General features: G+C 37.4%; 5 protein-coding genes across 10 annotated transcripts in view; 4 read left to right on the top strand and 1 right to left on the bottom strand.

Annotated features, from left to right (window-relative positions):
* Nucleotides 1-20204: 20204 nt before the first annotated feature.
* On the top strand, nucleotides 20205-20726 carry LOC311168074 (translocon-associated protein subunit delta-like; the record flags this gene model as incomplete). The annotated part of the gene is made up of 1 exon (XM_084229365.1): nucleotides 20205-20726. One exon carries the CDS (start codon nucleotides 20205-20207, stop codon nucleotides 20724-20726), a length of 522 nt encoding a protein of 173 aa, XP_084085491.1.
* A 29402-nt stretch (nucleotides 20727-50128) lies between these two features.
* Nucleotides 50129-83390, top strand: LRRCC1 (leucine rich repeat and coiled-coil centrosomal protein 1; the record flags this gene model as incomplete). 3 transcript variants are annotated; one of them, XM_084230136.1, is made up of 19 exons in its annotated part: nucleotides 50129-50217; nucleotides 52903-53108; nucleotides 53304-53369; nucleotides 53843-54010; nucleotides 55830-56002; nucleotides 56094-56156; nucleotides 63505-63704; nucleotides 63971-64118; nucleotides 64615-64763; nucleotides 68424-68628; nucleotides 69001-69140; nucleotides 71045-71246; nucleotides 73372-73557; nucleotides 74278-74452; nucleotides 75663-75826; nucleotides 79094-79302; nucleotides 79395-79532; nucleotides 81601-81736; nucleotides 83268-83390. In XM_084230136.1, 19 exons carry the CDS (start codon nucleotides 50129-50131, stop codon nucleotides 83388-83390), a joined length of 2940 nt encoding a protein of 979 aa, XP_084086262.1. The 3 variants fall into 3 exon arrangements, with proteins under 3 accessions (XP_084086262.1, XP_084086261.1, XP_084086263.1); XM_084230135.1 differs by having other exon boundaries at nucleotides 56094-56303; XM_084230137.1 differs by lacking the exons at nucleotides 50129-50217; nucleotides 52903-53108; nucleotides 53304-53369; nucleotides 55830-56002; nucleotides 56094-56156 and having other exon boundaries at nucleotides 53978-54010.
* An 11371-nt stretch (nucleotides 83391-94761) lies between these two features.
* On the top strand, nucleotides 94762-114211 carry E2F5 (E2F transcription factor 5; the record flags this gene model as incomplete). Of its 2 annotated transcripts, none has more annotated exons than XM_084230895.1 (8): nucleotides 94762-94980; nucleotides 106062-106171; nucleotides 107277-107438; nucleotides 108529-108575; nucleotides 109812-109876; nucleotides 111163-111430; nucleotides 112884-112928; nucleotides 114102-114211. In XM_084230895.1, the coding sequence occupies 8 exons, from the start codon at nucleotides 94762-94764 to the stop codon at nucleotides 114209-114211; spliced, it is 1026 nt and encodes a 341-aa protein (XP_084087021.1). The 2 variants fall into 2 exon arrangements, with proteins under 2 accessions (XP_084087021.1, XP_084087020.1); XM_084230894.1 differs by having other exon boundaries at nucleotides 112881-112928.
* Nucleotides 114212-114904: 693 nt separating this feature from the next.
* Nucleotides 114905-117708, bottom strand: RBIS (ribosomal biogenesis factor; the record flags this gene model as incomplete). 3 transcript variants are annotated; one of them, XM_084230238.1, is made up of 3 exons in its annotated part: nucleotides 114905-114976; nucleotides 115235-115351; nucleotides 117595-117708. In XM_084230238.1, the coding sequence occupies 3 exons, from the start codon at nucleotides 117706-117708 to the stop codon at nucleotides 114905-114907; spliced, it is 303 nt and encodes a 100-aa protein (XP_084086364.1). The 3 variants fall into 3 exon arrangements, with proteins under 3 accessions (XP_084086364.1, XP_084086365.1, XP_084086366.1); XM_084230239.1 differs by having other exon boundaries at nucleotides 114905-114967; XM_084230240.1 differs by lacking the exon at nucleotides 115235-115351.
* Nucleotides 117709-134469: 16761 nt separating this feature from the next.
* LOC311169151 (carbonic anhydrase 13) overlaps nucleotides 134470-144179 on the top strand; it is a gene marked incomplete at both ends in the record, with an annotated part of 26394 nt that continues 16684 nt past the window's right edge. The window contains 2 exons of the mRNA XM_084230893.1: nucleotides 134470-134506; nucleotides 138170-138367. Of these exons, the coding sequence (XP_084087019.1) occupies nucleotides 134470-134506; nucleotides 138170-138367 (235 nt within the window). The remainder of the gene's footprint in view (nucleotides 134507-138169; nucleotides 138368-144179) is intronic.

Raw genomic sequence — 144179 nt, 5'->3', positions numbered from 1 at the left:
CTGGGGGAAAAAAATTCTGAGTGCCTCTGGTCACCTTTATCAGTATTCTTCCTTGTTGAAAACATCCTGTTCTATCTAATTTTTTTTTTAATTTTTAGCTCCTAAAATCATTCATTCTCTCAACCTTTGTGTCTATTCAATGGGTAAAGTTAACTCTTTTATGTTGTCACAAACTTAAGTTGATACTCAAATTTCTCTCAGATTATAGTTCAATGTTTCTTAATGGTGGTAAAGCTGATGTGTTGGGCAAAAGCATTTTTTGTTGTATGAGGTCACTATAAGCATTGTAGGATATTTAATATCATCCTGGCCTCTACTCACTAGACATCAAAAGCAATTCAATCTCCCCACTCCTTCAGAAGGTGTGACAACCAAGACTGTCTCCAGATATTGCTAAATGTCTTTTGGGTTAAAATTGTTCCCTCCCATTGAGAACCCCTGGATTAATGTGGGTTTTTTCCTTTACATTTATAATGGAGATACAAAAGAAATAATGCTATATAAGTACTCAGATCAACAAAACCTAATCTCCTTAACCTGAGATAAAATTACTCAAAGGTTTTTACTAGAACATGAATAAGTCTCAGCCTATAATGTTTTTGAGAATAGGGATGTTAATTTTATATGTCAACTTTACTAAGCCACAGGATGCCCAAATAGTTGGTGAAATATTCTGGGTGTGTCTGTGACAGTGTTTCTGCATGAAATTAACATTTGAATCAGTAGAGGGAGCAATGCAAATGAGCCGCCTTAATTTGGGGCTTCATTCAGTCAGTTGAAGGTCTAATCAGACCACCTGAGCAAGAGAATTCTTTCCAAATGACTGCTTTTGAACTGAACATCAACGTTTTCTTGCCTTCAGACTTGGACAGAAATAATCTGCTCTGAGTCTCAAGCCTGACAGCCTTTGAACTAATACTGCACCACTGGTTTTTTTTGGTTCTCAGGTCTTCAGAGTCAGGTTGGAACTAAAAACTCAGCTTTCCTGCGTCTCCAATTTGCTGACTCACCCTGCAAATAGCAGAGCTTGTCACCCTCCACAACAGCATGAGCCAATTCTTTATATGATACAAACTTATTATACACATACATCCTATTTTTTCTGAGAAGAGCTCTGACTAATACAAGAAGGGGAGATGGATGGGGATCAGAGGATAGGAGATGCAAAGACCTAGTTAAACACTTTTATTCAAATATAAAACCCAGTATGCAAATGTATGTTGAATTACACTGAACTAGTCACTGGCTCAACATTTGAAAGTCATATTAGGTTTTACATCCAGTTTCCAAAAGGGAAAGTTAGTCTTTATAACCTAGTCACAGACAATGCTTGCTTGCTTTTTCATAAGCTTACTGTGAATATAGATCACTTTATCAATTTTCTTTCTCTGTGAAATAAAGCAACCCAATCCCTTTAGCACAACTCCCTAGATCTCTTTCTTATAATTCCATTAATTCAATAATAAAATTTCACTTCTGTTTCATTTTCATTTGTGAATCAGTAGAACTTTACCCTTTTCTTGTGGCGCATAGTTAAAAATGAGAATTATGTTTCTGGGATTCCCCTCCTCTATGTTTCTTGGTTAAAAATGGCCAAAAGAGGAACTTCGGAACTGAGTATATTGTACAATCACCAACAGCCTTACACTCTGTTTACCATTATATATGCATCTCACTTGAGTTTTTTCTGTATCATGAAGCTGTGTTTTGTGTTCCTGCCTCAATCCTTCAATGGACATGAACCCTCCTACCTCTACTGCTCATGTCCTACCCTATATAGCTGTTCCAGACCTTCCAACTTCACCATATCACTGTGGGTAACTTTTTCATATTAATTTTAATGCTAATAATATTTTATCTCCTTGAGATTGTTAGGGAAAAAAATATGATGGATATGGAACTGTATACATTTAAAAGCTGAGTATCAAATTAGTTAAAATTGAAGTGAATTTATACTTGAATGTGATCTGGAATCATATCTATAGTTCTAATTATAATTCACTTAAAAACCTGGGATATGCTCTTCTATTATTAATGAAATGAGATGTTATATCAAAGGGAAAAGGGAATTATATCAAACCCTTAATAAAATCTGATTAATGGTAGGTGTAAACCTTTCTTTACTTAAGTAAAGAATCTATGTTTTACTCACTTCACTGAAATCAAGTTATCAAGGACATAAAATATTCCAAGTACAAATTAATGCCTTACAAGAGAGGCAGTTTAAAAAGGTAATCTGCATATGCAATCGAGAACATTCCAAGGCAGCATTTTTATGGTCTCAAAAGTATTCAAAGTAAATTTTACCTTCATCCAGCATTTCTGAAGGCCTGAGATAAAGCTTACATTACAAGGTATATTATAGAAAATAACCTAAAAGTAATTTTCTTAAATAAATTGAAATACTATCTTCTCAATTCTCAATTCATTTGGAAACGAATATAAAGAATTTGTAGAATGCTTAAAAGAAAAGGTTAGTGATATTCTACTTGATTTTGTTAACTATAAAATAATTCCAAAATTGTGCTCCCTATTATCGAGTCTCACAAACTGAAATGAAATATGTTTGTAGTAGACTTGGTACACTGAGTGTGTGGGGGAGAGGGAAGGAGAAATTGAATCTCTTTTGCATTAAGTACTTACAATCAGGTTATACATGAAACTGATAATTTTAGTATACTTATTAGCATTATTAATTATTTTTAAAAATACAGATTGCAACTAATAAAGTCCAGTCATTATTATGTTCATGAGAATAGTCTCAGCATCTCTATTGAAAGCAAAACAGCATTTCAGACTATAGTCTCTCATATAAAGTGATTATTACCTGTCTTTGGGTTCTCAATAACTGCTTCCTTTTATTTCAATTTTTTTAAGATTTATTCATTTATGCATACAAGAACTGGGGTACAGGCCAGAGGTGCAGTGGGTGAGAGTATTCACCAGAGACAGAGTGGGGACAGAACAGGTGGAGCAACTGAAATACACTACTGAGGGGAGCACTGGGCGAGACAGGAGAGGTCTGCTGTGCCATGTGGGTAACTCCCTGGCTGGGGATGGAACTCATGCTGCACGTGGCTGCAGATAGCTTCGTAGGTTGCATCATTACCCCTTGCACCACCAGGGAGGCCCCATATTTCAATTTTTTAAATAAACTGGGCTTTATGGATGTCACACGGTTATCCTAAAAGATTACCCAGAAAATTTAAATGATAAAAATGTTCATTATTTGAACCTCTCAATGTCATTTATATCAGCAGCTAGGATTAGATTTATCTTGATATTTGACTTCCCTTTCCAAAGGAAAAGGAATCAATTTCATATCTTTGGTCTTATGAACAATATTTGTTACCATTCCCAAATTTCCATTCTCTAATACCAAGACTGTGCAACCAAAATAAGCCATGTGTTTCTACAGATGATGAACAACCTCCAAAGCACAACATATACTGTAGATTTTAACATAAGAGTATGAAAAGCTCCTTGATATGATTTGAGATTCCACATTTGCAGGTAACCTTTAAGAAACTCCCACTTGTTGAATTTTGATGTAATATTAAAAAATATCTACAGTGATCTGAAAACTTTAAGAAAATAAAGTCAGTTCTATTTCAGTTTGTTATGAAAATCTCATTTTATTCCAGTTAAGAACCACTAGATGACTACAGAAAACTGTTCCTAGCTGTTAGCCCTTATCTTATACAAAATGCATCTTGTAATTCCATCAAAAATGACACTCTGATAATCAATAGAAATCAGAAAAATAATTTATACAGAGCACTTTGGTCAAGTTGTGTTCCATTTTCTTTTTTGGAACAATTCAGTATTGTAGGAAGTTAAACAATTCCACTCCATTAGCTAATATAAATAATATTATTTTAAAAGATGCTTTAATTTTGTTAGTTTTGTAAATAAGTATTGGTTATTATTTAAATTGCACTTAAATATGTTTAATGCAAAAAAAGTTTTCCTAAGAAAATGAATCTTGATAGTTGAAAAGCAGTAGAGGCATCAGAGTACAGTGGCTACTTTCCAACTTTGCTGTTCATAGCAGGCCCTGCGGGTAGAATGGGCAACACATCTTCAGACCTCTCTTGTATCTCCAGATCAATCAACTTATCTTTCCCATCTCTGAAGGCAGTGCTTGTGTTACAGCACTATCATCTGAACTATCATCTCAGAAATAAAGCATTCACTTCTTATGTGGAAATATAGTACTTCTGAGGAATTTTTCACTTTCCATCTATATTCTTCTAATGCTAACTTATATTCTCAGGCAAAGCATGTATAGCTCACATGTCATAAATATTGATCTGTTAGATTTAAAAGAAAATGATTATGTTCTTTGTAGCCTACTGCCAGCTTTACTCCTTATTTTACTATATTTTATTCTATATTAAATTGTATTCATTTCACTTTACAGTGAAGAAATTGCAATAATTATTAATGTCTGCTGATTTTTTTCCTACTGTTATATCATGAAGCAACATTAACTTCCTTTTTTAATATATTTTGAAAATTGAGTTGGTAAGCTATCTTGTAGGTAGTCAAGGAAACCTTGAAATAGTATGATATAATAGCAGTCACTTTTATTTGTTTTTATATATTAGTCTTTAGACAATATAGTTTTTAAAAATTCAATCACTTTTTTCATAACATTTACCAAAAAAATCAATTAAGGACACACAAACAAATAACCTACTAGCTAATAGTGAGCATAGATAAATTCAGTGATACAGGGTTTTATTTTTATTGTTTATAAAAGGCTATTGCTTGATAATTTTAGATTTGTTGTCAATGCCCTACTCCCACTAATCTCCCACTTTGGGGGGGGGCAGAATTATCTTCTTCCTTATGCTAAAGATGGTAATATAATCTTTCTACCATTGTATCACTTTTTTATTGAAAAATTAGGTAAGTTATTGACATTTATCTTATTGTTATTGTTTCTAAAAGAAAAATGTAAAGCTGGTTTCTTTTCTCCTGGCATCAGAAATCGAAAAAATTATAAAAATAAGTGATGCTGGGCCTCCCCGGTGGCTCAGCGGTTGAGCGCTGCATTGCGAAGCTGCCCGCAGCCTCTGCAGCACCAGTTCGATCCCTGGCTGCCAGGGGCGAGGGGTCCCACATGGCGCGCAGACCTCTCCTGCCCCCCGCTGCTCCCCTCAGCAGTGTACCTCGGTCCTTCTGCCTGTTCTGCTCCCCGCCCTGGCTCTGGTGAATTGTCTCACCCTCCCGCGCTTCTGACTGTACCCAGTGCTTGTATAAATAAATAAATCAATAAATCTTTAAAAAAAAAAAAAATAAGTGATGCTAGGAATGACTAGAAAATATCCAGAATAGATTCAAAGTAGTAGTAATTGTTCTACAGTTCTTAAAATTAAATAATTCTAGAACATAAACTAAACATACACAATCCTTGTCACTCTTCGATTTACTTTTTTCTCTTACTTTGTTTCTTTGTTTTTTTGTTTGTTTGTTGATTTACAACACTGTATATGTTTTAGGGGTATAAGTTCATACCTCTACAAGCATGTATCACACCAGGCCCACCATGGATCCTGGTATAAATGCAGCTCCTTTGGTGCAGAATACAGCTGTCCATTTGGTTGAAAATTAAGTTTAAAAAATTTAAATAGTAAACAAGGTATACCCTATAGGTCAAGCAGGAAGGTCTTAACTATAGTGGAACAAACTAGGAGCAGATGCTAAACAACAGCTATTTATCATTTTGAGGACCTCAAATGACATGTGGTGTATACATAGTTACTACTGCATTCAGAAAAACATGAACATTGATGTGCAAGATTCCAGGATAATGAGTTTTTGAAAGAGATAGCATAGCAATATGCTATTATTACCTGGCTAACTTCAAATGTTTTATAAAAGTTCATCCTTTCTAGTATCTTCTGATATTAGCCAATAATCCTGCTTGGTTTTTCTTATTTTCTCTTTTATTTGGGGACTTAATATGAGAAAATTCATCATATTAAATCTGAAAGTTTAAAGTGCTCAGATTTAGATCTGTAAATCTAAATCCCTGCCAGCTTCACCACTTCTTTGGAAATTAATACTAAATTTAAGCATGGAAGATCCTTTCAATATTTCCCAAGTTCTAAAAATTGATAATAATCATTATTGCAATTCCTCTAGCTTAATAGAAAATCTGAATCACTACAGATTTCTTTTTTAGGATCCAAGCAAAATCCTTTCTGAGTCAAGGGCAACAATCATAGCAGATGGAAAATGAAAACTTGATACCAACTTTGAGTTTTTAAGTTTTTCTTTCAAATAAGAAATAGGAATAATGCATGAAAAGGCAAAAAAAATTAAAGACTCAGATGTCAATTTCAACTTTAAGGATACATTTCTAAATAAGAGTAACTACTTCCCCCACCCAATATTTGAGGAATTTGGGGCAACAAAGAGACTCACCTGCCTGACATCTAAATAATTAAATTCATAAATTTGCTAAACTTGCTTTATTCAGTTCACAGTAATATGAATAACCACTTACTATAATCCATTTACATGACATTTTCATAATCCCAAGCTCAGCTGCCTGCATGGCAGTTGTCATTATTTATTATCATTTCCATTTTAACAATAAAGAAACTAAAAATAGAAACAACAACAACAATAATAATAGTAATAGAACTGAAACTCAGCAAAAACTTGAGAAACATGCTCCACAAAGTCCCAAAAGTAAGAAGCATAATACAAAGTTAAAAATGTGTTTTCTAACCATACATCCACATTTTGAAGAATGTCAGTTCTTCAAAATCTCAGGCATTTGTAAATAGAGAATAGAGTCTTATTAAGCCTGGTCAATGAATGTACATTTATTGTTTGGAAAATAGCAGAGAATTATGACCCTTATCTAATTCAATTGCTTTGAAGCATTCACAGAAATTTAGTCTGTTAATTATTGAGCTTGAGAAGGCTGGCAAAATGTACTATTTCACTGTCACAGGTGAGACAAAGAGCCGACTGAGAAGCTCATTAATCAGCACTTTCCTCTTATAGATTACAGAAAAACAAGACACTCAGTGCCACTAAAATGGGCCTACAGGATTCTTTCGTAACAACACATAATCCCTGAATTTCCTGAAAGAACATCTTTGAGAAGAGACTTAATGTATGATTATTTCAAAGGGTTTTCCTTTAAGAAATTTTATTAGTAGGGCCTCCCCTGGTGGCGCAGCGGTTGAACGCTGGGCTGCAAAGCTACCCACAGGCTCTGCAGTGTTGGTTTGATCCCCGGCCACCGGAGAGGGTCCCACATGGCACAATAGACCTCTCCTGCCGCCCACTGCTCCCCTCAGCAGTGTATTTCATCAGTGTGCCTGTTCTGTTCCCCACTCTGGCTCTGGTGAATTCTCTTACCCTCCCATGCTTCTGACAAAAAAAAGAAATTTTATTAGTAAATGCATGGTAAATAATATTTTAATATTTATCATTTTGGCAAAGACAAAAACAAGCAAATAAAAAAATGAATCATACATAACAAAATAGGGAAGAATAATATATTGAAAATATCTTATTAATGCCAAGTGGCAAAAATTCTTATAGTGGAGGCTTAATAATAGTATAATAAAGTTGCATGATTCTTTTTTAAAATATCAGAACTTGTATTTACAAACCAGTAGTAGCCTTTCTCAAGCTTTTTGGAAATAAGGTGCAACATAAATGAACAAAAGAGAAATAAGTGGTCAACTCACCATCCATAATCCTGTAACACTTCCATTGTCCAAATTGTTTCTATTGCCCTTTATTTTTGTTTTTAAAAATTGATTTATTTATGCATACAAGAGCTGGCTGGGGTACAGGCCAGAAATGCGGGAGGTGAGAGGATCCACCAGTGACAGAGTGGGGAACAGAACAGGCAGATTGACCGAAGTACACTGCTGAGGGGAGCAGCGGGTGAGACAGGAGAGGTCTGCCTTGCCATGTGGGTTTCTCCCTGGCCAGCCAGGGAGCGAACTCGTGCTGCAGATGCTGTGGATTGCTTCATAGTGCAGGGCTTAACCGCTTGCGCCAGCAGGGAGGCCCTCTAGTGCCCTTTAGACTTAGTTTCAAATGAATGTAGTGGTGGCAAGTGTTCATCCCCCTGGAGTCTCTTATTTTTACAACAGTGTTAGCCCAGACCCTACAGAAATGGGTTTTTACCCTCAAGGATTTTGTTTGTTTGTTGCTTTGTTGCAGTGAGAGTGAAGCAATATTGAGTAAAGGAATGGTACATTCTTTCTATAGTCCTCTATCCAAACAGCAAAAACTATTCAAATATATATATATACTATATATATATATATATTCTTTGTCTTGATTTCTTTTGTCAGCTTGTAGGTTAAAGCAAAAATATCATTACCATCTACACTAATAAAATCTGAAAGAGAGGCACCAAATGATTTTTCTGAGATGAGTCTAGAAATTTTTCAATTAACATTTCCTAAATTCATGCTTCAGTGGTAGGTGTGGCTTGCTAACATACTTCTTTTTTTATTTATATTTAAAAGGCAGGTTTATTAGGGAAGGGATAGAACAGTTAAAGACACTTGCATAGAAACATGGCTTGCTAACATACTTCTAAAGGGGCATAAACTTATACCCCTAAATTATATACCATGTCATAAACCAGCAACAACTTCATAAAAAAATGCAATTTTAGAAATAGTAATAAATACATGCAACTAAAAACAACACCACAATTATATGGTGATTCTTACCTAATACAAGACCTATAATACTTTTAGATATTTACAAATACTGTGATAGCAAATATTGAGGGGGGTGGAAAAAAATTTTATAATTCCTTATTTTTTATTCATTTTTAATTGAAGTAATAGTTGAATTTCATTTGAAATTAAGTTACCCATTTATTGCAATTAGTAGTAATTGGTTTATAATGTATGTTAGATTTTTAATACAATCAATAAACAGAAGTTGTCCAAGTAAACTATCTTAACGAATATAGACTTTCCATTTTCTCTTAAAAAAAAATGACATTATCTTGGCTTTTCTTTCTATATGGAAAGTTTCTAGGTACCAATATAAGATTCATTGTTAATGCAAAGAATCTTCATTTTTTAAATAAATTATTATACTACTGACTCTCAACCCAGAATAAAACTCAGCCTCTCTGTCATTAACTCATAGTACAGAATTTTAGTTCACCCAGGAGTTCTCATGGAACAAAAAAACAGGTGCATAAATTATGAAATTGTTCTTATTCCATGTCAGCAAAATGACTGCTTGTTACTATAGATTCTGTAGAGAAAATAATCAGACAACTTGAATATCTACATTGTTTCAACCAATGTAGTTTTGTGGTAGCATTTGCACCACTCAGCCACCACAACCACCAGAAATCATAGCCACATGCATGCACTATGTGCCAGGTTCTGATCAGACTGCTTTCAATATATAAGCATTTTAATAGACCCAACACCCTCTGCAAGAAGAAACCACTGTTATCTTACAGATAAAGGCATTGAGAACCTGAGTAGTTAAGTAACAACAGACAGAAATTATATTTATAAAAAAAACTGAGCATTTTCATAAGGATAATTTGTCAGATATGAACAAAACTGAATTATATATGTATGAATATAGATACTCAAGATAAACATTCCCTCCAGATGAATTGGACCACAGGCCCTATGCTCATTTGAAATCTTGCCATAGACTAAAAATGATACGTCATTTACATGCAAACAAGTTTCAACTTAAACCAGAATAAAATCACACATTACACTTGAATAATAAATTGAATATACAAAACACATTAAGTATATTGTGTAGAGGTTAAAAGGATTAATTATTTAAATGGAATTTTAATTAGTATACTGGGAAAAGAATAATTTTAACTGTCAGAAATTGGATAAATAAATGTATTTGTTGAAAACAATAAAAAGAGCACTCTCTGCCTTTTAATTAACTTACAACTCAAAAACAAATTCTTTTTTTTTAAAGATTTATTTATTATTTTATACAAAAACTGGAGTACAGACCAGAGGCACGGGAGGATGAGAGGATTCACCAGAGACAGAACAGGGAGCAGAACAGGCAGACGATCAAAATACACTGCTGAATTTGCAGCAACATGGATGTCGCTGGAAGGGATCATGCTCAGCAAAATAAGCCAGAAAGAAAAAGAAAAATACCGGATGGTCTCACTCATAGCAGGAATCTAGAAAACTTAAATAAGGGACCAGGAAAATGAATAATTATACGACAGTGAAAATCAAAATCAACAAAAAACTATGAACCAGAGACACTTTTTGGGGGGTGAGGGGCTGGAGGGGAGGGATTGGGGTCAAAATAAGGGTTGCAATTGTATGGGGAATATAAAAATAAAATTTATTATTTAGAAAAAAAATATGCTGCTGAGGGGAGCAGCGGGAGCGGCAGGAGAGGTCTGCTGCACCAGGTGGGGTTCTCCCTGGCTGGCATGGTATCAAACCAGCGCTGCAGAGGCTGCGGACAGCTTCACAGCGCAGCACTCAACTGCTGTGCCACCGGGGAGGCCCCTCAAAAACAAATTCTTGTGGGTCTTGATTAGTCTCCTTCATTGGAAGAATTATTAAATGGTTCTAATTGATTGTAACTCATTACTCTACAGTATTATTTAACAATTACTATATTCCTGATATTAAGAATTATCTACTCATTGTGGTAAAATTTGTATTAAGAGATTAAAACTTCATTGATGAAGTCTTAAAACTACCAGTTATTGGCAATATTAAATGACAGGTTACATTATAAAACTACTTTGTTGAGTTTTATATGTGTAATGCCAAATTTTATAGTTATAATGAGTGTTTACATTTTTTCGGAAATGGTAATACTGAGGCTATGAATAAATAATAAATTTATAATAAATATAAAATTTGTAAACATTAGATTATTCATAATATGTAAAGGGTAGATTATTAGCTGCCTATTTGGACTAAACTTTAACTTTCAATAAGAATCCAAGAAAGAGAATGATCACTCAAGGCTGATAAACTTAGGGTAGGTTTCCTAGGGGACAGGAGAAGTGAGTTGAACATACTGGGTAGTCATTAAATAGCACTGGTGAGAAGTTCAGGTGACAAAATGATCACTGAAAACCACCAGAGTAGTTTCTGTGTGTAGACACAGCCTAAAAATATCTATATTCTTTATGACTAAGCATTATCTTTAATTTATAATTAGTCAAAAATTTTATTTTCTGATAAGGAAGAACAAATCTTTGTTACATTGAGTTTTTCACATTATACTTAGTATAAATAAAGACCATGCTGATTACCCCTATTATGTGTTTTGCACTTGACACTCAGTTCTTTGTGAAATTAGGTAATTGGGGAGCTTTACGCTTTATACATAAAAATTCAAAAGTTGCATTGGTTTTTGATGAGAAGCAATGGAAAAATTTTAAATACTCTTGTCATTTCTATATTTTTATGAAACTAAATATATAATCTTTAACAATTGGTGTTTTAAAAAAAAACTTGAATTTTTAAGGCAAATATTTTAAATACAATAGATAGTTTTGCAATAGTAGAGATGAGTGGGCAGAGAATAATCTGCAAAGTAAAATGTATATTTTTTACCATTTAGAGAAAGTAATTTCAAGTGAAACAGTTTTTTTCCCATTTAAAGTCATTAATCATCAGAAAAGAAGCACAGGAGCAGAACAAGGAAAGGCGTTGTGGATTAATTTCTGTATCATGAACAGCTATAGTACCGTAAGTATGAAATCACAGCGCTTTAAACAAAAGGTCTTTTATGTTGGCCTTAACTTCAAAAATTTCTGAAATTTCACTGGCATTTGTTAATTGGAGTTCAGAATTAAAGGAACTGTGTTTTTAAGATGTACTTTTTTATATAATGTAAGCCAAATTCCATTCATTAAATCTTTACAAACACATAGAACAAATAATTGAAAATCTGTTTCTCTTTTTTGTATAGTCTCACCATTGGACTTCACCTCCAGACCAATGTCTGACTTTCTCCATGTGTCACACACAAGCTTAAAGCTGAGAGGCAGGTAGAGGGTTGGTGCAGTCAGCCTGACTCCAGCTACTTCATGAATTAGAAGTGGCTTGTCCCACCAGACACAGTGCCTGTGGGTGAAGTAGGGAGTGCCCTACCAAGCATGTTGAGGTAACACAAGATAAAATCAGGGCTGGAAAAAGAGAAGCAAGCTACCTAAGAGTTTCCCAAGTTTGTTAATTTGTTGGATATCTTTAATCATGTAGCAAGTCAACAAGAGCAAAACAATTGTCTTCATTTTGATACATGTTCAAGAAGATACTGTGTATGTGTATCTTCTTTATATCAATATCTATATAATTGTGTACAGGTACATATACAAGTATTTTGTGTATATGTATATATACATATATAGTTACTTCTTTTGTTCTTAATATAGAATATGGATTTATTAAAAAAATCCATATTCTATAAAAAGAAACCAAAGAAACCATACAACTGGTTTCTCCTTGAATAAGTTTTTGAGATACCTGAAATTATTTTTGAGTGCACCACCTTTTACAAGGACAGAAAGAAAATACCAAAAGAATTTTTAGAGATAACTTTAGTACAGAATTATCTCCTATAGAGATATAGAATAAGGTAATGTTAAGAGAATTTACCACGTGATTTAAAACTCATCGAGAATCCTAAACATTGTATGCAACATGGGAGCATGGCAAATCATCTAATCATTGTATTTTTAATGTGATTTATTTGCTAATAAATTCTGTGGTTAAAAATGCAAAACCTGTATTTTTAAATTTTCAAATTGAGTGGTATATGCAAATATTTTGCAATGCCTATGTAAAATTTATTTTCCCTTTCATTAAAATGTTTTCAGTTTTCTCAAATTTTTCAGAAACCAGCTGTTATAGATGAACATTACATTTACATTTCAAATATTTCAGAAAACAAAAAAAGCAAATGGTAAAATGTTGATAATTAATGAAACTAGGTGATGAGTATATTAAGGTTTGTTATATGATTCTCTGTATGTATGTGTTTGAAAATCTTCAAAATAAAGTTCCATCTAATGTTCATTGAAGCACTATTTATAATCAAGTTATGAAAATAACCAGTGCCCAAAGACATGAGATGAGTAGATTAAGAAGATGTGAATGTATATACACAATGGACTGTCACTCAGCTACATTAAAAAAAAAAATCTTATCTGTGAATATGTGACAACATGGATAGAACTGGAGGGAATTATGCTAAACAAAATAAGTCAGAAAGAGAAAGATACACACCAGAAGATTCAACTCATATTTGAAATATAAAGAGACTGAACAAAGGAACAGAACTTCAAAGCCAATGAAACCTAGAAGTCTGGCTGTAGAATTGAAGCTACCAGAGTGGGGACGGTGGAGGCGAATTTTTGGTGTTTTAGTGGTAGGCATGGTTGTAACATACTGCTGAAGAGGTGTGAACTTACACTCCCAGTCACATACAATAGTGTAAGCCATTGTTACCTCAATAAAATAATATAAAAAAACCTAGAAAAATAAAAGATAACATTAAAAGAGCTCCCTAGTGGTGCAGGGGGTTGAGCGCAGCACTGTGAAGCTGTCCGTGGCCTTTGTGGTGTAAGTTTGATCCCTGGCCAGCTGGGAGCAACCCACATGGTGCTGCAGACCTCTCCTGTCTCACCCACTGCTCCCCTCAGCAGTGTATTTCAGTACATCTGCCTGTTCTGCTCCCTGCTTTTTCTGGTGAATCTTCTCACCCCCTGCGACTCTGGCCTCTACCCCACTTCTAAAAAAAAAAAAAAAAAAAAAAAGCTTTAAAAAATATAAAAGATAAATGTTACCTGTGTACACTGTAGTGAACTTTCTTAAAGTCACTCCTCACTCTTGAACATTTTCCTCCTTGCTTGTCAGGCTCTAGAAAGGCTATGTGGAATATATTTACAACAATCACTATTTCAAGAAGCATGGAAGGCAGAGGGGCCTCCCTGGTGGTACAAGGGGTTAAGATGCAACTTATGAAGCTATCCAAAGCCACTGCAGTACGAGTTCAATCCCCGACAAGGGAGCTACCCACATGGCACAGCAGACCTCTCATGACTGGCCCCGCTGCTCCCTCAGCAGTGTATTTCAGTGAATCTGCCTGTTCTGTTCCCCACTCTGTCTCTGGTGAATCCTCTCACCCCCTACACCTCTGGCCTGTACCCCAGTTCTAGTATACATAAATAAATAAATCTTAAAAAAATAAAGAAGCATGGAAGCTAGAACAAAATTCCTTGAAATACCAGCTATAAGTGCAGCAAAAAATGAGGCATCTGTAATCAATTGACTAATATTATGTCCCAGGGCATCAGTGTGTCTCCCCTAGTGTTTGTACATCTCCAGTTTTCCACAGAGAGATATAAATGATGATACCACATTCACCAACATTTTCCCAATACTCGGGTAGTTGTACAAAGAATCTCTCCAACAGCCTCCTTCTCAAATTTAACAGTTTACTTTTCGCTTTCACTAATCTTTTTCCAATCCCAAATCCCTAATACATATTTTTAACACTGAGAGTTTCTAAGTAGTCCTGTGAGTATGTGCATAAAATTATTATATTCAATCTTTATATTATTTACATAAAATATGATGTATAGATGAAGAAAATGGTAATACTATTTTATTCTTCAGTTTGCTAATAATTCTTTTAACACTGTTTTTAGTTTGGAGCCATACACTTAAAGATTAATTTTTTAACTAAGGAGATATTGTGAAAATCCATCAGAATGACAAAAGTCCATGTTCCATAAGGAGCAGCTGTGAAAAATAGGGAGTTGGGGCTAATAAAAGAGATTTGGGCTGGCATTTAGAAAAGAGAGCAATAGAGTAGAAATTGCACATATAGATTTGAACTCTATTGAAAGAAAAAGAGCTGATAAATTAAACGTGATGCCCCAGGTAGCAGAGAATTTACCATAACTGGAGATGTTTAAGGAAAAATGAGGGAGAAACTTACAAGTTTCTCCTTGGAAAACTTAGAACTATTTGCCCAGGTGACTCCTAAGGTCTTTTTCACTTACAAAAATCTCTGAGTCTTTCATCTGTTCAGAAATTTGTAAACAAACATGATGGGCTATGGCCTTCTTTTACAACAATAAGGAAAGCCTGTTTTTTCCCAAACTTTAATGTTTCCAATAATTAAAAAAGTTACTGTAACTCTTAAAATGACAATTTGGTTTAATAATTCTCTGTTAAAATATTGAAAGAAAACCTGAATTCATAGAAACAGAACAGATTGGTGGTTGCCAGAGGTGGGGGTGGGCATTGGAGAGAAATGGATGAAGGGGTCAAACTTAGTCCTGGGGATGTAGTGTACAGCATGTTGACTTTAATTAATTAATACAGTTGTTAAGAAAGTAGATCTTAAAAGTTCTCATCACAAGAAAATAACCACACAAGGTCATGAATTTTAACTAAATTTACTGTGGTAATCAAATAATTATATTGCATACCCTAAAGTAATACAATGTTATGTGTCAATTATATCTCATTAAAACTAAAAAAAAATAATGTCATGGTTAATTTTCAGACATTAAAATGAAAGTACTAAGAAGGAGGAAGAGGGGAGGAAAAGTCAGAGTAAAAGAGCAAAAGAAAAGTCTATTCCACATAATAAATAAAAAAGAAAATGCAGATGATAATCCAAGGTTAATGAGTTCTGACTTCATATTTTATGTAATACTTTGTTCACTCCTCTGGTAGCATGATTTTTTTTTTTTTTACGGAAATAGCTAAAGTTCTCTAAGCCTTTGATTGGAAAAACTCTAAATTGACTCATTAAGTTTTATGCCAATAGTATTATTTTTCAATCAGTAATTGTATTTTCCCCTTCAATGAGTCATGGACCAACATATAAGAAATAGTTACAAAAGACGAATTACTCAAGGCAAAAACACAGTTTGTAAAAGCTCAAACAAAATGTCCTAAAATTAATTGGGAATATTAAAAATGCTTTCAGATTGTAGGGAAGAAATGGCAGGAGGAGAGCAAGAGTGAGAATAACATCATTACTTTCAATAGAAATGAAGCATTACAAAGAAAATTAAAAATTATTCTTACAAGTATCAGGAAGGTACATTTGGAGTCAATAGGTCTGTGAAGAAATAGAGGGGGGTGTCCATAGCCCTGGATACCTTCAACAGAGCACAGAAGACCTTGAGCATGAAATAGCCTTGGTTATATTCCAGCTCCACTACTTTCTAGCTACATGAACCAGACAAGTCCTCAACATCTAGATTCTTTCTATCAAATTCCTTTAGTAAAGTCAAGAAAAACAAAACTTTCAAGCAGGCCATAGATGTGAAGCAAACAGCAGGGGAGGAGGAGAGAATAGGGTCAAAACGGGGGCTGGGGGGGAAGGCACAAGGGACTATGGTGATAGATCACGGGTGTTATAGTGTTGAGAAGTACAGGGACTGTAGCTGAAGGGAAAAATCAAATACTGGTCAAAAATGAACAACGATGTAAGAAGAGACAAAAGAAAAAGCATGCTTTTCTATAAAATGAGGATAATAATAGTACCTGCTTCATATGATTGTTATAATACATGATAAATGCTTAGTCAAGTACCTGCCATAGCATTTATAAGCTAATAATATTAAAAATAAGATCTCACAAGCAGGATAGATGACAACTCTACTTGCCTATTCAAGGGTAATCCAGAAACAATTCTTGCTTCAAAAGAGCTTGACTCTGAAGATTCCAAAGGAGACCCCTTTGTCTGACAGTCCATAAAGCAAAGTGGAAGGAAAGGAAACCTCTGGAGAAAAATTGCCTCTAGGACAAAAATGTTGAGTTCCAGTTCTGCATTTTATTAACCCATAGGGAGATATTTAAAGTAATCTGGTAACATAGTTCTTAAAATGGGATTTTTCTCACTTGTTTAACAGTACCTTTCAACACTCAAGCAAACATATCCATTTGGAGCTTAGTCTACCACAAAGAGCAATTCAAGAGGGAAAAGAGTTTTTCCATGTTGTCAATCCAAGTCATCACATGAGACTCTGTCAGTAATTCTAAAGAAGTGCCATGAATATGAAAATTATCATTTTAGAGACAGTTATTTGAATATTTTCATGCCATTTGTCAGAATCAGAAGTTAAGTGATTCTTCCAGAAAGCTGGAGAATAAAATAAATGATTTCCCTTCACAGTTGATGACACAGAAAAGGAGAAGAGAAGTGCAGGTTTGTTCATTAGGCACATTGAAATGTAAGAATATTGCAGAATATCTTATAAATAAACATCTCAGAAGCATGAAATGATTTTTATTTAAGTCATTTTTTTAGACCAAATACTTGATCATTCAGTTTTACCTTTTGAGTTTTTCAAAATTTTAGCCTTATAAGTCCTAACCACTCATAAATAATTTCATTAATTGACAATTGTATAGTCCAAATATTACAGTTTTTAATTTAGTCATGGTAAAATGACACAGAAAACTAAGTGACTCACTCAGAATTGTGCAGGCTTAGCAGTGTAGTGTGCTGGAAAGACTTAGCCATGCTGGGTTTGAATACTGATGACACCTGTCGTTACTTCTAGCTTCTGATATCTTAAGCTCTCTGACTTTCTTTTTCAAACAGGCATTACAATAACTACTCACAAAGTTGCAGTGAAAATATGCAAAATCCATGTGAAGAAACTGATACTTAATAGGCTCTCATGATTATCAATATACAAAGAAATCTCTTATCTCCGACAAGAATTTGCTGCTAATGACAAGCTTCAGATTTTATTGATTTGTGGATTAGTTTACCACAGGATCTTCCCAATAACCAGGTTAAAGGAATTTCCTGTTTCCAAACAGATTCAAGTAAGCACAGTGATGTTTTAATATCATGGGTTGTCCCTGTTAGGAACCTAGACTCCCCGTGCAGGGTTCCAGATGTGTTAATATCCTGCAGATGGCCACCGGGCAAATGGCCACCGGGCACATGGGTGCAGCCGATGAGAGTGGACACCAAAAGCAACAGCCAGCTTCTCAGAAAGGGCTCACGTCTACTAGTTCAGAATTAACATTAGAAAAAAATAGGCAAGGGCTTATTACAGGGACAATGGGAGGAAGAGAATTTTTTCCGTCTTTTTCTGAAGCAGTCCTTGAAACTTTATTTATATATATATAAATATATATATATACACACACACACGTCTTTACATCATTCTTCATTTTTATACACTGTATGCTTTATCATCTCAGATATAGTCCCTGTGGATTTCCTACCACCAATTCACTTGTGTATCATCACCATAGCCCCTTATGCTCTTTCAATCCCTATTTTGATCCAGCTCCCTGAAAGTTTTTATTCTGAAGATCCTAGGCAGATTTCCATGGTTCCACGCTGTGTCAGAAGTGTTTTCCTTTAGTGAATAAACTAAATGCCACCATATCTTTTTGTCTCTTCATTGGGTGGAAGAATTTTTTTTGCATTCCTATTGGAATTCTAAATGTTTAGTTGCCTAGATGTCTGAAAAGAACATTTTGATCTTTTCCTTCAATAATTTATAGTTTTTGTTAAACTCTGCCAGCTCAGGGTAAACTCTCCAGTCACCCCTCAATCTATAGTATATGTTATTCTTTTTTGCTTTCTAAAAAGTTATTCCTCCTTGCCAGCATCTAATAGCTGCTTTCCTTTCTCTGCAGCTGGTTATAATTAATAAATTATAAATCAGACACATCTCAGCTGCTTCCCCTTAGCAACATCTTAGCAGTGACTCTGTAGGAGTTTGGCAAAAAGATTTTTTCAGAAACAGTTCCAAGTAAAAAATAAATAGCTATCAAATAACAGAAACCAAATCCTCAAACTCGTTTTTTGGGGGTAAAAAAATGAGACTATGAAGTATGTATCTAGGGACTCATCTCAATTTGAAGAACCAAGACCCACAACTAGCCCCTAGGTCTTTTGAGATCTGATTAATTTTTGCATTATGCTACATAGTTCCACTCTTTAAAGTGTAGTATGATTTAATAAAATGCAGAATGTTTTTAATAGAATTATATAGAAAAAAAGTTGAGTGTGTTGATTCCATCAGAGAGGCTCAGATGAGACAAATGAAGTCAGCTAGAAATAGAATTCATAAAGGTCAATGAGAAATTAGAAAAGATAGATGCTTTGAGTGAAGTCATTAAATCATGAAGTTGCAACTTTGATATACTCCCCCAAGAGAACAGTTGTGAGTCACCTAACATCTTCAACCATCAGATCACAAATCTCTATGCAAACAGGGGAAACTATTATCCCACTCCTACCTGCAAACACTAATTGCACAATAATGACATTTACATAATGAGTCAATGAGACAGTGGAACAAAAAATGTCAGTTATGAATGTGATTAATCAGGGGCACAGTCCTCACTATGATAGATTTACTCTTTTCATGGCAAATTTGTTCACATACTATCAAAAGATAATCCACAGAGGCTTAGTGTCCTGAGTTTCTATACAATTGGAGTTATGGGAGACAGAAGATAAGCATTATGAGACATAAAGCTGGCATTTTTACTGGGGCTGAGCATACATAGAATAATTTGAGAAGTGAATAATACCCTCTAAACTCTAATATGTGGTTCATATAGCAAAGACCTAAATCATATCACAATGGAAATTAAAATATTCTATGTTAATACCTCTGTTTTTGTTGTCACTATTTAGTTATTGTATTAGGTGGGTTCTCCAGAGAAAAAGAATGACAAATATAACAATAAGTGCAATGATATGTAGCAATATGTAAAAATATATGCATACACATTGATATAAATATATATTTTTAATTTTTTTATTTTTTACATCATTGTTCATTTTTAAATGATATTTGCTTCCCCCCACCCCCTCAGGTGTAGCCCCCATAGAATTTCCTTCCCCAATGCACGCCTGCACCATCACCTCAGTCCCCTGTGCTCCTCCCTCCCTCCCTCTGATCCCTCTCCCGCCTCCTCCCCTGCAGTATGTCTCTGATTTATAATTGTCTGTTTTTGCTTTGCTGTGTTTTGTACTGTTATTTTTTACAGATATAAATATATTTTAAGGAAATACAAATTATAGTAAATTCTTACCTAACTTTATGTAGGTTTGGGAAACTGACTTTAAGTAAAACAACTAGGGACCCCGCTTCCTCGTCTGCCCCTCGTGTTTAGGGGCGCTCCCTCTCTTTTCCCTCGGCGGACGAGCGAGCGGCGATGGCGGCCCTGGCATCTCTCGGCGCCCTGGCGCTCCTCTTGCTGTCCGGCCTCTCCTGCTGCTCAGCAGAGGCCTGCCTGGAGCCCCAGATCACCCCTTCCTACTACACCACCGCTGACGCCGTCATCTCCACGGAGACTGTCTTCATTGTGGAGATATCCCTGACGTGCAAGAACAGGGTTCAGAACATGGCTCTTTATGCTGACGTCAGTGGAAAGCAATTCCCTGTCACCCGGGGCCAGGATGTGGGGCGTTATCAGGTGTCTTGGAGCCTGGACCATAAGAACGCGCACGCGGGCACCTATGAGGTCAGGTTCTTCGATGAGGAGTCCTACAGCCTGCTGAGGAAGGCTCAGAGGAATAAGGAGGATATCTCCATCATCCCACCCCTGTTCACAGTCAGCGTGGACCATCGGGGCACTTGGAACGGGCCCTGGGTCTCCACCGAGGTGCTGGCCGCAGCCATCGGCCTAGTAATCTACTACCTGGCGTTCAGTGCCAAGAGCCACATCCAGGCCTGAGGGCAGCACCCCCGACCTTGCTTCTTTCAATAAACAGTTACTGGCTTTCATGAGCACGTTCTGGGGAAAAAAAAAAAAAAAACAACTAGGGAAACCAATTACCATCGGCTAACTGGTATAAAACAAGAGTTAAGTTGCTATTATCTTACTATTCATCTTACCTCGGGTCACAAAAATATCTCCAAACTTCTAATATTAAACAGCCACTTGTATTCACTTATTCATTCATTTTCCAACCCCATTATTTCAGTTCAGGGTTGTATATGGCTGGGGCTTATCTCAGAGCACAAGGCATGAACCAACCCCGGATAGGACACTTTTCTATTTGGATGTACTCACAGCCACATTGGTTCAGACTGGGACAACTGAGATATAACAGTTAACATAAACTGCATATCTTTGGGATGTGGGAGGATACAGAGGTACCAAGAGAAAACCCATGCAGTTATGGGGAGAACATGCAAACTCTACAAAGACAGTGGCTCCAGCTGAGAATCATTTTTTCCATCAATGTTATATAGGTTGAACAAAATCATGTTACTTCCTACTTCGAGAAATTAGGAATTGGTTTATGCAATTGAGGAGGCAGGCATCTGAAATTCATAGAGTAAACCAGTAGAAAATTCAGATAAGAGTTGATATTGCAGTCCTGAGTTAAAACTTAGTCAAGTGTATTTTCTTTCTTTTTAGGTCTATTTATTTATACACACAAAAGCTGGGGTACAGGCCAGAGATGCAGGGGTCAAGGGATGAGAGGATCCACCAGAGACAGAAAGGGGAACAGAATAGGTAGACTGACCAAAACACACTGCTGAGGGGAGCAGCAGGCAAGCCAGGAGAGGCCTGCTTCACCATGTGGGTAGCTCCCTGGCCAGCTGGGGATCAAACTCATGCTGCAGAGGCTACGGATTGCTTCCTAGTGTGGTACTCAACCCCTTGCATCACCAGGGAGGCCCCAGTCAAGTATATTTTCTATGATGCAGTCTCTTTTTTTAGTCTTTTTATTGAGGTAAGATAACACAGTTTAAGTTTCTGGTGTACAATTTCTCACCTCAGCAACTCTATATATCACACCTCTTTCACTACCAAATATCTAGTCATCATTCATTTCTACCCAGTTGGTGCCCTTTGCCTCCCCACTCCTTGTAGTCTAGAAACCACCATTTTGTTATCAGAGTCTAATGGCTTATTTTTGTTTTAGTTTTGTTTGATCATTTGCTTTTTCTTTTCTTTGAGTGAGATCATAATGGTATTTGTCTTTTTTCTTTAACTGATTCCTCTTAAAAAAAAAAAAAAACCCTCAAGATCCATCTATGATGCAGTCTTGAGAATTTCTTCTTCAGGAAATCTCTATCTTTGCTCTGAAGACCTCAACCAAAAGAATGAGGCCCATCCACATTAGGAAAGATGCCAGCTTTACTCTAAGTCTACAAAATCACATCTACAAAATATATTTCACAGCAACAAATAGATTGGTGTTCGACTAAACAACTGGACACCATAGCCTAGCCAAGTTGACACATAAATTTAATTATTGCAGTAATAGACATCCTTAAAATAACCAGGAAATAAGTGTTTATAAGAGAATCATATCCATCATAGTACTTTCCACAACACATGACATTTTTTAAAACAAAGACATTCTTCCCACTAAAATTGCTTAGAAACTGTCTCTCATGTGGCTTGAGCATCTCACAACATGATGGCCTGGTTTGAAGGGAGGTTCTTAAGAGGAAACTTCTGAGAAGCATTTGAAGCTGTCACTTAATGAGCTGAACACAAAAGTCACATGATGTCACTTCTCCATACTCGGTTGATGCAGTCACAGCATTCCCTAACTTAAAAGAAGGCATCGAAGGGCCTCCCCGGTGGTACAAGGGGTTAAGATACAACCTATGAAGCAATCTACAGCCACTGAAGCACAAGTTCAATCCCCAGCCAGGGAGCTGCCCACATGGCACAGCAGAACTCTCCTGTCTCGCCCTCTGCTCCCCTCAGCAGTGTATTTCAGTCAGTCTGCCTGTTCTGTTCCCTGCTCTGTCTCTGGTGAATCCTCTCACCCCCTACACCTCTGGCCTGTACCCCAGTTCTTGTATGCATAAAAATAAATAAATATTAAAAAAAAAAAGGAAGAAGGTATTGAAGATTCCATCTCTGTCTGAGAGGAGTATCAAAGAATTTGGACCCCAGCTCAACATTAATTGAACCATTACAATGTCACAGATTCTGTGATAGACTGTTTATGTTTCACTTAATCCTCCAACCTCCTTGAAATGTAGTTATTGTATATAAGTAAACTGAGGCTTAGGAATATTAAAATTCGTACCAAATTCACACAACTTAGCTAGTGGCAGAGGCAAGATTCCAACACGGGCATTCTGATTCTAAATCCCACACATGCCACATATTTTGTACCAGCATAGCCCTGCCTCCCATTTAAAGTAGTGAGAGGAAGAAATAACAACAACAAAAATTCATAATACTTTTAAAAAATTGCTACCAGCCAAGAACATTTTTAAGTCTACTCATCATTGATTCATTTTTCTGAAAATAAGTCAATCTGGTAAAATTTACACGCTCTGAGGCAAATTAGAGAAAGTTTCCCATCTTAGTGGATGTAGCCACAACATGCATGCCTTGGCAATTGGAGCCCACACTAGCTTTCAGTCTCTCGTCCGCCCCTCTGCTGGACACTGCCCTGAAATGAAAAACTGTACTTGACTTTGCCTCGAATCAGCCTCATTTCAGAGAGGTGATTGGGGCCAACCGCCCATGTTCCAGATGGAACATGACCAGCTCTGTCTGATGAGACTTAATTCCTGTACTCTTTTTAAAATGGTTACAAAGGGGCATTTCGTTCTTTGCAGATACTTTTAGCAGTAAGGATGGCATAAGGCAAGTGTATCTAGGGACTATAACACAAACCTGAAATAAAGTCACTACAAAGAAAAACAGAACATAGAGGAAAAACCGAATCCCTGAATCCAGCTTTGCCTGAAGCTCAGTATATTCCTGGATTCTTCAGAAATTTAAGTTAATAACCACTCCCCTTCCTTTCTAATTTCAAAATCCAAGTTGTGCTGAATTTACACTCATAATCAAAAGCATCCCAACGAATACACCTCCTTAATCATGCCACATTTTCTTTATCTGTAGCCAAACTAAATAACTTAGTTTTAAAGATAAATAGCTAGGGCCTCCCCGGTGGCGCAGCGGTTGAGCGCTGGGTTGCGAAACTGCGCGCGGCCTCTGCGGCGCCGGTTCGATCCCCGGCTGCTCCCCGGCCACCTGAGGAGGGTCCCACATGGCGTGCAGACCTCTCCTGCCGCCCGCTGCTCCCCTCAGCAGTGTACTTCGGTCCTTCTGCCTGTTCTGCTCCCCGCTCTGGCTCTGGTGAATTCTCTCACCCTCCCGCGCTTCTGACTGTACCCAGTGCATGTATAAACAAAACAAACAAGCAAACAAATAAATAAAGCATGCCTCTATAAAAAAAAATAAATAAATAAATAAATAAATAAATAAAGATAAATAGCTAGATAGATGATAGATAGATAGATAGATAGATAGATAGATAGATAGATAGATAGATATGCTTTAAACTTGGTCTCAGTTTTCTCATCTTTCCCACTGGGCTGAAGGACAAGTCCCTTCTAAAGTAATGGCTTTGATTCTGTTGTTCTGTATATATTAAGGCAGAAAATGTCATAGTAAATTTTTTCCATCCATATAATCTCAGAGAATAAGGCAGATTGAACAGTTCTGTAGCACTGCCACCTGGTGACTATGCTTCAGCTATGCTTTTACCTTTCTTTTTTTCTTTTTCTGTTTATAAGGTATTTTTTATTTTGAGGTAACTTTAATCTACAACATTGTATAAGTTCCAGGTGTGTAGCTTCTCACCTCAGCAACTGCATGGATCTTACCATACCCACCACCAAATGGGCAGTCACCATTCACCACCAACTAATCAGCTCCCTTGACTTCCTCCTCCCTACCTTCTCTTAGTAACCACCATTCTGGTGTCAGAGCCTAAGTGTTTGCTTTGCTTTTGTTCTTTTTTGTTTGTTTCCTTGGTTTTTTTTTTTCTTGATATTGCACAAGTGAAGTCATCCAGTATTTGTTTTTCTCCTTCTGACTTATTTCACTTAGCATAATTCCCCCAAGATTCATGCATATTGACAGAACTGGGAAGGTTTCATTTTTTGTAACTGAGTAATATTCCATCAGGTGTATATACCATACCCTATAAATCCATTTATCTATCATTGAACACTTGGGTTGTTTCCAAGTCTTAATTGTTGTGAGTAGGGTTGCAATGAGCACAGGAGTAGGTATATCTTTTTGAATTAGTGTTTTCATATTCTTCAGGTAAAAACCTAAAAGTGGGATTGCCAGATCATATGGTAGTTATATTTTTTAATTTTTTGAGACTACTGCTTTCCCTAGTGAGCACACCCATTTACAATCCCACCAACAGTACATTGGGGTTCCTTTTGCTTTTTTGTGTTTTTTTTTAAAGATTTACTTTATTTTATATGTAGAAGAGCTGGGATGTAGGCCAGAGGTGCAGGCGTTGAGAGGATTCACCAGAGACAAAGAGGGGAGCAGAACCGGCAGATCTACTGACATACACTGCTGAGGGGAACAGCAGGCGAGATAGGAGAGGTTTACTGCGCCATGTGGGTTAGCTCCTTGGCCAGGGATCGAACTTATGCTGCAGTGGCTGGCAATAGCTTGATAGCACTGAGACTTAATCCCTGTGCCACCATGCTTTTGCCTTTCTATTCAATAAATAGAAACAAGTACAAATTCACAAGCTTCTGAAATAATGTTTCAGGCCTGGAACATTAAAATAAATAAATACATTTCTTGCAAATCAAAACTACAATGAGATACCATCTTACACCAGTGAGAATGGCACATATTAAAAAAACTAGCAACAACAAATGTTGGCGAGGATGTGGAGAAAAAGGAACTCTCCTGCACTGTTGGTGGGAGTGCAAACTGGTCCAACCACTATGGAGAGCTGTGTGGAGATTTCTGGACCCACTAAACATAGAGCTTCCATATGATCCAGCAATTCCACTCCTAGGTATTTACTCAAAGGACACAGAAACATCAATTCCAAAGAGCACCTGCACCCCTATGTTTATAGCAGCACTGTTTACAATAGCTAAGCTTTGGAAACAGCCCAAATGCCCAAAAACAGATGACTGGATCAAGAAGATGTGCTCCATATACACCATGGAATATTACTCAGCATTCAAAAAAGATAAACATATGCAATTTGCAGCAACATGGATGGATCTGGAAGGGATCATGCTCAGCGAAATAAGCCAGAAAGAAAAAGAAAAATACCGGATGGTCTCACTCATAGCAGGAATCTAGAAAACTTAAATAAGAGACCAGGAAAAAGAATAACTATAAGAAAGTAAAAATCAAAATCAGCAAACAACTATGAACCAGAGACACTCTATGGGGGGTGGGGGTGGGGAAAGGAGGGAGTGGGGTCAAAATAAGGGGGTTGCAATTGTATGGGGAATATAAAAATAAAATTTAAATTAAAAAAAATAAAAAAATAAAATTGATATGAATATTTCCTTGGAAAAAATAAATAAATACATTTCAACAAACACTGACTGAACACCAACTGTGCACAAATTACCATAAAGAGCAAATGAAAAGGGTCTGAAGCCATCTCTGACATTTCAGAATTTTAATTTCATAAGAATATTATATGCTTTATGCTATATGAGGATAAAAAAAGAGTAATAGGAGTAAATGATCAGAAGGCCACATACACAAGGCATTCAAAGACATTAGAGGAAATGTTTTCAGCATGAATTTTAAAAGTGTTCTGTAAGAAAGTGTCACTTTAGAAGGAAAGAAAATCATGAGCAAAGGGCAATGCACTGATTTATCCAAAAAAGGTATTTGAGCACTAGCTAGAAGACCAATTGGAGAGGTACAGAGATACATTCAAGGGACTATTATAAGTAAGTGTCAAAAAAGTGTTTTTAAAAAGTTGTAGGTCACACTTTAGAGGAGCTTGAAAACCAAGGAAGCACAGTACAAAACAGATTGATGTTGGGAGATCAGAAGTGGGAATACTGGTTAGAGAAGTGACATAAATATGCCATTAGGGCCTTACCTAGGGTGATGTTAGCAGGATAATTGGATTTTTTTTTTTAAGATTTATTTTATTATACAAGAACCAGGGTACAGGCCAGATGCGCGGGAAGGTAAGAGGATTCACCAGAGACAGAGTGGGGAACAGAACAGGCAAACTGACTGAAATACACTGCTGAGGGTAGCAGCGGGTGAGTCAAGAAAGGTCTGCTTAGCCTTGTGGGTTGCTCCCTGGAGGGCCGGGATTGAACTCCTGCTGCAGAGGCTGCAGACTGCTTCGTAATGCAGTGTTTAACCCTTGCACCACCAGCGAGGCCCCATCCATGAGATCTGACTGCTGATTAAATTTGTATTAGCTGGAAAAATATAATTTTGATGGCCTCCCTGATGGTGCAGTCTGTTAAGCACAGCGCTGTGAAGTTGTCTTTAGCCTCTGCAGTGCCGGTTTGGTCCCCACCGGCCTCGGAGCAACCCACAGGGCGAGCAGACCTCTCCTGTCTTGCCTGCTGCTCCCCTCAGCAGTGTATTTCAGTCCTGCTGCCTATTCTGTTCCCTGCTCTGTATCTGGTGAATCCTCTCACCCTCCCGCGCATCTGGACTGTACCCGGTTCTTGTGTAAATAAAATAAATCCTTAAAAAAAAAAAATATATATATATATATAATTTTGAATTTTTGAGCACAATGACCATAAAAACAGGCATACTAATTTGCCTTACATTGGTCATTTTTCCTTTCTTTTTATTCCCACTGGTAACACCGTGGTTCATTCTTCATCACTTCTCAATGGGATTGCCATTGGCAAGGGCCTGAGGTAAGGATTAAAGTGTTGACACTTAACTTAGCAAGTGCAAGCAAAGAGAGATAAGGGTGATAGAAAAAAAGAAAAGTCAAGGAAAGATTTGAAGTAATGTAATCCATGACCTTGCTGGTCAACATTTAGAATAAGCAGCAAAGAAACACAGCATATCTCTTAACAGTGTGTTTGCTTAGTAAGCAGAATGTGCTAGCAGTTTGCAACAAAAAGCCATACATTAGAGTGGGAAAGTGGAAAAGAGGGTAATTTTTTTTTTTTGACTCCTTTCTTTCTCCCAATTCTCACTAATCAAACTTTATCCTACTGGAACCTGACTCTCCATATTCCAGGTTGTGTGAGCCAATACATAATATGAGTTAATCCTTGTCTGGAAATTCAGAGTGGCTCAGTATGGAAAGAAGTAAATGTGGTGAGAATCGAAGAGACATGGAGGCCATAGAAGTTTAATTTGGACCTCAGTCACATAGATATAGTACCGGGTTGGTATAGTCTGAGAAGTGGGCATTACCTATGGAAAAAAGGAAATAAGAGAATCCGTGAAGGCACAGAAGCAGAAGAGCTGGATTTTTAGGGGCTAAAGTTTATACAATTTGGGGTACGCTTTTTAAGAGAAGGAATACTAAGTTATTAATCAAAATTTTGGGATAGAAAAAGTATTTTTAAGTTAGGAAAGAGATCACAAAAATTACAAATTTTAAAAGCTAGGTAATATAAATACAAAATTCAGAAAATTAATAAAACATTTGAACTTCTGTATATACCTCTAAAATGTTTGATTCTACTTTTTCTGTGAATATTTTTGATTGTCTGTTTTCATTTGACAGTGCTTTTAAAATTGTTTTCCATGGATAGAAAAGAAAATTAAGTCATCCTCTCATCCTACACAGTTGTCTAAATTGGTTTTTAGCTGTTAGTAGTTTAAGGAGTTTATTTCAGCTTGTTTTAGGTAATGCACATAGATTGCTAAGATTGTTTTCAATTTGGGAAAAATGTCAAGTTTATTTTACATGTGAATTAGAAAATTTTGAAGACATTTTCTCTGATTAATTTCTGGCTCTGACTATTTCTCACTTATTTCTCCTTACTACTCTTCTTCTGATGTTAGATATCAAAGGACACATTCATAATATAGCATTACTCCTGGCCTACATCTTCATGTCTTGATGCTCAGTGAGTTGGTACAGTGGGCTGTAGCATTACTAGAAGTTATTCAGAGCTGGGTAACAAGAACTAAACTCTCCACAGAACTGAATGTGAACCATGTGATATTATTCTACAAAAGTCAAAGAATCCCCAGCTCATCTTCCCTTATGCCAGAACTCCAAATTGCCTGCAAACATTCAATATGACCCAACATGAGAGATGTGACAGAGGTGAGTCAGAATGAAAAGAGACTTTTACTTTAACCAGTTGTGGTCAAAATATCCTTCATTTGCAAATTTTATAAAAATTTAAACATAATCATCAAGCTTTTCCCAGGTCTTTGGAAGAAGTTCATGGCACTGAGGGGCATCGAATTCATTAGATTTTTTTATCTAAAAATATGCACAGTGTATACAGGTTTGTGGTCAACATTTGGAGCAACACTGCCCTACATTCACATATAGAACTTGCAGTTTGTCCATATTAAAAATCTTCTGGTTCCTAAAAGAACTTCACTATCACATTCTGCAGGGGAAAAGGGAGTAGAATCCAAACAGGGGTGGGAAGGGCATAAGGGACCATGGTGATAGTTCACAGGTGAATGGATGGTGGGAATTTCATGGGGACTATAACGGAGATGCAAATGCATACATTATACAAAAATGAAAAATGATGGAAAATATATATAAAATAAAATAATAAAAAAAAGAAAAAGAACTTCACTCTCTACCAAGTATATATACTGCTGCCTCTGAAGCGTTTTCCAGTGAACAGCTTTCCAGGTGGAAGTAATAGTAAATACAACGACTCTGAAGTAGAAATGTGTTTGGTGAATTTATGGCTGGTAGCTTTGGGGTTCAAAGAACAGCAAAGAAGTCAGTGTTGAGGAGATGAATGAGACAGGCGTAGAGTAGGATGCCATGGAGTCAGAGTCACCAGGCAGGTCTTTGTGAACCCTAGAGACATTGTAAAGACCTTGACTTTTACGAAGTGAGTTGGGAAGCCAAGCAGAGTGGTAAGAAGAGGACTGAAGTAAACTGACTCATATTTTTCAAACATCACTCTATTGAGAATAAACTGTAGCTATAAGAGCAAGAATTACAGCTTATTTACCTTTGAGTTAAGTATAAATTATTTTAAAACTAGCAGTAATTTCTTCTTAAGGAGAAAATATTTATTTAGAAAAATAATACCCTCAGGACAAATAGGTTAATAAAGACATAAAGAGAACAGAATTGTTCTGTATAATAGTGTTGGGGAAAAGTTGGGCTCTGGGGTCTATGTAAGAGGGAGATTAATGGACAGTGAGCCTTTGAGAGAGTGGGGCAGCTGAAGGCAAGGAAAAAGGAATGCAGTGGAAGAAAATCAACTTCCTATAGTGGGAAAAGTGACTTTTAGAAAGAAAAAATGAGAAATACTCAGTTCTAGATTAGGTAACACTCTCATCCAGGATATCAGAAATCCTTCAAAATACATCACACAGACACCCTAAAAGCGTTTTTGATATGAGCCATTGTCACAGGGTGAAGTGGTATCTCATTGTGATTTTGATTTGCATTTCCCTGATAATAAGGGATAATAAGCATTTTTTTCATGTGCCTATTGGCAATTTGATGTCTTCTTTGGGGAAGTTTCTATTTGAATCTTCTGCCTATTTTCTGATGGGGTGATGTATTCTTTTGTGTTGTTAAGTTGCATGAGTTTGTAGATCTTGGAATATTAGCCCTTTGTTGGATATATGATGTGCAAATATTTTTTCCCATTTAATAAGGTGTCTTTTTATTTTATGATAATTTCCTTCACTGTGCAGAAGCTTTAGTTTGATGTAGTTTCATTGGTTTATTTTTGCTTTTGTTTATCCTGCCCTTATAGTTGAATTTCCAAGTCTTCACTGAAATCAATGTCTAGGATTATTTTGCCTATGCTTTCTTCAATATGTTTTATGACTGTAGGTCTTATATCCAAGTCCTAATTCATTTTTGTGTATAGTAATAATGGCCTATTTTCGTTCTTTTGCATGTGGCTGTCCAGTTTTCACACCATTTGTTTAAGAGACTTTCCTTTCTCCTTTGTATATTCTTGGCTCCTTTATTGTAAGTTAATTGGTCATGCAAGTATGGGTTTTTTGCAGAGCTCTCAATTCTATTCCATTGATCTGTGCGTCCAGCTTTATTCCAGTACCATGTTATTTTGATTACTATAGCCTTGCATTTACAGTTTGAAGTTTGTAATCTCACACTTTAAATATCAAAACTCTTAGTCTCAGATAGAAATTTGTTCATGGATGTACAAACTGTAGAGAGAAGAGTGCCAGGACTCAAATATTGATTGTGGATGTCAGAGCCCATGCCCTCAATGAAGTTCCTGATCACTTCTCAATGAAATGTCACTCATTAATCATCATGTTTCAATTCCCAAGCATGCTATTAATTCAAAACATGAAAGAACTGACTCTATTTGGGAGAAATGAAGTAACAGATAGTAAAGTGTACCATTGGAGAATATTCAAATCTTTTTTTTAAAATTAACAAATGTTTATAAAAGAGGAAATTTAAGTATTGTAATACATAAGCATAATGAACAAAGATCCTGCCCAGCATAGAATTAAAAACAAGAAAAGGAAACACAGAATCATTATACAACTTTGAAGTATACGTTTCCTGAACTTTTGTTTGAAACTCCATGTCTCTAATAGAGCTGTTGTACCAGACCAATCCAGGCATTTATGCTTTGCTTAGGGTAGCCTGTGGATGTAAGATCTGAAACTAAAAAACACATAGAAGAGAGGAAATGAAGATTGCACAAATGAGAGGAATGTTAACAAACATGTCTTGTTCAAGGTGTTTTCTTTTTCTTTTAGCCGCTTTCCAAGATGAATTCAAAATGATGACTCAGCCATCCTGGGCTTGTGGAAGACTCACAATTGCATGGTAACATGATTAGATAATCAAGGAAAGGACAAACTGTCAAGAAGAGATTAAGAAAAGAGACCTTGGGATGCTGATAAGACTTAAACCTACATTGGCTTTTTTTTTTTTTTTTCGGTAACTGGAAAATGCCACAGCTTATAAAGTGAGTTTGAAGAAATAATGAGTTCTTTCCCCTTGAAATACTTTTCGATAAAAAAGATGAAATGTAAGCAATTCCATTATGATATAATGGACTCTATAAGGAAAGACTAGCAGGTCATTGGAAATGAATGAGTGCCTAGTGTCTTAGCTATTTCTGCCTGCTTGCCCCCAGGGCTGGCAGCTTTCTTCTAAAAGTAGGACTATTTGAACATCCTTTTCTTTCATTACAAGATCATACAACATAGCCACATGCATTGAGCACATAAACCTGTCAAACACTGAAGAGACACTGAAAATTATTTGTTCATCTAACAAACATTGACTGTCTCCTACTATGAGGGAAGCACAGCCATAGGACTTAGGGTCAAAAATTAGGAAGACACAGTTCCTGCCCCTCTAGATTCATTCACATTCTAGTGGAGAGTTGGACATGCAAGTTATCAAAATGATACTCAGCTGGTAGGTATCTGATAACCTTTCCACCTGTTTGAATTCCTTCTATTATGTTAGTGACTATGCTAAAGTGGTTATTAAATATTTTTTTCATATCACCCCTGTAAGTAATTACAATATATAATGACAAGTCCTATAATAAAGGCACATATATGGCTCCAAAGAAGCAAAGAGAAAGACATTCATCACATCTTAAATTGAAATGGAAATGATGAATAACCTTATCTGTTTTGTGACAATCTTTCCAAACATATGAGACCACAATGATATTTATGAAGAAGTATAAACTTTTTTTTTAAAGATTTATTTATTTATTTATTTATACAGGCACTGGGTACAGTCAGAAGCGCAGGAGGGTGAGAGAATTCACCAGAGTCAGAGCGGGGAGCAGAACAGGTAGACAGATGGAGGACACTGCTGAGGGGAGCAGCGGGCGCAACAGGAGAGGTCTGCACGCCATGTGGGACCCTCCTCTGGTGGCCGGGGAGCAGCCGCGGATTGAACCGGCACTGCAGAGGCTGCGGGCAGCTTTGCAACCCAGCGCTCAACTGCTGCGCCACTGGGGAGGCCCAGAAGTATAAACTTTTAAGATTGGAAGGGGCCCTATAGATAAATGAGACCAACTTTTTATTCTATGAAGAAAATAGAAGCACAAAATGTAATGTTTCGGTAACTTTCCACAATCACTTGCCTATTTAGGTTCACAGATGGTCTGAGAATCTAGGTCTTCTCAATTCCAGTCCCAAAACACTGAACTGCTATCCCACAGTGCTTGCCAGTAACACACACTATAGTTCTTAACTGAGTCCCAGTTGTTTTATGCCTATTGCCTTGTCCTTGATCCTTTCCATATTTCTCTCTTAACAGCTAATAACTTCTACACTGGACTGGCAGCAGCAAAGACTAGAACAAAATGCCTGGACTTGTCAGAATGAAGTCAGATCACTCTTCTGCCACTTACTTTCTCATGACCTTGAGGAAAAATGATTGGACTCCTCCAGATCTCACCATCTCATTCAGAAAATGGAAATTACAATGCCTGAACTTTCAAGAGATTAAAGATAATTTTGCAGGTAAAATTTCTGATGGCTTCTTGCCGTCAGACTCTATTGACATCAGTCTACTTGGAAAATGATCTTTTTAAATCAGATCCAATCAAGTTATTCTTACGCTTAGCAGGGAAAAATCTAAACATTTCATTGTAGCATCTAAGTTCTTTACAACCTAACCTTCTTTGCAATCTCATCTCCAATCACTCCTCACAATATTCTAAGTCCTATTGACAGTGAACTACTTATTCACATCCCCAAATATGCCATGCTTGCCTGCATCTGTTTTGCCAGTGTGTTTCTGTTAAGGGGAAAAGGATGTCCCAAAGCAAATTCCATATAGGCTTTGTGGACTCCACCCCCACCCCAGGTCAAAGCCAAAGACACTGGGAACTCCAAATCCCATCACCACCAAAGGGAAGGTGGCTGGGACCTGAGGGTGGGGTTAAGCAGCCAGGTGGATACAAAAGGCAGACACGTGGGCTTTGGAGGGCTCTCCATTTTTGGCTCTCCGCCAGCTCGCAGCATCCGGCCAGCTCTGAGAGTGACTTTGGGTTTCCAGGTCATCGGATAGGGTAGGACGCATTAAAGACTTTATTTCCCTATTTTCTCCCTGAGTTGTATATTTTCCTTATTTCTTTTTCTCTTGTAAATAAACCTTTTATTAACCCTTTTGCGTGTGTCTGTAGTAGAGTATTCATAAGTCCCTTTAAAGCGCGCGGGTGAGGACCCACAGCCAGGAACCCGTTTAATATCGGGGTTGCTCTATAACATTTCCACTCCCTAGCATGTCCTTTTCCCTTTAGACTACCTCCCCTCCTCATGGATTTTTCTACCTTCCTAATTCATCCTTAAATGCTTTGCTTCAATGTTTAACTTTTTTTTTTTTTTAATGATAGCTTCAAATAGAGTTTTTTGTTTTTTGGGTTTTTTTTTTAATACAAGTACTGGGTACAATCAGAAGCGCAGGAGGGTAAGAGAATTCACCAGAGCCAAAGCAGGGAGCAGAGCAGGCAGAAGGACCGAAGTACACTGCTGAGGGGAGCAGCGGGCAGCAGGAGAGGTCTGTGCACCATGTGGGACCCTAGCCCGGCGGCCGGGGATCGAACCAGCACTGCAGAGGTTGTGGGCAGCTTCGCAACCCAGCGCTCAACCACTGCACCACTGGAGAGGCCCAATGTTTAACATTTTTACAACTACTTTTGTAACCAAAAAACTAGAATCTTTACTCCAGAGAAAAAGTCACAAATACTTGTAAATTTTTTTAAATTTTCTGATACTGGGGCCTCCCTGGTGGCGCAGGCGGTTGAATGCAGCACTGTGAAGCCGTCCTCAGCTTCTGCAATGCCAGTTCGATCCCTGCCGGCCTCAGAGCAACCCACATGGCGAGTAGGCCTCTCCTGTCTTGCCTGCTGCTCCCCTCAGCACTGTATTTCGTCAGTCTGCCTGTTCTGCTCCCTACTCTGTCTCTGGTGAATCCTCTCACCCTCCCGCACATCTGACCTGTAGCCCAGCTCTTGTATAAATAAATCTTTAAAAAACAAAATTTTCTGATACCCCTTCCTCATTTAAATATATTTCAAAGCCTCCAGAGGTGGGTGTGTGGGTAGGGGGGGTGCACAATAGACTATGGTAGAATACTATGGGTGTTTTCATGGTGGGAGAGAAAGAGCTATTATCTTTAGGGGAGAAATACTATACTGTCAAAATATTCACAAGGCTGTAAAACAATGGTACTTCATAAAACCAAAAAGAAAATTTACATCATATAAATAAATACATAAAAATGTTTCTGTAGTAACTGTGTAGTTTGTATCTTCTTAGATTATTAGTATCATAATAAGTTTATGTGTCTGCCTCGATTCCTAGTCACTGAGGCAAGGCAAATGACTAATATCGCCCTCATATTGGAAGAGGTTTAAGAAACAGATGGTGGATCCAGATAAATTTCCAGCACAGCTTTCTTCAAAGAGAAATGTTCTTTATTTCCACAAGGGCAAATTTCAACCAGCACATACCAGTTCACTCAACTATATCTATACTACTTAGTTAATGGTCACTATCCCAAGCCTCACATTCTTTCCTGGAATTCCACAACTGAGGAGCTCTCTGACACAACTGAGAACCTTCAAAACCCTGCTCTAGCTGTATTGTCAGTTACCATTCTGATTGCTTTAAGCCCTTATCTAGGTGGTGCTTAAATGCTGTATGTTAATTACTCCTGCTGACAGGATGCCTCCAGTGATCTTTCTTTGTGTTCTTAATCAGATTCTTGAAACTATCAAACAGAAATCCATTTTCTTATTTAAAAAAAAAAAGTATTCGCCATGTTATTACAGCATTTAAATCTTTATGTTTTATTCACCTGATAACGGCAGCCATGTACTTAAATTTGCATCATCACTTTAAAATGAGATAGTGCATTAGATGGGGACTACAGTTAACCCTTTTGTCAATTCTTAACTGAAAAATATTTTGTGGGGCCTCCCTGGTGGCACAAGGTGTTAAGCACCGCACTATGAAGCAATCTGTAGCCTCTGCAGCACGAGTTCTATCCCTGGCCAGCCAGGGAGCAACCTACATGGTGAGGCAGACCTCTTCTGTCTCGCCCACTGCTTCCCCCTCAGCAGTGTATTTCAGTCAGTCTCTCTGTTCTGTTCCGTACTCTGTCTCTGGTGAATCCTCTCACCCCCTGCATCTCTGGCCTGTACCCCAGCTCTTGTATGCACAAATAAATAAATCTTAAAAAAAAAAAAAAAAGATTTTGCTACATCTTTTCTTCAAATCCCTGTACAATTTCTTTCTAGACACTTCTTTAAAACAGTCAGTATTGGGGCCTCCCCAGTGGTGCAGCGGTTGAGCGCTAGGTTGCGAAGCTGCCCGCAGCCTTTGCAGAGCCGGAGGGTCCCACATGGTGCGCAGACCTCTCCTGCAATGCCCGCTGTTCCCCTCAGCAGTGTGCTTCGGTCCTTCTGCCTGCTCTGCTCCCCGCTCTGGCTCTGGTGAATTCTCTCACCCTCCCGCGCTTCTGACTGTACCCACTGCTTGCATAAATAAATAAATAAATAAATAAACAAACAAATAAATAAATAAATCTTTAAAAAAAAAGCTTTAAAAAAAAGTTAGTATTGGACATTTATTTATCTGTAAGAGACTATGGTAAATGCTATTATATTAAACCATAGAACTGAACAAAGCAGTACAATTTAAACAAGAAAACAATTTTATCACATGCTGGTACAGTGCTCTTTTCTTTCATGGCCCATTATGTAGCTCATATTTTCAGTTTGCTCTGGGAACTCTGTTTCTTATTGAAATGGTTGGACTCTCTTTTTTAAAAACTCACACATATTCACTTACACACAGCATGTGTTGTGTAGAGAATGCAATTAGTGAGTTGTTTATACTAGATGTCTCAGGGAGTTTGGTTTTTTCACTGGCACATGAGAAAATCCTTTTACTCCCCTTGTTCTCAGTGTCCTCCTATGAAAATGGATACATTATATATTAATAAGATTAGAGCTTTTCCAAATTTGTAGCAGATTAAAACTCTCTTCAAACAAAATATTGCCCTAAAGCTCAAAAGATAAGCAAGATGTCTCCAACTAAAGGAGAAGGGAAGACAGCATTGTCAGCTTGAGACTTCACCTGCTTCCAGGCAACACAAAGAATCTTAAGATTCCACAAAACTCAGGATGATCCATCAAAAAAAAGTAATACTAAGATAATTTCCAACTCCTAAATTCTATGAAAATTCTGTAATGCGCTCCTACTGCTTGGGTTATTTAGTTAGGTCAAATGAAAATACAATGGATAGAGACTAAAGTAGTACACACACATAAAAAGGAAAATATGAGGTCATCCATGCAGGAGAAATGACAAAAAGTAGGCAAAGTTATGCATTGTCTCTCATTCTGAATTCTTTCATACCTCATGATATAATACAAACCCCAAATCAATTGAAGATAAAGAAATAGCAGAAAAACTAAAATAATTGTACATTATATTTACTAGAAACATTGAACTGTGGTGCCATATATATTCATACATTATTACATTAGATATTCATACATTCATATATATTTCTCTTCCAAAGTTTCCTTTGATTGTTCCACATTGGTGACCTCTATGTCCCTAACTAGATTCTAGGCTAGATCCCCAAAGCTACTGAACTCATACAGTGAATTCAATTATTGCTTGCTAACCAATTTGAAAAAGCTTTAAATTTTTTTATTGTATAATTTAATTGGCTTACAACACTGTATATGATTCAAAGGTACAGGTTCATAACTCTTCAGATGTATGTTACTGTATTATACCCACCAGCAAAGCAACAATAATCCTCCATAGTCTATTGGGCCCCCTGCTTCCCATCCCCACCCTCATGTTCTGATAGCCTCAATTCTACAGTCAGATTTTTATGGTTTGTTTTAATTAGTTTTGTTTGCTCCTTTGTTTTGTTTTTCTATATTCCACATGAATGAAATCATCCAATATTTATATTTCTCTTTCTGAAATTTCACTTTGTTTAATTCCTTTCAGTTACGTCTATGTTCTAGCAAATGGCAAGATTCAATTTTTTTTTTTAAGATTTATTTATTCATGTGTACAAGAACCAGGATACAGGTCAGACACGCCGTAGGGTGAGAGGATTCACCAGAGACAGAGCCCGGAACAGAAGAGGCAGACAGAGTGAAATACACTGCTGAGGGGAGCAGCGGGTGAGACAGGAGAGGTCCTCCACACCATGTGGGATTCTCTCCTGGATGGCCAGGATCGAACCCGCACTGCAGAGGCTGCGGACAGCCTTCCAGCGCTGCACTCAACTGCCTGCGCCACCAGGGGAGGCCCAAGATTCAATTTTTTTTAAAGATTTATTTTATTTATTAATGAATATAAGGATTGGGGTGTAGGCTGTTGTTTCTGGCCTTTTTGTTATGGGCCATTCTCAAGAGGGTGAGACGTTACCTAAATGTGGATTTGATGTACATTTCTGTGATGTTAAGTAATAATGAACATTTTTTCATGTACCTGTTGACCATCTGTATGTCTTTGGAGAAGTGTCAATAGATCTTCTGCCCAAGTTTTGATCATATTATTTATTTTCATGTTGTTTAGTCATGTGTGTTCTTTGTAGAGCTTGGATATTAGTGCCTTATCAGATGTATGATGTGGAAATATTTTCTCCTACTCAGTTCAGCATCATTTCATTTGAATGATACTTTTACTCTGCAGAAGCTTTTTAGTTTGAAGAAGTCCCATTTGTTTATTTTTGCTTTTGTCCCCCTTTTTTTGGTAATGTCAGGTCTTACATCCAAGGCTTCAATTCATTTTTAATTACTTTTTGTGTATGGTATGCTAATGATCTAGTTTTATTCTTTTGCATGTGAATGTTCAGTTCTCCCAACATCATTTTTTGAAGGGGGTTTTTTTTCTCCATTTATACTCTTTGCTTCTTTTTTTAAAGATTTATTTATTTATGTATACAAGAACTGGGGTACATGCCAGAGGTGCAGGGGGTGAAAGGATTCACCAGAGACATAGTGGGGAACAGAATAGGCACACTGACTGAAATACACTGCTGAAGGGAGCAATGAGTGAGACAGGAGAGGTCTGCAGTGCCATGTGGGTAGCTCCCTGGCCAGCTGGGGATCAAACTCATGCTACAAAGGCTGCAGATAGCTTCGCCGAGGCTGCAGATAGCTTCATGGTGCTGTGCTTAACCCCTTGAGCTACCAGGGAGGCCCCTGCTTCTTTTTATATATCAATTTCCATATAAGCATAACTTTATTTCCACGCTCTCAATTCCATTCCAGTGGTCTGTGTGTCTACTTTTATTCTAAACCATAGTATTTTGATTACTACAGTTTTGTGGTATAGTTTTAAGTCTGGAAATGTGATTACCTCTATTCTTTTTTGTCAGGCTTTCTCTGGGGTCTTTAGTGGTTTCATGTAGGCTTTACAAAATCTAATCTCTACTACACATGGTCACAAGTATTATCTGTTAAAAATGTAAATCTAATCACATGATTAGTGTGCTTAAAACACTTCAGAGCTTCCTACCTCCCCTAGACTCGATATGAAATCAAAGCCCTTTCAAAATTTCCCCCTATAGGCCTTGCCAGCTCATCATGTCTTACTCTCCCTCTGCCTACTTCTCCTGAAGTAGCATTGGCCTTCCCTTTGTTCCATGTTCTTTCCCGTACCTTCAGATCCTTAGTTATACCATTGTTCATCCTAGAACACACATCTTTTTAGCATACCACTTTAACAATATATGTGTCCTACAGACTTCAGCTTGGACCTCGCTTTCTCAGAAAAGTCATCCTGTCAGGGGATCTGGTATATATTCCATATCTTTTCATGAAACTTTGCATATTTGAAACTATCTCTTATTTATAATGACTTGGTTACATTCTCAATTCTTTTTGCCAATGAATTATATGTGAACAGTGTCATCTCTATCTTGCTTATCCCTGCCATGTCCAGCATAATAGTACCTGGCACTTGGTAGATATTCAATAAATATTTATTGACAAGAAAGGACATTTCGAACATTTACAAATTTCTGAATTTATTCCTTAATGACTAGTAAACTGACTTTCTTATAAGTTTTAATTTTCTTTTGCTATAAAAGGTTTTATATCTTGAAATTCTTGCATCAATGGAATGTTCTGAATACATATGCTTTTGCAGAGCCATCTAGTGTCCATTTTGTTTATTGAAGCTAAAAATGAAGTAAGGTTCCCAAATCCTATAATATGCTTAGCAGTAAAGAATGAGTAAATCTCCATCTGGCAGTAGCAATTTAATGCACCAGTTGGCCGCTTTAATGACTTTTTTTACTGAGCTACCTCCACCCTTCACTGCATAGACACTATCAGTCATTCTAGAATTCTGGTAACTGAAAATAGGATGATCTCTTGTTAATATGGTATTTTGAACAAAAATGCTACTATCTCCTGAAGTCCCATTAAAAATAAAAGGGCAGAAATAAAATATGAGAAGTAAAAATTTGGAGCTTGGAAAAGAGAAGAATAGATAGCTAATGGCTGCAGCCATTAGAGAAAGCTGAAAGCTAAGGAAGGCTGTAGGGGAAAAGCTAGTAAGATGAACCTCGGAAGATCTCAAGAAGTGAAGGCACTAATAAAGTTACAACCCTCTCAGAAGTTCCTGCAGGATATATACTCCAGCAGAGTGTAAACCAAGAAAATGAAAACATAGTAACCAGGACACAGAATATCTAACAAAGGAAATAAAATGTAAAGGGAATTTTCAGGATAATTGAGCAGAGAAGAGTTCAGGACTCCAACTGTACAGTAGCATAGAAAGCAGCCATGGGCCTCCCTGGTGGCACAAAGGGTTAAGAGTCAGCACTATTAAGCTATCGGCAACTACTGCAGCAGGAGTTCCATCCCTGGTCAGGGAGCTGACACACATGGTGCAGCAGACCTCTCCTGTCTGGCCAGCTGCTCCCCTTAGCAGTGTATTTCAGTCAACCTGCCTGTTCTGCTCCCCAACTGTCTCTGGTGAATCCTCTCACACACACCCCCTCTGGCCTGTACCCCAGCTCTTGTATGCATAAATGAATAAATCTTTAAAAAAAAAAAAGAAAGAAAGCAGCCAGTACAAGTGGGGACAGGATCTCTAAGAAATAACTAAATAATCAATAAAACAACTGCTGTTTGGATATATGAAGAGACTATTACAGTACTGCCAGAATATTTGGGAATGGATTGGTCATTCATAAGTCAATTTTGAAACAAACGTTCTATTCCTCTGGATCACTTTAATAGAAATATACCTCGATAGTGCTCAAAAATTGTTGAATAGCAGTTTATTACAGCGAGCATGCTCAGTAAATGTGTGGGAATAATAAAAAATGATGACACAGAAAGAGAGAAAGAATAAGGAATCTTCAATCTCTGATTATTACTTCTGATACAGAATTCACTGAGAGAATGTACAAATAATTTAGATTCTGTTTGAAACAAAAAACATATTTTATCCCTTTTAATATAACTAATACAGACACTTTCTAATCTTTCCACAGTTACTGAATTAGTACTTTCAACATTTTTTCTAAAAGTAGGTATTTTAGATTGTACCCATTATAAAATTTCAAGTAGAATTTATAGAAAACTGAATATGGAAGCCAATATGACTTAATGATTAAATATCAAGCCCTACAAGGCAGGTGCAGATTTCAAAGAGAGCAACAGTAATTAAATGAATACTTATTTGAAAGTTGTATTTTTTTAAAGATTTTTTTATTTATTTATTCATACAAGAGCTGGGGTGTAGGCCAGAGGTGCGGGAAGTTGTATATGTATTATTTTTAATAAGTTCACACAAAAGTGCAAGAATAGTAAAATATATGAGTTATTTATCTGTAATATAATTCTGTGGATAGAGGATTTCACTTCCCCACTGTGAATTCTACCCAAACTTCCTTCCATGAATTTAGTCCTCACCCCACTGAACTGGGTTTGTTGATGGCTTGGGAACCTGTATCAAACAAATTCCAGGAAACTCCCAGTCTTCAGAGCAGGGAGACCTCAGTCTCAACCCTAATCATCTTTCTCTTCAACATATCAAAAGTTGAAGAGCAAAAAAGAGACCATGGAAAAAGAGAGATTGGCTTATGCCAGTAGGATATATTTTTCAAAAATCTGAAATTAACAAAACTACCTCTAGGAGAATTAGAATAACTTAATAGATCTTTATTAAGCATAGAAATTGAACTATAATTTAAAATCTTCCCACATAGCAAATCCCAGGTCCTAATGGCTTCATGATGAATTGTATCAAACATGTAAGAAAAAATTATGCCAGTCCTACACAAACTCATTCAAAAATAAGTCCCAACTTATTTTATGAAACCAATATCAGTCCAGTATTAACTAAAGCCAGAATAATTCTTTTCACAAAGAAAGAAAATCACATACATATATTGTTGCATGAGCTATAATGCAACAACTCTTAAAAACAGTAAGTTGGGCCTCTCCTGGTGGCACAGAGGTTGAGCGCTGGGCTGCAAGGCTTCCCACAGCCTCTGCAGTGCCAGTTCGATCCCCGGCCACCAGCAAGGGTCCCACAAAAAAAAAAAAAAATTAGTAAATTGAGTCCAGCAACATATAAACAAAATACATATCATGACCAAGTGGGATTTATCATGAAGGTTGTTTTAACATCTAAAAATAAATTAATATTTTAAGGTCTCCCTGGTGGCGCAGCAGATTGAGTGCAGCACTGTGAAGCTGTCCGCAGCCTCTGGAGCATGGGTTTGATTCCCGGCCGGCCAGGGAGATACCCACAGTGGTGTGGCAGATCTCTCGTGCTGCTCCCCTCAGCAATGTATTTCAGTCTTTCTGCCTGTTCTGTTCCCTGCTCTGTCTCTGGTGAATCCTCTCACCCTCCTGCACATCTGGCCTGTACCCCGGTTCTTGTATAAATAAATCTTTAAAAAAATAAAATATAAATGAATATTTTATACCGTATTGATAAAAGACAAAAGTAGCATTATCCTATTAAAAAATTAATAAAAAGCATTTGATAAAATCCAACATCCATTTGTCATTTGGAAAAAACTGGATTGGAAGGACGATTTTCATTTTGATAAAAGTTTGCTAGAAATATCTACCAACACCAGCCCTTGATTTTTACTATGATTATAATTTAATTTTTTTTTCAAATTACAAAAATATTTTATTATTTTTTAGTACCACCAAAGCTGTTTTCTGGATTATTGTTTGGGGGGTGTGTGTGGATGTGATGTAACATTGTATGTGATTTAGGGAAATAAGTTCACACCTCCTTAGATGTATGTCACCATATCACACCCACCACAAAAGCACCCGTGGTCCTTTACCATAAACTATTGTGTCCCCTGAGCCCTTTGTTTCTATCCCTTTCCCCCTCCAGTAGCCTCAATTCTGCAGTTATATTTCTAGGGTTTGTTTTGGCTTAGTATTGTCAGTTCCTGTGTTTTGTTTTTCTATATTTCCACATATGAATGAAATAATCAGTATTTGTCTTTCTCCTTCAGACTTATTTTACTTAGCTGGCTGACATTTTATCTATCTCTTAAGAATGGCTGCTCAGGCCTCATTGCTATCTGGCTATCTCAGCTTTCATATGCTGGTTTCTAGGTGTCTGCACATCACAGGACACAAAGCACTGTGCAGTTGGTATAAGGGAGTATGAGGAGCTACTGGGGGTACAGAGGTAGAGGACTGTGAAAGAATTTTGTAAATTAATTTTACTGATTACTTGTGTGAACTAAGTTTCTCATGGATGTTAATTATCAAAAACTGAGATCATTATTAAACCTTTGAATCAAAATTTATAGTGATTTGAAATATGAAATACCTTTTTCACCATCAAAATCAATTTCTGAAATCACGCATTTTGGAATAATGTTGTCAAGTTCCATAAAAGAGTCAGTTGGGATTTTTACTGTGATGGAATTTTATTTGAAGGATATTTGGGGGAAACTGACATATTTACAATAATGATTATAGCTTTTCTTTCTTTTTTTTTTTAAGATTTATTTATTTATTTATACAAGCACTGGGTACAGTTAGAAGCACGGGAGGGTGAGAGAATTCACCAGAGCCAGAGAGGGGAGCAGAGCAGGCAGACTGACGAAACACACTGCTGAGGGGAACACCGGGTGGCAGGAGAGGTCTGCGTGCCATGTGGGACCCTTCTCCGGTGGCCAGGGAGCAGCCGGGGATCGAACCGACGCTACAGAGGCTGCGCGCAGCTTGGCAACCCAGCGCTCAACCGCTGCGCCACCGGGGAAGCCCGATTTGGTTTATTTTTTTATGAAAACCAACTCTCCTTCCCCCGTCCCCCCTACTGTTTCTCTAGTCTCTCTTTTTCTCTAGGACCCCGTAATCTCTTGCTCCTTCTGGTGTCTGAATGCCATCATCATGTTATGATGTGGGCAACACCTTTCCCTATTCTACCTTTCTAGGAAGCCTCAAATTATATGCCTTCTCCCAGCTTGGCAGAGGACTCCTGCAAAGAGCAAACCACTTACCCCTTTTCCTTTGTTCTTAGCTCCCTTCCAAACCATACCTTTTCCATCAGTGCTGCATGTGAGGCAAGACAGAAACCAGCCCCTCGGGCAGGACCCAGAAAAGCCAGGGTATTTGTGGCATGTGTGTTGGTGCTGAGCTCTGATGGTTTGAGGAGGGGCTGACATGGGCAAAGTAAAATTGTGCTTCCTTACCCTTTGGATTTGTGCCTGTTTGGAATACTGCAACTTCTTAACTGGATTTGGAACTTCTTTTAGAGATATTTTGGCTACCTATCATTGTTAAATTGGTGTTTCTATAAGGGTGTAAGACTGGAATTCCTATTCCACTACTTGGCTGACATACTCTCCTCGCTAGCTTATTGAACTGAAAGTTGTTCGATAATTTCCAGATGTGAGATGTTATTTAATAAGCTCATTTAAAATTCTAAATTTCTCTTGAAAAATTTTTGACCAAAGTCCACAGATTTTGACGTGGATCCCTTATCATACAGCCATAAACTGCAATTTACACTTATTTAGGAGAATCATTTTTAAATGTTAAGCTACAAAGACTTTATTTTGAATGAGACATCATAATTTTGTCAAGTTATTATGCTCAGTGAATGCGTACAAGTCATACTAAACATTTTTGAGATTACTTTTTAGTCCATTGAATGTTTTATTACAAATTTCATGAAGACTTATGTTCCTATATATGTACATGTGTAGACATGACTAAATGTTGGTAAGATTAATAGGGTCTTATTTTAAGTGATAAAATTACAAGTGATCTTTACTTCATTTTTTTTTTTTTTAATAGAGGCATGCTTTTATTTATTTGTTTGCTGGTTTGTTTGTTTGTTTTGTTTATACATGCACTGGGTACAGTCAGAAGCGCGGGAGGGTGAGAGAATTCACCAGAGTCAGAGCAGGGAGCAGAGCAGGCAGAAGGACCGAAGTACACTGCTGAAGGGAGCAGCGGGCGGCAGGAGAGGTCTGCGCGCCATGTGGGACCCTCCTCCGGTGGCCGGGGAGCAGCCGGGGATCGAACCGGCACTGCAGAGGCCGCGGGCAGCTTCGCAACCCAGCGCTCAACCGCTGCGCCACCGGGGAGGCCCTTTACTTCATTTTTAATGCTTTTCGACATTTCCATAATTAGCATATTTTCATCAGAAAAAAATATTTCCCCAATACCAAAAATTATGTTATCACATAATACAGAAACAAATTTTATGATAATAAGGCTTTAAGAATATATTAAATTATATTTGATGTAAGAATACAGTAAGGTATACGAATTATGTTAGAAAAAAATTAAGGTTAAGAATTAGTTGCTTCTGAAAGAAGTCCAGTTATGTGGAAATTTCATTTGAGAACTAACTCTTCAAATATTCTGGATAGCAAAGCAGACAAGGGTGTAGAAGAAGTAAGAACAAAGGGGAAAGGAAGCACAGTGGACTATGGTAGTGGATTATAGGTGATTTGGTGGTGGGTGCCCTACGGATTCCCGATGGAGAGAATCCTAATGTAACCACAATGAAAAGAATAAAATAATGAATAAATCAAAAATATTCTGCAGAGTAATATACCAACAAAAACACAAATTACAAAAATAATGTGTATAAAGTTTGAGATAGAGAAATGTAAAAAGAGTGCATGCATTTGGAGGAGGGTGGCACATACAACTAAGTAACTAGAATTCATGGCTTTTTTTAAGTCCAGCATTCACAAAAGGCATTTCATGTATCCGTACTATGTTCTCCTGATGCTCTCCACTCAGATCTTATGCATAAATTTATCACAAAATTTAAAAAGTTTTGGGTTTTATTTTGAAAAGAGCTTAAATATATACTAGATGGTTAAAAAGCCAAATGATGACTTTGTAGTTGTGTTCTAAGAAATTAGGAAAAAGTGCTATCTTGATTTGAATAGAAAAAGACAAATACAAACTGCAGAATATTAATACTATACCATAACTTTTTCCCAAAATGAATGTAAAAAACAAACAGAATTTTTTTTGAAATTTTATTTATTTATGCATACAAGAGGCGGGGTACAAGCCAGAGATGCAGGGGGTGAGAGGATTCACCAGAGACAGAGCGGGAAACACAACAGGCAGACTGACTGAAATACACTGCTGAGTGGAATCGCAGGCGAGATAGGAGAGGTCTGCCTCACCATGTGGGTTGCTCCCTGGCCTGCTGAGGATCGAACTCATGCTGCAGTGGCTGCAGATTGCTTCAAAGTGCAGTGCTTAACACCTTGTGCCACCAGGGAGGCCCCCAAAATATTTTTAAACTGCCAAGATAAAGAAAAAGAAGTAAAAACAGCTATGGCTTGCCTTATACCCTACATCGAAACTAGCCAACAACACTTATAAAATTTACTTTATTAACATCCACTCAGGCATTTTCCCCTTTTCATTCTTTCCCCTAGTGTCATGGTCCAGGCTTTAGTTTATTCCACCCGATTGCTGTAACTCCCTCCTAATTTATACATTCATATTTAATTTCCTTCCTCTATTTCAGCACCCACACAATTTCTAGAGGCAATGTGATAAAACAGAAATCAAATCCTGTTACTTTCCTGTTTAAATATTCTACTCTTATTTCCTTGAATTTCCTCCCAGTTTTACTCTCACAAATGTGGCAACCACAACAGCATTAACCCATCACCACCTTCCTATAAGCCAAATATCATTTTCTCACTGGGCCATACCAGGTTCTCCAAAATCTGAGTCAAGACTAACCTCTGTCCTCATCTCTTGCCTACACACACACACACACACACACACACACCCTCACCATACATCTGTCTTTCTAAATAAGTTATCATTCCCAGAATGATATCATTTTCTCTGCTTCCCCCACGATGCCACCTTGCTGCCCACTGTGATTGCCTATTTCATGCTTGATCTCACACCCTTAAAACTTATTCCACACAAATTGCTCATTTTGCACTTAACAAACACTTCATATGCATCATTTAAGCAAGTTCAAGATTGAAACATAGTTTAAAAACCATGAAATAAAACTACAGAGTCCAGTAATTGAAAAATGCTGATTATACATTATTTAGAATACTAATGATAGTCTCTTTGAAATTTAGACCTGAGATCCATAGAAAGCAATTCAATAAATTCTGTTCTTCAGATAAAGAGTTAGAAGCAAACCTGCAGGTCTCTAAGCATTTGTGATTAAAAAGCCAAACAACAGAAATATTAATTAATTCAATAAACTATCATTTTTAAAAGGTCATCAATCCTAAGCTCTGAGGCTACAATTTTGAACTCCTGTAATTATAATTAAATTTTTGGTTAGATTTATTTAAATGTCCATAATTTTGAAAGAAAAATACAGTGCATTTAATATCATCCTAATATAATTTGTTTCTCATATCAGTCATTTGTCTTAGGTAAACCTGTAATATTTATTCCCATAGAAAATCTCTACTTTAATGAGTTATATGGAATTAGTGACCATCTCAGTCATCTAAACTACATGATACACCTGCAGAACTGGCTGGCTTAAAACAAAATTATTTACCTCCAATTTCTGTCATTTGGTAATGTGGACTGCATTCAACTAGCTATCTCTGAGTATCCTTGGTTGGGGTGATTTGGTTCTGCTCCAATAGTCTCTCATCCTCAAGTAAGCTTACCCTAGGGAGATGAAGGCTAGCAAATGACAGCACGGAAGTCTTCAGGAGAAGAAATAGAAGCATGCAAGATATCCTGGTGCCTCGGCTTGGGACTAGCACATCACCTCTTTAATGAATTCTGTTAACCCCCCCCCCCAAAAAAAAGAAAGAAAAATCACAAGCCAGCCCAGAATCAAGGTGCTAGTAAAGTTTCCACTTCCCTTGGTGGACTATGGGTGCTTTGGTGGTGGGAGTTACTGGAGCAGCACTGGCAAGGGGAATCATACTTCCAAATTACAAACAACAATGTAAACCAACTTCAATTAAAAAAAAAATAGTTTCCACCTCTTGTTGGAAGGAGATGCAGACACATGACAAAGAAACAGTGAATTATGGCTGCACATTTTAAAATCATAGGTTTAGCTAAACAATAGGTCAGTAGTGACAATTAAGTCTGGCAATATCTTGCATATTAGATTTGGCAAGTTAGGCTTTTATTTAGTTGCTAATGAGGGACCATCGAAGAATTTTGTTCAGGACAGCAACAGGTTCAGAACTGAAATATACCTTTTGTTTCCATTTTTAAACATTAAAATGACTTAGGTAGCAATCAGACTAGGAGGGTACTTTACGCTTTCTGGATATTGTGTTCCTACCGGAATGCCATTCATCCCCAGCAGTCCCTTTGACCTCACAAGCCTACTCAGTCCTCACCACCCACTACCCACAGCACTAGACAGTTGGCTGAAAATCTCCGGTGTTAACTCCCTAAGACTCAACCCTAAAGCATTGTCAATTCTTTGTTTCCTTCATTGAACTCTGAGGACTGCCAGGAATGAGAATGAACTTCATCTGATTTCTCATTGCATTGACAAGCACCTGGCCTAAGTTAACAATCTCACAAATGGTTAAGGACCGAATTAACAGTAGATCTATTGGGCCTTCCTGGTGGTGCAAGGTCTTAAGCACTGCACTACGAATCAATCCGCAGCCTCTGCAGCACAAGTTGGATCTCCAGCCAGGGAGCTACCCCCATGGCGCAGCAGACCTCTCCTGTCTCACCCGCTGCTCCCCTCAGCAGTGTATTTCAGTCAATCTGCCTGTTCTGTTCCCCACTCTGTCTCTGGTGGATCTTCCCCACCCCAACCCCATCTCTGGTCTGTGTCCAGCTCTTGTGTGCATAAAAAAAAAAAATCTCAAAAAAAAGTAGATATAAGGATGGGGGGGTGGGGAAGTATAAAGGGCAGGACTGGACACAGTGCAGGTTTTCTGATCCCATGCAGACCGGGTAAAGGAGTAGTCAGAGTCCTCAGTGGTTTTTTGCAGGTCTTTTATTGGGGTTCACCAGGCATATGGCAGGCTGGGAGGCTGGCAGTCCTCCCAGCCCCCAGCAAATCTGCACTCTCTCTGGGCTCTCTGCTTCTGCTTCTTTGCTTCTCGCTTCTCTCTCAGCTTCTCTTCAGCTTCTTGGCTTCTGCTTCTCTTTCGGCTGCTGCTGCTGTTGGCATCCCCATGACAACGCCCTTAAAGTCTCAGCCCAGGTGAATCCCATCTACCTATGCCCACACCCTACTCCAGGTGGCCGCCATCAGGCATGCATTCAGGACCACAAGGATCCTTCATCTATCCTGATGGGGGGGGGGGGGGAAGCCTGACATTTTTCCTTACCCTACAGGAAGTATAGGTACTTCAGCCTACAGGTAGGTCCACACAAACTACTGTGAAAGGCTTTCAGAAATCAATCGCCTACAACGCAAAGAAAAAAAACCACCATGCCCAGAAGCCACAGGGGGAAGACAACCATTTCCCAGCTTGCACACTCCGGGAAAGGAGTTTCGCTTTACCGCAAGCCCCAAGAGTCGCGCCGCATACACAGCCACACGGAGCTTCGCCCCAGCGCAGTAGCCGCGCTTCCGGCCGTGCGGCCGCGCCGGGCGGGAAAGCGCGGGCGGCGGTTGATGGGCGGGTCCCCGCCCCGCCCCCTCGGGCTGGGCTTCCGCGCACCGGGAGGCGTGTTCCGGGCCCTGCGACCCAGTGCCGGGCGCCGGTTAAGACCCCGCTCCCCGTCGCCGGAGCCATGGAGGCGCCCGTGGAGGAGGAAGTTGAAAATGACGACGGCGACTGCACCTGCGGGGATCTGTGCTTCATGGACAAGGGCCTGAGGAGGTAAAGGGCGCCCGGGGGCCGGCGCGGCCCGGGCAGAGGCGATGGGCAGCGCGGCGGGCGGCCTGGCGGAACCGGGGTGCGGCGCAGCGGTGGGGAGCCCGCCCCCCAACAGGCGCTGCGGGTCCTCTGCCCGCCGTGCCTCCCCCAAAACCGGCCCCTGAAATGCCCGATTGAGCGGACCCTCGTTGTGGAAGCTGCCCCCGCGCCCTGCTTCTCTACTAGCCTTTGACGTTCCTTCTTTCTTTGCTGTGTCTCTTTGCTGTACCAGCTGTTTTTTCTTTGTTTGCCCTAATTGTTGGTTTTCTCGGGGATTGTCTTTTCTCTCCTCCTGTTACCCCGATAAAAGGTGGCATGGCCCAATGCCTGGCCGCGGTTGAGGTCTCCCACTCTTGAAGGTTTTGCCTCGATTCTCTTTACGCCATGCTTGTGCTTTGCAGAGTACTAAGGTTTGTCTATTCGTGTACTTTTTGAAAGTACTGAAAATACATGGAGTTCGCTTTTTCTCTTTTTCGTGCAACCCAAATTTGTGCGTGGCCTACAGGTATGCTCTTCGTTTTGCTATGCTGGCAGGTCCCTGCCGACCTCTTCAGTCTGACCATTTCTGCAGTTACACTGTCAAGAGAGTACTGAGCTACAGGCAGTGTATTTCTCAGTGGGTTTTTCTGCTTTTGTTCATGCAGTTCCTTTGGGCTGTGCCCTCCTTTATGCGAAACTTGCTGCTAAGAATTAAAGCATTTTGCTCTGCATCTTGAGTCACAATTCCCCAAGATGCTTTTCCAAGGACTATTTGCATTATACTTAATAATAGCTGTCATTTACTGAGTGAATGCCACATATACATGTGTCCATGTATATATGCTGTCACTAATCCTCTAGACAACTCTGCAAGGTATTAATTTTACAAGTGGCAACACTGAGACTCAGAGATGCTAACTTTTCCAACTTCATGCAGCTGGTGAGCGATTGTTTCAATTCCACCCTACTTCGAAATAATTTCATTCTGCATTTTCTACTATTCCACATTGTCTGCACATTAATTTCCAGAAATAAATGTTTCAGAAATAAAAGACTGCCATTAAGAGCATGTGTCAATACCATAAGGGTCTGGCACTAAATGATAGCCGGATAAGTGACAGAAGCTAGATAATTGGGAATGTTTCAGTCACATTTAGAGATAGCTAGTTTGATATTTAGAATTGCTTTTTCTTTATCTGTCCGGGATTATGTGCTTCAGTCTCGAAGAGAAAGGGATGAGCTGGATGACTTTATGACACAGTCAAGGTGTTTTTGTGTTTCATGGCTTTCTTTCATTCTTATTTTAAATTTGAACATTCCAATGCTAAGTTGGAAGCAGATCTGAATTCCTGTTTTCCCTTTACTCCCTGATTGCTAAACTTCTCATTTCCCTGCTGCATGGGTTAGGAGTCCTGGCAGCTTTATGATAGTTGCTACAGAATATGGAACAGATGCACGTGTCATTGTGTATGAGTTCCTGAACTGTACCTCTTCCAGCACCTCTGAGCTTTGTGTACTGTACTTGGTGTTATTGGAACTATGTTCAGGAGAAGATCCTGTTATAAATAACAGTAATTGAGAGTGAAGAGAGATGAACTCTATTTAGGGAAGGTACATTCTAAAGTTCAACAGGGAAGACAAACTTTTTCACTAGAATTAGGAATTACTGATGTCTTTTGAAATCAATTACTGTGAGTTAAATAACCATTGCAAAGAGTGAAGAAAGAAAGATTATAAACTACAATGTCAGATATGGATTTATACTGGTTCTGTTGGGTAATAAATACAGCAACTTGGATAAATTATTTAACTTACACAACGTTATCTATCCTTATGTTACTGCTTAGAACTGTGAAGATTAAATGAGATGAGGAAACTGATACTTAGAGAGGTTAGTTAATTCATTTTCTCAAGTAACAGCAAAAAAGCTGGTAGAGTGCAGATTTGAACTGGGGTATTATAATTTGAGAGCCTTACAATTACAGTATGCTTATGACTTTGTATTTATACAGAAGCTAGAAATGCCCAAGGAACTTGCCTCAATTAAGTAGGTTTCTTGCTTATATAAATGAACAAAAATACTGGTTAACTGGTAAGAAGCACTGTACCTTTGAGACATATCAAAGCTGAAAGGGAACTGCTAAGAAGAGGAAAATCTCTCTCTGTTAGAGTCATAGACCTGGAAATATAAATAACAAGTTTGCTTCCTTAATAAGCATATCTAAACAAGGTCTGGCAGCTTGCTAGGCTGATTGATCTCCCAGGCCATCCTCAAAGATCTGTATCCTTCCCCTCTTTCTGTGTCAAGAATTTGTATGCTAACTAACCAACTTTATCAAGAAAAGTGGTTATGTATAAAAGAAACTCTCTTGTCTCTAGACCAGTGCTCAGACCTTATGGGACTACCCATGAGTAATAAAGCTTTCCTGACCTCATCATTCCTAAAGTACAGCTTGTTCTTCCTCTGCCTGGGTAAAACACTGGAATTTATTTCTGCAACAAAGCTATCAGAAGAAGAAGGGATTTCATTATACAGTGATTTCATTATACAGAAGGGATTTCATTATATATATTATTATCTACATGCTGTTTTGTTAATTTTTAATTATTTGGTAATGATTTTAAAATCCATTTTTAACTTGTTTTCGATAATATCATTTTCTTTTGTAGCATATCAGAGCTATCTTTAAATTCAACCCTTCATGCCATCAATCTTCATTGCAATAATATCTCTAAGATCAACGCCATAGACCATATTTGGAATTTGCAACATTTAGATCTATCATCTAACCAAATAAGTCAAATTGAAGGGCTCAACACACTGACTAAACTATGTACTTTGAATTTGTCCTGCAATTTGATTACAAGAATAGAAGGTTTGTAATTGATTATCGTTTAATAGTTTGCATAAGGAAGGTGATTTAAGTCCCTTTTGACAGTATTTCACAAAATACTCATAAAATTCAGTTGTTAACAAAACTGTAGATTTACTTCAAAACAGTCTAATGTAGTATTGTAATATTTATCACTTTGTAACTATAATTAATTGATTGTTTGAATCCTAATTTTAGGACTTGAAGCACTGGTTAATCTGACTAGCCTGAATTTATCTTATAACCACATAAATGATCTTAGTGGTAAGTAGATATGTTCATGTTTTTTGTGATGCTAAATGTTTGCCACATGTAATGAGATATCTTCTTGAGCTCAGCATGTTGAAAAACTGAATAATAAATTTTATCTCAAATCTCATCTAGAGGTATGCTTTTGTCATAATTCTTTTTGTTGGTGTTGAAGCTGAAACTGAATAAAAAACAGATGTAAAACCTAGGTTAGCCATAGCACAAAAAACTTTTATAGGAAGATCTGTTTGGGGAGAATAATGTTTTAACCAGAATGTAGGAAACTGTACTGAGACCTCAAAGAGATGTCAAGCATGTGTTTTCATCAACATTTTGCCTATACCCTGTTGGTTAGATGAAGCTTTTGCAGCAAGGTTTTAATGCTTGTCTTTTACCTCTTGAAATATAACCCATATAAAAATTATTTTTAACTAGCTCTTGGAAAAATTACTGCTGTAGCTTCAAACACATCTTTTTTTCTATTGCAGGTTTGATTCCCCTTCATGGTATTAAATTTAAACTTAGATATATTGATCTACATAGGAATTTTATAGATAGCATCCATCACTTACTTCAATGTACAGTAGGATTACACTTCTTGACTTACCTTATTTTGGATAAAAATGGAGAGGATAATCCTGTCTGTCGTTTACCAGGTATGGACAATTAATTTAGTATTTTTTGTAATAATTAATTTTATTTCCTGCAGTTGGTATCTATGACTTCTTATTTTTCTTAAGCTTTGCAACTTTTTAGCTTCTGTTATACCATGATCTCTAAGACACACTGTTAAGAGAAAGAAAAGTAAGCAAGTTGCAAAACTTGGCACATATTGGGCTACTATTTGTGTGAAAAGTAATATATATATGTTATTTGCTGTGTATGTACATAATATATCTAAAAGGATACCAAAGCAGCTCATAATATAACTCCATTATTAGGTAGCTGGGATCAGGAAATGTGGATGGGTACCTGGGAACATCAGAGGACTTTTTGTTATGTATAGTTTGTATTTTATACTATTTGAATATATGAAATTATCAATAAATCAACTATTATTATTTTTTAAAGATATATCCACTTATTTATACAAGCACTGGGTACAGTCAGAAGCATGGGAGGGTAAGAGAATTCACCAGAGTCAGAGTGGAGAGCAGAGCAGGCAGACTGACGAAACACACTGCCGAGGGGAGCAGCGGGCGGCAGGAGAGGTCTGCGGGCCATGTGGGACCCTCACCCAGTGATCCGGGATCCAACCGGTGCTGCAGAGGCTGCGGGCAGCTTCGCAACCTAGCGCTCAACCGCTGCGCCACCGGGCAGGCCCTCAACTATTATTTTTAAAGAAGAGAGCTTAAAATAATATAGATGATACTGCTGAAGTGGCCTTTGGTCTAATTCAGAATCTTTAAACTTAACAAAGATAAAGCAGCCCAGAATTCATTTATCGTGGATGGCTTAGCCAAGTAATAGAACACAAATGTAGAATATTCTACATTCTGTCTTTACATTCTAAAGATCAGCTTGGTTAGAAGTTTACTATAGAGGCTCCATTCTGTCATAAATATCCAACTATGGAAAGGTTTTCCCCAGAATGGAGATTTGCTTTAATAATTTTATTTCACAAAAGGATAGATTTGACATGAAAGATTGTATGATAGTCTCCCTAAATATCATGGCAGAGTTTAGTTTTCTGGGAAAACTCTCTACTCAGAAGAAAATTTTATTTTTCTACTAATCTACAAAGTTGGATTTTTTTTTTTTTTTGGAACTAATTCCTATAGTATGACATTTGTTTTTTACTATCTTTCTTAGATAAAGTATTTCAACACAGTTCCCTCTTTCCAGAATTGAAGGGATACTCATTACTGAAATTACTTTTCTTACCTCAAAATTTCATATATTAACTTCCCATACTTCTTTCTTTTGAAAAGAATTCTTCCGACTATTTTATCAGTCTTTGCTAGAAATATGTAGTTAAGCAAAATGAGAGTGTTTCTGTTAGCCTAAATACCAAATTAATGTTAATTTGCCAGATTAGGAAAAATAAACATGTTCCTGAATACTTAATAGATTGCCTGACTTCATCTTATTTACAGGGGAAAGTGGGTATGTTTAATTTACTAATGCTTGAGGCCTCACTAGCTAAAATCTGACTCTGGTTATTGTCTACATCCTGATATATATTTATTCTAATCATATAGATAAATAATGTTTGGCTTCCTAGCTAGAATAGTCAATATTTATAGCTCTAAAACAATTTTATGAAAAGATAAAACAAGAGGTAATAATTTTAAATTTCTGACCATCAGGAGGGGTGGGGGACCTAAGAATTATAAGCTTGTCAGTTGCATTCCAAAACTAATGTTATCATTTGGATTATATATCTGGTAGCTGGTAAATCTGGGTTATTCTATAAATAATTAACCTTTTCTTTTTTAATGTTTAAATTTCATTTTGAATTATTTGTTTTCCAAGGGTACAGAGCAATCATTCTCCAGACTTTGCCACAGCTTAGAATCTTAGATTGCAAGAACATATTTGGTGAACCAGTGAATTTGTCAGAAATTAATTCATCACGTCTACAGTGCTTAAGTCTTTTGGATAATTTAGCTTCTTCTAATTCTCCCCTAAATATAAGTGAAGATGAGGTATGTATTTTTTTCCTAATATAAAAGACACCTTCAACATTTGATAGGTAATTATAAATTTAAAGAATTTTGGTTTGTCTCTGTGATGTAGATCATTGACAGTATACCAGTGGTAACACCACCCATCGATGAAATAGCGCCTTTGGATCAGTTTACAACTACACAAACAGAACCTGATTTGACATCTGTTATATCTGTGTGTCCATCGTCTGAACCAGAGAAAGTTAATCATGAAGACAATTTTCAGAATGAGGTAAAACTTGAGAAATTATATCATCAAATTTTACAGCTTCTCAATGATGTAACTTTTTCCCATTTTTCTAAGCAATGTTTATTGGAAAAAAGGTTATTAAGAAAATGCAAAATTAAAGTTGTGTACAAGCTCATCAAACCAAAGCCAATCTGTATTTAACATATCAGTGTGTATGTATTTTTTCCTTTATAGTATTCTGTTATAGTAGTGGTTGGTAAAGGTGTAACATGATTTTTTCACTTATTTTCCTTGGTGACCTTCAAGTCTTTATTGTGTAAATCCTTTGTTGTTTTTCTCTACCTCATATTATTTCTGCTTATCCATCTTTTATTTCAATCTTAAGTAAACTGAGAATTCCAAGTATTTATTAATTGTAGAGGGTATGTGAGTTACTTTTGCTCTCTTCAGCTGTTTAGTGGTCAAAAACCACATTTAGAACCTAGCTGAATAGCAAGTTGATTTACATAGTTCCTGCTTCAATTTCTATTTACAAAAGATGCTTACCAATTTAATCTCTATTTTCCTGAGGTAGTAATCCCTTTTTAACCCTGCTACTGGTTCTCTGGTTTTTAGAATCTTTGAGCTGTTAGGATGAATACAATTCTAAGAATTCACTGCTATTTGGATTTCTGACCCCGGCACTAGCATAATTCCTCTGATCTACAGTGACAGTTATTTCTTAAACACCACACCCCCCTGAATGCAATGAAAATTTTTTTTTAATATTTATTTATTTATTTATACAAGCACTGGGTACAGTCAGAAGCGCGGGAGGGTGAGAGAATTCACCAGAGTCAGAGTGGGGAGCAGAGCAGGCAGAAGGACCGAAGTAGACTGCTGAGGGGAGCAGTGGGCTGCAGGAGAGGTCTGCGCGCTTTGTGGGACCTTCCTTCGGTGGCCGGGGAGCAGCCAGGGATCGAACCGGCACTGCAGAGGCTGCGGGCAGCTTTGCAACCCAGCGTTCAACTGCTGCGCCACTGGGGAGGCCCTGCAATGCATTTTTTAAGCTATAATTCACTTAACACATAATTCAATGGCTTGTATTCATTAGTAGTTATTATCATTTCCCTCCAATCCTAGGCAGTTACTAATCTGTTTTCTCTATAGTCTTGCCTACCCCAGAAATTTCAGGTAAATAGTCTAACAATATGCGTGGTTCTTCATGACGAGCTTCTTTCACTTAGCATATTTTTAAGTTTTATCCATTTTGTAACATGTATCAGTGCTTCCTTTAGTTTTATGATCAGATAATAGCCCATTGTATAAATATGCCATATTTTATGTTTCTGTTATTATTTGATGAACATTGAGGTGACTTCTACTTACTGGCTACTATGAATAATGCTGCTGTAAACATTCATATAGAGGTTTTGTGCAGGTTTAAATTTTATTTCTCTTGGCTAAATACTTAGTAGTGAAGTTTCCAGTTGACATCATAATTCTGTGTTTAGCTTTTTAAGGAGTACTTCCAAAGCAACTGCACTATGTTACATTCCTACTATCAGTGTATGAAGATTCCAATTTCTACCCAACCTCACCAACTTGTAATTTCTGTTTTGATGATAGCCATGTGAGTGTGAAGTGGTAGTTTATTATGACATCCATTTATTTTTAATTTGTCAGTATATTTTTTATTTAAAGTGAGTTTACATATAGGTCGACCTTTTTATTTAATTCAATCCAGCCATCACGTCTTTTGATGAGGTCATTGTCCATTAACATTTATTGTAATCATTGATAAAGTTAGATTTAGGTATACCATTTTATAGTTTGTTTTCTGCTCTTTTTTGGTTCATATTTCCACTTTCTCTACTTCTGTTATATATATTTTTAGAATTCAACATTACTAGTTTATTGGTACCTTAGTCATACTTCTGCTCTGTGTGTGTGTGTGGTTGCTCTAAAAATAACTTTTCAAAGTATACTGAAAATAAAATGCATGTAAAGTGTAAAATTCTTACATACATTATACTTTGTTGTAATTGTCACATATATTTCATTTGGATGTATTATAAACTCCACAAGACAGTGTTTTACTGTTTGCTTTAAAGAAATTAAGAGTAAAAAAATATTTGAAAGTCATTTGTAATTACCTGTATATGAGGTGATGCTTTCATTGCTTTAAAGACTCTAGTTTCTCTAAAGCTCTAAATAAGGACCTAGAGCAATTGGGCTTAACAGACATCTATAGAACACTAAACCCCAAAAAAACGGAGTACACATTTTTCTCAAGCGCACACGGATCATTCTCCAGGATCGATCACATACTGGGGCACAAGACAAACATCAACAGATACACCAAGATTGAAATCATATCAACCATCTTTTCTGACCATGAAGGCATCAAACTAGAAATAAACCATAAAAAGAAGGCAAGGAACTTTCCTACCTCATGGAGATTAAAAACCACACTACTGGAAGACCATTGGACTAATGAGGAGATCAAAGAAGAAATTAAAAAATTTTTTGAATTGAACGACAAGGAGGACACCAATATCCTAAATGTATGGGATGCAGCAAAAGCAGTAATAAGAGGAAAATATATAGCAATAGAAGCTCACATCAAGAAACAAGAAAGAACTCAAAGAAACAACCTAATCTCGAAGCTCAAAGATCTAGAAAAAGAACAACAAAAAAACCCCAAAACCAGTAGAAGAAAAGAAATAATAAAAACCAAAGCAGAAATAAATGAAATTGAAACTAAAAAAACAATCCAAAAGATCAATGAAACCAAGAGCTGGTTCTTTGAAAAAATCAATAAAATAGACAAACCCCTAGCCAGGCTCACAAAGGAAAAAAGGGAGAAAGCACAAATAAACAGGATCATCAATGAAAGAGGAGAAATCACAACGGACACAGCAGAAATCAAAAGAATAATCAGTAACTACTATGAACAGTTATATGGAAACAAGTTCAACAATCTAGAGGAGATGGACAAATTCCTACAACTCTACAATCACCCAAAGCTAGATAAAGAAGAAATAGAACACCTAAACAGACCAATTACAATTAGCGAAATTGAAATGGTAATAAAAAACCTCCCCAAAAACAAAAGCCCAGGACCTGATGGATTTACAAATGAATTCTACCAAACATTCAGAGACGAATTAGTGCCTATCCTTCACAAACTCTTCCAAAAAATTGAGAAGGAAGGGACAATACCAAACACGTTTTATGAAGCCAACATTACACTAATACCAAAACCGAACAAGGACAACACAAAAAAGGAAAACTACAGGCCAATCTCCCTAATGAACACTGATGCAAAAATCCTCAATAAAATTTTAGCTATCAGAATCCAACAATGTATCCATAAGATAATTCACCACGACCAAGTTGGATTCATTCCAGGGGCACAAGGATGGTTTAACATCCGAAAATCAATCAACGTTATCCAACACATCAACAAAAAGAAATATAAAAACCATATGATAATATCAATAGATGCTGAGAAAGCTTTCGACAAAGTGCAACACCCATTCATGATAAAAGCCCTTGAAATTCTTGGGATACAAGGAACATACCTCAACATCATAAAGGCCATCTATGACAAGCCAACAGCCAGTATCATTCTCAATGGTGAAAAGCTGAAAGCAATTCCATTAAGATCTGGAACAAGACAAGGATGTCCACTCTCACCATTGCTTTTCAATATAATACTGGAAGTCCTAGCCAGGGCAATAAGACAAGAGAAAGACATCCAAGGAATCCAAATAGGAAAAGAAGAAGTCAAACTATCACTATTTGCAGACGATATGATATTATATATAGAGAACCCCAAAAACTCCACAGAAAAGCTAATTCAACTCATCAATCAGTTCAGTAAAGTGGCAGGATACAAAATCAACACGCAAAAGTCAGTAGCCTTCCTATACACAAACAATAAATCTGAAGAAGAAGAAATCAAAAAGACCATCCCTTTTGTTATTGAAACAAAAAAAATCAAATATTTGGGAATAAATCTAACAAAAGAGGTAAAGGACCTATACAAAGAAAACTATAAAACACTGTTAAAAGAAATAGAAGAAGACACAAAGAAATGGAGAGACATCCCCTGCTCATGGATTGGAAGAATAAACATTATTAAAATGGCCATCCTTCCAAAAGCAATATACAGATTCAATGCTATTCCAATCAAAATTTCAATGTCATTCTTCAAAGAAATAGAACAATTATTGATGAAATTCATATGGAATCACAAAAAACCCCGAATAGCCAAAGCTCTCCTGAAAAAAAAAGAAGGGAATGGAGGCATCAGACTCCCAGACTTCAAACTATACTACAAAGCCATAATCATCAAAACTGCATGGTATTGGAACAAGAACAGACATACAGACCAATGGAATCGAATAGAAAATCCAGAAATAAACCCACAGATTTATGGTCAACTAATCTTTGACAAAGGAGCAAAGAATATGCATTGGAGCAAAGAAAGTTTGTTCAATAAATGGTGCTGGGAAAACTGGGTCGCTACATGCAAAAGAATGAAGCTTTACCACCACCTCACACCATACACAAAAGTCAACTCAAAATGGATTAAAGAACTAGACATAAGACCTGAAACCATAAAATATATAGAAGGAAATATAGGCGAAACACTACGTGATTTGCACATCAAAGACATCTTTACAGACACATCACCCAAAGCAGTGATAGTGAAGGCAAAGATAAACAGCTGGGACTACATCAAATTAAAGAGCTTTTGCACAGCAAAAGAGACAATAACAAAAACAAAGAGAAACCCCACCAACTGGGAGAACATTTTTGCACCCAACACTAATGATAAAGGACTGATCACAAAAATCTGCAAAGAGCTGATGAGACTCAACAACAACAAAGAAAATAATCCAGTCAAAAAATGGGCAGAAGAGCTTAAAAGAAACTTCTCTGAAGAGGAAATTCAAATGGCCAACAGGCATATGAAAAAATGTTCAACATCACTTGTCATCAGGGAAATGCAAATCAAAACTACCATGAGATACCATCTTACACCAGTGAGAATGGCACATATTAAAAAAACTAGCAACAACAAATGTTGGCGAGGGTGTGGAGAAAAAGGAACTCTTCTGCACTGTTGGTGGGAGTGCAAACTGGTCCAACCACTGTGGAAAGCTGTGTGGAGATTTCTGGACCTACTAAACATAGAGCTTCCATATGATCCAGCAATTCCACTCCTAGGTATTTACCCAAAGGACACAGAAACATCAATTCCAAAGAACACCTGCACCCCTATGTTTATAGCAGCACTGTTTACAATAGCTAAGCTTTGGAAACAACCCAAATGCCCAAAAATAGATGACTGGATCAAGAAGATGTGGTACATATATACCATGGAATATTACTCAGCATTCAAAAAAGATAAACACATGCAATTTGCAGCAACATGGATGGCGCTGGAAGGGATCATGCTCAGCGAAATAAGCCAAAAAGAAAAAGAAAAATACCGGATGGTCTCACTCATAGCAGGAATCTAGAAAACTTAAATAAGGGACCAGGAAAATGAATAACTATAAGATAGTGAAAATCAAAATCAACAAAAAACTATGAACCAGAGACACTTTTAGGGGGGCGGGAGGGGAGGGATTGGGGTCAGAATGGGGGGGCTGCAATTGTATGGGGAATATAACAATAAAATTTATTTAAAAAAAAAAATAAATAAATAAAGACTCTAGTTTCTGATATTCATTTTCTTCAATCAGGACTTGCCTCTTGCATGTGCTTTAGCATATCTTGAAGTGCACATATGAGAAGAGCAAATTCTCTTCATTGTGTCTTCTTGAAGGATATTTTTGCTGGATTTAGAATTCTAAATTTAGAAAACATTTTTTTCTGTTAGTACTATCTCTGAGCCTCCATAGCTTTAAATGCAAATTCAACAATTAAAATTCTTGATTTCCTGAATGTAATTTGTTGTTTTTGTTTTGCTCCTTTCAAGAATGTATCTTCACTTCTGTTTTTTATCAGTTTGGTTACATTGTGCTTATGGATGATTTTCTGCCAATGAGCCCTGCTTAAGAGTTCTCTGAGATTCTTAAATCTGTATATTTATGTCTTTATTCAATTTGGGATTTTTTTTTTTGGACATCATTTATTCAATATTTTTCTGTCCCATTCTCTCTCTCCTCTCTTTTCAGATTCCACTAAGACCTTTTGATTTTGCCCCTTGATTTCCTGGGGCTCTATACATCTTACCAACTTTTCCCCTCCCCCTCGTATTCTTTGTACTGAATAATATCCACTTGAACTATATTCAAGTTCACCTATATCACTGAGCATAGTTATGATCACTAATTTGTAATAATTCTTATCTGCTCATTCAAACATTGAGTCCTCTTGGGTCTCCACTGATTGTCTTTTTTCTTGAGAATAGGTCATATTATCCTGATTCTCTCTCTGGTGAGTAATTTTGGGATTTATCCTGTTCATTCTGAATGTTGAGTTATAGAGAATCTGTAGGTTGTCTCCAAAGAATGTTGATATGTTTGTTATAGCAAGCATTTAACTTGCTTGAGCTTAAGCTATAAAGAGCAATAGTTCATTTTCTTAAATACCTTACTGGGCCCTTGCAGTCTGCTCCATACTGTTCTCTGATTCTTCAGCCCCAAATTCTGTGTTTTTTCTACCTGTTTTAAGACTTCCAGCAAAGTGCTGTTGTAATATGTCCCCAGACTAAAAACCATCAAAGCAAAAAACACTTCATTCTGGTCATTCTTCTAAGTTTCGTTTCCAGGGCCTCCAGCTAGTTTTTGTTTGTTGTTCTGTTTTATATTTCCTGGCATTTATAATTGTTACCTTAAGAGAGTCAATCTCGGTGCCTCTCTGGTGACACAAGGGGTTAAGACGCAAACTATGAAGCTATCCACAGCCACTGCAGCATCTCCTCGGCCACTGTAGCATCTCCCCAGTCAGGGAGCTACCCACATGGCACAGCAGACCTCTCCTGCCTCACCCACTGCTGTCCTAAGCAGTGTGTTTCAGTCAATCTGCCTGTTCTATTCCCCACTCTGGTGAATCCTCTCACACACACCCCCATACCTCTGGCCTGTACCCCAGTTCTTGTATGCATAAATAAAAAATCTTTTTTTTTTTTTTAAAAAGAGAGTCAATCTGATAAAAGCTTACTTCTCCATACCAGAAACTGAATTCCATCCTTAGTTCCAAGCATTCTTTGTTTATAAAAAGGTTAGAAAATTTTGGATTTTACTCTTATACTGAATTAAATGTTTACCAAACTTTTTTTTTATTCTAGACTTCTAATTCTTTAATAGATAATGTTCCCGAGAAAGACCTTACACCAAAAATGGACTGTATAGATATGACTTCTGAAAGTGACTTTGGAAACAGAAAAGAATGCAATAGGAAAATTCCTCGAAGATCAAAAATTCCATGTTATTACAGAACTATTCAGACTATTAGGCACCACGGTAAAAATAGCAACCCTTTTATGAGGTACTTGTTTTAATTTTAGAAATTCAAATAAGATACACAGATTGAAATTAACACTGCTGGCTTCTTCCTTGAAGCCATCTTATTGTGACATTTTTCTTTTCTAAAGTTAAGGACTGGATTTTTAAGCATTGCTGGGTTAGATTTGGTCATTATATTCTTACAGATTTACATAATAGAACCCTTCTATGGTAATGGTCCTTGCCTAAGTTATGAAAAGTATAAATATTATATATTTCTTTGGGTTACTTGTGTTTTATTCTTTGCAGTTGTAATCGTAAAATGAAACCACCTTTCTTCAAAGATGTGTATGTGAGATCATCTTTAACAAGCAGTAATATAATAGAAGAACCAGAAGTGCCAAAGAATGAAATAATTAAAGTAGACAGAAGTAACTCCGAAGATAACACTTACCGGGTATGTTTTAGAAGATTAAGAAAAAAGGAATGTGAATAATGTTTGTTTTAAATACAAAGTTAGTCCAAGAAAATTAATGCCTATTTTTATGGAATGGAAATTACATGTTTATTTACATGAAATCATTTGCTGTATGCTTGTGGAGGTGAGAACAGACACTGAATTTCTCACTTCAGCCTTATTTCTTAAAACTGTGGTTCCTAACTTTGGGATCTCTTTTGAATACCTAAGGAAATCCACTGGTCTTCTCAAAGAAGTCCTTCAGAAAACAGTAATAATTATCATTATGACAACAAAAATAGCAGCTAACATTTACTAAGTGATTAACATGTGCCAGGCACTGTTCTGCACAGTTCTGTATGCTTATTTATTAATTTGTTAAATTCTCTCTAAGGCCCTTTGAATTACATACTCTTATTCCCATATTCTAAATGAGAAAATTGAGTCTGTCAGCTGTTGGGTAACTTTTTCAATTTCAAAAAACACTTGCTTTCAGGGACTTGTTGAACAGCTAGACCAAGAGAGAGAAAAGAGATGGAAAGCTGAACAAGCTGAAAAGAATCTCATGGATTATATTGATGAATTGCATAAACATGCAAATGAAAAAAATAATATTCATAGCCTGGCTCTAATTACGACTGACAGGTAAGGGAAAATTCTATAAACAGCTACCTCATAGCACAATGAATACTGAAATTGGAACAGAAAAACCTTAGTAACGAGCTATAGTATAATCAAAAATAGTATATGTGGTTTTAGTTTGAACATTTGGTGCAATATTAGCTTGTTATATAAGTGGAGGATTTAGGGTACAATTATTTGAGCCCTCAAGCTGGAATGTATCAGTTAAATAAGAATTATAAGTGAAGAAAAGCAGAACGCTTGAGCAGGGATTGACAAACTTTCAGTATAGTATTGGTTTCTGTAAAGGATGGGAGTTGGCAAACTTTTTTTTGACACTCTAATTCAGTGTATGTTGTATATTCTTCTGTATAATCTACTTTGATAACAACCCAAGTTTCTTAACTCTGATGTTTCTGTTTTTGCATATTACGCATTCCATTTCACACTTCATCTGGTTTTTTGTTTTCCTGTATTATATTCTTTAAGACAGTCTAACTTATTCATCCTGTCAGTATACAAAATAGTTTTCTGAAATTATGATAACTTTTTTTTCTATTTCCTATAGGAAATTATTTCTAAAGTTATATTTTTCCTCAAAGAATTATAAGATTTTTATTTTAATAGTTTCTATTGATTTTTATCTCTCTAGGCCTTGAATGAAGGCTCAGTTTCTGTTGGTATTTGCCAACAAATAGATTTGGGGAAGTTGTTCTTGGTTCCATTTCCTGTCTAATTATGCAGTAGCTAATTCACCTTCTACAATCTTAATTGATAAATAAGTTGATGTACATAGCTTCCAGCCCAATCCCCAGGTCCTTTTAGGAATTTAACAAGTAAAGTTTTTTGGTACTAATGTATTTTCTATTCTCCGCTACCTAATTATCTCATACTTTGTGCCTGTGAAATGACTATAGGGAAAATTACAATCCCAACATGGGTTCTATGAGAACCTCTATACTTTGTAAGTTATATTGCATTGTGCTACCACTAGTCTTTCCAGCCCACCACCACCTACCAAATTCCTGCCTTACTCATTTTGGGAACTACTATTGACTGATACAATAAGATGTCAGACAGGGTAAAGAAACAGGATAGTCCTCTGATTACCTCAGACAGATAGCACTTTCGTTTGCATTGGGTATTTAGAGAGCCAAAAGAGTGGAATGCTGGACTATGAGAGCCTGAATTTTAAATAGATGGTGGAAGAAAGGATACATATTCTTTTTTTTGTTTTTGCAGATACATACCTTTTTTTTCCTTCAGAAAGATGCAGTTTTATGAGACAAAGCTCGGGTGTTCTAGGAGTTGTTTTTATTTTAATTTAGTCATTTGACTTGTTGAAATTCCTCCTCGATCTTAGCTTTATGTATTCTCTTGTTTTTAGTTATAGGTGTATGAGTTTTTATTTTGTCCTTTATTCTGTTTTATTGGTATTATTTAGTAGCATATTAGAGGAAGTTATGTGAGACTGCTAGCCAGATTTCATTTAAATTGGAAGGCTTCAGGCGCACATTGTCTTTAACCTTCTTTAACCTCTCTATTGTGTGCCATATTTCCCACATTAAGTATTCATGATTATCTCAAAAATTAAGCTTTTGTTTTCTCTGATCCTGCTTTTATTTGTACCCCCAAATGTTTGTTTAGGATTAAATCCATATAGTCTCTTATGTAACTCGGTAGGGACTCTGTATTCCTCCTACCTAACACAGGGTCTGACATTGGTGTACATAAGTATATGTTATCTCAAAAAATAATATTCTCTATTATGCTTCTAATACCTAGCCTCTAAGCCCCACACCTTCACCAGAGTTCCTGATAAGCAGATCTCTTCATCTAATTATCTACTAAAAATACCTTGCCTACATTGCTCATAAGTATCTTAAGGTCAACACATCCTTAAGTAGACTTATCCTGCTCTCTTATTTTATACCTCTTCTCCTAATAAATGGTGTTCTATACAGTCAGCTACCTAAGTTAGAAATTTCTGAATAATTATTTTGCTCCCTTCCACTTCTCATGTCATATGCCACTGCCAGTTGGTACTGATACCTCCTTCATTTTACTTCTTTTTTTTTTTAAGAATTTTTATTTATGCATGCAAGAGCGGGGTACAGGCCAGAGATACGGGAGGTGAGAGGATTCACCAGAGACAAAGTGGGAAACAGAACAGGCAGACTGACTGAAATATACTGCTGAGGGGAGCAGCAGGGGAGACAGGAGCGGTCTGCTGTGCCATGTGGGTTGCTCCCTGGCCGGCCAGGGGTGGAACTCGTGCTGCAGAGGCTACGAATTGCTTCATAGTGTGGTGCTTAACCCCTTGTGCAACCAGGGAGGCCCTCATTTTACTTCTTAAAAGATGTTGAACTTTCTCCTCTGTATCCCCAAATGCATATCTTTGTTTAGGCCCTTATGTCTTGCTTAGATGACTGTCCCAATTCTGCTGATCTGTAGCTTCTCTGATCCCATCCCCCATATAGCCCACAAGTAAGTTCCAATACTGTTTTCATAAAACCTACCAAACTAATAGGTTAAGAGAATGAACAGAGGAAGAGCACTTTAGAAACTACCCTCAAAGGCAAGAGAAGAGAATGTAAAGACAAGAACTGGAGAAATTACTATAGTATAGAAGTTATTGAATATATAGATTTTTTTTTCAGTTATAGCTTGGAAATTACAGTAAATACACTTTGAAATGACTACCTAGCTCAATAACCCCTCATGCGATTGTGTCTTTGATAGTCACTGCCCTCTTTCCAAACCCTAGACTTGTACCTATTATCAACCAGTTCTCTGCCTGTAATAATTGGTTAAGAGCTGAGCACCTGACCCAGACTGGGTGAACGTTATGCCTTAGCTTATGGCCACAGTGATTGCTGCATGGACTAGGCATACGAACCAAATTGGACTATCATAACCTTTCGTATAGCTCTTCTATGTTGACCTAGAAAAGGTAATCTTTTCTGTTTGGTTTTCGCTGCTGCTAGACTATGAAACTCGAGATGTTGTAGCCGCCTACTGACCTCTCCATGCACTATGAAGGTTATGATAGGAAAGATTGAAACCAGCCTATGGGAATCAGAGTCTTGATGGTGTTCATGTGCTTGATTTCAGTGGTCCTTCTGTATAGTGCCACCCCATCCTCTGAATTGTTGTATTGGGTCAACACATTGTCCCTTTTTATTTAAATTAGTTAAGAGTTTTTGGGCCTCTAACTAATACAAAATTGGGATCAATACTCAGTGTTTGGGGAAGTCAAGTTGACTTCCAGGTATTTATTCACAGATCACTTCCCTCACAAAACTTCGTAAATATATCTTTCTCTGTTTCCTTTAATAGATATTGAGCTCCTTAAAGGTACAGGCTGTATCTTAGTCATCTTGTTTGCTTTCTAATCCCACACCTAGCACAATGCCTGAAATAAATTAGGTCTTTAATAAAGGTTTGTTTTGTGTAGTGAAGTTCACATAAGTTTCATTAATTTATGTAGAATATTTTCCTTCGCACAACTTTAGTTTCAGGAATAAGAGCTAGGCATATTATACTGTTTTTCAGGCATTTTTTTTTTATCTCATATTAAAATATTCAGTTCTTCCTCTCCACTGTAATTTTTAATGTTGACTACAATTTTTATCCTCTTTGTATGGATAATGTTATTAAAGCCCCATTTGATTTCTGCTTTAGGCTAAAGGAAATTATTTTTAAAGAGAGAAGTTCCAAAGTACAACTTGAAATTATGGTTCACAAACTTCAGAATGAAGTTAAAAAACTAACTATTGAATTGATTAAAGCAAGAGAGCAACAAGATGATCACATTAGACATTTAAGAACCCTGGAAAAAGCATTAGAAAAAATGGAAAGGCAAAAAGGGCAACAGCAAGCAGCACAGGTATTTGCTTGTCTTAATCCTGTCAGTGATATGAACTAACACAAATCCATAGTTTCTGTTCTGAAGCAAATCATCAATATATTGTTATATGGGAAACAGATGATATTAGACTATATGCAAAAAGTAATTTAAATGTAACAGTAGTTTAACCTGTGGAATTATTTCAGAATTAAGAGTGCTAGCACTCATAGAGCAATTATAAGGAGAGTTGGTAGAAATATTGCAGGTTGTTAGGCTTGTTTTATGAGAAAGCAATCTCTGGGTGCTTAGATTCTAGGTCTTATTTAGAAGGAACTTTTCTTTGGGAAATGGGTATTAAAATGACATGAGAGATGATTATCTAAATGCTATAGTTGTATATATTTTACTCAGATGAGACTTATTCAAGAGGTAGAACTAAAAGCTGCGGCTGCTGATAGAGAAATCACCTTACTTAGAACTTCCCTTCATCATGAAAAAGAACAAGTACAACAATTTCATGAACTTCTTGCAATGAAAGAACAAGAACACAGGTAAGTGAAATATATATCAGAAAAATATTGTTTTTTTTAAGAAGGAAAAGAGGGCCTCCCTGGTGGCAAAAGGGGTTAAGACGCAAGCTATGAAGCTATCCGCAGCCTCTGCAGCACGAGTTTGATCCCTGGCCAGGGAGCTACCCACATGGCGCAGCAGACCTCTCCTGACTTGCCCGCTGCTCCCCTCAGCAGTGTATTTCAGTAGATCCGCCTGTTCTGTCCCCCACTATGTCTCTGGTGAATCCTCTCACCCCCTACAACTCTGGCCTGCACCCCAGTTCTTGTATGTATGATTAAATAAATCATTTTTAAAAAATTGAAAAAGAAGGAAAAGAAAGCTATAGGTTCCAGCCTCTGCCCCACACCTAAAACTAGACAGTGGTGAAGTCTGACAAAATTATCTCATGGACTCTTTATGTATGTATTAGAATTATAGTTTTGTAGTAAGAACTATTTAAAATAAGTGTCTTTATTTATTATAGTATATACTTATAATTCTTTTTGCATTTCTCCAAATCCAACCAAAAGTTGACCATTGTATTATAGAGACAGCTATTTGGCCTCCAGGTAACTACTTATTAAATTAATCAATATTCTACATAGAATATATCTGATATTCTATTCTAAATGAACTTTTCCTGTGAAAGACAAGCTTGAAAGCAGTTCAGTTTTTGCAGGCCATACCTAGCTATTTCTTTATAAAAGCACAAAAGTGGCCACAAAGAATATGTAAAAAATTGGCAATTGTGTTCCAATAAAAGTTTATTTCCATTTAAAAAAAAGGGCAGTAGGCCAAATTTGGCCCATGGGCTATCATTTACCAATACCTGTTCTATAAAATGTGCAGTGTTTGAACACAAATAGCTAGTCTACTTACTGCCCTACCAGTAGAATTGTGTGATCGTCAGTGAGTTAGTTGTGTTCTTCCCAAACTTATGTTGTTTTTTCCTGACATAAATAAAATGTTTAATGTATAAATTAATTTTGATGCTCTGGGGAGAATTCTCATATATGTGGGTAGAACAACTATAAAAATGGGAGGGAAATAATAACAAAAATCTAGAATTTTATGCTTAGCTTCCTTTACAAATTTCTTTCAGCTTGTTAAAACAGGAAATGGTGAACTTTGTATTATGGGTTTGATTTAGTCAAGAAAAATATTGATGAATTATGGAAGAGTAAGCTCACATTTTAAAAACTGGCCCTACTGCCCAGATGGCGCAGGAGTTAAGTCTTAGCACTATCAAGCTATCGCCAGTCACTGTGGCATGAGTTCAATCCCTGGCCAGGTTGCTATCCACATGGCGCAGCAGACCTCTCCTGTCTCGCCTGCTGCTCCCCTCAGCAGTGTATTTCAGTAGATCTGCCTGTTTTGTTCCCCAGCTCTGTCTTTGGTGAATCCTCTCACTGCCCCGCACACACACACACCTCTGGTCTATATCCCAGTTCTTATATGCATAAATAAATTTTAAAAATCTTAAAACATTAAAAAAAAAAACTGGCCCTACATCAAAAAAAAAAAAAGTTGAGTAATTTCAACTTTAACTTTATTAAACAGTCATCAGTATCAGTAGGACTGTATTTATTGTTGGTCAAAGATTCAGCCAAAGTAGAAGATAGTGAAGTAGAATTTTACTTCTGCAAATGTATCTCAAGAACTTTAGACATCATAGAATAATTTCTGAAGTATCTCAATAAAGTTAAAATTTGGCATATTCCTCTATCCCCATCACTACTGAATGTACAATCAGCTAAGACTCATACTCTTCATCTGCCTTCCTATGTCCAGTTTCTGTGTTTGAAATTAAGAAGCTGATCTCAAATTAATAATAGGAATATAGTATATTTTAAATTACTTGAAGGTTTTTTTTTTTCCAAGTAACTTTTGTTTTTCATTCCAGGAAAGAACTTCAGGCAAAGGAGTTTATTAGTAATGCTGAGTTCCAGGAAGCCCTAGCTAAAGAAATAGCTAATGAAGAGAGAAAGCATGAGCAAGCTATAAAAGAATATCAAGAAAAAATTGCTGCCTTGAATCAACAGTATACAGATTTAGAAAATGAATTTCGTATTGCCTTAACTGTTGAAGCCAGAAGATTTAAAGATGTAAGAATTGGCATCTACTTCTTTATTGAAAACAGAATCAACAAGATATGATTTGATGAAAGGAGTACTTTCTAGAATTCTAAAATTCTGGCTATAAGATCTTAAGAATTAAGAAAATTACTGAAATTCTTTGTAGAGCCTTAGTTTCTTTATGTAAATAATATCACTCTTCCGTGCTGTTGCAAAAACTAAAAGAGATTATAAATGGTTAAGTAAAGAGAGCACTGGAATAGGACTGGGGAAACCTTAATTTGTTCCTATTACTATAGAGCAGGGATTAACAAACTAAAAACAGGTGGGCCGTATTTGGCCCACTACCTGTTTCTGTAAATAAAGTTTTATTGTAGTAAATCATGCTCACTTGTTTACATATTATCTTTGCTGCTTTTATGTTACAACAACAGGTTTAAATACTTGCAACACAGTCTGTGTGGCCTGACTTACAAAGCCTATTTACAGTCTCACTCCACAGAAAAAAGTTGGCAACCCCTTCTGTAGAGGAATAATCTTGCTCCTCAGGCCTGTGCTCCATGTATACATCGGACTCTGTTTCTTCTCAGCTTCTTAAGAATATGGCTCTATCAGATTCCCTCTTTCACGTCAACATTTTCCCTCTATATTGGATCCTTCCTTTTACTGCAAACCTGTTTTAATTGCCCTCATCTTTAGGCAGCTGTCTTAATCCCATTATCCCCTCTGTCTACCACCTGTATCTCTGCCTCCAATTACAACAGAACTTTCTAAAATTAGTATTTATTGTCTTTGATTTTTCTGTGTCCCTCATCCATTAACCTGCTTCAGTCAGGCTTTTCATAATTGTTGCTCTAGTCTTGGCCACCAGCAATATCAACACTGAAAAGCTTCAGTCAGTTGAGGCCTCATAGTTGACTTTAACTGACAGAGTGGATCTCTTCCTCATTCTCTAGACTATTTCTTAAATCACACTACATCTCTTGATTTTCTTTGCTTTTTATTTTTTGTCAGTTTTATTTATTAGTTTCAGTTATTTTTCTCCAATATTTCATTATTCAAATAATCAAATTTCATTCCTTAAATTCCTGATAAACTCATCCATTATCGTGATTTTACATAGCCTCTGTAGAATGAAGATGTCCATGTTTATAACTCCACCCTGGATATTTTGCCCAAGTGATACACTTATCTAAACACCTACTTATGTATCTTAACACTGACCTGACCCCAAAGCTTCTATTTAACCAGTCTTCCTACTTAGTTAATGACAGCCCCACCCGTTGGGTGCTGGGGTCAAAAACATTAGAATCTTGACTCTTCTTTATCTCATGTCCCAGATCTCTTAACAGATTCTCTTAATAATCATTTACTATGACCCCTTAAGAGATTCAGTCACCATTATTTTAAAAATACACCTTATTCCTCACCACCTCTATTACTGCCACTTTGTCTTTCCCTTTCTTATTCTTAGAGATTCCTAGTCGTCCTTCCATTCTTGACCCATTTCTATTTATGCTCAACATATAGCAGCTAGAACTTTCTTTCCAAATGTAAGTTAGATCATATGACTTCTCTGCTCAAAGACTTCCGTTGCCTCCATTTTATTCAGTTTTATTAAAACTCTCTCCAGTTTAGCCCTCTTTTACCCGTCTGATTTCATCTCCTGCTACCTCCCCTTCATCTCATCTCACTCCTAGAATTCTCTTCTCACCTTTCTGCATAGTTATCTTCAAATTCTTCTGATTCTGCTTTATTTAATGTAAGCACATAGTATCATCTTACATGATGTATAATTTTTATGCTTATTGTTTTCAGTTTCTATGTACTAGGAAATTAGCTTGTCAAAAGGAGAGAATTTAGTCTGTGCCTAATGGCTGGCATGTAACTGGTCCTCAGTGAATATTTATTGAGTGAATGAATTCTGATTTTAGTTCAGACTCTAACTCCCTGAGTGATTGTGGGGCAATAATAAACCTCCACGGGTCTTGGCTTCATTATCTGGAAATTAATAGAGTGAAACAAATTATCTGTGTCAATAATTTATTCTTTTGCTAAAACTGGGATTCTAAAAATGGAAAGAAGCTGTTTCCAGAAACAGGTAATTTCTAAATATTTGGAGAACTGTTATTTATGATGCAATTTTGAAATATAGGTTAAAGATGGTTTTGAAAATGTTGCAACTGAGTTAGCAAAAAGCAAGCATGCTCTTATTTGGGCTCAACGAAAAGAAAATGAGTCTTCCTCTTTAATTAAAGATCTGACCTGTATGGTGAAAGAACAAAAAACAAAACTTGCAGAAGTTTCTAAAATGAAACAGGAAACAACAGCAAATTTACAGGTAAGACATTGTAACATTATATTTCCTTCTTAATTTTTCTATTCTTTTCTCAAGTGTATTAGGATGATTTTAGGGATATACAACTAAAGTAATTTTAAGTCATTATGCATTAGTCATGAATAATAAAAGTAGGATCTTAAACCACGATTTCTCAGATTGTAGTGCTTACAATAAAGTATTAAGAAAAATAAGTGAACTTTAAGAAATCTAAAAGGTTCCAGGTATACCATAGTATAACAAAAATTGTGGCAGTACTACTGATTGAGGTAACACAATGTAAATCACTCATATTAATTGTGCTTTTGTAGTGGTTTTTAGATATACCTCACTATAATAATTTCTAAATATCTTTGTTGCTATTGTTAATTTTTAACCATTATTGATATTTTGCCCCCAAAAGGACATTATTCCTAAATTGACCTTTAAATTATTAATATAAATTTCTAATCAGAAATTTTGAGTATTAAATCTGTAAATTTTTCTTTTAATAAATTAGACTGTCATTCAGAGGGTTTAAAGGAGTAGCCTCTTAAAATTTACTTTATACCACATAACATATATATCTTTAATAAAACTGAGACTTCCTAGATAAAAAATTTAGCGACATTTACTTTGTATTTATTAAATAACATTATTCTCCTTAAAAATGCAAAAAAAAATAAAGACGCACTTAAATATAATTGCATTCTTTTTTTTTTCATGTTTCTTGGGGGTATACAGAATCAAATCAACACCCTTGAAATTCTGATTGAAGATGACAAGCAGAAAAGTATTCAAATAGAACTTCTCAAACATGAAAAAGTCCAACTTATTTCTGAACTAGCAGCCAAGGAATCACTAATTTATGGTTTAAGGACAGAAAGAAAAGTATGGGGACAGGAACTGGCACTACAAGGTAAAATTAATATTCAATTTTCAAATGAATAATAGCCCATTCATCCAAACCAGCAAATCTGGGTATTGCAGAGAAAAGGAAGGGCTTAACTCTGCCTAGACATACCCAAAAAAAGGTGACACTTTATATGGACGGTTACATACGCATATGTGAGCATAACAGTAATGAAATGTCTTTTAGGAAATGGAAAGGAAATAGTTTATTACACCAATTATGAAGTTATAGCTCTGATTTTTGTTTTCTTTCCAGTATAATTTGGTGGTTACTTTTCTAAGCAAGCCTACCTTTATAACTGAGTAAGTTATTGAAAAATCTTTTTATATAATGCGTTTAAGTTATCTGTACTACATGCAGCATTTAATTATTTTCTAAAAATGGTAACTTCTTTTAAAATTGGTAACTTTATCCTGTATGCATGGAGAAAGGTGAGTGTATGAAAACCACTTTAGGTTTAGCTTGGTCTTACTCTCTTTCTACTCAGTCACTATACAGCAAGATATATACTCTATTTTATGGCATTTATAGGTACCTTATAAATTATGAATAAATAAGATGTTTTTTCTCAGTGAATTGTTGCTTGTTAGTCCATCCTATGTAGGAATCTTTAATATAATTTTATGTTTGATTGCCAAACATGACCAATTAAATATTATAATCCCAAGTTACTTATTCTTGCTTTGTGGTTTTAGGTTTTTAAGTAGGCACAGATGTTTTAATTCCTTTTTTTTTTTTTTTTTTGAAGATTTATTTACTTATGCATACAAGAGCTGTGGTACAGGCCAGAGGTGTGAGGGGGTGAGAATTAACCAGAGACAGAGTGGGGAACAGAACAGGCAGATGACTGAAGTACGCTGCTGAGAGTAGCAGCAGGCCAGTCAGGAGAGGTCTGCTGCACCATGTAGGTTGCTCCCTGGCTGGCTGGGGATCAAACTTGTGCTGCGAATTGAACTTGTGCTACAGAGGGTGTGGACAGCTTCATAGGTTGCATCTTAACCCCTTGCACCACCAGAGAGGCCCCCACCACAGATGTTTTAGAAGGCCTTTTTGTTCTCTTACCCTTTCCTCTTCATATAGTCTACTATATATATATAGTTTTCTTACTCAGTTTTTCTATTTATTTCAATATTATACTTTGTTAAATTAGATGTTCATAAAGTACAAATCACCCCAGGTCTTTTTAAGTTTATTGCTGACAATATTTGCTTCTTAGGATCTTCTCTAGCCCAAAATCGTGGAAAACTTGAGGCTGAAATTGAAAGTTTATGTAAAGAAAATGATTCTCTGCGAAAGGCAAATGAGCGTGAAAATGATGCATTAAGAATTAAGTGCAAAATCATTGAAGACCAGACTGAAACCATTGGAAAATTAAAAGAAGTAAGTTTTACATTTTATTTTTGGAAAAGAACCGATGACAAGTTTGAAAATGAAACTCAAATTATCCAGTAAATATTTGTCTCAGTGATTTTCAACTGTTGTAGAATTTAGAACAGACTGTCATGCGTTTCCTATTATAACATTTGGCATTTAAAAGTTGTGTATGACATTTATTAACTTGAGATTACCTTTATTCAGAATTTTATGAAAATTTATGACAGGAAATAGTATTGATAAAGGGTTAGTAATCATAAGAAAATTAATGTTTTATGTGTTTAACATATGCATTTAAAGCATTGTTTAGTATCTTCTAGTATTGCTAAATCACTTCTCAAAATTACAAGATCTACTATCCTGTATTTAAAAGTATATCAATAGATTTTAAAAGATTTATGCATTTTTCCCAGGAAATCTTTGTACTCTTTTTTTAACATGACCTCTTAAGAGAGGATACTAACAGGATCATTTGTTTCCAAGTATCTTTCGTGAAAATTCTCCTGAGAAAGTTTCTGAACATTATCTTGAGCACTGAATCAAATTTCAACTTCAAAATTTTCTTCTAGGGACTGTTTCTTAAAGTATAAAGACAATGGAGAGAGGGATTTTTAAGAAATGTATAAATAGGATAATCACCATAAAGTTACTTGTTCATTCCTTAGGGTAATTATGATTAAGATTTTTTTTTTCAGTCTTTAAGAAACTCCTTAAGAATTTAACCTCGGGCCTCCTATTGTGGTGCAGGCGGTTGAGCGCCGCACTGTGAAGCTGTCCGCAGCCTCTACCGTGCCGTTTCAATCCCAGCCGGCCGACGAGGGTTCCACATGGCGGGGCAGAACTCTCGTGTCGCACCCGCTTCTCCCCTCAGCAGTGTATTTCATCAGTCTGTCTGTTCTATTCCCTGCTCTGTCTCTAGTGAATCCTCTCACCCTCCTGTGCATCTGGCCTATACCCCAGTTCTTGTATAAATAAATAAAATATTTTAAAAAATCTAAAAAAAGAATTTAACTTTATTCAGTACAGAAGATAAGCATAATCTTCTTATAATGCTGCTATAATCATAGTTAAAGTGTAAAAATATAGGCTACGAAAGTTTGGACTATGTAGCCCTAAACAATTATATCGGTGTTGACTAAATTGAAATTTCAGTTTCAGTATTGCCAAAATTTAAAATACATCTATCATATATGCCAAGCAGACTTGAAAATTATTCATGAAATTTTGTAGCATTAAATTATTTTCGTGTTTTAAAAATCTAGTCAGCATATTTTCCCTTGAGTTAAGCTAATCTGAAACAGAAAGACTTGTGATTTGCATTTAAATTTCACATGACAGCGCAGATGATACTTTCCAAATAGTACATTGCTTTTGAGATAACTACTTCTATAGTAGGACCATTGACTCCTTATCAATCTCTAAGCAGTTTTCAAAGGAAATGACTACTAATGATGTGATTAGAATTGAAACACAGATGACTTTTAATTTTAGATTTAGGTTCTCAAAATTCATAATTTCAAAATTCTTTCATAATTTATTACATTTACTCAAGAATTTTGTCAGCCTCAAATATGAGCAGTATTGGTGTTTCTATCTAATTACATATCATATAGATAATAGTTATACTGATTTCTTTCAGTACTAAATTCATTATTGGTAAATCTAAAAGGAATAACAATCAAATCTACAAAATTTGCAGTTTGATGTTTTCAATTAAGTAGATTCTATAGTTAGCTTCTAACCATGGACATCAGAAACATTTTTTTTAATTGTTTCCTCCCTGTGCATTATTGGTACTTTATATTCTCATGCATCAGAAGACTCTGATGATGCAATTTTGGTGTGTTTTTTTTACATAGGGCTGTTTTATATGAATCTTTTATAGCTTTAGAGGATTCCTGATAATATGCATCAAGAGTGCCCACTCTTAACTGCTTCATAGAGTCATGGGGAAAAATACAATTCATGACTGTTATGCAGATCTTGGGTAAGACTAGAAAACGACCTGACATCATTGCCTAGAATTTTTAGACATAAAACACACTGAGGACTATGAACTGCATTTATTATAATGCTTATACATCCATATTTAAATTATTCTTGTCTAGTATTTGTTTGCTTCCATCCTTTCTTTCCTTAAAGGAAAAAAAAAAAAAGGCAAGGTGGGGCAGGGGAAATAGCATAAAAGGAAGAACTTCCAGTTTTGTCTTTTGTCACTTGCAGAGACTGATGTCAGTAGTTTAGTGTATAAGTGGGCTGTTCCAGATATCCATACATATCCTCATAAAGCAAACAAATATTCATTGGAACTATAAATAGCCCATATGTGACCTAACCTGCAAACATTTAACAATGCCTGTGGTAGTTCTGATATTTTTTGTAGGTTATCCTCTGATTTGTAGTATATAAATGTAAAGTCTGACTCATAATACAGAAGATATAATAAGAAGATATAATAAAATAAGGAAATGCTTGCTTAGCACAACAGAAATAACAATTGGTATCATACATACACAGAGCAAAGTAGTCTTTGCTATGTTCCTGTTGCTCCCCTTGAACTTTTTTCTTTTTGTCATGGAAACAGATCTTTTCAAATGCAAAAATATTGAATAGACATTTTTTTTTATTTTTATTGTTTTTTTTTTTTAATAGAGGCATTTTATTTATTTATTTATTTGTTTTGTTTTTGTTTGTACATGCACTGGGTACAGTCAGAAGCGCGGGAGGGTCAGAGAATTCACCAGAGCCAGAGCAGGGAACAGAGCAGGCAGAAGGACCAAAGTACACTGCTGAGGGGAGCAGCGGGCGGCAGGAGAGGTCTGCGCGCCATGTGGTACCCTCCTCTGGTGGCTGGGGAGCAGCCGGTGGGACCCTCCTCCGGTGGCCGGGGAGCAGCTGGGGATCGAACCGGCACCGCAGAGGCCGCGGGCAGCTTCGCAACCCAGCGCTCAACCGCTGCGCCACCGGGGAGGCCCTGAATAGACATTTTTGGTGTGCTGCTTTCTTTTCCTTCTCTTCTACTAGTCCTCTATGATTGATAATTACTAAAATAAAAAGTATAAGTAGGGCAAAAAATGTATCTTTCTTAATAGCACTTAAAGTAGAAGTGATGCTTCTTATTGTGAAAAAAAAAAACCTGTAAATATTTTCTAAAGCTCTTGAACATTCAATTTATTTTTAAACCTAGTTTTTATATTAATTTCAAGCCATATTTTAATTAATTAGAAAATGAGACATATAGGACTAATAAGAATACTGATTTTTTTCCTGAAGTGTTTACAGGAAAGAGAGGAAGAAATAAAAGTACTGCAAGAAAAGATCAGTGAAATACAAAAATGTACTCAAGAACAACTTGATGAAAAATCTTCACAACTGGATGAAATACTTGAGAAACTACAAAGACACAATGAAAGAAAAGAAAAACTAAAACAGCAGTTGAAAGTAAAAGAATTAGAACTCGAAGAAATTAGAAAAGCTTACAGGTATTATATAGTATGTCCTATTGGAAAGTAAAATATGTTTTAACAATTTCATATAACCAATTTTATCTTTAAAATTATCTCTTTCATACTAGTACACTTAATCAGAAGTGGCATGATAAAGGAGAAATTCTATGTCATCTTGAAATGCAAGTAAAAGAAGTAAAAGAAAATTTTGAAGTCAAGGAAAGGAAACTTAAAGCAGAAAGAGACAAAAGTATTGAACTACAAAAGTAAGCATTAAGTATTAAAGTAGATGGGGTATTTTTAATGTAAATACTGAATTAGGATAGGTGAAATACGTAGAAAGAAAGAAGAGCTAAAAATAAGTTAGACATAGTCATTGGCAAGTACTTTATTTTCATCCTGTTTATAAAACGGAAGATAGTTCCAACCTTAAATGTTTGATGTGAAGTTTAATTGTGTTTACATATATTTATATCTATATGTAATATAAGCTTGTGTGAATTATTTGTACTTAAACAGTGCCTGACATTTGAATACTGTTTTTATTACTGTGGTGATTGTTTTCATGCTGTTTGCATGAAAGCTGCTAGTAATATATTTGGATATTTTATGTACAATATAGAGAAAGAACTCACTTGACTTACCAAGGGCAATGAGCTGAAAACTCTAGAGAAGATGTAGATACCATTGGCCTGTACACACTGAGAATAAGAATTGATTTTAAAGGGGAGGAAAATATGTACCTGGATGCCACTGTTATATGGACTTTATAAAATATTCTAGGGAAATGAAGGCTTATCTTGTAAACTACATTATTAGATTTGTTAAGATAATGTATGAATTTGGCTGCCTTGTAAAGTAGCTAGCATAGTTTAATGATCAGTTTTTGTGTCAGGATATATAGTACTATAGATAACGTGGCATATAAATAGCCCACAAATCTCATATACAGATAGGTTTTATATCAAATCTAATAGAACCTGGAATTTGATTTCTTATACAACAGGTCCTCAAATAACGTTTCCTTATAACCTTGATGAGAAAAAACAATCCAGTCAACATTGAACAAAATTACCTTATTCAAGGACCTGCTTTCGTTGTATGTTGTTTCACATAAGGATGCAATTTCCAAGAACCTGTCATCAACATAAAATGAGAACTTTTACTATTATACTTCACAGAAAGTTTTGACTGATAAGTGCAGTTCTTGTTTGTCTGCTAATTGACCTGTTCTGCTTTGCTTTCATCCAAGCACCGATATAGGGACCTTGGCTTGGAACCTGTTGTGATTTTCTTTCTTGCCAGTCACAACTTTGTAACCTGGAGTCCTTTAGATCCTTAAAGAAACAATCATTTCCTATAAATAGTAATTCCTAAGCTTAATAAAAACCTTAAAGCCTGCCAATTTTCATAATTTCTTATATTGCATCGTTTATTGTGTAATTAATAACAAAAATAATACTTGGTTTTATAAATTAATGTCTTTATGACTAGGATTACTATATACAATTTTTAATTTAAGGGAATATTAATAAAATGAATTATTAATGAAAAAATTTAATTTGTATAGCTTTTTATAACATATAAATTGATTTTTTTTCTTTAATCTGGATTTTGAACTCACTAGTAATTTTGTGAGTTTTGTGAGATTGATGGTGTAGACAGGATTATCCTATTTTATAGTTGAAAAACTTGAATACAGTTTGTGACTGTTACAAGTAGGAATAAAAGAAAGGCTTTTAATTTATGGTCCTGGTGTTCAATTCACTACTACTATGGGTTGTTTCAAAGCCAGAAAATGTGTTACAGATTCCATTATTTTCATATGTCATTATGGACTTCACTTTTTTTATAAAATTATTCATATATAATATAATGGAATTGATGTTTGGCCTCTAAGAAACTTTTAGCACTGAAATTATTTTTAATGTGCTTATTATTAACATAAAGTTAGCATAAGGAAGTTAAACATAACATGTTTATAAGCTTAAAATGTTATACACATCTCAGTTTACTGTCACACTGCAAATACATGGAGAAAAGACAACTGGTAGCAGTCAACTGTAAAAGTACTTATAAACCATATCCTTAGGTTCAAAAGGAATGAAAACCAGAGTTCCCTAACTTTCAGATAGTGAAAGTGTAACAAATTTCCCTTGATATTAGTCTAGCCTATTCTGACTACCTGCATCTTTTGTTACCCACAATAGCCTTTTGCTACTTGGTGGAGTTAGGCATCCATTAATATTTGAATGTAAGAGCTGTTAGCTAAAAAGAAACAATTCCTAAGTTTTAGACACACAGGTAGATATGTGTGTTTGTTTTGTTTTTAAGGGATGCAATAGAAAAGCTTCATAGTATGAATGATGCCTTTAAAAAAAAAGTTGACACAATTGTTGAAGCTCATCAAGCTGAAATAATACAGCTGACAAGTGAAAAGCAGAAATATATTGAAAATGCAAATTTAAAGGTACTGTAAGTAAAATTCACTTTGATAAATTATTAAATTGATAAATAACTAAATAAATAGAATCTTTGAGAATTATAAAAGGGCAACTTAATAATCAAATAAATGTGAAGAATATTTCCAAAACTGTCATGAAACTTGGCCAGAATATGGGTAATAATTAGGTTAGTTGAAGCATATAATTCTAATGTAACCAAAATTGTCATTGTGATCCTGATATGTACCTGCACCATGTTCTGTCAACAAAATTTGCCCCTAGTTATACATAGGCAGGGTAAGGATGTGAATGTGTTAAATATAATCAATCACTATCCATCACTACTTTGGAAAAAGTCCTCAAAGAGTGATTTATTATAAATTAGGATTCAAGACTGTTAAGTTTATCTTTTAACATCATTGACAAAGGACTGTGGATAAAGTAATGCAGAATCAGAAGCAAACATCAGTATCACTTATGTAACTTTTTAATAATAACATATGCGTGTACTTCCCCCCTAAGACTTAATTTACTAAATTTGGGTCAGATCCAGCTATTTTTAAAACTCCATAGGTGATTCTAATGTGATCCCTGTTAATGTACACTAGATGAGGGACAATTGTGAATTACTATTGTCCCCTGATTTTGAAGTTAGAAACTGAGATATCTGTAAAAGTGGAGATTTAATAATCAGCAACTGGAAAAGAGTTCAATAACAGAAAGACAAAAGTAATATACCATATAATTATAATCAAGGTTGTATGATTAAGTCACATTACTCTTAGGAATCTATAGAAAGAGGCAATAAGGTCTTTGGAAATAATCACAATAAATAAGTATAACTTCTTCAAAATTCAGTTTTTTTAAATATTTTTTTAAAGATTTATTTATTTATTTATATTAGCACTGGGTACAGTCAGAAGCATGGGAGGGTGAGAGAATTCACCAGAGCCAGAGAGGGGAACAAAACAGGCAGACTGATGAAATACACTGCTGAGGGGAGCAGCGGGCTGTAGAAAAGGTCTGCATGTCTATTTAAAATCTATTGAGTGTTTAACCAAGAAGGTACATTAGGTAATGTTAAATAAAGTATAAGAAAACATTAATGGAAGGGGAAATACTGTGTTGGACTTTGGACCACCTGCCAATATTGGTGTTGGAATTATGTGTCTATTAGAGAGCTAGAGAAATTGTACCAAAAGTTAAATGTGATAATCATGAAAAATATTTTTTGAGACATCACATAGATAATTTAGGTGAGAAGGAACAGTGCTTTTCTAAAGAAACGTGAGACTATCAGTACTCTCTCTGATACAAAGGGGTGGCCATGTTGATAGTCTACTGTCAGGAGTACTGTATTAGAGAAAGTACTGATACCCTCTGAAATATAATGTTTACTATATAAACACTTTTCTCTCAGTATTGAACAAGTTACATTTTATTACCCTCTTTGCTTTTAATTAATATCACAAATTAGAATGTGCATAAGAATGAATTTTTCAGAATGCATTTGGAAATATTTTCTCTAAGAAAATTAAAATTTATATGTTGATTTAGGTTTGTCAAGTTGAAGAAGAAATGCGTGGACTTCTGGAAGAAACATTCAAGAACAAAAAAGCAATGGAAGTTAAAATTAAGCAACTTGTTTATGCTCTAAATGAAATTCAGCAAGAAATGTGATGGTTCTGAGAACAAATTTAATTGAAATGGATCAGCAAATCTATTGTAAAAATGATTAAATATTGTAATAGTAGTAACTGCTATGACTTTCAAATGTCTTTTTCTATACATTTCATTCTGATTATATTTTAAAAGACTTGCTCAATTGTATATCTAGGTTTTTATAATAAATTGTTGATAATTGTGTGTATTAGAAAGGCCTATCAAAATAACTAGATTTAAGACACTGTCTTGTTTCTCTGCTATACATTGTTTGATTACTACACATTTGCTACAAATATGTAAATGAAAATTAAGATTTTGACTATATGAGGGGAAATATTTAATCATTGCTGTTTCCTTATTGTGGTGAAGAACTAATTATATATACTATTTTAAAATCATGGTAACTATAGCCAAAAAGTATTTGCAATCTGAATAGGAAATGTGAAAATCTTAAGAAAGCATGTACAGCCATCTCCGTATCACTCATAATGTTCCCTTTTTATAATGCATATGACTTTTTCATTAAAGATTACATTTAAGGTTTTATAAACATTGTTCCTCAAAAGAAACACTAACATTCCACCGTTATTTTATCTTTTAATCACTCTTTATGAAGACATTTCTTATTCTGCATTGGAAATAGTTTTCTTTCACTTCCCATCAAGTCATTAATTACCGTTTCACTTTTGTCATTTCTTAAGTTGCTAAACAAAAATTCTATTCTTTTTACTATTTCTAAAAGAAAAAATATAATTCCACATTATAAACCAATAACAACTGAACTAAGACTTATTTTTGTTTGTTTGTTTTTAAGATTTATTTATTTATGCATACAAGAACTGGGGTACAGGCCAGAGGTGTGTGGGGTGAGAGGATTCACTAGAGACAGAGTGGGGAACAGAACAGGCGGATCCACTGAAATACACTGCTGAGGGGAGCAACGAGCAAATCAAGAGAGGTCTGCTGCGCCATGTGGGTATCTCCCTGGTGGGGGATCGAACTTGTGCTACAGTGGCTGCAGATAGCTTCATAGGTTGTGTCTTAACCCCTTGCACCACCAGGAAGGCCCAATGAACTACGTTTTAAAAGATTTTATTTAAATTCTTGATTGATAGTTTAATCTCTTAGCAAATTTAGGAAGTTTTCTGTATTATTTTTCCAATGTTTTATTTCCCTCACCCTCCAATTTCCATTATACATGCTTGATGGTGTCATAGATCTCAGTATGAAATTTTCCTATAAGGAAATACAGAAGAGGGCTGAGGGAAATGAAAGAAACATTGGAAAAATAATACTGAAAACTTCCTAAATTGATAAAAGAGGTTAACCTACCAATCAAGAATTTCAATAAAAGCCAGGATAAATGCAAAGAAAGCCATACCTAGACAATTTATAGTCATATAGTTAACAGTTGATTTCTCATAGAAAACAATGGACGTCAGAAGTCCATGACTTGAGGTACTGAAAAAAAAGGAGCTATAAACCAAGAATTCTACATCCTGCAAAATAAAGGCATTCCCAGACAAATAGAAAATGTTTTCCAGTGAGCCTACCTTAAATGTTCAAATACTAAAGGCTGAAAGAAAATGATACCAGATAGTAACTCAAATCTGGAAAAAATTAACTTTGGAAACACTAAATGTGGATATATTTTTATATAAACTATTTTTCTTCTAGAACAGCAATAACACTTGTTGAATTATAGCAGATACACTATGGCATGAAGTTGGGGGAAGTAGCTGTGTTGTAGCTCTTGTATATTTATGTATTTACCAGATTACCACCAATCTTCAAATTATGATAAAGTTCATATTTTAATCTTTATTATAGCACTAAGAAAATAAAATGCATATAGTTAAAAATAACAGTAGATTCCACTTTTGGAATGGATGTACAAGAGAACTTTTGTGGACCTGTTTCCCAGCCATTCACCCATTAGTGGTGAAGAATATCTTAAAACATCCATCTAAAGTGTGAAAATTATCTTAATGTTACAGGGCAAACCCCTCTAAAACAGGTTGTCTGACTGTGGGTCCTCACCTGTGTTTAAAAGGGACTTATACTGCAGGAACACACAAAAGGTTAACAAAGATTTGTTGTTTTTTTTTTTTTTATAAGGGAAAGGGAAATGAAGAAATGTACAACTCAGGGAGAAAAGACAGAGATAAAGTCTAATGTGTCTTACCTGTTCCACCCACCTGGAATCCCAAGTGACCCCCTGAGACCAAACCTGCCTGGCCAAGAGCATGAGCCAAGTGAGGGACGCCCCCACCCCACTAAGATGGCTGGTTTTTATTTACAAGCAGAGAAAATGGCTGCTTAACTCCACCCTTAGGTCCTCCCAACTTCCCTTGGGGGATCCTGGGGTTTGTAGTTGACAGTGTCTTAATGGAGTGGGGTGGCATCCACAAAGCCTGTATGGAATTCACTCAGGACATCCTTTCCCCCTAACAGTAAGATAAAACAAACATTTAAGAAAATTTATTAAATCTTTGTAAGAACAGCAAAAGTCTGGCATTGAGCCATAACCATCTTTCACCAACTTTAGTTCAACCTGATGGGAATCCCACGATGCATTGTTGTGGTCAAGAAAATAAGATTTTCTCTTCCTTTAGCTCTCCGACAAAGGATAAAGTAACCATGGTGGGCAGATGATTGAAAGCATTTCCGAGTCCAACCTAACTGCACAGGCTGAATTCCTGGTGAGTATACGTACTAGGTAGGGGCTCTCTTTCAACCAGCATCCACACAGGGCAAAAGCTCTTCCTCAGAGTAGACCAAAAATACGGGATAGGCACAGAGTAGGTTTCTAGGATCTGAGCAGACAGGTGGCTAAAGGAGAGTCCTGGAGCCCTCGGTGGCTCTCTTGGGCTTTTATTAAGCTTCACATGCGTTGCAGCAATCAGGTACACGGCAGGCAGGGGTGCCAGGGGACCAGGAGGCCGGCGGGAGAAGTTCAAGCTTGAATGTGTTCTCAAAAATAATGAAGACAGTGGAAATGATTAATAGGAGGTTGGTAGTTCTATGAGGGCGACAAACTAAAACTTACCCAAGTAGTTTACCAATCAGAACTACTGAAAGAGAAATTAAGAACTTCCCAAGGGGGACTTCCTGGTGGCGCAAAGGGTTAATTAAGCAAGCACTGCACTATGAAGCAATCAACAGCCTCTGCATAATGAGGTCCATCCACAGCCAACCAGGGAGAAACCCACATGGTGCAGCAGACCTCTCCTGTCTCGCCTTCTGGTCCCCTCAGCAGTGAATTTCAGTCACTCTACCTGTTCTGTTCCCCATTCTGTCTCTGGTGGACCCCCTCCCCCCCCCCACATCTCTGGTCTGTACCTCAGTTCTTATATGCATAAATAAATAAATCTTAAAAAAAAAAAAAAACTTCCAGAGGTTGGAAAAACCTCAAAGACATCTCATATACTACAATCAGAATTGAATTATATTGAAGCAATTGATACCCTATGATTTTGTCTGAAATAGTAATCTGTCAGCAGGTATAATGTCAAAAATAACAGAAGGACCCTACTAAAAACCAGTGTCATCAAAGATAACTGCAGTCTCCTGACTGCACCTATGGATAAATATCAAGGTAACACTGCAGGGAGTTTGCTAAACTCATCTACTAAATTACTACACAGACAAGCAGATAGCAACAACAACAACAAAAAAGTCTCACAAGAGGGTCTCATTGCTAAATATATTCCCTAAAATATAGTTTGGTTTCATCTAAAGAAATATGAGACATGTATAAACTTTCAAGAAGATACACAAATGGCCAACAGGCACATAAAGAATTTGCTCAATGCAAATCAAAGATATTAGGATGACAACTGGGGTGGAATGAGGGGGGACTATCAATGAGGATGTAGAAAATTTGAAACACTTGTGCCCTGCTGGTGGGAATGCAACATGATGCATCAGCTGTGAAGAACATGAGTCCCTTAAAAAAATTTAAAATGGAATTATGTGATCCAGCATTTCTGCTGCTTGGCCTCTATGCAAAAGAATTGAAAGTAGATATTTGCCTAACATATTTGAACACTTCTGTCCAGAGCACCATTGTTAGCCAAAGGTGGAAACAATCCAATTGTCCATTGACAAATGGTTAAATAACATGTGCTATGTGTATAGACATACAATGGAAGATTACCAATCTTTAGGAAAGATGGAAATTCTGACACAGGCTGGAACATAGATGAACCTTGAGGACTTTATGCTAGATGAAGTACTAAAAAAATAGAATGGTGGGCCTCCCCGGTGGCGCAGCGGTTGAGCGCTGGGTTGCGAAACTGCGCGCGGCCTCTGCGGCGCCGGTTCGATCCCCGGCTGCTCCCCGGCCACCAGAGGAGGGTCCCACATGGCGTGCAGACCTCTCCTGCCGCCCACTGCTCCCCTCAGCAGTGTACTTCGGTCCTTCTGCCTGCTCTGCTCCCCGCTCTGGCTCTGGTGAATTCTCTCACCCTCCCGCGCTTCTGACTGTACCCAGTGCATGTATAAACAAAACAAACAAACAAACCAGCAAACAAATAAATAAAGCATGCCTCTATAAAAAAAAAAAAATAGAATGGTGTTTGCCCAATGCTCAGCTGAGTGCAACAGGGGGAGTTACAGTTTAATGGATGCAGAGTTTCAGTTTTGCAAGCTGGAAAGGGTTGTGCAGCTGCATGCTGGTATAAGTGCATAACACTGAATCTACTTAAAACCAATGAACTGTATTCTTAAAAAATCAAGATACTAAATTTAATGTTTTATGTATTTTATCTCAATTAGAAACAATTTTTAGAAAGCAGTAAGCTCAAAAAAATGAGCAAAGGGTATGAATAGACATTTATTCAAATAAGATGTACAAATGATCAGTAAGTATTTGAAAAGATGTGTGATATCATCAGTCCCTAGAGAAATGCAATTCAAAATCACAATGAAATAATACTTCTCACATCTGAATTAACCTATAATAAGGAAGTAATTCCCACAAAAAAAAAGCTGAGGTTTGAATGGTTTCATCAGTGAATGCTATGAAATATTTGAGGGAGAAATTAAACGAGTCCTAGTCTAACCAAATTCTTTCAGAAAATAGATGATAAAGGACATTTCCCAAATGATTCTATGTAACTACTAATATGCTGATAATTTCTGGATTCTGCTGATATCTACCAATTTGTGCCACTTGTGATGACTGTCAATATTAAGAGTGGGCTTTGATGGTCAGACCAGCCTGGAGTTCCTCTCTGAACACTAAGATACTTGAGATTTCACCTTTGACCACGCTGGTGATGGTAGGTGGCCACGGTGCTGTGCTCTTTCCTTTCGATAGTCCCCTGTGCGCAGCAGGCACTGTTGAACTAATTAGCAGTGAGAACTTGACTTGTAATGTGCCTCCTAGGACTGTGTCAGAGTTGTTATCTTCTAGCCCTGCGGTTAGATGATGGCCAACTATATTTGGCCAAACTCATGTGTTTGTTTTTTTATAAGTCTCTAAATAGTCCATAGCAATAGAGTCCATCCATTCTTTGCCCACTTCCACTGTTCACTTTCTTCAGAATGATGATCTAAAGAGGATATGAACTTGATATCTAAATTTCTATACATTTTACAGACATTTCTGTTTACCTAAGCCATCATTACAGAACTAAAGTGCACTTTACTGTCTGGTAATATTGCCCTAGTGGATAATTCCTTGCAACCCATATAGCCAGGTCATGGTTATCATACAGTGACTGCCATTGCCTAGTCCTACTTTGCCATAGGCTGTCCTTGTAACTGCCACAGCTTTCAATAAATTACCTTAGTCTAGCAACTTTTTCATTTTCATTTACGTACTGCAGTCTCTGGTGGCAATGTACATATTTTGATTTTAAAGTCCATTTTCTTAGGCTATGACTCACTGAGAATCAGGGTAAAATGGGAGATTTGAAGGATCTATACCACCTCTTTCCATTATTTTTAAGCCTCTGTAGGAGTAGTGGGGAGGGGGGGTTGACTTAAAGATATCTACCTGTCATCAGTGGTGAAGAGAATATTGATTTGTACTTTCCACTCCTTGAAGGCCTTTCCAACTCTCAGTGTAAACAATGCTGGCATACATCACCTAGTATTTTGTAAACATTACTGAATTTAGGAAAGTTGTGTGCCTGCTCTCTTTAATGACATAACCCACGAAATGATTCTGAACTTCGTAATTCATGTAATACATAATCAACTAAACACCATAAGAGAAAAGGTTTTCTGCTGGTCTTTGCTTTTTAAAATAGCATACATATAGTTTGATACATGTGTTTTTATAAATAAAATATTGCAGAGCAAGATAGAACGGTACATTTCTTAAAGTTAGGTAATTCTTTATGTTAAGGGATTGAATTCATTCATTCATTCATTCATTCATTCATTTAGAGTGCTTTATTTTTTATTCCAGGGGAAAGATCTGGCACTGCAAAAGAAATTGAAAGATATGGGAAACATTTTTTGGTGAGAAATTATTTTTTGACAGCAACACTTCTTAGATTACTCCCTCTTGGTGATTAATCCAAAAATTTTCAACACTCTGTTAATATAGGTCTCAGTTGCCAAAGGGTTTGTATCTGACCGTACCATGTCTAAGTTTGTTTCTAAATTAGGACAATATTTTGAACAGGAGTTCTTTATGTGATGGCTCAATATTTGGACAGGCTGTCGTCTTATGCATTGGTTGCTTAGTGATAAGCATTTTTATCTTACAAAAATTTCAAAGAAATGGCTGTTATCAACAGTGTTTCCAGTGGGAGAGTTGCTGAGCAACTTTGTTTTCTCAGGAAGGTCTAAAGGACATGCAGTTTCAGTAAATGTTTGATCATATTAACCTTTCCTTTTTATCTACAAGAGTAGTTAGTGAAATGTTCATGCACAAATAGACACTTACAGTGTATACTACTAGTCTAACAAACGTGGGTCTCTTTTTCTTTTGAATATTTATTTTGAAAGTAAGAGTCCACATGTAAAGTCATAAGCATTAGCCTAATGAAAATGAGAATTAGAATTAAAAATCTTAATACCACTCATTAAGAATTACTAGAAGCAACTATTTTTTGCTATGTTTAATATCATGCCATGTTTTTGATATATGTGCTCTTTCTGTAATCTACTATGAGAGGGTGGTATGGTAGAATATATTGCTAAATAAATTTAAAATTTCCCTAATGAGTGTGAATTAAATTTCGATGTATGTTTGAATGTAATGTGAATTTCCTATTTCTACATATAGAGCACAAATTTATGAAGGCAAGGTTTTAGCATTACGTGTCACATTATTGTACCATGTAGGTTATGTGAGCAAAGAATGTTTATCTTAACGAGAAATTAGTAACCCTTGAACTATATCTTTTCCATGAAGTTCTTTCAACCTAGAAAGTACAGAGCATTGTATTTTGTAAGGCTTGAAAAGGAAAAATAGAAAGCCAAATTTGTTTTCAATAACTTAGAACAGATTCAGTTTGTTAGCTCAAAGGAGACTTGACAGTTGGAAACTCTAACTGATCATGACCACGAAATAGTTTCATGGTAAAAAAGAAAGTATGGGGCCTCCCCGGTGGCGCAGTAGTTGGGCGCTGGGTTGCGATGCTGCCCACCGCCTCTGCAGCGCCGCTTCGATCCCCGGCCATGGGTGAGGATCCCACATGGCGCGCAGACCTCTCCTGCCACGCGCTGCTCCTCTCAGCAGTGTGCTTCCTCAGTCTGCCTGTTCTGTTCCCAGCTCTGGCTCTGGTGAATTCTCTCGCCCACCCGCACTTCTGACTGTACCCAGTGCTTGTATAAATAAATAAATAAATCTTAAAAAAAAAAAAAGCCATAATCTGTAAGCAAATAAAATGTAGTTGCATTTTCCAAAATATTTAACTACTATACAGACACAACCATATATAAATATATATATTTAAAGATTTATTTATTTATGCATATAAGAACTAGGGTACAGACCAGAGGTATGGGTGTAAAAGGATTCACCAGAGACAGAGTGGGGTACAGAACAGGCAGATTCACTGAAATACACTGCTGAGGGGAGCAGAGGGCCAGTCAGGAGAGGTCTGCTGCGCCTTGTGGGTAGCTCCCTGGCCGGGGATCGAACTCGTGCTGTCGTGGCTGCGGACAGCCTCATAGGTTGTGTCTTAACCCCTTGCGCCACCAGGGAGGCCCACAACTGTATATATTTTTAATTGATTCTGGATTTCTATGAAAACGGCCTATGTGAAATTCCACAAATATTTGTTAGACCTGTTAGTTCAAGGAACAATGGACTAATAAATCATTCTGTCAAATTCAGAATATTTAAATCTTCCCTCATACCCCTAAAATGGCAAAGCTGCTGTGTTTCCAAATGCATAAATACAAAGAAAATATAATCTAGAGCATATAAACAATATTATAATAGATCATAATATCTGCCAATTAATCCTGTGTAACTAATCTGAATTTAACAAAGGATTACTGTCATGCATTTATTATTCTATGGGTCAATGCAATATAGTTTAGCTGAATTGAAATATTATAGTATAAAAAAATCTTACCTACACCTTGCTGACATGGTATGAATCCTTTTGATGGAAAAAATTTAAGTCTGTCAGAATTGGACAAAAAACTACTGTAACAATTATTGACCTTTATAAAGTTGTTTTCTTTATAGCCAAGAGTGTACAGAAATCAGTCAGATTAACATTTTAAAGCAGTGAACAATATTTTCTCAAAGATTTGTGTTATAATTTTTAAAATCATATTTCTAAAGTAATTTTATTAGCAGAAATTGCCAGTTAGCAATATTAAAAAGCGTCTGTGTTATCAGAAGCTGATATGATCACCTGATCATATCAATAGAAACTGAGAAAACTGACAAGATACAACATCCATTTATTATAAAAACTCTCCATAATTGGAATAAAAGGAACATTTCTTTACATAATAAAAGTCATTTACAAACCCACATCTAACATCATACTAAATGGTTAAGAGCATTTTCCCTGACAGCAGGAATGAGACAAGGTGTCCATTCTCATTATTCCCTACAGACTGGAAAAAGATATTTGCACATCACACATATAACTCAACTCATTTAACTCAACAACAGCAAATAACCCATTATCATCTCATCCTTGTGAAACCAGCCTACATCATCAAAAAGATTGTAATTGACAAGTATTGGTGAGAGTGTGGAGAAAAAGAAATACTCATTCTCTGTAGCAGTCTCTATGGAAAATACTAAGGACATTCTTCTAAAAACTGAGAATGGAAATAATGGAATTGCGGCATATATATTCTGTGGAATACTACTAATCTAGAGGGAAAAAACCATGCCTTTTATGACAATATGGATAGAACTTAGGGTGATTTTCTCACTTTACAGTAAGTGAAACAAGTCAAAAAGTCAAAGTCAGCTACATGATGATTTCACTCATTTGCAGAATATAAATAACCAAAAACCCAAACTGGCAAAACAACACTACAAAATGACCCTTTGATTCTGTGAAAAATACAGTTACTAGAGAGAATAGGGGAGGATGAAGAGACGGGGAATATGTGTGATAAAGTATTGGGATTGGAGCTTTGGTGGTGGGTGAGTGAAGTATGTGTACACGCTGAGTTGTGAGCTGTACTCCTGAAATTATATATTTTTGTAAAAAAATGACAATTCAATAAAACTTGATTTAAAGAAGAAAAACTATTTTCAAGATTACCAAAATCATTTCTATATAGCACAAGCTACAAGCTGCGATATGCATTGTCTGCCCAAAATATGTTTAAAAGTTCTAACCCCCATCTTTAAAACATATTGATATCAGGTTTTGTTTTTTACAGCTTTATGATTTAAAAAAAGGCTACCTGGTTATTAATAAGGTTCTGCGCCTAACAAAACTTCTTGTAAATGGTCTGAGTTATTTCACTTCATTTCAGCCATACTTTTTGCTAGCGTATTGTTTTGAATTAAGCAATATCTTTTTTGCACGAAGCTTTTTGATTAATTACTACATCTGGAATTTTCATTCCCCTAACACTTACTGTGCATTTACTATATTCAAAATGCACGATTCCAAGTCATTTAAAATTTAGTCATGATTCTTAACAGTTGTAATCAAAAGAGAAAAATCTTTCATTTACTCAGTTCTATAATCGATTTCATTTACCATCAACGGTTTGAGGATCAACGAACACAAGAACTTGCGCATGCCTAATATTCTAAGTCATACAACACAATCTCGGTTCCAGCGGGTATTAAGAACACTGTTGTGGGCCTCCCTGGTGGCGCAGCGGTTGAGCGCTGGGTTGCAAAGCTGCCCGCTGCCTCTGCAGCGCCGGTTCGATCCCCGGCTGCTCCCCGGCCACCAGAGGAGGGTCCCACATGGCTCACAGACCTCTCCTGCCGCCCACTGCTCCCCTCAGCAGTGTACTTCGGTTCTTCTGCCTGCTCTGCTCCCCGCTCTGGCTCTGGTGAATTCTCTCACCCTCCCGCGCTTCTGACTGTACCCAGTGCTTGTATAAAACAAACAAACAAACAAACAAATAAATCTTTAAAACAAAATAAAAACCAAAACAACAACAACAACAACAAAAAAAACACTGTTGTAACTCCAGGACAACTTGGTCTAGCAGGCAATCCACAGCCTCTCTTTCCTACACCTGAGTTTCTTTATAAAATAGAGGTTTTGGAAATGATTCCTAATAAAGACAAAGCCCTAAAACACCATAAAGCTGCTTTTCCTGTATTCCAAATCTACAAAAGATGAGCGATGGGGATAAAAACTTGCACTTGGACACGGTCACTTAAAGGAGTGCAAAGAGTTCTCCAGCTCGAAAAGACCGAGGGGCGCAGAGGCGGCCCAGGGACCCCGAGACCGAGGGCTAATCTCGAGCGGCCCCACAAGGGGGACATCAACCCGCGTCACAGCTCAGAAGGGATGGGAGTGCGCAGAGTGACTCTCCGGCCCGGCGAGGTCCGTCTCTCCCCGGCCGGGAGCGGGAGGTCGCCAGGCCTGGGGGCAGCGAGCGCGAACCCAGCCGCTCCCCGACGCCCGCTCCCCTCCTAGCTTGGCTCCTCCTTCCCACAGAAAAATGCGTTTCCAGGCAACGGCGGGCCGCGGCGTCACTTCCTGCCATTTAAACTCGGGTCTCCACCCCTCGCTGCCCCTTCTCCCGGCCGGTGCTCCCCCTCCCCCCGGAGGGGCTCGGAGCGCGCTCCCCGGGCGAGGGGCGGGGGCGGGGGCCGGCGCGCGCAGCGGCCGCGGTCGGGGGGCCGCGCACCTGTTGTCTGCGGAGCCCGCGCGCCTCCTCCGGCTCTCGCGGCGCAGCCTCTCGGGCAGGTGCCCACAGGCGGCGGCCGGCCGTGCGCGGGGTCCGACCACCGCGGCGCGGGAACGCGATGGCGGCGGCGGAGCCCGCGAACTCGGGCCAGGCGGCGCCGCAGGGGCAGGGGCAGGGCCAGCGACCGCAGCCTCAGCCTCCGCAGGCGCAGCCCGCGCCGCAGCCGCAGCAGCTCGGGGGCGGCAGCAGCAGGCACGAGAAGAGCCTGGGGCTGCTCACTACCAAGTTCGTGTCGCTGCTGCAGGAGGCCAAGGACGGCGTCCTGGATCTCAAAGCGGTGAGCGCGGGAGGCGGGGATGGGGGCGGACTTGGGAGCGCACCCCCCGTGCCCAGTGGGCCCGGCGGCGCGGTGTGGACGCGCCCCGCGGGGGCCGGGCGCCCCGGGAGCTGTGGACGTGCAGGCCCCGGACGCCGGGGTTGGGGGTGGGGTGGCTAAGGGGCTGGGGTGGCCTCGGCCGGCCGCGGAACCAATGGGGCCCCGCGCGGAGCCCGGCTCTCGACAAAGAGCCCGGGACCTCGAGCGTGTCCGCGTGGCTCGTGTCGGGGCGCAGGGACTCGACGGCGACCCGGGCCTTGGCCCCGCGCGCCCACCTGTGGCGAGGCTCGGAGGGTACCTGGCGCTTTGTCCGGAGCCTTCCTTGGGCTTGATTGTGCTGGCTGTTGGGAATAGATGGCTTTAATGGGCGATTCCAGTTGCGAACGCGTACCCAAAGTTGGGGATGGGGGTGTACGGGGGTGGGGAAAGCCCTATTTTGCCACCTTTTCCCAAGGGGGGAAAAGTGACTTTTCCACACCTCTCCCTGTTAAAATAATAATACTAGTTTAAAGAAGAACCAAATTCTGGCACACTTCTTCTGTACATTATCCTGGTAGGAAGAGGATTTGATTTGTAACTTAATTTGGTATTTGTTATCGATTTCTTTAAGAGAGAAGGGACTGTTTGATAACTTACGAAAAGGGACTGTTTGATAACTTTTCACCTAAAGAAGTGGAGGCGCTCAGTGAACTCTGCTGTTTCAGGAGAACGCGTGCTTCCTGGTTTACTGCACTTGAGATTTTTCAAATAACATGTATCAAAAGCTATTCGGTTAAACAAAGTGGTTTAACCGTAGCAGGCAGGATTTGGAAGGCGTGCGCCGAGGTGAGGAACAAGAGAATGTCATCACTTGAATTCAAATTCAAACAGGACCTCAGGTTTGCTTCGCAAACATTCAAGAATTACTAATGAGTAGTTAACGCTCCCTTGGCGTTGCTGCTAAATCTGGGCTTATACAATTGATGTAGGATGCACGGATTTTGCTTTTGGAAAGTAGTTCCTACTCACTTTTTAAAATATTGACTCCTGGAATTTTCTCACTCCTTTGGTAATTCCTTGTTCGATTCCCCCCCCCCCCCTTTTCTCTCCCCTAAAAGTGCTTTGTGGCATTTGTAGTATTTAAATAGATGTGAACAGGTAGTCATATAAGGTCGTCAAAGAAAGCCAGGGATGTTACAGTATGCAACTTGCCAATAGATACTCAAATTCTAGAAATTTAGTCGTAGCCTGTGACTTCCGGAAAAGCATCAGGGAAGTTTGGGATTTTCCAGATAAAGCTGAACTTGGAGCACTGACTTTGAGGGCTTCTCCCTCAACTTGCCTCAGAATGTGATGTAACTTTTCTTTGATGGCCTTTAAATCGTTTCCTTTTTCATCTGTGGTAATATAATTGATGTCCAGAAGTCACAGAAGCAGTTAGTGGACAGTGGAATTTAATATTTTATAAAACATTGTTCATTCATCCTGCAACCTCTCCTTAAAGTACCAGGGTTTCTGCAGTAATGCCTTTTTATATTAATGAGCAGTTGAATGTTTGTTTGAATTTGTTCTTTTTCACATATATGAAAAATAAGTATTTCATTTATTTACATCCATATGTGTAAAATTGCATAAATGTAAAAGGCTTACATTGAAATTTTTCCAGTGGTGTTTCTTATTGTGCTTTACAGTAAAAGATAATGAAGTCAGTTTGGGTGAACGTGTTGAGGAAGGACTAACACTGATAATTATAAATTTTCCCTAACTTGAAATTATAAAATCAGTTTTTTCACATACTCTTCCTTTGGGGTGATATATTTCAGCGTAAGTTACTGCTATTTTTGATTTATACACTTGCTATTTTTGAAAGAAGCAGTTGATGAAACAATTTTTGTGAATATTAAAAGTTATATCAACCTTCACAAATAAATATCTTGGCTATCCATTAAAATATCCAAATATTCAGTTAGTAACATAACTGAAGATATAGCTTAACAAAGTAAATTCTAATAAAGCCATTCTGGTATAATTTAACAACTGGGAGAGAATAGAAACACTTTGAGAAAATTTTATTCAGTATCTCCTTCCTACTCTTCCACTCTAAAGTCTATTTACAATTCAAGGACATCCTTTTATATTACTATCCTTTTAGTCCTGTGAGATTAGTAGTTGCATCATTTGTCTTTTAAAGCAGTTATTTATGTTGTTAATAGCTAACATTTATTGAGAGCTTCCTTTATACCAGGCATTTTACATATGTTGATGAATTTTATCCTTTTCAAGACACTGGAAGGTTGAGCCTAACATCCCTATTTTAAAGTTGAGAAAACTGATAGGTTAAGTTGGCCAAGTCAAATGAAGCAACTTGGCTCTTGTCCTGCAGTAGAAAGTGACTGCATTAAGATTTGAAACTAGGGCCTCCCCGGTGGCGCAACGGTAGAGCGCTGGGTTGCGAAGCTGCCCGCAGCCGCTGGTTCGATCCCCGGCTGCTCCCAGGCCACCGGAGGAGGGTCCCACATAGCGCGCAGACCTCTCCTGCCGCCCACTGCTCCCCTCAGCAGTGTACTTTGGTCCTTCTGCCTGCTCTGCTCCCAGCTCTGGCTCTGGTGAATTCCCGCACTTCTGACTGTACCCGGTGCTTGTATAAATAAAAAATAAAACTTTAAAATATATATATATATATATATTTGAAACTAGACTATTTGTATTTTCTATCTTACATTGCCTTCCTAAAAAATTAGTTTCTCACTTAAATGTTTCATTTGTGTGGGAACATAGACCTTTGTGAAGAAAAGTGCATGGTTATTTTTATCCCTCTACCCATGACTGGAAGGAGAGGGATGCTCTGCATTGGTAATGAGAGTATTGGTGGCACATTTTATATTATTCAAAAAAATTTTTTTTTAATTTTTTATTTAATTTATTTATTTATACAAGCACTGGGTACAGTCAGAAGCGCGGGTGGGTGAGAGAATTCACCAGAGCCAGAACAGGGAGCAGAGCAGGCAGAAGGACTGAAGCACACTGCTGAGGGGAGCAGTGGGCGGCAGGAGAGGTCTGCGCGCCATGTGGGACCCTCCCTCAGGTGGCCGGGGAGCAGCCGGGGATCAAACCGGCGCTGCAGAGGCTGCAGGCAGCTTCACAGCCCAGCGCTCAACCGCTGCGCCACCAGGGGAGGCCCTATTACTCAAAAATTAAACTAGAGGTTTATTTTTCCAAAGCTGGGAATTTGAAGAATTGTTAGGGTAGTTTTTTTTTTTTTGTTTTTTTAAGATTTATTTATTTAAACAAGAACTGGGGTACAGGTCAGATGCACGGAAGGGCGAGAGGATTCAGCAGATACAGAGCGGGGAATGGAACAGGCAGACTGACTGAAATACACTGCTGAGGGAAACAGCCGACGAGATAGGTCTGCAGCGCCATGTGGGTTGCTCTGAGGCTGGCGGAGATCGAACCAGCACTGCAGAGGCTGCGGACAGCTTTACAGCACTGCGCTCAACTGCCTGCACCACCAGGGAGGCCCTGAGAATTGTTAGGATAGTTATGACAGTCTGTAAGTTGTTTTGAGAAATCCTATTAAATGTAATTTATTTATTTATTTTTTAAAGATTTATTTATACAAGCACTGGGTACAGTCAGAAGCGCGGGAGGGCGAGAGAATTCACCAAGTCAGAGCGGGGAGCAGAGCGGGCAGAAGGACCGAAGTACACTGCTGAGGGGAGCAGTGGGCGGCAGGAGAGGTCTGCGCGATATGTGGGACCCTCCTCCGGTGGCCTGGGAGCAGCCGGGAATCGAACCAGCGCTGCAGAGGCTGCAGAGGCTGCAGGCAGCTTTGCAACCCAGCGCTCAACCGCTGCGCCACTGGGGAGGCCCTAAATGTAATTTATAACTGAGTTTTTGTATTATCATTTTGGTGCCACCTTGAATTTTTAAAAGTATGATCAGGATTGTTAATCTCTTTTATTATAATTGTTTAAGTTACAAATTCCTTGAATGACATCTGGGTTAAAGTATTTATGGTGTTTCTTATCTCACAGGTCCCTGAATCATACCCATTTCATGATAAGCTGATGAATACCCACTCTGGAAGAAACAGTTTAATTGAAGGCTTTAATTTGTGATGCCAAGCAAATAGTGCTGTCACTAAATGAGGAATTAGTTTAAGGAGAGGTGATGTGTAGGATCCTTTGATTATTAGTTCATGCTTAAAATTGCTAGGACAATTCACTTCCAAGAGTATACTCCAAAGAATTGAAAAGGGGGTCTTGAACAGATATTTGAACACATGCTCACAGCAGCATTATTACAAGACAAGGAGAGGCTAAAGTTGCTAAAAAGCAAAAAATTGCCAACATCTTGCTCTTGGACTTAAAGCTTCTCAAACTGTGAAAAATAAATTTCTGTTGTTGAAGCCACCTAGTCAGAGTATAGTTATGGCAGACCTAGCAAACTAATATTGTGGGTATAGAGTTTCGTTTAGAAGATGAGAAGCTCTCTATAGATTGGCTGTACCACAATGTGAATGTATTTAATACTACTATACTTGAAATGATTATGGTAGCATTTATATGATAATTGTATTTTAGCACAATTTAAAAAATTTTGTAAAACAAAAAGCTACCATTATATATCTGTTGGAACGGCAAAACTCCAAAAACCCTTAACACCACCAAATGCTGGTGAGGATATGGAGTAGCAGGAACTCTTATTTGTTGCTGGTGGGAATGTAAGATGTTACAGCCATGTTGGAAGATAATGTGGCAGTTTCTTACAAAACTAAACATGTTGTTACCATATGACCCAAAAACTTGATATTTACCCAAACATATGTCCACATGAAAACCACCACATGATTTTTTTATAGCAGCTTTATTCATAATTTCCAAAACTTGGAAGTAACATATATCTTTTGGTAGGTAAATTGTTAAGTTGTACATTCAGCAATGGAATATTATTTAGCACTAAAAGAAATGAGCTATCAAGCCATGAAAAGATGGAGGGCATTAAATGTGTTTTACTAAATGATAGGAGCCAATCTGAAAATGTTACATACTATATAATTCTGACTGACATTCTGGAAAAAAGACAAAACTATGGAGATAGTAAAAGGTCAGTGGTTGCCAAAGGTTAGAAGAGAGGGAGGGATAAGTAGGTGGAGTACAGAGGATTTTTTTAGTGTCTGTTTGATACTGCAACCAATATTTGTTAAAACCCATAGAATGTTTAACATCAAGAGTGAACCCCAATGTAAAGTGTAAACTGGGTGATGATGATATGTCAGTGTGGTTTCATTGATTTTTAGCAAATGTATGACTCTGGTGAGCTTTGTTGATAGAGGAAGAGGCTATGCATGTGTGGGGGTACAGAGCACATGGTAACTGCTTTTTGCTGGGAATCTAAAACTGCCCTAAAAATATAAAGTCTATTAAAAATACATATATAAAGCTGTTTGATACATCTACTCTAGAGTCTAATTACTAAACAACTACTAAATACATGATGCTTGCCTAACTAGAAAAAGAAAATTCTCAGGAAACTAAAGCTCTTCAACACTAATCAGAATGATTACTACTGATAGTACTATATCAAATGGTTTACTTATGTTAGCATTTAAATCCTTGTAACAAAACTCTAAATGAGAGCTGTATCTCCATTTTGCTGATTAGGAAATTGAGGATAACTGATATTAAGTGATTTAGGCAGGAAATGAAATATGAACCCAGAGAGTCTGATATTGATGCCCTGAACCACCATGTTCATATTAAGCAAACTACTTCCAAGGTTTTGGTATAATTTGAAAAGCACTTTATGGGAGAATAAAAACAAAAACAAACAAACAAACAAACAAACCAAGACAAAGAAGCCAGCATCTCATTTTCCAATTTTGGACAGAATAATGGATTTATAGCTAAGACAGTAGTTCTGAATTCTTGGTCTTGATTATGCCACTTCCCAGTAATGCATCTTTGGGCAACCCCTGTGTCTGTGTTCTGTATATCTTGTCATTAAAATGAATGTGCAAATTGAATATAGTTGCTCCAGGTTGGAAGAAAGGATGAGACACCATAACTGGTGATGTTTTGTCAACTACAAAGTGCCAGGCAAATTTTATTTTAAGCTGTAACCCCCACATTTCAATAAAGGCAGTGGCCTGAAAGATTATGACGGTATTTCTCAATGTGTATATCAAAGATAAAATGCTTCAAAATCTGGGTATTTGTTAAAACAGGAACTGAGAAATCGGGTTCTCTAAGGCCAGGGAATTACCTGTAATCTACCTTTTAAATAGGTGGTTTTTGATGCCTGTTGACCTTGATAACCATGTAGTGAGTTCTGCCTTTCAGTTTCCAGTTTTATTCACGATCAGATATAACTGCTCTGGTAGTAGTAGGAGTTAATGTTGGCTAGAATTGACCTTTGAGGAGCTAGGATTGACAAACAAGATACTCTTCGGAAAATGTTAGAAGTTAGGGATTGGAAAATATTCCTGTTTTATAGTCTCTGGAATAGACCTCTGCTCAAGTCTTTGCATTGCCTCAGATTATGAGTTTAAAATCTACATTACTGGGTGAGGAACCTAATTTTGAGTGGAAATAAGTCAGCTTTGAGAGTTATTTCTAAAATGGGATAAATTGAAATCGATTTTTACAGTAAAATCTCATTATACTCTTTTTAGGGAAAATATAAAAATTACAAGATTTTGAAATGTTGGTTTTAATTTTTAAGAAGAGGAAGATCAGAACAACTTTAGCTGAATCTATCATTTGTGTTCGGGGGTCTGATCTGAGCAGTGAATGAGATGGAGTTCAAATGAATGAGATGCTGCAGAAGCCTCAGCTGTTGGGGAAGAGTCTTAAGAAGTAAAAACCAAGTAGGCATTTGGGAAAGAATCTAATTTTTTTTTTTTTTTTAATTAGAGGCATGTTTTATTTATTTATTTGTTTTGGTTGTTTGTTTTGTTTATACATGCACTGGGTACAGTCAGAAGCGCGGGAGGGTGAGAGAATTCACCAGAGCCAGAGCAGGGAGCAGAGCAGGCAGAAGGACTGAAGTACACTGCTGAGGGGAGCAGCGGGCTGCAGGAGCGGTCTGCGCGCCATGTGGGACCCTCCTCCGGTGGCCGGGGAGCAGCCGGGGATTGAACCGGCGGCGCAGAGACTGCGGGCAGCTTCGCAACCCAGCGCTCAACCGCTGCGCCACCGGGGAGGCCCAGGAAAGAATCTAATTAAGGGGAGGAAGAATGAGTTTCTAGTTGAGTCCCTGAGTTAACAGATGTTGTATTACTAAAGTGTCCAGATATTTTAGCTAGGATTTCTGGTTTTACACATTTTCTTTTTATAAATGTTATTACAATTTTAAAGGTAAACTGCTAAAATACATATCTTCATTTTTTCCTTTTGAGTAGTATTTGGTAACTTAAGTGAAAATGAAGTTTCTTTTTCAAAGCTTATGTGGTGATTATTAAAAAGTAAAAATAAGTTAGATCAAATGTAAAGCTTATGGATTAAAAAAGGTTGAATGCAGTAGCAGTTTGGGACAGTGAAACCACTGGAGATTTTTGTTGGAGAGATTCTTTTGGGGCAGGTAATGATCAGGAATTAAAATACTTAGACCTCATTTTGAAGGAATTCCTTTGTATTCTTTTTTAATTTTTTACATGATTGTTAATTTTTAAACATTATTTGCTTCCCCCTACCCCCTTCCTTTGTATTCTTAAAGTAAGTTATTTGTTCTTTGGTATTTAATTTCCTATTGACTTAATACCCCCTGAGACCCATTGAAAGCATACCTTGGCCTCCTCCAGGAACCTTTTTTTTTTTTTTGCCCCCACCTTAAGTAATCTCTGTTTTTCAGCCTTTTATTTTTTTAAAGATTTGTTTTTTATTCATGCATACAAGAACCAGGGCATAGGCCAGATATTCGGGAGGGTGAAAGGATTCACCAGAGACAGAGCCGGGAATAGAGCAGGCAGGTCAACTGAAATACACAGCTGAGGGGGAGCAGCTGGTGAGACAGGAGAGGTCTATCACGCCATGTGGGAATCTTGCCAGCTGGCCAGGATCGGCTGCGGACAGCTTCACAGTGCTGCGCTCAACTGCCTGCACCACCAGGGTAGGCCCCTGTTTTTCAACTTCTTTCAACTACTTTATGGGACTGTTTCATTTTTAAAAACTTCATTCTACAAGGTATGAGCCACAATCCCAAAACCTTAGCTCTGTATACAATTTTTGTTACTGCTTATTATTTTGGAATAGGTGGAAACAAAGGTCTTTCTGCTTTAGATGGCATTTCATGCACTCTCAATGAAACCACCTCTAGAAAAGTGGCATTTTTCTCCAAGTCTTTTAAAGTTAAGGAAGCCAATTTGAAAATACCTTGCCACAAATTTATTTCATTAATATGTAATTAATGCCAAATTCCTTCTGATTATTCATCTGCTTTCTGAATCTGTTTTGTATAAAGCAGGGAAGAGATACCTACTTTATAAAGTGGTTCCAAGCATTGAATTAGGTAATATCTGCAAAAGATCCCATGACAGTTACCTCATTACTGGCTTTTAATGGTTCTTCTTAACTGAATTGAAATCAAACATTCTACATATAAATTATCTTAATAGTGTTTGGAATTAACTAATAATCAGCTTAAGCCCTATCTTGAGATAGATCAACATAAAATATCATGTGGCACACTTGAATGTGAGTTAACTTTTTTAAACTCTAATATGTTTAGTAGACTGTCCTAGTACATCAAGTCAGGCTCTTCTACCTTTTTTTCTAAGATCTCATCACTTGTGCATTTGTGTACCTATGTTAAAAATGAACTGATTTCATATAGTGTTTCCTTTATACACTTGTGACTTTTGGAATTCTGGCTCTCCTCATTGTATTGTTAGTTTCTGAAGCACAGTGTATTCTAAAACATGGAATGCACAAGTATTGACAGTTGTGGTCCTGGAAAAGAGTAAAGTATCTGCTTTGCAGATGGAGAACCTGAAAGACAGGATGTTTCCCATAGTTATTGTTTTTTGTTAGTCCTTTTGAATGCAGCATCCATGCGCCAACAAAAGAACATGCTTGAGCAAATTAGCCACAACTAATCCTGACTCAAAGTTACCACATAATCTCTTTCCCTCCCAGAGTTAACATTGGGTCCTAGTGGACTCATTTGTTACAGGGAATAGAACAGGTAGAACCAGAAAATACTTGATGTGATTTTTAGCACTTATATGTGATCTCTATCAGATCTCCTGGATTCTTTGTCCATCTCTTAAAAGCATTGTAAATTTTAATTTTGCTCCACTTACAGATATCATTGTTTATAATTAGTGACTTTTTAGAAAATGATTCAATATTTGAGGGGAGTTATTTCTTTCAGAGGGTTATGTTCATTTGCTTCCTGAAAGGTTGAATTGGTGGAGTATGATTAGGTGCTTCCTTTATGGCTGAATAGGTCAAATTCTATAATAGCAAAATGTAACCTTTTTTTATTTTTAAAGATTTATTTTTTATTTTATTTATTTATTTATTTATTTATACAAGCACTGGGTACAGTCAGAAGCGCGGGAGGGTGAGAGAATTCACCAGAACCAGAGCGGGGAGCAGAGCAGGCAGACTGACAAAACACACTGCTGAGGGGAGCACTGGGTGGCAGGAGAGGTCTGCGGCCATGTGGGACCCTTCTCCGGTGGCCAGGGAGCAGCCGGGGATCGAACTGGCGCTGCAGAGGCTGCGGGCAGCTTCGCAACCCAGCGCTCAACCGCTGTGCCACCAGGGAGGCCCAAAATGTAACCGTTTAAAGTAAATTTGATGCACACTCATGCACACTTACTCAGCTGCCATAGGGGTATCATGGGATGACGTGGTTAGCAGTATTTAAGATTGTCATCTTTCTCACACTCTTTCCTGACTGGTTAATAGTAAATTGGCATTTTTGGTAGCACAACAAATGTATAGATAGAACTGACATTTCACTTAAGATTTCTAATGCCTGTGAACTGAGCAGTAGCTGTTCACACTTGTTTCCTGTGGACCAAAGGTCAAGATCAGTGTTCTTGATCTTTATAAAATCAAAAAAATAGTGATATCCTGGGAGAACTGGTAATTTTACCAGTTAGAGGAATAATTATAAGAAGCTAAATCCTATTCATTAATATTAAAGTAATGTGCAGAAAATTTTCAGTAGGGACATAAATGTGTTTTATTACTACCATGAATCTTAAAGTATGACTCCATATCCCAGATAGACTGATATCTGTCTAATCTACTCTGAAAACGAATTATAAGGGAAACTTTTCTTTGAGGTTCTGTTTGTCTTTTAGTGGAACAAATACCAGAAATGTGAGTGGGAACTAATTAGATGATCAGTATAGAGCGCCTGAATTCATTCCTAACATGATTACATGAAATGTTTTTGTCAGTCTTACGCTGTGAGTGAAACTACTGAGCTTTTGTATACTACTTGGTAGTACCGATAAACTTGTACTTGATTTCTTGTTGATTTTGTGCTTCATGTTGGGATGGTATGGTCCATCCCTCCATTTTTTTGTGAGTTTATAAAAAAGGAAGATTGTGTATTGCAAGGTAATACAAGCATGTGTGCAAATCAGAATTTCTTCCCCAGGATCTTGACTTCATAAAAAAAAAAATCTGAAACATAACTTTTCAAGGGTTCAAAAAGGTTTAAGGCTATCTTTAGAAGAGACTGTTTTATCAACAGAGAAATAAGATAGGAAGTGACATAAGCAGATAATTAGTAGCTTGCCTGAGGAGGTGACATGAAGTAATCTTACTGTGTTCTTTCAGTTTTGTGGGCTTTGTGTCATGACCTTTTTATCCCTCCCCCCCCCAATTGCAACATCTGCTAGCTTTTAAATGGAATAATTTCTTTGGTATTTGTAATGTTTGAAAGATGCTGTCAACATACCCAGTTATTGTTCCTAAGCCTCTGACTAGATCAAATTTGGAACTAGTCTCTCAAGCTGTCAACTTAATAATCAACCATTTTTGGTTTTAAAATAAGAATTGTCCTTTATTTCATTGTTCTTCCCCCCTTTTTAAAAACAGGCAGCAGACACCTTGGCTGTAAGGCAAAAAAGAAGAATTTATGATATCACTAATGTCTTAGAAGGAATTGACCTGATTGAAAAAAAGTCAAAAAATAGTATCCAGTGGAAGTAAGTTACAAACCAGTACCCTATTCTAAAACCTTCATTTTTTTTCTTCATGCTCTATAAAATCTGATCTTTCTATCATCTCTCCTATGTCCTCTACTTCAGTCCTTTGACCTACTCATACCTCGCCCCTCATTTTTCCCCATACACCTTTTTTGAGCCTCTGTACAGTAGTCCTTCTTTATCTGTGGGCTCACTTAATCAGTTATTTGCAGTTAGTTATGGCCTGCAATGAGATATTTTGAGAGAGAATGACCACATTCATATAACTTTTATTACAGTATATTGTTGCAATATAAACTCAAGAACATGAGCAGTCTTTTATATATAGGAATATGTACCTTATAAATAATATTTAGGGGCCTCCCTGATGGCACAGGGGTTAAAGACCCAGCACTATCAAACTATCAGCAGCCACTGTGGCATAAGTTTGATCCCCTGCCAGGGAGGTGACCCACAGTGGCGCAGCAGACCTCTCCTGTCTCGCCCACTGCTCACCTCACCCATGTATTCCAGTAGATCTGCCTCTTCTGCTTCCCACTCTGTCTCTGATGAATCCTCTCACCCCTTTCACCTTTGGCCTATACCCCAGTTCTTTTATGCATAAATAAATAAAATAAATCTTTTAAAAAATAAATAATGTTTATTGAAATGCATGTTGTCATTTGTGAACTGTTGACTGGTTGTATGTTGGTATGTTCTGCCAATTTGCCCTTGGCCATAGTTTTTTTGGTTTTTTTTTTTAGCCAAAATAGTGAACGGTTTGATTTATTTTGCCAGTGTCTCATTCTACATTATGAGACTTCTGGGTATGACAGTTTAGCTTTAACATCATTTTAGTGGCTTAGTCACATGTTTGGCCATCCAATAACAAAAACCATTCTATGACATTCTGAGAATTTTTGTAATTTGATTATTCTTGTTAATTAACTTTTAAGCAAACATGTTCAGAGGCATTGTGTTTAAATTTTCTAACAATTTTCATGTTTAATTTTTTAGAAGAATGTAAAGATTTTTATTTTGAATATATTGTTAATTTACTTTATTAAAATAAAAAAGTGATGTTAACTTGAGTTTGATACTGGGGATATTTTCCTATGTTTTTAAGAGGTGTAGGTGCTGGCTGTAATACAAAAGAAGTCATAGATAGATTAAAATATCTTAAAGCTGAAATTGAAGATCTAGAATTGAAGGAAAGAGAACTTGATCAGCAGAAGTTGTGGCTACAGCAAAGCATCAAAAATGTGATGGATGACTCCATTAATAATAGATATCCTTTAAAATAAGTTTTGTATGTATATATAGCTATAGAAAATGTGTTTCTATACATTCTTCTAGTTTGAAGATTACTAACTTTATACTAGAGTTTTTGGGGTTAAGTTTTGCAAGTGAATGTAATATTTTAATTTATACTAATATTTAATATTTTTTACCTTTTTAGATTGCATAGTACAACTATTAATATTATTCATATGTTGCTTTGAGAAAAACAAATTTGGGGTTGAAAATGAAATACAATTGGGCCTGCAGTCAATCCGGGATACTTTAAGATACTACCTACTAGAGGGTAGTCTTTCAGTCTTGGCATCCATATAATATACTGGGGTAAAAACATTAGTGATACTCCATATGTTTCCTAAAAATCACTGTTTTCCTCTTAGGTATCTGTGATTCTCTTATTTGTGAACTTGCCTGTATTCTTACTGAACATTTTTACTTCGTGCATCCTGTTTGATCTCATGAACTTTTGACTAATGTATATAATTTATTTTTCATGTTGTTTTGTCTTAGTGAGCAAGTCCATGGTATTATTTGTTACTTCTTTTCTGTAACTAAGGAGTCCTTAACAATTTGCTAACAATGGGGGATTTCAAACTGTGCCTTTTGGTGCCCCAAGAGTCAAAAAACATTGCTAGTTGTCTGAGACACTGCTACACTGCTTTGTAGGATTCAAACTGCTCCCAATTCCTCAACAACAACCCAAGGAGATTTTCAATGTGGAAGCTGATATTGTTTCTCTCCACTGCTGCAATAGCATCCTTTCCCCCATTCATATCCGTCCCCTAGAATCCTGTCCCCACAAAGAATATGTCCCATCTCTCCCAAGGGTCCTTAGGTGTCCAAGAAATCAAAAATAGCTGCTTCTCAGAGCCAAGGATTGACATCCCTCTTATGGACCTTTATTTGATAGTCTTTGCCTTTTCAGACTAATGACTTCTGTCCTTTTTTACCAGATCATGTATGGCAGACCCTTTATGCCTCCAGTTATTTTGTTTATTTTGACCTTAAGATTTATTTTTTAATTTAATGTAAAATTAATTTACTTTGATATAAATGTTGTTCCTTAACTCCTGTGACAGTACATTTTCCTATGTAACCCATGAAGACATCTGTAATTGCTTTAATGGTAAGTAAAGTTAGTAAATTTTTCTTATACTTTTCCTCTGAATAAGTCATTATTTTCAGAAGTTGTGGGTGTTTTGTTTCACTCTACCATGCTGTGTATTGATGGGCTTTGTTTCTGTTCTCATGACAACTGCTTTTCACAGTTTTTACTTTATTGATGCATGGGTTAGTATGAACTGTATGTGGGAGGGACATCTAAGTCAGAGAGAAATTAAAGACCAGTTTCAGAATTACAGTTAATAACTGAACTTGAACTATAACAAGTTCTCATTGGCATTGTTTATAAAACTCTGCGGTAAATGTGCTGTGTATACAAACAGAACCCAAAGAAAGCATGTAGACAGAATAGGTAAAACCATTTCATAACCAGGGAAATTAATCCTAATCCACCCCTGCTTCCATTCCCCCTCCCCACCCTTGCAATGACAATATAGCATCTTAACAATAAAATGGGGGGGGGGGATAGATGCTTCTATTCCTGTAGTTATATAACACAATTAAAATAAAATTTTGTGTACACATTTATATTTAATTATGTACAACCTGTTAAAAGGACAGACTTGTGTATTATGCACATACAAAAAAGAAACACCAGCCAAGCACCTTGCCAAGTGGAATCTGAATCTAAATCTAAGATTGTGTTGGCAGTATGTCTGACTCTACTTTGCACTGTATCTCCTGAACATTCTAAGAAAGTTTGGGGAACGTATTCTTAATCTTCAACACAATAGAGACTGCTTAAAATTTGGCTTCAAAAGCAAGCTTAAGAGTTCATTCTTGCATACCTAATCTCTAGGCTCCTCAGTCACTTAAGTAGCTTTTCAAGTAAATATTTCAAGTAAAGTGTTATTTTATTGAGATTAAAAAGTTTTCAGAAACTAAGCTATCTGAGGAGGTATGAACCTGTACCCCTAAATCACAGTGTTGTGAACCAATGTTACCGCAATAAAAAATAGTTAAAAAATATCTAACTTTACAGAAGACTGAGTGAAAGTTAAATTAATTTGAATGTTATTATTATGAAAATAATAGAGCTGACACTGAGTATTTACTGGTACATGTATTACCTCATATAATATTCAACCTATGCATTAAGGTAGAGTTCCTCCATTTACAGCATTAGGAACTAAAGTCCACAGTCACGAAAGTCTGGGATTCAGACCCAAGAGTTCTGAACCTAGTTCACCAATGTAGTCCATGGTTAATAGCATTTCAAATTGTTTATTTTTTTGACCAGGTGATACACTTTTAGCCATTCAAGCACCTTCTGGTACACAGCTGGAGGTACCTATTCCAGAAATGGTATGTAAGATAACTTTTGTTAAAATGGATCTATTCTCAAGAGGGACAAATGTGTTTTCTTTAGAGGAACATGAGCTAACTGTATATAAACACCTAGTTTACCTATTTGAAAGCATTGACACCTGAATTTCGATGTCTTTAGTACTTCAATAAAATACAAGTGACTGAATCATTTTACATTTTGATGTTTTTTTAATTTGATTTTGAGCTACAATATATCAAGAATTACTATAATGACATAATCTTGGGAAAAAAAGTCAGAGTGACTATAACTGATCTAAAAGTTCTAAAGAAATTCAGTTTAAATTAATAAGGAATTATGTTAAATTGGGTCTTTGAAAAAAATTTTTCTAGTTTATTAAATCAAAGACATTTGTTGACTATGCTATGTACTTATGTTTCATGATTTTGGTTTTCAGATTTTGATTTCCTAAAACTGATGTGAAAATTATAAAAATCAGAAAAGGGAGTAGAAAGATTATCATTTTCTACCACTGTTCATCCCCTCTTACTATTCTAGAAGTTTGTGCTTACACATTCATATTACTGGATTCTAATGCCTCAGGATACATATTTACCTTTTTGAGGTGGAGGGATTTTTATCTCTGTAGGAAGTCAGTTTTCCTTGTGTTTCTAAATGGGAAAAAAGTTGTGACTTGTGAAATAGTTGTCATTGATGGCACCAATTTCATGGGGGCCAATGCAGAAGGTGGAGTCCAAAGATACCAAGAAGGTTTGGAACACTGACATGTACAATGACAGTAAAGTGGATGGTTGCCAGGTAACTGCAGTTGAGAGTTTCTGAGAAAAGCTTACTTTTAGAGGCAAGTAGCTTAGAGGCTTCAATATCCTGCCCTACTTTTATTTATTTATTTATTTATTATTTATACAAGCACTGGGTAGAGTCAGAAGCACGGGAGGGTGAGAGAATCCACCAGAGCCAGAGCCGGGAGCAGAGCAGGCAGAAGGACCAAAGTACACTGCTGAGGGGAGCAGCGGGCGGCAGGAGAGGTCTGCGCGCCATGTGCGACCCTCACCCGGCTGCCGGGGATCCAACTGGCGCTGCAGAGGCTGTGGGCAGCTTTGCAACCCAGCGCTCAACTGCTGCGCCACCGGGGAGGCCCTGTGTCCTACTTTTAATCTCCACTGTTTTGACTTAATGACTTTATATTGTTGTGTGAATTGAGTTGGTCCCTAACAGCTTTTGCCTGTCTTATTTTTAATGTTTCCGAGTAGCTAGAAATGTTAATATTTATTCCATTTGTTTATACCCAATAACTTTAAAGGGTCAGAATGGACAGAAGAAATACCAGATCAATCTAAAGAGTCATTCAGGTCCTATCCACGTGCTACTAATAAATAAAGAGTCTGGTTCTTCTAAGCCCGTTGTTTTTCCTGTTCCTCCACCTGATGACCTCACACAGCCTTCCCCTGAACCCTCAACTCCAGTAACTCCACAGAAATCCAACATGGCAACTCAGAATCTGCCTGAGCAACATGTCTCTGAGAAAAGCCAGAATCTTCAGCAGACACCAGCCACAGACTTATCTTCAGGTGGGTTCAGAGCCTTTGTTTTAAAAAGTAGAATGAGAAATATGAATACGGTATTAAACAATAAAGTTTTTCTGAATTTCAGTTGTAATGTTCCATTTTCTAATATAGGAGGTATAACAATAGGTTTAATTTATCAGCAAGTATTAGTTTAGTGTCTCCTGTGGGAAAAGATCCTGTCCTTGACTACATTATAGATTTCATAGGCAATGTATATGTGCAGTTATCTATGTGTGTATGTACATGCATTGCTAGGTATAATATGTTTAAGATTGTAATGAAATATGAAAATTGAGCAAAGGAAAGATTTAATGGGTCAATGTTTGCAGTTTTCCTTAGGGAGTTTATTTTTCAAAAATTATTCAAATTTGTTCCTTTTTCCCATTTTATATGTCAGCTTCTTATCTGAGGTTAGTAATTGGTAAAGTTCTTTTTATCACTTAGTAAAATGTAGGAAAATTTTTTGGAAAATGTTCTATCTGTAAGAAAAACCAAACTAGCCTAGAATATAGTGATTTATACCTTAGTTTTTCCATGTTGTACTTTTTATTTGGGAAACTTATTTTTATAATTATAATGGTTTCAACTCCAATTAATTAGGAATCATTGCCTTGCTAGTTTCATCCATGAAATGATAACTAAAACTAGCTTCAGAAGCAGGGATCATATCTCCTAAATTTTTTTTTTTTAAAGATTTATTATTTATTTGTTTATTTATTTATACAAGCACTGGGGTACAGTCAGAAGCGCGGAAGGATGAGAGAATTCACCAGAGCCAGAGTGGGGAGCAGAACAGGCAGAGTGATGAAATACACTGCTGAGGGGAGCAGCGGGCATGGCAGGAGAGGTCTGCGCGCCATGTGGGACCCTCGCCGGCAGCCGGGGATCGAACTGGCGCTGCAGAGGCTGCAGGCAGCTTTGCAGCCCAGTGCTCAACCGCTGCGCCACCAGGGGAGGCCCATATCTCCTAAATTTATAAAAATATTTTTGGCACCCAATCTTTTCCCCCTGGTTACATAGCGGTACTTTGCTACTTTTTAGTGATTCCTTAAGTACTAAATCAAATTCATGGCTGAATGAACAACTTAGTCATGCCGACCTAAATGTTGTATTGCACATAACTAAAAGCTATATTGTACATGCCAGTTTATAATATTGTATGATACTGTGCCATTCAGTAATGTGTCTTAAGCGAGCTGTGTAATTTAGCTACATCTTGGAATTTGGAAGTTTAGAAGTTAAACCTGGCAGTTACATACTCATGAAAATGATACCCTGAAGTACTTTAATTTTGTACTGCTTATCAAGCTGCTAAAATTGAAATGTTTTATGAATATGGTAAAATGCTGTTAGATCTATGTTATGTTTAAATATAATATGCTTAAATATAACATTGCCTTTTACTGCTAAAAATACAAACAGAATGTAACAGAACTATCACATTTGTTTCCAGTAGGATCTATTAGTGCAGATATCATTGACGAGTTAATGTCTTCTGATGGTAAGTATTTTTAAAATGTTAGCACCTTACATATCAATACTACTTTCCTAGAGTTTGTAAATGGCACATGATTTTTTTTTTAAAGATTTGTTTATGTATACAAGAAGTGGGGTACAGTCCAGAGGTGGGGGGGGGTGAGAGGATTCTCCAGAGACAGAGTGGGGAACAGAACAGTCAGATTGACTGAAATACACTGCTGAGGGGAGCAGTGGGCCAGTCAGGAGAGGTCTGCTGCGCCATGGCATCTCCCTGCCTGGGTATCGAACTCGTGCTGCATTGGCTACAGATGGCTTCTAGGTTGTGTCTTAACCCCTTGTGCCACCAGGGAGGCCCAGCGGCACATGCTTTAAAAGAAATGAAGAACCTAACATTTTTTAACTTTTTACTAACTGTTGATTCAGGTAAAGTGTCATTTAACAATACTTCCAACCTTCAATTTTTTTTTTTTTTTCCTGGCTTGCATTTTGAGGGAAAAGAATACAAAAGGGGTACTTATCACCTTCCCTGAGTAAGCTTCTAACCTGTTGCACACTAGCCCTTTTCACTTTCTAAGAATTTGGCCAAAAAGAGCAAAATATATCTAAGTGAACAGGTGTTATGAAAACCCAGTGTTGTAAATATCCCCATGCCAATTTCAAGCTGAACTGTTAATTACATTAGTCATGTCATCTAGTAAAAATCAGCTGCCTTTATTATAATTACTTTAATAGTTTCTGTCTTGGTTCCTAACAAATAAAGGTGAGATCTAGGCAATGGCAGTTGATAAACTAGCTAATGGTATATAAACCACTTAAATTTATTAAACAGCAGTAAATTTATTATAAAGTCTAGTTCATACTTTGTTTCAAAATTGCAGCTTATTTAGCAAATCAGAAAATACTTTGACCAATGTTTTTGAATCATTTTAGTGACACTAATAAAAAATTTAACCTCTATTTCTCAAGTATAATACTATAACCAGCACATAAATTGTCTTTAAATGACAATCTTCCAAAATACATATGAAATACAAATCATTAAGTCGATCATTACTTTTCCTGTTAATATATTTTAAAGTTCTGCATGACAAGGGAAGCGTAATTTAGTTGAAAATGTATTTGAGAGTATTTTATGTTAAATATCATTATCCATATGAAAAAAATCTTTAACACTGATTTTGTGTATTGCTTGCAGTGTTTCCTCTCTTACGGCTTTCTCCTACCCCAGCAGATGACTACAACTTTAATTTAGATGATAATGAAGGAGTCTGTGATCTGTTTGATGTCCAGATACTAAATTATTAGATTCCATGGAAACTTGGGACTGTTATCTACCTCTAACTGTGTAACATTTTAGCATTCTTAATAACCTAAGTATTTAAAATGAATGTAACACCTTTTTAGTTCACTGATTCTGAAGTATTCCTCCCTAATACTACTTTTCTACTTCACAAAACTTCAATATAAAAACAAAGGGCTCTGATTACTTCAGGGGTAAAAGTGATTTAATATCCTCAAACCCCTCCCCCAAGTAATTACCTTCTAAGATTTCAATATTTCCTCTTATTTCTGAATCCTCCTTTTTAGCTTTTAAGAGGGACATTGTAGAGTTAAGGCCATCAAACACAAAGAGTTGGCCAAGGGCTCATCACTTGTTTTTCTTTTATTTCTACTGCCACAAAATTGTTCATATTTCTGTGTGTCCTCCTGTCTACACAGACACTCACTGCCACTTATAAAGTGAAGGATGTAAACTAGGATGTTAACTGTTTCAGTGAACAGATTTTGTGAAGTGCCTTCTGTTTTAGCACTTTAAGTTTATCACACTTTGTTGACTTCTGACATTCCACTTTCCTAGATTATAGGAAAGACCTGTTGATGTAGTTTGTCTTTCAAATGTGCCAATGTCTGTACATTAACAAGATTTTTAAAAATAAAACTGTATAAAACATTTATTTGTTTGGGTTTTTCTTGGGAATTTGATGCATCATCAGTGTATTACAACTGAGCCATTAATCTTGTAGCTTCATCAACATTAACTGGTTCATTTTCATGACACTGCTGAGGAGTCTGAAGGGAGAAAAACATTTAAAAATTTAGACAATAACAAGAAAAATGATTTGTATATAATTTTATATCCAATTTAGTTCTCCTAGTCATACCTTTGGTAGTAGATTCTAATATTCATACTCAGTGTTTCAGAGTCTGAATATACTATACATACTACAAAGCTAAGTACTAAAAGAGCACAACTTACAGGCTTTGAACATATATATTCGGTTTACCTTCAATTTACTAGCTATACAAGAGGAAATGATTTCTACTTACCAGCTGTTTCTGCAGAGGTTCAAGAGAAAGGCCTTTTGAGAAATGTAGAAGTTCCTTTTGTATATCTATAAAAGCTTTATTCACTCTATTAACTTTTTCATCATTCACAATGTTTATCTTTAAAAAAAGAAAAAAAAATTCCATGATCCTTAAAAAGATAGTCTTAATAACCTTGTTATATCTAAAAGCTTGATGAATCCTACCAATTTGGGGGGATAACTCACTAAAACCTTAGTATTGATGGGAAATTTTAGAAGGTTTTTTTTTTTTTTTTTTTTTAATATGTAGTTGTTTCTCATACTTAGGCTTTAGTAGCATAACAGGCCAAAATATGTGACCACAATCTAAGATACAGGACATGGATCTCTCATCTGTAAAATGAAAAATGTCTTTCTAGTGGCACATTCCTGAATCCTTCCTAGATTGTCTTGCCTTAATGGAAGTCCCTGGCAGTCTCAAGGACAGTTTTCTCTGCAGTCCTAGAATCTAGAGGGTAGTAGTCTTGTTTAACATTTCTCTTCCCAAACCATTTCCACCCCCCTCAATTCTCAGCTCCTTTGCACTCTGTATCAGGACATTTCTGATACCCTTTTCCTCACTACTGACACCTACCAAATTTTACACAATCAAATCTGTACATTAGCTCAACTTTGCTTCTCTTATTTCCTTTAATCAATCTTGACTGACAACCTATGTAAGCTATCAGCTTTTTCCTAGCTTAAAACTGAAGCTGGAGTTCAGCTCACGAGCACAAACTACATTTTATCAACTTACATTTATATAATGCCAAGCAATCACATGGCCTCCCATGGCCTCCCCACTTAGTAAGTTAGGTTCCTTTCTGAGAAAACTACTTTCTAACCAGGAGGTCTACCCATTCCCCTTCTCCCCTTCTTAGATGTTCCCCATTAGCTACATATATCTAATACTTCATAACCAAATGAAATAATCCTCAAGAGCTTTTCACTAGCTTGGGGCCTTTGCACTTAACTATTCCCTCTTTGCCTCTGCATTACTAGCTTAGTTCATGAATACTGAAAGATAAAATGTTATATTTCTCTGGACTACTATGACAATTAGTCCTACAGAGTTGACTACGTCTAAATTGCGAAACCATTTTCTTGAATTTTCTTAGTCTACTTAAATCGTGGTAATTCTCCATCTCCCAAATACTTCTAAGTAAAAGATTAGCTCCTTTTCAAATTTTGCATTTTAAGAATTATTTTATAGGTTTTGTTTGGGTTGTAGACATCTTCAGAGAGAGAGAAGGATTACTGAGGAGAAAAAATGGGCACTAACTGACATTTCATGTCTTGGCTCTGCTAAGAGGCGCTTGACTAACATTTGAGCTCAGAGAGAACTTTCTCATGCCATGTTTTCTTTGTAATTTCTATGCTCTCATTTAATGCTATTAAACTCTTAATTGGAATCACTTGCAGTTAACCTTTTTTTCTTCTATACAACTGGATTCAAAGGGATATTATTGCAAATCAAAACTACCATGAGATACCACCTTACACCAGTGAGAATGGCACATATTAAAAAAACTAGCAACAACAAATGTTGGTGAGGATGTGGAGAAAAAGGAACTCTCCTGCACTGTTGGTGGGAGTGCAAACTGGTCCAACCACTATGGAGAGCTGTGTGGAGATTTCTGGACCTACTAAACATAGAGCTTCCATATGATCCAGCAATTCCACTCCTAGGTATTTACCCAAAGGACACAGAAACATCAATTCCAAAGAACACCTGCACCCCTATGTTTATAGCAGCACTGTTTACAATAACTAAGCTTTGGAAACAACCCAAATGCCCAAAAATAGATGACTGGATCAAGAAGATGTGGTACATATACACCATGGAATATTACTCAGCATTCAAAAAAGATAAACACATGCAATTTGCAGCAACATGGCTGGCACTGGAAGGGATCATGCTCAGCGAAATAAGCCAGAAAGAAAAAGAAAAATACCGGATGGTCTCACTCATAGCAGGAATCTAGAAAACTTAAATAAGGGAACAGGAAAAAGAATAACTGTAAGAAAGAAAATATCAAAATCAACAAACAACTATGAACCAGAGACACTCTATGGGCGGTGGGGGGGTGGGGAGGGGAGGAATTGGGGTCAAAATAAGGGGATTGCAATTGTATGGGGGAATATAAAAATAAAATTTATTTTTAAAATAAATCTTAAAAGAAACAGGGAGATTATTTTCCTTCACATAAAAAAAAAATCTTAAAACCATCTTTGTAGAAAAAGCTAAGAACCTATTTTAAATAATAGCATTCAGTTTTTCAGTAACTTTATTACAACTGTACTTTACTTGTAAACAAAGTCAAATGCTTAATTAAAACTTACCTTCTTCAGATTAGTCATAACTGGTTTTGCTTTGTTTTTAGCCTTAAAGTTTTTCTGGCTGGCTATGTGAAATACATTCCTGGACTTAGGTCCTCTTAGTTTGTTCTTGGCCATTGTCTAGAAAAGAAAAAAAAGGAGCTCAATTAAACTGCCCACATTTATGAACTGTAAATCAATTTCAGTTTTTTAACTAAAGGTACCAATAAAGTCTAAGAAATGCCATCCTAATTCCTAATTCTTTTTGCTGCACTCACTAAACTATTTCCATGTCTTTCCCTTATAGGTGTCCTGCTGTTTGAGTATAGAGGTTAATTTTTTCCTACATCTCCGGTATCTGGCCCACAAGAGATTGCACATTAATTCCTGCTTGTTGAATGCACTATTATCAACACAACTGTGTTCAGATCTCTGCAGCATCTGACAGTGTTAAACATTATCACCCATCCTGCTAATTTACCCACTTCACACACACACACACACACTATAGCATTCTGGATCCTATCAAACTTCAGAGAATGGAGTCTTCTGCTTTTTCCATTCCTTTTTACTTGCTGTACTCACTCTCCTGTGTGTGCCTCCTCAAAATCAGTCCTTAATTCCTCACTTTGCTACCTTTCTCACGTCCTTAAATTACTTTCACAACTTACATGTTACCTCTATTGTGAATGACTCTTGCTTTGAAGTTTTACATATTTTCTTTGCTCTGTATCTAAACATGCACCAAACCTGTAAATTCTAACTTAGAAACATCTCTCAAATCTGTCTTTAACAATACATTTGAAGGATGACTTTTAAAATATTAAGATTTGTTTGAATTTTACTATGTGTACAAGCACTGTTAACATTTTCTGTCCTTTAACTTATTTACTCCTCACAACACTTTGTTATCCCTGCTTTACAGAGAGAAGGTATCAACGCAATGAGAAGTTAATCTACTACTACACTATTGACAGGGAAGGACAGGATTCAAGGCCAGGCAGAGTTCACATCACATAATGTGGCTTTCCTTTCATTTAAAAAAAAAAAAATACAAAAGTAGTAGTAGTACTGCCTAGTTCAGAACCTGGTTACAGCCCTTATATCCACTTGGTTAGACCATTAGAAAACTGCCCATGAGTAAAATCAGGTCAGGCGCCCATCTTTGTAGATAGTTTTCTTAGAAATAGCAATTCCCATGTGATTATGCATTCTCTATGGCAACTATCCTGATATGACTGGGCTGCAAAACCTAAAGTATTTACAATCTGGCCCTTTATAGAAAGACTGCAAATCCCTTAAGTCGTCAGCATTCAAATTTGTCTGGCTTAACACCATGATGTTACTTTCCAATGTTAAAAATCTTCAGTGATTCTTCCAACGCATTAGGGGCAATGTTTTGTCCTGACATTGCTGGAAGCCTGAATCTAGCATAAATCTGTCAAATCTATCTTCTGCTACCTCCATACATGCCTATCCTAGTCTACCAATTGTTTTCTGGAGACAACTTGCACATTCTTTTCTCCCCTTTGCTCACACTGTTATCTCTTCCACTGAAATTATATATTCCTTTGATAGCTAGTCTTGCTAAACTACCTTCCAGGGACAGTCACACTTTTGAACTCCAACAGTACTTCTACTTAAAAAGAAAAAAAAAAAAAGACATTTATCCCCTCCAAGCTAATTTAAAATCCTTTTAATAGTAACCAAGTGGAACCATGCATCTAGTATTCAAGAATCAATTACTACCGCCAGCTGTGGTGCACAAGCGATTCACATACATACATGTGAAACACACACAAGAAAGGTGTTGCATGCAAGTGGGGACAAAAAGCTCCATTAGAGATGAGGGCTTGAAAGCTGGTGGAAAAAGTAATACCTTGGCTGGGGACAAGGAAAATCTCTGATAACCAGGTGAAAACTGCGATGACAAGACAGCAGACAACCATTAATAGCTACCCCGCCAGGGGCTTAAAGGCCCAACAGAGGCTCCCGGCCTGGGCCAGCAGATCAGCTGCCTGGTTGAGCCGCCTGAGGCCACGCTCGACTGAACCGAGGCTCCCGGCCGCAGTGCCCACCCTCGGAAACTTCGCTCCCGGCTGCCAGAAAATTTTCTTATTAACCACTCACCACACCTTGGGTACCCTCGTGCGGCCGCTCAAGTTCCAGGCGACGCCATCTGCACGCCCAGGATACAGGAAGTTCCGGGGGGGACGGATCCAGTTAAGAGTCTTCTCAGGTCGTAGTTCCGCCCACCGAGTTAAGCCCCGCCCACAAAGAAGGCTTCGCAAGCTCAGTCCGTAGTTAACTAAGCCCCGCCCACGCATCGTAGCCCCACCCACCAAGGGGAGTCCCTTCCCTCCGGTACGGCCCGGCAGTTAAGCCCCGCCCACACGCCGTAACCCCACCCACCCAGGGGAGTCCCCGCCAGTAAGGCCCGTCGGCTAAGCCCCGCCCACACGCCGTAACCCCACCCACCCAGGGAAGTCCCGCCTACCCAGGGGAGTCCCTTTCACCGAGTACCGCCCTTACGGAAAGGGAATCCCCAGCTGCCTAAAGTAGTTCCACCCAGGAGCTTTTTCCCACTCACCTAACATTTGGTTGGGCTGTAGATCCCGCCGCCAAACCTCAGAGCAGGGTCTGCGGTCCGCGAAGCCCCGCCATGGAGCACAGTTCCCCCCACCGTGGGAAGCCCGAGCCCTGAGCATCTCTTGCTCTAGGAGAGACTGGGACGCGAGTCCACCCAACTCGAGGCGATAAAGACAAAGGCAAGTCTCGGCTTCCCGAGGTGGGTTTTGTATGGAAACTACCAGAAATGTTTCTAAATCATTTGGGCCCTGAAGACCGTCGACCAAGCGGTTGTCCCTCAGCCGCAGGCTCCTGACTAGCGCTACCCACGCGCCCTCCAGGAGGTGGCGCTGCTCACCTTTGGGTGGTGTCCCGGCTCCTGCCGCAATGGAAAAACCTTTGTGGCTGAGCAGATCTAAACCAATGATCTCTGAGAGTTGGAATGTTTTTCTCATTGTGGTTTCCTTGTTTCAAAAAAGAGAATTTCTGACAGTATGGCAAAAGCACAGGAAAACATAAAAATTAAACAATTATCAGGGCACTCAGAAACTTAGAAGAAATATTTTTGTCTTTTCGTTATGTAGCTTGTGTGTATGTTTCTCAGGAACTTCTGGGTTCGTTTTTCAAGAAGACCTGTCCATCAAAGTAAATATTCACATTTCTCTATTATGTTGATTTCATAGGAAAAGTCATATTTTAAACAAATGTAGAAGAACTGATATTTATATATCATTTTGTTAACTTACAAAAACTTAACTTGCAGTCTGTTTTAAGTATGTACATAAAGTCATAATACCACTACCTCTTTTGCAAATGAGGATACCACTAAGGTTCAGAATATAAGTCTATTGCACGTAGCAACAAAAAAAGTCAAACTAGAATCCATGTAGATTGGCCTGTTCTCCAGTTGTCTTTCTGATAAATCAGCCACTTGCTGGATTGTAGAAAAATGAACCAATTTAACAGTAAGTCATTTTATTAAGTTTTTATTCATCACAAAAAATTAGGAAAATTTTTAAGAGAAACAATTACCCGTCAATGAATGTTCATTCAAACTTTATATTCGTTCGAAAGAATAACTTTCTAAAAACACCTTAAAATACTGGTGTAAATACACATAATGTTGTGAGGGGAAAACCAAAACCAAACCAAAGTTACAGAAAATCAGAAAATCATTACGTTCTTTTGCCAGAGTTATCCCTGAATACTGAAGCAAATCAGGTAAGTGTAATTATGGTTCCTAGAATTGAAACTATTGATGTATATGTCAATGACAAAGAAATTGATGGAATGATATCAGAGTACTTATGAAAAAGTTCCTGGGTCTAGTTTTTTTTCTTTAAAAGATTTATTTATTTATGCACACAAGAACTGGGGTACAGGCCAGAGGTGTGGGAAGGTGAGAGGATTCCCCAGAAACAGAGCGGGCAGCAGAACAGGCAGATGGACCGAAATACTGCTGAGTGGAACAGTGGGAGGACAGGAGAGGTCTGCTGCATCCTGTGGGTTTCTCCCTGGCTGGCGGGGGATCGAACGAACCCATGCTGCAGAGGCTGTGGACAGTTTCACAGTGCTGCGTTCAACACCCTGCACCACTGGGGAGGCCCAAGTTCTGGGCCTAGTGTTTTGTTTTGTTTTGTTTTGTTTTGTTTTGTTTTGTTTTGTTTTGAAATGGTAAACATACACCGAGGAAATAGGGTGATTATAAAGGCATGAGGAGCCGCTGTTCATTAAATGAGGTATTAGAAAGGAGGAATGGATTTCTGTTTTACCTTTGCCACCAACAAAAAATGTGACCATGGAAAAGTTCATTTCTTTAATCCTTTTCTCATTCAGAGAATATAGACCTCCTTCATTATGGGCTCAGCATCCTATTATGGGGAACCCTCTTTGTGGGGAGCTTATTGTGTAGTCCTAGTTGAGCTGATAACAGTTTTCCTATAAAGATTTTCCAATTAGAGAATGCTATCTCTTGCATTTGTACTGGGATATGAAATTGATGCTACTAGTAGCCATCTCCTCCAGGAAATTGCAAGAACCCTGACTGCTGTGAGAGAGTCACACACACACACACACACACAGAGAGAGAGAGAGAGAGAGAGAGAGAGAGAGAGAGAGAGAGAGAGAGAGAGAACACTGCATAATGGAACACAAGACCCTGATGATATCATTTGAGTCCTTGGATTTAGCCATAGATGGAAGAAAGATCCATTCTTGAACTTTTTGTTACCTGCACTAAAATGTTGCTTTTTTTTTTTTTTTTTTGGCTTAGTCTGTCTTGGTTTTTTATTTGTTTGTTGTTTAAATCACTTGTACCTGAATATATCTTAACTCTACTCCTTTCTATCCAACCTACTTCTCAAGATTTCTATGCTTCCTTGGTCCTAGAATCAGTCATTTCTCCATGGAACCTTGGTTCTTTTTAATAGAGAATGAATTTAGAAACCAAGATATAGGATACTGATGTTCATAGGCTTTCTAAAGTGGGCAGAACTAGGCAAGAAATACATGTCTGTACATGTATGTATACAATATCTACCTATCAGTATCAATTCATACGTCTCATCAATTGAATTTATTCCTATAAATACAAACTGTGAGTCCATGTCAATATCTCCACCCCAACTAAGTACCATAGGATTTATTTATTTATTTTCATTTTGTCTTTCCTGATTTATAATTTGCTTCTCCATCAGTGAGAAAGCTGTTTCCCATTGTTTTAAATATATATATATATATATATTCATTTGATTTACCTTCCTGTTTATAACCAATCTGCCTTCACTGTTTCCACCTCCCTAACCCTACCTCATGCAGTTGCCCCCCTCACCACCATTGGGCGCACATCATCCACTCAGGCTACAGGCACCTGTGCAGATGTTTTCCTTATACCTTTCAGGCTCTGACCTTCCTTAGGTTGTTGTCACTTCTCTCCCCCCTATTAAGATCTAACGTCTCACTTAGAAGGAAGGGAGGGAGGGAAGGAGGGAAGAGCAGTAGGAAGGAAGGGCACTGAGGAAAGATGGAATGGGAGGGAAAGGTGGCAGGGAAACAAGCAGATAGCAGACTTTGGAAATTTATTCTCCAGGGCAGCAAACAATTCCCTCACCCCAACACCAGACAAATTAGAGCCAAATTGGATCATAAAAATTTTCATAATTAATTATGGAAATGGGTGTCTTTCTTTTTCATTAAACTGTCAGTGGCATAGCATTTATTTTTTAGACTCAGAATAAACACCTGTAACATATTCTAAGTACTAAAGTAGAACAAAACAGACAGGATCTTCCACCTTTCCATCTAGGTCAAATTCCTGGAAATACCTGGGGGGTAAAAACCAGTGTATAAGAAGAGATGATTAACCCTTTGTAATGAAGGACTATGACTCACTTCCATAGGAGGTGGGTTATAGGCTTTGGCTTTTCACTCTGTATTTTCTATCGTACAAATACCATATTACTTGTGTGCATGTTTGCTTCTCAGTCAATCCATGCATTCTTCAGGGGTCAGGCCTGTTTCTCAATCACCTTTGTGTCCTCATCTAAGATTCTATATTTCCAGTGCATGGAAGTTAATGGCATACATGTGTGCTAAATGAAATAAAATTCCCTGAAGTTTTGAAAATAGGCAAGGGATTGAAACCAGTACTCTGAAAATGATTATAAAGCTACTTTGTCTTTAGCATGACTTAAAAATACCTAGAACACTTTTTGCTATCTTCTTATAGCACTGTTCCTTGGAAATGATAGACACTCAACAAAAATATTTTTAATTTAATTAAACAGATCTTATCCAGAGTAATCTCCTGGCCAAATGCCCAGAATTCCTGAACCTGAACTAATTATAGTCACAAAGGAGGTTTTGCAGTATGAAATATTTGAAAGTTAACAATGGTCAAATACATATCATGAGACAACAAAAACATTCAAAGGGTATTTGAAGTTCTTTCACATTTTTTAAATGATGTTTAGTTACAATGCAAACAATGTTTAAAAATGAAAACCATGAAATATTTAGCAGGTGCATGTTTAAAACGGAAAATTGGCAAAGGCAGAAAAGTGCTATTAAATTTCAATTTGACACTGCAAATTTTGTAGTGCTTAATGCAAAAAAAAAAATGGAAGGATGCTTACTTTGTAATTATCAAGTTTAGTTGATAATGTAAACACTCAAGCTGTGAAATCTCAACAATGATTTAGCTTGTCAGTTGAAATTGTTATGTTTAGTTTACACAGACTTAAGTAAAGTAGACAGTTTTTGATTCTCTTCTCTTTGTATTGTTTTATAGCAACTCTGTTGTGCTGAAATCCTGCTAAGAATTTCATGGGCATCTATATCATGATAAATACAATAAAATACTGAAAATGAGAAACATCTGACTCCTTTTAAACTTTTTGTTTCTTTTTGGATTAGAAAATTCATAAAGAGTCATTGTAGAAATTTGGAAAATTAGCCAAGGTATAAAGAAGAAAACATACAACCAACAATTATTAGCTCTAACTCACCATTCTTTCTCTCATTGAATTATTGTAATAGCTTCCTAAGTGGTTCCCTGACTTCAATCTCCATCCAAACCAGCAGCCACAAGGATATAGCTAAAATGTTGATCAGATCATGCCACTTTTAAACTCAGAACTCTCCAGTGCCCCCACATCACTCAAAATGAAAGCCAAAGTAACTTACAAAGGCTTGCAAAGCCCTATGTGACCCCTCCCCTTAGCCCTCTGCTGTTTTCTTTCTGTGTTTTTGTCAGGCCAATTGTGCTCCTGCTTCTCCATCCTGCTGGCTGGAGCATTCTCCCCCTAAGTAGCCCTCACATCTTTTCAGGTTTTCTCTACAATGACATCTTTTCAATGAGGCCTTTGTTTAATTGTCAGTCCTCCTATATCCTTACCCACCTTCTCTGATCACCATATTGCACATCACATAGTTTATTTTGTCTAATAACTGCCCCTTCCTGCTAGGACATAAGCTTCATAAAAGCAGAGCTTTTTTAAAAATATGATCTTGTTTGCTGCTATGTTAGTTTTTTTAATGCTGTGTGAAGACATTATCATTTAGTGGCTCAAAACAACAGCCATCATTTATTATCTCATGATAATTTCAGGGGTGTGGAATTATGAGGGGCCTGGCATGATTGCTGGCTGGGGGCCTTTCAGTAGGTTTCAGTTAGATGTTGGCCAGGACAGCAGTCATTTGAAAGTTTGACTGGGGCTGGGGAATCTGCCGGCAAGCAGCTCACTCATGGAACTGCAAACCAGTGCTGGCTATTGCCAGGATGCTCCAAGTCCCCTCCAGGAGGATCTCTCCACATGGTGTGCGAGGTGGCTTCTCCAAGACTGAGGGATCCAAGAGAGCAAGGGAGAAACGGCAATGTACTTTATGACCGGCACTCAGAAATCACACACCAATGCTTCCACTGTACTATGTTAATCACACATGCCAATCCCATTCGGTGAGGAAGGTAAGTACACAAGGAGTTGAATATCAGGAGATGAGGAACTTTGAAAACTACCTTGGAAGTTGGCTAGTGCAGGTGCTATATCCCCTGTGCATAAACACTCTCTGACACAAAAATATTTTTTGAACAAATGAATAAAATCTTCCAATCAGCTTTTTATAAGTACATTTATTTGAAGCCCTTTTTCCTGGGGCCTCCCTGGTGGCGCAGGGGTTGACATGCAACCTATGAAGCAATCCACAGCCACTGCAGTATGAGTTTGATTCCCGGCCAACCAGGGAGCAACCCGCATGGCGAGGCAGACCTCTTCTGTCTTGCCCGCTGCTCCCCTCAGCAGTGTACTTTGGTCAATCTGCCTGTTCTGTTCCCCACTCTGTCTGGTGAGTCCTGTCACCCCCCACACCTCTGGCCTGTACCCCAGCTCTTTTATGCATAAATAAATAAATCTTTAAAAAAAAGAGAGAAGAAAATGAAGCCTTTTCCCTAAGCATATGCATTATATTGTTTATTAGAAATTGAAATTTCTCTCTAGATACATTGCTGCAATTTATACTCTAAATATATGTAATTGTTATCAATTTTATTATATGACATTTAATGTCTTTCTAAAATTGCATCCTCTCGATATGCAAGTTACTATAGCCCTCGTCTTATCATTAACATGTTTCTAGATTTTTTTGTTATAGACTCTTATGAACATTTTTGTAGTAAATCTTTGAGAAAATCTCCCAATAATTCTTAGGGAACATCCTAGGCATAAGATCTAAGATTGTGAACACTTAAAATACTGATTTAAATTACAAAATTGTTTCCAGAAAGTTCATATGTTAGGCCAATGGTGTATGAGCATGTCTGCTTCACCACTCGTAATTAGTATATAGTGTTGCTACTTTATCAGAACCGGAAATTTTGATCAGGAAGAAACAACCTAAAGACCTTAGAAAAATAATACATCTTTTGAATTTTGTTTTATTTTTCATTAGTTTTCTTTTTTGTGATACTGACTTTCTCTAGTCAAAATAGACAAAATTTACAGATGAGGGAAGAAGCTAGAATCAGCATGATTTCAAGTTTTGTAGCAGGATGGAAGATGGTGCCATTTAATGAGATATTTATTGTGATTTTGATATGTGAGAAAATTTTAGTGAGGAAGATGGATTGGGAAGGAAATACATAACTCCATTTCAGTCACCTTCAGTTGAAGCGGTGGATTGATAGCTGTGCTGCCCAGTATAGTAGCTGCAAGACACACATATGCCTGTCAATCACTTGTGGTAGGGGTAAGCTGAATTGAGATATTATGTAAGAGTAAAATACTAAAATACGCCCCACATTTAGAAGACTTAGTGAGAAAAAAAAAGGCTTGTTAATGATTGCATTAGTTAAGGTCCAACCAGAAGACAGCGCTCACCCAATTTGAAAAGGGAAGTTTGTTATAAAGAATTATTAATAACAATGGGGAGCAACTATAAAGATATAAAAAGAGAACTCAAAGACTATCCTGAGGCTAAAGGAGTTTCTAAGGAAGGCAAACATTGAACTTGGCCTCCACTCCAAGGCTAGGATTTGATAACCAGAGGTGTGGATACAGCCCCACTAAATGGCAGAAAAGTTCACTAGGTAGCCCAGGAGGAAGCTGACCCACAGTTGCCAGACAAGCAGGAAAGATCCCTCCAGGGTGCTGATGAACTAAATCTGGCATGTAGGTGTGCAGACGACTCAAAGTATCGGGAACCAATTCTCTGGCAGGAGGACAGTGATGCATGACCCATTTCGGTCAGGAGGGCCATGGGAAACACCATCCATGGTGCAAGCTTCATGAAGCTGTTGGTGATAGATGTACAGATGGTTTTGGGGCATCATTTACCAGCAGGGTGCCATGAACATTGAGGTGAGTGGTATCTCCTTCAGGAGGTGCAGCAAGATGGTCACTCAACTGAGGCAGGGGCAGTAAGCTTGCAGAGGCATTGCACATTCTTGGTGTGAGGCGGGGTCAGCGTGTCCTTGCATGTCCACCCACACACTCCTGCTAATAATACCAAGAAGAAAACAAAAAATGCATTACAGCAGAACCAGAAAACCAGTCCCCCATCCTGCAATGTCTCTCTATTGAAAAAAAGTTAACATGCTTGCTGCAAAGAAGAAATTCATAAAGTTCCATTATCATACGCAGGTCATGCATGATAAGTTTAGAGCTGAGAGATAATAATTGATAACTGGTGCATTCATTAATATTTTTATATTGATTCAGATTGAAACAATTCTTGGATATATCAGGTTAGATAAAATATACAATTAGGGCCTCCCTGGTGGTGCAAGGGGTTAAACACCACACTATGAAGCAATCCACAGCCTCTGCAGCATGAGTTGAATCCCCAGTCAGCCAGGGAGCAGCCCACATGGCAAGGCAGACCTCTCCTGACTCGCCCATTGCTTCCCTCAGCAGTGTACTTCATTCAATGTATCTGCCTGTTCTGTTCCCCATTCTGTCTCTGGTGAATCCTCTCACCCCCTGTATCTCTGGCTTGTACCCTAGCTCTTGTATGCATAAATAATAAATCTTTTAAAAATAAAATAAAATGTACAATTAAAACAAGGTTCACTATTTTTACTTTAAAAAAATGTAACTACCTAAAAATTTAAAGCTACATGTATGGCTTACATTCATGACTCACTGTTTCTCTGGGATGGTGCTAGTGTGAATGTGTAAGGTAGGTAGAAGACATCCACAGAAATTGATCGAGGTATTTAGGAAGAGAGTGCAGAGATGAGAGACAGGCTACCTGAAAGTACCCATTCCCCAAATTTTAAAATTTAGTGTGATTTTATGTGTTAATTTGACTGGAACATGGGATGCCCAGAAATTGTGTTAAACAGTATCTTGGGTGTTTCTGTAAGGGCATTTTTGAATGAAATTAACATTCATTTCAGTAGACTGAGTAAAGCAGATTGCCCCCTTTAATGTAGTGGGCCACATTCAATCAATTGAAGACCCGAATAGAATAAAAAGGATAACCCTTTACAGGATAAGAGAGTATTTCTCCTGCATGGCTGCCTTTGAACTGGAACATTATTTTTTCTGCCCTCAGACTGAAACTAAAACCCTGGGTCTTCTTGGATCTTGAGCCTTCAGGTCTTCAGATTGGAACTACATTGGATCTTTAATCTCCAGTTTATCAACTTATACTCATATTATGAGATTTGCCAGCTCCTATAATTAAAAATAATCCAATTATTTTAATAGATATCTTTATAGTTGTATGTGCATGTGAGCATGTGTGCGTGTGTGTGTACGCACATACACACAGTATGTAGTTTTGTTCTCTCTGAAGAAACTTCATTCATACAATTGGATAGAGAAGTAAGAACCCAAGGAACCAGAGAGGATGAATGGATGGCAAATGCATGGATGTTTAGACAGGGATTTTCCCCTAAAGAAAAAAAAAATTTCTAAAATATATTTGTATGCTGCTGGCAGAGGTGCAGGAGTTGAGCTGGTCATGTAGGTAATAAGGTACATAATGCTATGTGCTGTGGGAGTGGGAGGTTTTGCTAGTTCCATAAGGATAGTGTATCAAGACTTAAATGGGAAAATGGTGGGATCCAGGTGGGAAACTTCTTGGAGTGAGGGGACCTCAAGCCTTACTTGGTGGTAAGATGGGGTATTGGTATTGCCCTTGATACAACAGACTGCTCCTTCCTAGAGAAAACAACCTTAAATGTGCTGATAAGAAAATTGCCTGTTAGCCCCTATTCTCTGTCACTATATTCCAAGAGTTGACTGCCATAGAGTAACATTGACTTAAGAATTCCAAAGCAAGTAACTATTAATTCTTTGACAACTGAATTTTTTTGGCCTGAATTATCAGGCCAAAATTTGGCCTGAATTATCAGGCCAACATTCATCTGATGTCTGTACAACCTCATTTCACTTTAAATAATCTTAGCTCTATCCTTTTCTCTTTCAAACTTTATTTACTTTTGTGATAGGCTCAAATGAGATATGAAATACTATAAAATAGGGTGTGGATAGATATTTATTAGAAAATGGCATGAGAATAAACAAAACAAGAAATGTAGAATGTAGGTTTGTAGCAATGTGTTCTCATCTGACAATAAAGGACAAAAAGTCTAGCTCTAGTTTCAGAAAGTAATAATCTGAGAAGTGATCTGATAAATGATTCATTAAAGTTACCTTTTCAGTTCTGGTCTGAGAATTCTCTTTCTGGCATGAATCCTAAAACATTATAACAAGTCCTCTAGCCCCTTTGAGCCTTACAGCAATCTCTTTGGGTGACTGCATTATGCAATCTTTACCTTAGGATAACCTTAGGGATGGGTGTAATAAAAGCTCCATAAATCAACACTCTGCACCAGATATCAAATGATAAGACATTCCTGTGGTTAATAAGTCCTAACTGCTCAAATCACAGGACTTGACAAATGAAGGAAATGGGCACAGACTAGAGAGCACCTTGGACTTGGGACTCTGCAGATTGGGGCTATGTCCCCAACTGTGTGGCTTACCTCTCTTGGTAACTGAGGAACATAGCTCATTTCAGCTTCCTGGTAGGTTAAAAGTCAAGTGAAAATAGACAGATAGGTTCACATTTCGGGTTTCTGTAAAGAGTCCTGGGAAAAATATGTATCTCAGAGAATCTGTGTACATACCCCAATAAAACAACATTAATTCATACTTTGATATTTTCATAATCTGCTAATACACAATTAAATGCTTTTTATAGCAAGAGTCATAATTTGCATTTGTTGCTCATAACATACAGTGTCTGACACTCTGAAGAGGAGAGCTGACTATTTTAAGCATGCTTTGTTGCAAAGAGGCTTGAACTGGATTAAATTGGTTCTAGGCTGGAGTAGAGCTGATGACCAGATCCTAGGTCAGATTTCTTGGGTTCTTCGGTCAGCATTAGTCCTGTTTATACTTGATGATTGTGAACCTAGAGACAGAGGCCCTTTGTTTAGGAGAAAATGTACATACAGTTACGAATGGTTACTTAGCAAGTTAATGGGTTTATTGATTTGAGGAAGTAGAAAAACTTTGAACTCCCAATCTTGTTTTGAAAAAAATCTAAAACCTGCAGAAATATCAGAACAATAATATCATAAACACCCAAACACCCTTCAACTAGATTCACCAATTATTGACTAAGACATTGAAAGTCAATTGCAAGATGCTTCAGCCCTATGACTTTGGCATTTCTCTCCCCAAGTGTTCCCAGGACAATCATTACACCTATAAAAACTTATATCAATTCACCACCACCTATTTGCTGTCCATGTTTACACTTCCCCACAGTCCCCAAAGCATCTACAACAATGATTTTTTTCAATCTTGGGTTCAATTGAGGTCACGCTTTGCATTTATTTGTTTGTATTTTTTGTCTCTCAATCCTTAACTTTGCAAATATCCTATTTAATAATAACCTTTCACCCTGAAGTTTTAGCACCATGACCATTTCATCTTATCTCATTTCATCTGTACTTAATAGCTGGCATTCTCTCATAAAGAAGTCATTCATTGTCTTTCTCTCTCCTCTTGGGTATTTTGGATGAGGTTTTAACCTATTACTGTCATTTTTTTTTTTTTTTTTTGGTATCCAAACTGTCTTAAATTTGGCAGGGTGACCTCCTGCAAGCTACCTCCTATATGTGGTGTGTGTATGTTTGTGGGTGTACTTTAATGATTCTGTTAGCTTTTTATTTAAAGATTTATTTATGTATATAAGAGCTGAGGTTCAGGCCAGAGGTGTGGGGGTGAGAGTATTCACCAGAGACAGAATGGGGAACAGAACAGGCAGACTGATGAAATGCACTGCTGAGGGGCGTACCAGGGCACGACAGGAGATGTCTGCTGCGCCCTGTGGGTCACCTCCCTGGCTGGGGATCGAATTAGCTCTGCAGTAGCTGCTGAAGACTGCTTCATAGTGCTGTGTCTTAACCCCTTGCGCCACCAGGTAGGCCCTCCATTAGCTTTTTTGAAGCATTATTTTATTTTTCCAAAGACTTAATTGTTCCAGATCAATTTTAGCTTCACAGCAGAATTGAGAGAAAGGCACAGAGAATCTCATATTCCCTCTATTTCCACGTATATGTAGCCTCTCCTATTATCAATACCTCTACCAGAAGGTACATTTGTTACAGTGATGACCCTATATTGACACATCATAATCACCCAAAGTCCATAGTTTGCCTTAGAGTTTACTCTTGGTGTTTTACATTCTGTGTATTTGGACAAATACATTATGGCATAAGTCCATCCTGATAGTATCATAGAGTATTTTCACTGCACTAAAAATCCTCTGTGCTGGGCCTCCCTGGTGGCGCAGGGGTTAAAGTCTCAGTGCTATCAAGTGATCCCAGCCAGATAGCTAACCCACAGGCGCAGCAAACCTCTCCTGGTCTCATCTGCTGATCCCCTCAGCAGTGTATTTCAGTAGAGCCACCTGCTCTGCTCCCCAGTCTTTCTCTGGTGAATCTTCTCACCCCCCCAAATCTCTGGCCTACACCCCAGTTCTTGTATGCATAAGAAAATAAAAATCAATCTTAAAAGAAAATCCTCTCTGCTCTGCCTCTTTATTCCCCTACCCCCTATCACTGATCCTTTTACTGTCCCCACAGTTTTGTCATTTCCAGAGAGTCGCGTAGCTGGGATCACACATTGTGTTTCACTTAACAATGTGCATTTAAGTTTCCTCCTTGTCTTTTCATGTCTTGATAGCTCATTTCTTTTAAGTACTAAATAATATTCAGTTGTCTGGATGTATGATAGTTTAATTATCATTATCTACTGAAGGACATCTTGATATTTTCCATGTTTTGGAAATTATAAATAAAACTGCTATACCATTCATGTGCAGGTTTTTGTGTAGACACGTTTTTAACTGATGGGCAAATAAATTTCAAGAAGTGTGATAGCTGGAATGTATGTTTAGAGTTATGTTTACTATTTTGTAAGCAACTGTCAAACTCTTCTAAAATGCTATATCATTTTGCATTCCCACCAGCAATGTAAGGATCGTTCCACATCATCACCAGCATTGATGTTAGTATTCTGGATTTTCACCAATTTGTATATGTTTTGATTGTGTTTCCCTGAAGACATACAATGTGCAACATCTTTTATATGCTAACCTTTAATCTGTCTATCATCTTTGGTGAAGGGTCTGTTAAGATTTTTGACCGATTTCAAGTTTTGAGAGGGTTTTTTTTTTTATATTTTGGATGTCTTTATTATATGTGTGCATTTAAATAGAAATATGTATATTGTCTTCTGTGATGATGAAAGTGGATACAGATCAGACCTATTGTTAAGATTTAGACAGCTATTATATTGGCTGAAATGAACCAATTGTGACTGCAACTATAGAAGAGAAAACCCAGACATTCCCCCAGATGCAAGAGCAACATAAAGGTTATTGTACTAATGCTCTATGAAAACGTTTATTTTCCTTTTGCTTTTAACTTCATTAAGTACTTCAGAAGCAGAAGGTGATACAAACCTCACTGTAGGGCAATTAGATCAGGACTAAAAAAGAATTTAAATCAATGCTTAGTGGCCCCTCAACAACGCTGTGGTTACCAAAAGCGGTACCTCCTGGGCCTTGCAATTACCACATTATGCAGCTGATGTGTGGATGATGACCGAAAATGAAAAATGATATTTAAACAGTCACTCTTACCTCTTTTATGGGATTTAATATCCATTATGAAGTCTTTGCCTTGCTTTGTCCATAAATAACACTGCACAGATATTTCAAGTTTCAAATTGACCTAGCTCAAACCCTTAGGCAGCTGGAATAGTAATTATAATCCCGGCAGATCACACAGTTCTCTTTAGTTTCCTCTCCCTGTCTGAAACACCCATCACTCAAGATAAGAATTCCGCGGCTCTGCGTCAGTTCCACTTTCAGACCCAGGGTAGCCAGGCTACCCTGCATCCAGGAAAAGATGGCCTTAGCACCGTTCTCCCTGCTGCCAAAGGGACGGCAGAATTTCGGGACCAGCATCAATTACCAGGCGTGGGCCCCTCTCTCTCACAGCCACTGTGAGAGGAAGGGACCTGGATGAATGCCCCTCCGCACCCGCACCCTCCCCTGCACAGCCACACTCCGGCTGGCCGGCATCCCGGTGTTAACAGGGACCTCTCGGCCCCTTTAAGCTGTGTGAGCTGGGGTTACTTAGCTTGTGTTTAACCTCATTTCCTCTTCTACTATCTATGGGACACTTCACAGTAAACTCCTCCAAGGAGCACTGTGAATAGGAAAACGTGGGAGAACATCTTAGCTACAACCCTGAGTCTTTCATCAACAGCAGCTAAAGTATTTTTCTGGCTATTGTCCTTGCCATCGTTGCCCTGTATTAGTCACCACCAAGACCCAGTCATGCCCCTCCCCTTCACATTGCTACCAGCTCCCCAGCTTCCAGATCGACCTGGGTGATTCATTTATCCCCAGCACAGCTCTTGGGCAATGCTTTTCCCCTTCAGGGTGACTGCTTCCCAGAATTCTGGAAATCCCCGTTTCCTTTTTTCCCTACCCCCTCCCTCATTACTTTCCTGGCAAGGTCCCACTTACTTTCTTGAGTTCAAACGAAGAGAAAGAGGGACGGACAGCGCAGATTTAGCCCAGCCTCGTCGGCCCACGGCGAGGGTCCACGGCCTCTCGCGCCACTGCCCCCTGGCGGACAAAGCTGAGAACGCCCTGCCCCCGGGGTTCCGGGGCTCCCACTTCTGCTGGGTTGCAAACCGCGGTCCCCGCCCCAGCCCGCCCGCCCGCAGGCGTGCCCGCCGCGCTCCCTCCCTCCGGTTCCTGCCCTGCCACATCTTCGTCTGACTTCCACACGCTGGGGCCATGTCGCGACTCAGCTGGGGATACGACGAACACAACGGTGAGTGTCTTCTGATTGCACGGGATGGGGGTACTTTGGGCAGTGGGCGATTGAGGGGGACGGTCCGATGCCCTGGAGCCAGCCGACCGCACACTGCTGATCTCATACTTGGCGAGAAAGTTTTTCGGTTCCTCTTTGAATTGAGCTGTGCTCCCCAAGCCTAAGCAGGAAGCAGAGGGAAGGCTGATCCTAGTGTAGGTTGAGAAAGTGTCTTTTGGAGAGTATTCATGGTGCGGGTGACAGTGGGGCCGAGTGAAGGTGAGTTAGCCCTATTAAGATTCCCTGGCTCCCTCCCCCAAGTCGTCTTATTTGCCCGTTCATTTTCATTTGGAAAGCTGAGAACTTTCTCTGATATCAACTACTTATCAATGAAAGGCATGGAGCTCAGAAGTCTGATGACATACTTTAATGGATTGAGGACAAGTTTCCTTTCAGTCTTTTAAGCTCATTATTCACTTAGGGGAAACAAATCATGGAAAACCCTTGAAAACATATTTAAAAATCTTAATAACTGAATTACACGAAAGATTTAATTTCTTCTTGGCAACCAAAATACTGCACATTTCTTAATCACTACTATAAAGATTCCCCCAGCAGTTTACAGTTGATTACTACTGTTGGCTTAGGTTCTTTTTGGGAAATGAAGTTTACTTTGGGTTACCTCTAACTCTCCACTCTTTCTCCCTCTCTTTTCACCCTCCCTTGCAGAAATTGAGGATTAGCAAAGGATTGTTGAGATTTTAACATATTGACAAAAAATTTATCTATTGATGGGGTGACAATAATTGCAAGACGCATACTTTTTTCTCATATATCCTAAATTATCAAAGGTAAATGGCTTTTCTTGTTTTTTTATATATAATAAAATAATAATCGTTATTTGCAATATTGCAAAGTGTCACCAAGAAAGTCAAGAAAGAAAATGAATCACTGTCAAAATTAGATCTGAGAATAATAATAGTAACAACAATAGTCATAACACTGGATAATGCATGCACATTATTGGATTAGCATGCATATTATTGAACAGTATTGGATAGTTTCATTTTATAGGTAGCCTGTTTTCACCAAGAAAAAAAAGTTTTCATTCTAATAGTAGCATTTTTGAAATTCTAATTAACTTGCCAGTTGAAAAATGGCAGCAGGTGAAGTTTATAATTTTAGTAATGAAAGGTATAATTTAGGTGGACTGAGACCTAAATTTTTGACTGACACTTGTATTTATAATCTTACATTTTGCTAATTTTCAATTTATGTTTGTTTATTTAATAGCTACTGGGTGCCAACAGTGCCTTCATTATGGTTAGGAAGAAGAGTCTTTTCCGTGAATGAGTATTGACTACTCTTTAATATGTTAGAAAATATTGGTTCTGATGAAGCTAATCTGCAGAAACTTAAAAAAAATTCATCTTAGAAAAGACATTAGCAAAGAGTGATTTTGTCTTTCTTCTGGGAATTGTAGGGCAGTCTCTTTTTTTAGATGCCATAACTTTCTGAGGGCCACACCTTTAAGTAGATCTACTTGGGCAAATTACTACTGGAAATGTGTGGTATCTTGACTGGACAAGTTTTATTGTTCTTTTCTCTTAAACATTGACACAAGTAGTGAATGAGCAGATAAAAGAAAACTAAAGTTGGGAATAGTAGCAATGATAAAATGGAACATCAAGAGGTGAAGCATTGGAAGGATGGCTTCATAATCCATGTATAACTCTTCTGCTGCCCTTTTATAATTCTATTATAAAGTTTAGTTTTTATAGTTTAGTTCTTATAGTCTAGTTTTTATAGTTTAGGGCATGCGACAGTTGTTGAAAATTGTATATCACTATGGATATTCACAAGTTCCTGAATCACTCAAGAACCATCATATATTTCTATTTGAGAAATACGTTTATATTGATTTAAAGTTGAATGTGTTGGGAAGTTTAAGAAAGCTAGGCCTCTGAGAGGCAAGAAATGAACCTACCGTAGTGGTTAATAGATAATATTGAGCATTTGATATGAAGTGGTGATATTTTATATTATGTAGGCTTATGTCTGCTTACACAAATAGTTCTGCTTTTAAAAGTGAAAAAAAGGATTAGGAAGAGAAAGAAACTCTTGATTGTAAAGAAGTCAACAATATGTTGTGACATATGCATTGCATATTTGAAGTCTAGTTCTCATTAGGTTAAATCTTACTTGGTGGCAGTGAAATAGAAAAGTTTTTCACCTAAAAAATTAGATTATATGCAAAAAGTACTAGAAAGGTAAATGAAACTACTTAATAAAAAGGAAATGTAATCCCTTTTTCTGTAATTAGTTTTAAGCAAGAACTTCTGATATTTAAGTTGTTTTAAGTCCAAAATATCAAGCTCATGAGAGAACTAGTTTTAATTCAACTTGTGATCATGTGTTAATGCTATGGCTATTTGATTTGTTGTCACATGATGCAAATGGGAAAGAATTTATGCTTTCTCTGTTGCAAAAATGAAGTATAATAGATGCTGCTGATAATATAGTTGTCTTTCTTGAACTTTCTTTCAAAATTTTATCTTTTAAAGAGATATGTTAATAACAAATGTTTAGTCAATTGTCAGACTGTGTCATTTTAATAAGTACTTGAGTTTTAGAGAAATCTAGTTAGTTGGTTAGTGAAGTAGGGTGAAACTTAACCATTGACCCTATGCTCTACTTACCTTGTGGTAGCTGTTTAAATTGCAGGCATAGTAGAGGTAATAAGAGCCTCTAACCTATAAAGTGACTCACATTTTTAGAATGTCTTGGCACTTAATTGAAGCTACAACCTTGATGTTGATTTTGAGAGTGCAAACTTGAATAGAGTCACCCAAAGAAATATAGTAATGAATTACCAGTTTATTGGTTCACATCAATTATCAAACATGTATCCTGTTTGGGAACTTGATGCAATTTTGACTTTTCCAATAGATGATCAGGATGACAATTATTCCTTGTGTAGGAATTCAAATGAAGCATTGGCACAATAAGTAAAGAAGGACCTACCAAACTGTAGGAAGAGATTAATTGCCACCTGTTCCACTGCAGATAATCAACAACATTACATTTTCTGACAAGGGATAGCCATTGTATTTGGATTATCCTATGTGAAAAACGCGTATACTTCCTCAGTATGACACTGGCACCTCACAGGTAACTCAGTTGAATCCTGGTGATAGGTGATGATAACAGTTAGTAATGGAAGAAAGTAGGGACGCATCTTTAAGAACCACATCCTTTCTTTGCTACACAGTTGACTCTTCCAGTTTATAAACTTGTTGACCGCTGACCTACCACAGCTCATTCTTGGAGCTGAGACTGAATCTCACTGTTTTCAATGATGAATTGTACTGTTGTTTTTTGTTTGGTGAAAGGGTATCTTTGCAAAGTAGTTTATAGAACTTACAGGCTCTTTTGTCTGCAAGGTTTAGTTTAATTCTGAAAGTGAATTTAAAACAAACCAGTACGTTTCCATACCTATGGTGGAAAACAACTAATCTTAAAAAAGCAAAACAGCAATTACATACTAAAGTCCTGCAGATGAAGATTTTATTTTATTAGTTTTTGGTGTTTTCTTCAATATCAAGTCCAATGCATTGCATGCAATAAATATTTATTGGATGAAATAGCTTATTTATTCCTTTTCTTTTGTCCTATATATTTAAGGTCCCATTCATTGGAATGAATTTTTCCCTATTGCTGATGGGGATCAGCAATCTCCAATTGAGATTAAAACCAAAGAAGTGAAATATGACTCTTCCCTTCGACCTCTTAGTATCAAGTATGACGCAAGCTCAGCTAAAATCATCAGTAACAGTGGCCATTCCTTCAACGTTGACTTTGATGATACCGAGGACAAATCAGGTTGGCTTTTATTTTTGGTGGGGAGTGAAGGGCTTGGATGACTGGACTATACTTTCTTATTTTTCATACTTGAAACACGTACGCACTGTATATTCTTTGTTAGCTTTTTGTTAAATAAAAGTTTTATTCAGTAAATTCACTGGATAGTATCTTTCACAACATGAACAAACAATTGGCCAACAAAATAAAACTGTAGTTTACTTGTTAATTTGTATGCTAAGTGAAGAACAAAAATAGCATTTCCTTAAAATGAACATTTAATTCTCCTTCAAGCTTCCCAAGGAATAGAAGGTATCAAGTTTAAAAGTAAGATGAGAGAGAAGATTGTATAGAATCATATTTTGGAACATTGTTTATGGCATCTGACAAATTTTTTTACTTTTAGTCTTAATAGGATGATGCTCTATTTGCTCTATTAAAGAAAAATATAGCTAAATTTTTAAAATCCTTAATTGGAAGAAAGTTTTTACTTATTCATTAAGCTCAGATTTAGTTTAGTAATAATATTCTGTATTTATGTGATGCTATTTTGTGAGTAAAAATTATAAGCCCATACAATTGCTTCCTCATATTTGTCAAATGCATTTTCATCAGAGCAGAAATGCATAAAAATGATTAATACATGGTATTTTCAAATTTTACGTTACATATATATGTGCATATATTTATTTATAGGCATTTATATATTATTTATAAATATAAATATTTATTTATATGCATAATCAGTTGTCTTTCCTTCAAGCCCGATGGTGTGACTCTCTGTTAATAGGTATGGTTGATGTAATGGGTACATTGTAAACATTGTCCAAGGCGTCTGAGTACAAAGTTTATAACACCCATAATTGTAGTTTGATTCTGTTTGTAATTATAGTTTGATTCTATTTTTTTTTAAAGATTTATTTATTTATTTATACAAGCACTGGGTACATTCAGAAGTGCAGGAGGGTGAGAGAATTCACCAGAGCCAGAGAGGGGAACAGAACAGGCAGACTGACAAAGAAATACACTGCTGAGGGGAGCAGCAGGCGGAAGGAGAAGCCTGTCGCGCCATGTGGGACCCTTGCTGGTGGCCAGGGATCGAACCGGTGCTGCAGAGGCTGCGGGCAGCTTCGCAGCCCAGTGCTCAACCGCTGCACCACCAGGGGAGGCCCTATAGTTTGATTCTTAAACATACAAAACCTGGGGTTACCTACTCCTAGCTTTATTTATTTATTTATTAAAGATTTATTTATTTATGCATAGAAGAGCTGGGGTATAGGCCAGAGATGCGGGAGGTGGGATCCACCAGATGCGGGATCCACCAGAGACAGAGTGGGGAGCAGAACAGGCAGATCTACTGAAATACACTGCTGAGGGGAGCAGCCGGCGAGACAGGAGAGATCTGCCTTGCGCCATGTGGGTTTCTTCCTGGCTGGCCGGGGATCGAACTCATGGTGCAGAGGCTGTGGATTGCTTCATAGTGTGGTGCTTAACCCTTTGCACCACCAGGGAGGCCATACTCCCAGTTTTGGACTAAGAAATAATTATTTTGTGCATCACCTAAAACTTTACACTTTGTAAATGTCACCAACATTTTTTTTTTTCATGTTAAATGTCACCAACTTTAGTCATAAATAATTGTTCCTCTAATTTGCCCAGTAGTGATCCAGGTCTTCCTTTTCTCCCCACCCCTACTCCTCCCTCCTTCCAGCATCTTCTCTCCCTCTCTTCCTTTCTTTCTGTCTTCTCTTTTTTTTCCTCTGCCTCCTGTCAATCAGTGGAAACATTTTGTTCCTGTTTCCAGACTTGACATTTTCTGTGATGGGTGGTGTGTGCCTTGCACATAAGTGAAGGTCTTTCTTTCCTGTCTAGATCACAATGAAGTTATCAGGGTTAATTGAAAATGAAAATTGAAAATGTCCACAAAGTACTTTGTATCCCTCTGAGACAGAAACTACATAAATATGGGTCATGATCCTCATTCTTTTTCCTCAAGGAAAATGAACAGACTGTCTAATGGTGATTTTGGGGGAAAAGTCAGTTAAAAAGAAGAAATCACTACAGTTAAACAAAATGTTGTTGATGATTTTTCTTTTTCTTTGGTTCATAAAAAAAAGATAATTTCTGAAATAACAAACCACTTTTACTTGAATAAAATAGTATTCATTTGTAAAGAAGTTATTTTTGACCAAAACAAATTCTGAATTTCACCAGTCAATGAACCACAAGCATAAACCCTTCCCTGTGGTCCTAAGAGTGCTTTAGCTGTGCAGCTGCATCCCTGCATAATGGGGAGTCATGCTTCATAATTTTAAAAATCCTTTCAAATGGGGGCAGGTGGATGTGAAATTCTTCAGAAAGAAACCCATTGGTCATAGAAGAGGGAAAAAGTAATCTGATAAAGACAGTGTGTTCTTACCCCAACTACTGTATACAGATAGTATCTCACCCTCTGAGAACCTCACCCTACTAGTCCTGCTGTCCACCACCCCATCTACCCCTTCCCCAGCCTCCTAAGCTTGTCAGATCACAGGACATCCCCCACTGTTGTAACTGCCAATTGAGTCTCTTTCCACTCAGTTGATGGCTGTCTCTGGGCAACAGCTTTATTTTAATGCCTAGCATGTTGCCTGGCACATAGTAGGTACTCAATAAATGTATGATTAAGTTAAAAACATTTTTCAGTAGCTGGTTGGGGGCCATGGAAAATACCTTGAGATGGCATTACAGTATAGAATGCATTAGTATATATGGTTGAAGAGTCAATAAAATGACAAATCCCAGAAATCAATTAATACTTTTGACACTGAAATAGTTCAAACAATGGTAGGTTATTTGTTGTTTGAACATATAATTTTTAAACGTTATTGTACACTAATTATTAATCTACAGGGGGTAATGAGATAGCCCCTGGCATATAGCAATCATTCAATTACTATTAATATCTATTAGTAGCAATAATAGTAAAAATAATAATAATGATCATAATAATGATAATGTGTGTTCTTTCTGTGGATGAAATAAGTTGTGCTGAAATTTTGGACAGATTGCAAAAGGAAGGAAACTGATTTCTTGGAGGCTTCCCTGATGGCACAAGGGGTTAAGACGCAACCTATGAAGCTATCCGCAGTCACTGCAGCAGAGCTCAATCCCTGGCCAGGGAGCTGCCCACACGGTGCAGCAGACCTCTCCTGACCTGCCCTCTGCTCCCCTCAGTAGTGTATTTCAGTCAATCTGCCTGTTCTGTTCCCCACTCTGTCTCTAGTGAATCCTTTCACCCCCTGCATCTCTGGCCTGTACCCCAGTTCTTGTATGCATCAATAAATAAATAAATAAATAAATAAATCTTTTTTTTTTTTAAAGAGACCTCCTAGAAATAACAGTGACTTGATGAATTCAGTCGTTATTCTTTAATTTTCATGTGGAGAAACTGTCAGTTTCTTAGTTACAACATAACTATCTAGCTCTAGCTATATAGTTTTAGATAACTACCTGAAGTCAACCAAATATACAAGATCCTTAATTATACATAAACAACAACAGAAAAAGATGCTGGTAGAGGCAGATACCTCATTATATGTTTTCTGCCAAGAGACAAAATAGCTAGGGAGTTGAATTGGTAATCTGAACTTTTTATATCATAAGCTCTATTGTAATTATGTTTCCCTCAATAGACTATAAATTCCTTGAGGAAAGAGATGGCCTTGTTCTTCACTGTATATTTAGCAATGAATGCAATGGCTGGTCCATAGTAAGCTTTTAAGAAGTGCTAAATTTTTTTTTAATTTTTTTATAGATTTTTTACATCATTTTTCATTTTTGCACAATGTATGCATTTTCATTTTGGTTATAGTCCCCACACAATTCCCACCCCCCTTATTTTGATCATACTCCCTCCTCGCCCACCTGTAGTGTGTCTCTGGTTATAGTTGCTTGTTGATTTTGATTTTTACTTTATTGTAATTAGTCTTTTTCCTGGTCCCTTATTTAGGTTTTTAAATTCCTGCTATGAGTGAGACCATCTGGTATTTTTCTTTCTCTTTCTGGCTTATTTTGCTGAGCATGATCCCTTATAGCTCCATCCATGTTGCTGCAAATTGCTTAAGTTTATCTTTTTTTGATTGCTGAGTAATAGTCCATTGTGTATATATACCACATCTTCTTGATCCAGTCATCTATTTTTGGGCATTAGGGTTCTTTCCATAGCTTAAAAAAAAGAAAGAAGAAAAGTCTCAAATGTAAGAAACTAGAATAGGAAGAGAAAGATAAACCAAAGCAAGCAAAAGGAATACAATAATAGATATAAATGCAGATATCAATAAAATTGAAAGTAAAAACAATAGAGAAAATTAATGAAAGTAAAAACTGGCTTTTGAAAAGGTCAATAAAATAATTTCCTACCAAGTTTGATAAAGAAAAAATAAAAAGGCACAAAAAAAGAAAGTGTTGAATCAATGAGTTGACCAGAGAGTTACGTGGTGTGTCGATGCTAATGGCAGAAGAAGCCACACTTAATGAAGGTTTTCCTGACTTTATAAAGAATTCAGATCCCTGTGACTGTGAACATCCATGTCTGCATTCTTCCTTCTCTCATGGTGTAATCCGGGGTACAGGCCAGAAGTGCGGGAGGATGAGAGGATTCACCAGAGACAGTAGGGAGCAGAACAGGCAGATGGACCCAAAACACTGCTGAGGGGAGCAGTGGGCGAGACAGGAGAGGTCTGCCGCACCATGTGGGTATCTCTCTGGCCAGCCGGGAATCGAACCTGCACTGCAGAGGCTGTGGACAGCTTTATAGTGCTGCGCAACCCGATGCGCCAATGGGGAGGCCCTACGCTGTGACTTTAACTAGGTTCACTGGTCCTAAAAATATTCTCTTTAGGGATTTCCAGGTCACTTCAGTAGTAGCCTTACAAACTGAAGTGTGCTTCTTCATGTGAGTTCTCTTTCTTGTTTTATGTTAATAATATTTTTGATCCAGGCACTGTCATAGGCACTGGGGATGTAGGAGAACAAGACAGTTTCTCCCTTAAAAGGAGTTTGGGGTAGTGAAAGTGAGAGCAAACAAATGTGTTGATTTTTAAATTAACTTTTTTTTTCTGATTTGTTGCCAGCCTTGCTTATCACTCAAGCCAGCTGATCATGTTGTAGTTTCAGAAAATGAGTAAGTTTAGCAACTTACTACAATTTAAAAGAGTCAAATTCAGTAGTGTCACACATTCAATATTTTACATTGTTGTTCATCTCCATAGCATGTAGCAAAGTGACAAAAACTCTTTTACTAAGATATTGAAATTTCCCTAAACTTTTATGGCATTTAACTCTGTAGACTTCTTAGATGAGAGTATTGATTGAAATAGATTTAAAAAAAAAATCTAAATGAGGGGAAAAATGCTCTATATATGTATGCCAAGTATGCTTTCAGAGAAATGATTACTCTTTTTTCAAACATAAGATGGAGACTATAATACTTATTTACTCATCGTAGTTGGAAAGTAAGATGGAGAATTCGATACATGAAAACACTAAATCATCCTCATTAAAAATAATTTTGTTGCCATTATTCGCTTTGTATCACAGGTTAGCTGTTTTTTTAAAGATTTATTTATTATGCATACAAGAACGGGGGTACAGGCCAGAGGTGCAGGGGGTGAGAGGATTCAACAGAGACAGAGTGGGGAACAGAACAGGCACATTGAATGAAATACACTGCTGAAGGGAGCAGCGGGTGAGTCAGGAGAGGTCTGCTGCACCATGTGGGTTGCTTCCTGGCTGGCTGGGAATAAAACTCGTGCTGCAGAGGCTGCAGATTGCTTCATAGTGCTGTGCTTAC

The sequence above is a fragment of the Talpa europaea genome (genome assembly GCF_964194135.1).
Source record: "Talpa europaea genome assembly, chromosome: 3".
NCBI lineage: Eukaryota > Metazoa > Chordata > Mammalia > Eulipotyphla > Talpidae > Talpa > Talpa europaea.
The sequence above is the reverse complement of the archived record's forward strand: the minus strand, read 5'-3'. Positions and strand labels throughout refer to the sequence as shown.